General features: G+C 43.0%; 2 protein-coding genes and 1 long non-coding RNA gene across 6 annotated transcripts in view; 2 read left to right on the top strand and 1 right to left on the bottom strand.

Moving 5' to 3' along the window:
- SMIM13 (small integral membrane protein 13) overlaps positions 1–9,134 on the top strand; it is a 12,096-nt gene extending 2,962 nt beyond the window's left edge. Inside the window, exon 2 of the mRNA XM_040548729.1 lies at positions 5,464–9,134. Coding sequence (XP_040404663.1) covers positions 5,464–5,657 — 194 coding nt within the window. The 3' untranslated portion in view covers positions 5,658–9,134. The remainder of the gene's footprint in view (positions 1–5,463) is intronic.
- A 14,138-nt stretch (positions 9,135–23,272) lies between these two features.
- On the bottom strand, positions 23,273–121,553 carry NEDD9 (neural precursor cell expressed, developmentally down-regulated 9). 3 transcript variants are annotated; one of them, XM_040548728.1, is made up of 8 exons: positions 121,372–121,553; positions 93,584–93,791; positions 44,359–44,799; positions 29,432–29,533; positions 28,133–28,234; positions 26,494–27,717; positions 26,055–26,144; positions 23,273–24,554 (listed from the first exon to the last, which is right to left on the bottom strand). In XM_040548728.1, exons 2-8 carry the CDS (start codon positions 93,584–93,586, stop codon positions 24,045–24,047), a joined length of 2,472 nt encoding a protein of 823 aa, XP_040404662.1. In that variant the 5' UTR covers positions 93,587–93,791; positions 121,372–121,553; the 3' UTR covers positions 23,273–24,044. The 3 variants fall into 3 exon arrangements, with proteins under 3 accessions (XP_040404662.1, XP_040404661.1, XP_040404660.1); XM_040548727.1 differs by lacking the exons at positions 93,584–93,791; positions 121,372–121,553 and adding an exon at positions 60,453–60,628; XM_040548726.1 differs by lacking the exons at positions 93,584–93,791; positions 121,372–121,553 and adding an exon at positions 58,728–58,804.
- Positions 87,377–136,690, top strand: LOC121065736. Of its 2 annotated transcripts, none has more exons than XR_005817283.1 (5): positions 87,377–88,181; positions 90,118–90,251; positions 133,561–133,693; positions 135,754–135,887; positions 136,420–136,690. It is a non-coding gene; the product is annotated as an uncharacterized LOC121065736 (long non-coding RNA). The 2 variants fall into 2 exon arrangements; XR_005817284.1 differs by having other exon boundaries at positions 135,754–135,986.
- The last annotated feature ends 7,489 nt before the right edge of the window (positions 136,691–144,179 follow it).

Raw genomic sequence — 144,179 nt, 5'->3', positions numbered from 1 at the left:
GCTCAGTGTTTGCTGTTGCAGGTCAAAGTTGTTAACTAATGAGTAGCTAGTGGGAAAGTACCGCTTGTAGAGCCAATGGTATAAGAAGGGAGCCTGTACTCAATAAAAATTACTGAAGTTATTGATCCCTAAAGAAACCCTGGTGTCTGTGTGGTCATTATGTCACACTTCTGGATGCTTGCAATTGCCATTTCCAATCCTAATCTGAAATTGTTAGGAAGCACTGAAGGCTTGCTGCTAGTGAAATCTATTTGTAAACTGAGCACATCTGACATAGAAACTATTGAGAGACTACAAACATGTCTGGTTTTCAATTGCTCTTTTAAAAGTGGACCTAAGGTAACTTCCTTCCACTTCATAGCCATCTTTTCAGATTTCCTTTCTCTGGTTTCTCTCGTGGTCTCATTGCTTTTGTGTGTTCCTTGTTGCTGGTAGGAATTTATGCACAGTGAAGGAGATAGGTAAGCAGTACATGAGTTCACCTTGGCTGGAGTTCTATTCTATCCTTTTTGTATTTGTTTTATTTTCCCAATGTATTAATACATATAGTCCGATGAAGGTGCAGAAGTGCCTTCAGGGGAAGAGATAGGCATGTTCTTCTCATTCAGCAGGTGAGGCTGATGAGATGGGGTTTGAGACATGAACTTAAAACAAAAATAATGTAACTTTGATGGCTGAAACAAGTGTGTGTGGTTTGCCTCACAAGTCTGAATTCATTTGCAGATGGGAAAACATCTGAGCCTTAAATTCTGCCTGAATAACTCTTCTATAATGTTTTGTTTAAACAGTTTTGTAACTATCTTAAATGACAATCTTGTGAAATACCTCAAAAGATGAGGAAAGCCATGCCTGAGTAGGCTAGCAATAAAGAGAAAATACCTTTTCATTTGAAAGTGAAATTTACAACTGTTAAAAATGGAAGACTGGAAGAGAGCAAGCTTCCTTGCATCAGTCAGCAGGTGATCTGGTGTGAAATAAGGAGCAGGCTTAGGGAGCAGCACAGATCCAAGCAGTGTGTCACTGACAGCAGACATCAGGTGACAGCAAAGGTGTTCTCTGGGGTAGTGCATTACATGCCCCTTAAAAAGGCACAGCACTAAAGTGATTTGCCTGTCATAGAACCTTGTTCTCCCAAATTTCAGTTTAGCCTCTAGAGCTGTGTGTTTTTTTTTTTTTTCCCCCATCTGTAGCTGTTAAGATTTTATGTGGTGGGCACTTCAGTGTTTGAATACAAGCAAGTAACTCTTGCACTGTTACCGCGTCACCTTCCTTCCTTTCTTGGACCAATGTATGTTTTGCATAAGAAAATTCAGTTTATTTTACACCAGCATTCCACATCATCCCTGTTTTGGCTTTTTGTGCTTATCTTCCTTATTCAAATGGAAGAGGAAAATGTGTTCCAGTAAAGAAAATCCTCCCGCTGTTTATGTTTACATGCCAACATAAGGTGAATGAAAGTTACGGACCCGAGACTTGTGCCCGTGAGCACGTGAGGGGGAGTAATGTAGCATCAGATTGTTTTGCTTCTTTCCCCTTTACAAAGAACTAGGAGTCAGTATGGGAGGTAACAGAAAAGGTAGCTTTATTGAAACTCGGTCAAATTAAAGTTGTCATGACAGCTTTATTGCAAAGATGATACATGCTTTTGAGTCAGTAAATGAGCCTTTGAGTCACGGTCCCATCTTTGCAAACAAATTGCATCACCATTGTAGGAGGGGTGACATACTGATGGCACAATGCCAAGCATGGCTTAAATGTCTCTGGCTGGCACCTAGCCGTGGCATTTTAAGTGGCTCCCAGCTTACAACTCTATAGAGGTTGGAAGCTGCTACTTTGCCTAAATGCTGAATAATGGTTGCAGCAGACAGACTTTCCAGGCTCTCTGGATTTGGGTATCTGCTGTACCGAGAACTGGAACCCCTGCTGTGTGTTGCAGTGGTGTACCCTTGTCCTAGCTTGCTTCTTGGAGAGCAGCTTCTTTCACCGGTTAGGGTAAAATATTATGTGTTAGTGTGGCATGTCATCCCTGCTAGTTGGCTGAAGATGTATTGTGCCAGTGCTGTTTGACTGTCACAGATTCAACCAAGCTGAGAACGACTCAAAAAGGCAAAGCAAATGGCTAAAGAAGACAAGAGTGATTCCAATCAAGTATTTTGTGTGTGGAGATGAACCAGTAGGACTTCTCTGAGTGGCCTGAACAGACTGGAAACTTCTTAGATGCAAACTGGTGGTGCCAACTACCTGCCTGGCATTGGCTCTATAGCAAAATAGTGGCAAAGCTGAGATGCATAATAGGAGAGTGGGCTTTCTGTCCATTCTTGTTTAAAAAAAAATAAAATACACTAAATGCACTCTGTAGTTGACAGTTAAAAAGTATGGGGTTACAATTTTGCAGTGTTCTTAAGAGGCTTAAAAATTGGTAAAAGATGCATTGCCATCTCATTTGAAAGTAACTTGGTACTTCGAATCTGCCTCCAGGCTTTGTCTTTTTTTTGTTTGTTTTGTGTTTTTTTTGTTGTTGTTGTTGTTGTTTAATAGTGTATTTACTCAATACTGTTGCTGGAGAGAGTCTCTTTTGCCCTGAGCAACTTGCTTCAATTCTTTAGTAGTCTGGTTATTTCTGAGAAGTTTTATTGGAGTGTTTGGTAACTGCGAGGCGACAGGGAGTCTCAGCTGAAGAGGCAGCTTTAAGTGGATTCAGATGAGTGTTTGGGGGATGTTTTAAAAAAACTTTCCATCCAAGTTGGCACTGTGATGAGAACAAGTGAAGGAAAGGAATCTTTCTACCTTGATTACCTTATACCACGGTGTCTGTGGTGTAGTTTGGCAGATCTGGGGAGTCTTTCATGTGGAACCAGCTGGGGTGCATGTGGGGAGGGATGTGCCTCTAGGGGAGCACCGTACCAGGAGGAAGATCAGAGAAGAAGACCAGGAGGCAGCAATGGATGGTGACATGGCAGAGACAGGGTAAACCTGAACTTATTTTTACAACTCCTGAGCCCAGTTGCCCCTCCCACTGTCAGTGGGTAAGCCTCTTGTAATTCTGTTTTCAATGCACTGCATTGTGGCGCACATCTCCTGCCTGGTCCTGCTGGTCAGGTTGGTTGTAATGGCCTTCAGTTCAGTGTTTGCTTTTGTCCAGGTTGTAATTCTGTGTAAGTGGCCTGTTTGCAGTGATAAAGGAAGCATATGAAGCTCTTTACCCAGCCAAAGTTAAATACCTCACTTACTGACCTGTTTGTTTATATCAAATATACTCCGGTGCTTCTGTCAAGTGTCCTACAACTTTATTTTGGGGGAGGCCCTGAATATTTTGGCTTTTTCTTCCTTGGGGTGTTCTGTGGAAGTAATGTATGTATCTGACATGAATTCACTTGAAGGTATTTTAGGAAGGACCTTTTGAAAAAGGCAAGTTGTGGCTGAGAGCTTCATGCACCCTCTGTCCCCATCTCCTTAAGTGAACGTGATAGAACACTCTGCATGCTTTTCATGCACTTCTCAGTTCAGTCTCCCAAATTTCATCTCTCAGCAAACTGTGGAGTTGAAGATGCTTGTAACAGTTTGTAATATTCTGCTCAGGTCTCACTTTCACCTTTCCTGTATTCATTGGGAATATTTTGTTTTCTTTCCCGTGCAGACTGGAAGTGAGCATGGCTTTTGGAGAATTGATTACTTTTTTTTAATGAGGTTTAGAGCCATGAGAAAAATGGATCGATTTATGGTCTTTGAAGTTGACAAAATATTGTAGATCCCAGAGACCTTAAATACCACTCAATGGGAACAATCTTCAGAAGTAGAGGTAATTTTTACCTCTAGATATGCAAAAACACAATAAAAGAGCCATTTTCATTTTTCTTTTCTAGATACAGGGGTTTTAAAGTATTTGTGAGACATCAGATTCAATTTATTCACAAATCATTTAAAGTTTTAGATGTTAATGGAAAAGGAAATACTTGGAGTAGGCCTTGGGAATTAAGTTGGATCTTAAAAGGTAGTCATGCCTTCCTCTAGCTGACCCTGGTAGCAGAGAAGTTCTGGAAATTAAAAGTTTAGAGGATGAGAAGAGTATTCTAGGACAGAGGGGACGGGTGGGGTCTTGCTTTGTCCTAAGTAATGGCTCTTTCACCTTGTCCTGACTCCAGTGACAGAAGAGGGGAAAAAAATACAGGTGCTGTGGTTACACAAGTGCCACTTGTTAGTGTTTCACCTTGCTTAATATGCCTGTTGTCCATGCTCAGAAATCTGTTTCTGCTGACAGCTCTGTTGCTGAGGGAACAGCTTTCCCTAGTTGTGCAAAATATGGCTGCTAATATTTGCAGGTGTCAGCAGTACAGGCTTGAATGGCAAAACCTTCAGATTGGGAAAAGGAGTGTTAATTTATAGCTCTGACTGATATAAATGGTTTTGATATTGCAAATGTTGCTTATATATAGCATATGCCTTTGGATCACAGCTCCAATTTTATCCTACTTATCTGTGAAATACACAGCTAAGTGACACTTCTAAGCTATAGACAATGAAACTTGACTGGCCAGCTAGAGGGAATGGGATAACTAGTTCTCAGCTTGGTACAGCTCCAGCCTCTCTTTATCAAAGTGCTTAGATAAATGAGAATTTTATAAAGAAGGTTCTGGGTTAGGTTTAGATAAAAAATACATCTGCTTTTGTAAATGTTGGCTATCTGTTCTGGAAACGCTGACTTAAGAGCAAGGAGGTGGTGGATTTTAAATATTTTAGAGATTCTAGAAATGTGACTCTCTCAGCTGTAAAATTCACTTGTGTGGTTTTGAGACCAAGAACGTTTCTGCATTGGAGTAGAACTAAATGTTATACAAATTTACCTGGTAATGTTAATTTTACTTTAATGGAACTTTGGTGTGGTGAGAAAACACTGAATTTGGAGGATGTTGTCTTTTAGTGAATTATGATAAGGAAGTTATGTATTTAATGTAAAACATGGCATTAAGTCTCCAAGTGTGCCTAATGTAATGCAGCTTTTAAAAGGTGGTTTGTCCTGAGTGTGATGTGTTTGCTGAGGGAGCATAGGAACCCCACTGCTACTTTTTTACGGTGCATACCTATTGAATCCTGTCGCTTTGCTTTAGATGTAACCACAGAAGTTCCTTTTCTCCTGCCAGCTAAGGTCCATGCCTTTGCACTGGTGTAATCGCCTGCTTATTGTTTGCTGTGGCACTGCAATTAAGAATATGTTCAGGTTCTTGCCTGGAGCTTAGAATATTTGCTTCTGGATGAGGGCAAACTTGATCAAGCTGAATAGCTGCTTACAGGACTGTGAAAAGGGGTGAGTGGGTGTGGAGGGGGAGGGAGGGATGCTGGGGTTAAGAGTAAGCAAGGTGGCACTTGATTATTTTTTTCTCCCTTTTCTGTTGTGTTTTGCCTGAGAGCTGCCTATCGATGTGTGTGAAGTAACTAAGTGGTACCTTTTTTCTTTGTCTCCTGCAGGCTGGTATGTGGTCTGGCAATTGTTTTTGTCTAAGTTCAAATTCCTGAGAGAATTGATAGGTGATACAGGGTCCCAGCAGGGGGACAACGAGCCTGCAGAGACAGAAGCTGAACAGGAGACTCCACCCTCACCACAGAGAAGTAGACAGAAATCTGCTCGACAGCGAAGGGCACCCGCAGAAGAAACAACTTAAAATACTACATTGAACTTCTGGCTAACTATGAATGGTTAAGCACCTCTGCGCTGTGTTGTTCAATGGCTTGACCGTAATGAAAAACTGACCTAAGAGGTAATATTAATACCTGTGGACCTTTGCTTTGGAACTGTCAATACTTGCTACTTCGGTAGAGGTTCAGGGAGAGCTTCAGCAGCAAGTCATAGAGTACTGTAAGAAACGAGGGGTGGAGAGGGATCTCCATCAGAAAAATGCTGAGCTGCTGTAGCTCCGGTCCCTGTGCACAGATGAAAAACAGGTCCTGGACCATAGGCTTAGCCTTTGCATTTGTCTGAACATAATAAATGTTTCAGAGTTGAAATGGTTTCTAAATTATTTTTTCTTTACAGCACTGCAACTACATGTAGTGAAATTGAGTTTTATTTCTTTAGCTATATATGAATGTATATTCTTTTCAACCTTGAGAATGCATGTGAACTTGAAAAACAGTTGAAAGAATATCCTGCTTTAGAAAGTATTCTGAAGTGAAACTGTTATTTTCTTATCTCTATATAAGTATAAATGAAATATGAAAAACCAATATTAGGTGAACATGGGAGGTTTTAATTGTTTCCTTAAAATAAGGCAGAAAAGGAATCGGGTCATAAGACTTGTTTTCTTGCTTTTGGCATAAGAACGGTTACAGGTAGAACAATCGTGATAGATTTCTGTATGTTCTTCCTGAACCTCTACTCCAAGTCCAACTTATGTTGGAGAGGGGAAGATGCCTAGGTTATGTACCTACGGTTTAGTAATCTGAAGTGTCATCTTTGGCTCTTGAATACGAAGTACTTTTCTAGCTCACCTTGAACACTCTTACATCAGGTATTTGGTACCAGACCTAACTTTTTCTCTGGAACCAGTGAAGGCATTCTGACCAGTTTGGTAGACGTCACTCTAACACTTTGATAGTGTTACAGCAATTAATTTAATGAATTTGGTACCTCATGTTTGGTGGAGGACTTGCTGATCTTTACCAGTAATGAGCTCCTGGTTTTTGAGAATGAGTTATGCAGCTATTCTGACGCTTCAGTTCAGAATTAAGAGCTCCAGTTCTGTTTATCTAGCCACTCTGAAGATCGATGCGTGAGATCTTTGGGAAGAAGAGGACCATGCATGTTCTACCTCCGTGTGCATGGTGGGGGGAACAATCAAAATGTCTATTTCATGAACAGCCTCAGTTTTCTCTCAGAACCTGGATATGTGGTATTGTTTGGATCACTGTTCATTGTATTAAACACAAAAACAACAACAACAAAAACTGTTAAACAGGACTACAAAATTGATCTTGTACTTGCAGCTGTTATGAAGTTTAAACCTGTAACTTCCAAACTTGTGGTTTTGGTTCACTTATGCAGCTAAAAGCAGCAACGTTTAGGTTTTTCATTAAGTAGACCTACTTCTGGGAAAAAAGCACTTCTTTGGTGCCTTTGTTTTAATTTATCATCTCTGAATACTGTTTGAAAGTTACTGAGAGTATTCACCTTATAAATGACTTGGATGCTTGAGCATTAAGATATGTAAGATCAGCCTGGACCTTCCTTTGGAACCTGAAAGTCATTGTTTTAGTTACTAGCATGTACGTATAAGCATGCTTTTTATCACAGGGTTATACTTTAAAGCATGACTAGACAGTGCACATATCCTTGAAACACATGCAGAAATATAATAAGTCTCCTTCCTCTATCCTGACTGCTGACAAGGGAATTCCTAATATTTTCTTCGCTAGTAAAATTCCCGTTTACTCAAACTGAGCAAAAGCGATCAGGTTCTTTTCCTTGTTGCTTTCAGTTGATTGCATTGCACAACTTAATGTCACAATATTCTTGTGTCTGTATGTCTTTTTCACATGATGAGACTTTCAGCTCAGCAGTACTAGCCAAATCCTGGAGCATTTCTCTGAAGAAAAATATTTAGCATCTCTGTCTTGGAGCTTTGCTAATATGGGCTTACAAACAAAGAATTTTTTTTTGTCCTGATGTAGAATATTGACACTCCACTTTACTTTTGCCTAGACATAAATCCACTGAAGATGGCAAAATGCTTATGCTTGTAATATCTCCATCTGAGATAAGGAACAGTTAACTCAGTCTCTGCTTCTGGTAGCTGTGAAGAAATGCAAAGTTACAGTGATATATGTAGCTATCCAGGGTAGTTCTAAAGGTGCAAGAATCAAGACTCCAGGGCAAGTTAATGAAGGAAGATCCATGCAGGTTTGAATGTTGACACTGATTAAATATGCAATTAGATGGTAGTTTAAAGCTAATGGGTGTAGAATCTCTGTGTAGTTCAGCTGCTCTAGCCAAACAGTTCCCTTATTTGCAGATTGTAAGTGTACATTTCACTCCCCAAAATTATTTTCAGTCTCTTTTAAACAGCTGATGCTATTTTTTTAAAGTTGCTGTGACATAGCTGTCAATAACACTATCTGCTTAGTGTATAATATTTGTGATCTTACTAGTAGCAGGCCAGAGGCTTATATTACGAGGTTAGGAAGTATTTTATAATACTGGTATCTTCAGTCAATATACAGTTTTTCCTGAGAGTCTGTAGTAAAATCTCTGTGCAGGGCAATTCATGCAAACCTGTAAAAATGAAGCTGTGTGTGTGTGTAAGCATACTCATGATAAGACCTGGGTTGTGATTGCTGGCAGTCCAATATACTCATGTCTTTGAATATTTTTACCAGTGTACTTCTGAACTGTTACTGGTGGATAAGCACTTAACTTTGAAATGACCTATTCAAGTCTGAAACCTTATGAAGACAACATGTTATGTGGTTGGTCTTGTTTTGTTTAGTAGGAGCTATTTTCAAAACTGTTCATTGCCTTATTGCTGCAGCCATTCTATTGAATGTACTTTGGGTTGGTTATTTTAAATATATCCATATCACTTTTGTTGCAGGGGCCATGTAACTTTTGAATAAGCAGTGATTACTTGCATTGTATGTAATTAGTTTATTGAAAACGCTTACTGCCAGGAAGGCTGGAACAAATATAGTACAGAGTGGTGAAAGAATACAGAAAACCTATTGTTAAAATAGCAGAGTATAGACAATTGTTGCTGAATTGCATAATTCAGACCTGTTAGGGAGCCACTAAGGTTGTTATAGTGGTGATCTATCTAATGTTTGCCTGTAAGGTTAATTCTATGCAGTTCATACACTGAGCACTGCTGCTGTAGCTGTTTGCAGTAAATACCATATACCGTGCTGCAACTCGTGAGCAACTTGCTGCTTAACATCAGGTTTTACACTGTGTATGTATACCTGTGTATGTAATTATGTCTTGTTTGGAAATGACCAGCATAAAAAAAAAAAGTGTTTAATGTGGTCATTTGCTTCTTCAGTGTTAAGATACTGTACCTAAAGCTTCTGTGGTTGTCTGTTTTCATCTGTTTAACTGTTGTTTTAACTGATTGCACAGATAAAAAATAAAATAACCAGACTTGTTGCAAGTACTTGATCTGCGTGGGTTTCTGGCTCTCTTTGGAATGGGATTTTTTTCTTTAGAATAAGACTTCATATGAGTGTACAACACTACAAAAGAGGACTTCTGAGAAGTCAGATTCTAGCTGGCATAGTACCTACAGATGATTTCATCCTAAAAGCCAGGTTAGTATGTATCTTTTAGGTCAATTGTTATTACAGATGATTTTTCTGCATTGCTCTTGAAAGCTGTCTTTTGATTTTAGCAATTAAATAAAACAACTCCTCTTTCCTTTGTTCTTGGTACTTTTAAGATTGGTTACTGATTTAAAGTAGGAAGTTCTAATAGTTTGGAATTGAGGATGTTGTACAGGAGAAGAAAATGTGTGTGCTTTCTCCCTGATTGCTTCTGTTAAGTAAAATGCACATGTTGAGTCCTGAGTGTTTGTTGCCATAAAATCCCTTTAATATTGCGAGAATGAGATGTTCTGCTGTTGTCCTACTCTTCTCATTTGCAGAAAGGGCCTACTAACAGAGTACAGTAAAATGCTATGGCATTAGGTAACTTGAGCACTTGAGGGTTTTTTGACTTCAAAAAGTCTGAGTTGTAGATAGGGGTGTGTTTGTGAAGGGGGTTTAGATGTAGGTGGGAGTGATACGTGATTGTTTACAAGTATCAGACGTTCATAAAGCACCTGCTTGCTGTTCTGCTTGGTGCTGACCACAAGGAAACACATAACGGTCTGCTCCAGGAAGATAACTAAAGCTGCTGCTGTGTAACTCTGCTCTGCCCCAAGCTCCCTAGCAGGCCATCATTGCCGGCAGTGCTCCTTCCACACAGGTACTTGTGTGCAGTCCTTGAGGTTCTCATGGCCTTTATCCAACACAAGGAGATCAGGTAGCCTTTGTAAAACAAGCTGGGTTTCATCTTGCCTTGGTTATACCTATGTGGCCTTGGTTAAACCTATGTGAAGACTTTTACCTAGGATTAGACTGGGAGTTGGTAGTGTAAGGATGCTGGGTTTCATATCAAAACTTAAGGACGTGTATATTGCTGTACTCTTCATGTAGACCAGAAATTCGTGTGTTTTGAGCATCTGTACTGTACATGTACACTGTTTGTGATGTACTTCCTTCTAGCATGGCTTGTGTGTTTTGCCACCAGGACTCTGCCAGTGCCCTTGAACTTGGAAGGGTGAGAAGACGTGTCCTGTATTGGGGGCTGTGGCCTGATAACTACCTGCAAATCCTTCCCAGCTGGGGCTGTGTGTGTGCAGTACAATGCAGGCAGCTGATTCTCATTCCTTCCATTAAAACTTGCAGCCTTCTATACAGAAATCTGTGCTGTGAAACCTGTGACTGGAGCTTCAATTGCCTTGCCTTCACTGGAGTAACTTAGCAAACCAGGAGGTGTGCACACCCTACATCCTCCTCAAAACTGCTGCAGTGGAGGGTAGCTTGTTATATGTGATATTAATATCTCCTCTGTGCTGGAGGATTTGAATGGCTCAGTAGGATTTGAAAGTCTGGTATCAGCAAATACAAATTTCACTTTCTGGACCTCGTTCTCAGTTCTTCTGTTGACTTTCTGTATTAGCCTCTTAATTTGCCAAAATCACAAGGTTTATTTGACATTTGCCTCATTTAATTACCAGCAATTACATTTACAAAACGGCATTAGTTTTATACTTTCTAAAGGATTCAAATACTGAGGGGAGGCTTGACTTTTTCCTTATCTTTAGTTCCAAGATGTCCTCCTGTTCCTCTTAAGTGCTGCAGTAATAGTGTGGCTATCAGGAAAGCGCTTACCTCTGGACTGGCTTCTCAAACAGATGAATTGTGTCTGTCTTGTCTGAAACCTGGAGGATTTTGTTGCCAAAGGTGGGTGAAAAGGGAGCTTGGGGCCCAGCTGCTCACCACTAGATGGCGTGGGCCTTCAAGCTTTGCAGGTAGAGGGCACATTGCAGGAGATCTGTTGAGCACCCGCCCATCAGCGCACCCAGTGCGGTCAAGCACCTTTGCTGTCCCTGTTTTTAGCGATCCCGGTGGAAATCCTGGTGGATCTTGGCTGGGAGGGACAGGGACATCCCCTTGCAGGGAATGCCTTCCTGCTATTTGCCTGCATGCCTCATGCCAGGAAACCTATGAGCTGTGTGTAGAGTCCTGTGCCTGGGGGAATTGCATGTTGTTTTGCAGTAGAGGATCACTGGATTATTTTTTTTGTCAAAGAAAGTGACCTCAGAAATGATCTGCCTCAAAGGAAATCCCAAAAGTACCAAGAAGGATCTGCTTTTCTTACTGCTTGCCATAAAATAGAAGCAGCATTTCTTTACCTCTCTGGGTTATGAACATACTGTAATGTTGTAAAGACCAGCTTAAAGAAATGGGTTAGTTTTCCATGTGTTTTTTTTCCTGGACTAATCATAGGAGTAAACTGTCTGTCTATTTCTCTCTATTCAGTTTAAGGAGAGCCCTGGTGATTGCTCATGTGCAAATGTCTTTAGATAAGCAAGACGAGTCACACCTGGGGTGTTTTACACTGGGAGAAGAGATGAACTGACCCAAACTGGGGCACTTCTGAGTACACCACCCGTAGGGAGAAGAAAAGAGGGAACAAGGAGTAGGCTCTCATTTGTATTTCTGCCTTCAAGCAGCTTTACTCCTTGGGTGGAGCTGGTGGTTATTCATACTGCTCACAGCTGCAGGATTTGTCAGTGTGCGTAGCATCAAGGAAAGACCTCCAAGATCATCTAGCCCAGCCACCAATGTCACCCACTAGACCATGTCCCTAAGCACCACATCCAACCTTTCCTTGAACCCCCCCAGGGATGGTGACTCTACCACTTCCCTGGCAACCCATTCCAATGCCTGACCACTCTTTCTGAGAAGAAATGTCTCCTCATTTGCAACCTAAACCTCCCCTGGTGCAACTTGAGGCCATTCCCTCTAGTCCTATCACTAGTTACCTGTGAGAAGAGGCCGACCCCCAGCTCCCCACACCTTCCTTTCAGGTAGTTGTAGAGAGCAATAGGGTCTCCCCTGAGTGCCTCCTCTTCTTCAGATTAAACAACCCCAGTTCCCTCAGCTGCTCCTCATAGGCCCTTCACCAGCTTCGTAGCCCTTCTCTGGACATGCTCCAGGGCATTTGATTAGTTTTCAACAGGGGAAAAAAAAATATATCTTTACCAGAGTATTTGGGGCTACAAATCAAGAATAAAAGTATTTTAGAAAACAGTAGAGAAACATACCTAGAGAACAGTATTTAAGCTACCAATTTGTACAAAATTTCTCCTATAGGTGAGCCATCCACAAAGCAGGACGGTTGTTGTTTCTAAACTACACAGAAACAAAGACCACCACAGTGTTCAGGACTCCACTCAGGAGACTAGGCGATTCATAATTAGTCTATTTAAAGTTCCTTCTGCTGCTGCTGCAGGGTGAAAATGCTGGATCCTGTGTCTACCTCCTGCATATGTGCACAGGGCCATGATGTGTCCTGTGAAGTGCAGCCCTGCTCTGGGAATGTCCTTTCACTCATTGTACTAGTTCCTATAAAAGCAATGCGAATTGCCAGCAGGGCTGTGCTCATTCCTGGAGTAAATCTGTTAGCAGAGTCTCAAGCGACAAGTGACAAAAACTATAGGTCAAGCAGTGCAAAATACATGTGATTGTTCTCATTTATCAAAAATTAATTTCTCTTTGAAATGCAGCACAAAAAAAAGCCCAGTTAACTTCTCCCCTTCTGGAATGCAAGTTAATTACAGGTACCAGTTTCTAGCTTAAATCGCCTCCTGAGATAAAGGCTTTTGGCTGAGCTGCTCTCACCATCCTTCATAAAATCAAAGCACAGGGTGGAAAAACAAAACAGTGTAAGTCCATTTTTCTTTTTCATGTTCATGGCCAGTCACTCTTGTGGCTTTTTATCTTTGAGTTTAGCTGGGAATAAAGCCAGGCTTGAATCATTGTATGGGGGAAATACCCTGGAGCCTTCTACCTGCACAAAGAGTTTAAAGATTGATTCATTTCTGCAAGGCTACTTGAAGTCAGAGCAAGCTGCTGTTTTTTCTTTCCTCTCTGCTCTCCTCTTGCAGACCTTTCTGCTTGTCCTTCACTGCAACCTTCATTGTAAAATGAAGCCTGTTTCCGCCTCTGCATAAACAGCAGATGCTTCTGGGAATTTTTCTCCTTCACCTTCCTGGCTGGAAATGGTTCAGGTAGCCCTGGCTGCAGGGCTGAATGGGGTAAAGTTAGTTAAGTGGGAAGCTACAAATGGTTTCTTGCATTTGGGATCCTGCAGCTTGGCCTTAAACAGCTGCGATCGCTTTTCCTGTAATTAAGGGAAATTACAGGGAAGCAGAAAAATCACCCTGATCTCATAGGACAACCCCCCTGTGCTGCAGCAAGGTTTTACATCCCTCCTTCGGCCGGCAGCACGTGGGTGTGAGGGTGTGTGGAGCCAGGGAATCATGATGTTGTTGGGGTTTTTCTTATGGGACGCTGTGGCCTGCAGAGGCAGCTGCTGCTCGTGACACAAGGCTGGGTCAACATGCTTCAGGTGGGGTGAGCTTTATATATCTCCTGTGGACCGGATGCACAGTGTTCTCCCCCATTCTGTTCTCGCTGTAGTCAGCCTGATCTATCAAGTTGCTGCTTGTACAGAAAAAGATAGCATGCCCCTTCATGTTCAGCAGAGAAATAGAAGCCTTTGACAGGGAGATGGGAGATATGCTGAATTTGTTGCAGCTGCAGCTCCGTGTGTGCAGGCTTCCCAGTTGCGGGGCTCTTCCCCCAGCAGTGACTCAGGGAAGCCATGGAGACAGCAATGAAACAACACAGACTTACACAAGGAATGTGGATTTGATGAACTTTGCTTGTGGGAGTGCAGGGGCAGAAGTTAAAACCAGAGGGAGGGGCAGAAGAAAGCAGGCTGCAAATCCGTTCAGGGCTGTATTTAGACACAGACACAGATTTCTAGGTTGGAAGAGACCTCAAGATCATCGAGTCCAACCTCTGACCTAACACTAAGTACTCCACTAAACCATATCGCTAAGCTCTACATCTAAATGTCTTTTAAAGACATTGTGGTGGTGACTCCACCACCTCCCTGGGCAGCCCGTTCCAATGCTTAATAACCCTTTCTGTAAAGAAGTACTTCCTAACATCCAACCTAAAACTCCCCTGGTGCAACTTTCGCCCATTCCCCCTCGTCCTGTCACCAGGCACGTGGGAGAACAGACCAACCCCCACCTCTCTACAGCCTCCTTTAAGGTACCTATAGAGAGCGATAAGGTCACCCCTGAGCCTTCTCTTCTCCAGGCTGAACAATCCCAGCTCCCTCAGCCGCTCCTCATAAGACTTGTTCTCCAGACCCCTCACCAGCTTAGTTGCCCTTCTCTGGACTCTCTCGAGCACCTCCATGTCCTTCCTGTAGCGAGGGGCCCAAAACTGAACACAGTACTCGAGGTGCGGCCTCACCAGAGCCGAGTACAGGGGGACAATCACTTTCCTAGACCTGCTGGCCACACTGCTTCTTATATAGGCCAGGATGCTGTTGGCCTTCTTGGCCACCTGAGCACACTGCTGGCTCATATGCAGCCGACTATCAACCAATACTCCCAGGTCCTTCTCGGCCAGGCAGCTTTCCAGCCACTCATCTCCCAGCCTGTAGCTCTGCTTGGGGTTGTTGCGCCCCAGGTGCAGGACCCAGCACTTGGCCTTGTTGAACTTCATACAGTTGACCTCAGCCCATCGGTCCAGCCTATCCAGATCCTCCTGCAGAGCCTTCCTGCCCTCGAGCAGATCGACACACGCACTTAGCTTGGTGTCATCTGCAAACTTATTGAGGGTGCACTGGACGCCCTCATCCAGATCATCAATAAAGATATTAAAGAGGACCAGCCCCAGCACTGAGCCCTGGGGGACACCACTAGTGACCAGCCTCCAACCAGATTTGACTCCATTCACCACAACTCTCTGGGCCCGGCTATCCAGCCAGTTTCTAACCCAGCGAAGCGTACGCCAGTCCAAGCCCCGAGCAGCCAGTTTCTTGAGGAGAATGTTGTGGGGAACGGTGTCAAAAGCCTTACTGAAGTCAAGGTAAACCACATCCACAGCCTTTCCCTCATCCACCAAGCGCGTCACTTTGTCATAGAAGGAGATCAGGTTCGTCAAGCAGGACCTGCCTTTCATAAACCCATGCTGACTGGGCCTGATCGCCTGCTTGCCCTGCAAGTGCCACGTGATGACCCTCAAGATAATCTGCTCCATGAGCTTTCCTGGCACTGAGGTCAAACTGACAGGCCTATAGTTCCCCGGGTCTACCCTCCAGCCCTTCTTGTAGATGGGCGTCACATTTGCTAGCCGCCAGTCGACTGGGACCTCCCCTGATAGCCAGGACTGCCGATAAATGATGGAAAGCAGCTCGGCCAGCTCCTCTGCCAGTTCTTTCAGTACCCTCGGGTGCATCCCATCCGGCCCCATCGACTTGCGCACATCCAAGCTCTGTAGCAGGTCGCCAACCATTTCCTCATGAATAGCGAAGGCCACATCCTGCTCCCCATCCCCTTCCACCAGCTCAGGGCACTGGGTATCCAGAGAACAACCGGTATTGCCGCTAAAGACTGAGGCAAAGGCGGCATTAAGCACCTCAGCCTTTTCCTCATCCTTAGTAACTAGGTTTCCCCTCGCATCCAGTAAAGGATGGAGATTCTCCTTAGTCCTCCGTTTCGCGTTGATATATTTGTAAAAGGATTTTTTGTTGTCTTTAACGGCAGTAGCCAGGTTGAGCTCCAGATGAGCTTTGGCCTTTCTAATTTTCTCCCTGCACAGCCTCGCTACATCCTTGTAGTCCTCCTGAGTGGCCCGCCCTCTTTTCCAAAGATTATAAACCCTCTTTTTTCTGCTAAGCACAAGCCGCAACTCTCTGTTGAGCCAGGCTGGTCTTCTTCCACGCCGGCTCGTCTTTGGGCACGTGGGGACAGACCGCTCCTGTGCCGTTAAGATTTCCTTCTTGAGGAGCGCCCAGCCTTCCTGGACTCCTCTGCCCTTCAGAACCGCCTCCCAAGGGACTCAGCCAACCAGTGTCCTGAGCAGCTCAAAGTCAGCCCTCCAGAAGTCCAATACAGCAGTTTTACTGGTCCCCTTCCTGGCCTCGCCAAGAATAGAGAACTCTACCATTTTGTGGTCACTCTGCCCAAGACAGCTTCCGACCACCACACCTCCCACCAGTCCTTCTCTGTTTGTGAAGAGAAGGTCTAGCGGGGCACCTCCCCTGGTAGGTTCACTGACCAGCTGCATCAGGAAGCTATCTTCCACACTCTCCAGAAACCTCCTAGACTGCTTTCTCTGTGCCGTGTTGTGTTTCCAGGATATGTCCGGGAAGTTGAAGTCCCCCACGAGGACAAGCGCCGACGATTTTGCAAATTCTGTCAGTTGCCTATAAAACTCCTCATCCGTCTCCTCATCCTGGTTCGGCGGTCTATAACAGACCCCGACCAGGATGCTAGCCTTGCCGGCCTTCCCGCGGATCCTAACCCACAGGGATTCAACCTTATCATTCCCAGCCTGGAGTTCCACAACATCTAAAGATTCTCTAATGTAGAGAGCCACGCCACCACCCCCTCTGTGCTGCCTGTCCCTCCTGAAGAGCTGATAGCCAGGCATTGCAGCACTCCAGTCGTGGGAGCGGTCCCACCATGTCTCCGTGATGGCAACCAAGTCATAGCCTGCCTGCTGCACAATGGCTTCCAGCTCCTCCTGTTTGTTACCCATGCTGCGTGCATTAGTGTAGATGCACTTCAGCTGGGCCATTGCCTTCTTCCCCAGCCTAGCCATTGTTTCCCCCGGCACAGCTCCAACAAGCCTTGTTTGAGCCCCGTCCCCCTTCTTACCTAGTTTAAAGCGCTCTCTATGAGCCCCGCCAGCTCCTGGCCTAGGATCCGTTTTCCCCTTGGAGATAGGGACCCGTCTGGGGCCATCAGGCCGGGTGCCGAGTAAAGCTCCCCATGGTGAAAAAAAACAAAATTTCTGTGCTGGCACCACTGAGCCACCTATTAACCACGTGAGCTTTCTGTGTCCTCTCCGTGCCTCTCCCTTCCCCTGTAGGGATAGACGAAAACACCACCTGCACTCCCGCTCCCTCCACCAATCGTCCCAGCTCTCTATAGTCCTGTTTGATAGCCTTGAGGCTTCTCTTTTCAACATCATCACTGCCAGCCTGGACTATCAAAAGCAGGTAATAGTCAGAGGGGCAAACCAGGTTTGGAAGCTTCCTGGTAACGTCTCTGACCCTGGCCCCAGGGAGGCAGCAGACTTCCCTATGTGTGGGGTCAGGCCGACAAACAGGGCCCTCCGTTCCCCTGAGGAGGGAGTCGCCCACAACAATCACCCTTCTTTCTTTCTTGGTGGAGGCAGTCCTGAGGCGTGGAGTCAACTTCCTCACCTCAGGCATCCTCCTGGGTAGGCTTCCTACCTCGTTCTCACCCACCGGTCTCTCAAGCTCCAGGGCCTCAAACCTATTGTTCAAGGGCACCTGGGAAGGCAGCGCCGGAAGGGGAGGGCATCTCCTGCGAGGTCGAGAAGGGACCTGTCTCCATTCCTCCTCAATTCGCAGGTCCCCTCCCTCTGCCCGATGGCGACAGGGCAGGGGGTCCACCCCCCTTTGGGGCGTCTCACCCTGGTCCCTCTCCCTCCGGTCCTGCAGGGAGTTGCTCCACCAGTCTATCTCCCGCTCGCACTCCCTGATATCCCTCAACCTCTCCACCTCCTCCTTGAGTTCCGCCACCATGCGGACCAGGTCGTCCACCTGCTCGCACCTCACGCAAGCAGTCTCTCTGCCTCCCGCCGATGGCAGCAAGAGGCTCAGACACTCCCCGCATCCGGAGACCTGAACTGCCGCATGTTTGGATTTGGACGGGCAGTCGGTCTGGGTGTGTACTGACTTCCTAGAGAAAGCACCGTGCCTGGTGGAGACCATTGCAGCCCAGCTGACGGGAGAGTGCCGTTAGAGGAGTTGTCCCTATGGGCGGGTGTGAGCGCTCCGCCCTTCCTGCCCGCCCTGCCTCGCTAACTGCCGCGTCACTCCCTGTTCGCCGGCCCTGGTCGCCGCGCTCCTAGTCGCTCGCGCTCCCTAAGGGCTGACCTTTGAACGGCCGGGGGGAGGAGCTGTCGCTGACGCTGCTGGCTCCGCCTACGCCTCGTCAGCCTCCCTCACGAGGGCTGCCGGTGCCTGGCAGCTCCCTCACGTAGGCTCGATGCCCGAAAAATAGCCCTGCCTGTCCCGATCCCGCGCTCCGCTGCAGCACGCGTCTGCCCCGGAGCCGGTCGCCTCGGCAAGTGGCCAGTTAGCCTGACAGTGCCTGTTGGAAGGAGAAATGAGGCACAAACTTGTGTGTGGAGATGACTATTGCAAAGTACAGCTCAGGAAAGTCTTGTTCTGTTCAGCACTGTTCTGCATTCTGGAACATTTCAGCTTTTCCTCCTGATAAACCCATGGCAAATGTAGAGATGTGAGTTTATCAGGAGTAAAAAGCAGCTTTTGTCTCCTTGTTTCTTGCCACAGCACTGGCAACTCCTGATGCTCTGCTGCCATACGAGGCTGAAGTGAAGCCTGCGTGCATGCCCGGTCCATGCCCTGACATTTTTACCTGAAACAGTCTTTGCTGTTCCTCTGCTTTGGGACACCAGCCCTAAGCTGCTGAGCTTGGAGGTGGTGGGATGACAAGCACACCACTCTGAACCCAGCAGAGCTTCCCAGATGAGGAGCTGTGGGGAGATATCTGCTCCAGGGTTTGGCTGCTGTTTCATACCCTCTGTAACTTGCAAGCACTGAAGACTAAGAGAATGATGTACTTGTTTCCAAAGTGAGTCCAGCAGTGTGTCCAGCATTCTCCGACATCACTAAAAATGTGAGCTGCACTGAAAATTTGTCTCTAATGTAATCAAAGGAAGGCTGTCTCAGAGTGGTTCGTTGGGGGAAGCTGAGGTGATACCAGCTACAGAGGGAGCCCTTGCAGTCCCCTGTCAACCCAAGAGGCTGAGGTTCCTGTTGTTCCTGCTCGCTCTGAGGTCGGCAGCCCTGCTGTAAGGCTGGGCTAGGTGTTCTACTGCCTGTCACTTCATCCAGGCACTGTTCAACACCCAGTTGAGTCAGAAGCACTTCTAGGAATTCTTGAAGAGCTAGGTGTGACTGTAGGCCAGCTGTGGTGCCGAAGAGCCACACAACTCTTTCTGGGACTCCTCAGACAGGGAAAGCAGCTGTCCTGGGTGGAATTCAGATGCAAATAGAAAAATGCTTCAAAAAAAAATCCATATTATCTGGATAGTCTGTCTCTGAGGTCTTCTAATCTTATTTTGGACAGAAAAATTGCTCAGTTGATTCAAGAGTGGTGCATATATCTTTTGAAACTGTCAGCGTATGCTGTGAGGAAATGAGTGGACATGTTTCAGAGTTAGAAGGAGCACTGAGACTAACTACTATACTTCACCCTGGAAACCTTCCTGCCTGAATGTGGACTAATGTGAGAGGAGAAGGAGGCATGGGAAGGTTAAGAACCGACTTCGGAGTAAGCATGACAAGTTTCTAAAGGCTTTAGGTTGATGAAGGGATGAAAGACACGGACTCCTGATGGCTTTTGAACAGGAGACGTTTATTGCCCTTTTTCACTACTACATATACTTTCCCTGTAGCCCCACGCGCTGTCCGTGCGCCCGAATCTGTCATAAAATTGGTTAGAGAAACTCAGACCTGCATCTTGAGCCAGCCAGCAATTGGCCACTGCCCAAAGTTCATCTTTAACACTGTAGCCAATTGACTTTATCTCGACCTTGCTCAAGTTTTTGTTTCTACCGCTTGTTTCCTCATTATGTCTAATTCAGGGACGTGTGAAACAGTGCAAAGCCACCTGCGAATTCTTTTCCCACAGGTTGAGACTGAGGCATGTTAAGATGGAGCAGGCAGCCAGGAGGAAGGGTTTGTCAGGGAGAACCTGGCAGAAGAATGGGCTTTGGATGCTTTGTTTGTAGAAGGATGGTGTTACCAGCGTAGGAATGCCCTGAGGAGCGCCAGCAGGAGATGTGGGAGAGACAGATCTGAAATGTATAAATGTATCCCAGATGTACGTATTGGAGAGTGCTAGAAGCTCTAGGGTATAGATGTTATGGGGGATGTGAAGATACTGGGGTGTAATCTGGTGGTAGTGTGGGAGCTTGACTGACTTCACCTGCATTGCTTTAGCTGAAAAGGCAGACAGCAGGTCTCCTGAAGTCCCAGCAAATACACAGGGAGCGCAACTACAGCAGCTGTGCAGCCCTGGCTTGCAAGAAACTTCAGAGGTGCAGCAGGGGAGTTGTGTGGTATGGGGTGCAGTAAAATATAGTTCCTGTGGGCTCTACAGAAACAGATTATATGATGGGACTGACAGTTTCTCTGAAACTTGCCAATTTCTAGAGCGGCTTTTCTCTCCTCTTTTTCCCTTTGTCATCTTTCTGGGAGAGAAAGGAAGCATTTGTCTAATTAATATGAATTAATATTTACTTCCTTGTCTGGAGTAAGAAGCCAAGTGTGTTCTGTGTTTGCCATTAGTGTGAGGCAGACGTTTTTCCCTGCTGGACATCTGTTGTGGTTTAGCCCGGCTGGCAGCTAAACACCACACAGCCATTCGCTCACTCAACCCCCTCCCTCTCTGGGATGGGGGAGAGAAACAGGAAAGTGAAGCCTGTGAGTTGAGATAAAGACAGTTTATTAAGACAGGAAAAATAATAACAACAATAATAATAATAGTATTAATAATAATAATGTGTACAAAATAAGTGATGCACAATGCAATTGCTCACCACCCATTGACCGATGCCCAGCCTATCCCTGAGCAGCTGGCCCCCCCCCACCCCGGCTAGCCACCCCTATATATTGTTCAGCATGACATCAGATGGTATGGAATACCCCTTTGGCCAGTTTGGGTCAGCTGTCCTGGGTCTGTCCCCTCCCAGCTCCTGCTGCATCCCTAGCCTGCTCGCTAGCAGGACAGAGCGAGAAGCTGAAAAGTCCTTGGCTTGGTGTAAGCACTGCTCTACAACAATTAAAACATCAGCATGTTATCAGCGCTCTTCTCATCCTAATCCAAAACATAGCACCCTACCAGCTACTAGGAGGAAAATTAACTCTGTCCTAACTGAAACCAGGACAACATCAGACTCATTTCACATGGGCCATCCACTCGGTTGCCAAACAGCAGCAGCTTGTTGGCAACTGACTGGGGATGCTGCAGCTCAGGGAGGAGAGAGAAGAGGTTCTGCTTTCTATTCTGAACTGTTTTGGTTATCCAGTCTCTCCTTTATTGTTGGGCTTTTTAAAATTTAGCAGAACAAAACGGAGTACTCCCAGGAAGCACATCATAGATCCTTGGCTGTCCCCTTGCAAAGACAGAAGGAGCCACGCCAGGCACCTTGTTCTCCAGGCTTTCATTTGTGTTTTCTCTGCAGGAACTTTTTTTGTTGGCAGCTGAACTGCCCTAAGTGTGGAGCTGATCCCAGCCAGCGACAGGCTTTTTCTCTCTTTCTTGCACATCCAGGGTGTTTGACAGCAGGGAGGGCAACACCTCAGCAGCAATGAAATGGGAAAATAACTTTCAGAAAACACTGATCTGTCAAGCCATATGGTTATTTCAGGTGGCATCTAGGCCCAGTTGCACTTAACTTGGCACACAGTAGAAGAGGGAGGCTCTCACTGTTGGTTGAAGGGAAGGGATGGCTGCACTGAGCAAAGCTGCTCTTCTGATTCCCATGTGGATCTTTTACAGTCCTCTAAGCATCTTACAAACAAGAAAAAAAATAAGGCCAAATATAATCTTTTATTAAAAAACAAAACAAAAAAACCCAATCCCTAGTCATTTAACGATTTAAAAATGACTCCCTGCTAAATAATCTGTATACAGGCTTGTGATTAAGGTTCTTCTGAAAGCACAAACTATCAGCATAACAGCTAAGCTTCAGAACGCTTTTTCACTTCCTAAGAATATACAATGGAAAAAATGAACAAGGAAAACCAAACGAATCCCAAACAGCACAAGTACAAAACAGGTTCATGAAGATAATTTTTTGGCTATTGGTTACAATAGGATAACTACCCTTATTCTCAAGCTGATTTGGGCTTTGGATGTTAAGCCTGAGCCAAGCACCAGGGCTGATCCTGATGCTTCTGAGGTTGGGCTGGGACTTCCTGGGGACCTTCTGGAGCCTTGAAGTGATGTTACGGATGCTAAGAGCAGTCTTTACTCTGAGATGATATATTAAGGCAGCAATGTTTCATACACTGCTGAAACTGTTTTGTTTCAAGACAGTGAATCCCATTGCAATAAGGCAGATATGTAGATACAAACAGGGGAACAGAAAAAGTTAAGCATAAATGTCTGTTTTCTAGGTGCTACTGATCTTGTGATGGTGTATTTACCAGCAATTTGCACTCTCGTGCAGTCAGAATACATCAATGTGGCACTACCCTGGCTTATCTGAGGACAGTAGTGTTTCTGCTTTTAAAATGCCACAATTGCCTGGAATTTATGAGCTCAACTGCTCCTACTGCCCACTTTGAAGAGTAGCTTCTAGTCTGAGGACCATGCACAACTGGTGTTCTGTGACTTAATTTTAGGGGGTACGCAAAAGGCAACCAATAAAAACAAGTTTATACATGTATACATGTTTTGGAGCAGCTGGCATACATGAAGTTTCTAAAGGTCCCTGCAACTCTTAATTTTTAAGGGTCCAAGTTGAAAAATTATTGTGTAAGATTGTGTATACTGCTGATGTAATTGCCCTATTAAAACAGGAGGTCATTTCTGGTAATGTTGTAGTGCAGAAGGACCAGTAGCTATGGAACAGAATTTAGGGAAAAAAAGCCCAATACTTGAATGGAAATCAAAATTGAAGTAGATGCAATTAATTTCCAAGAATTTTTCCTAGAAAAAAAATAAGTGCCATTTCTTCATCAAATTGCATACAATGTATACATATGTTTAATTATTATGTTTCAAATTCTGTTGTTTTTCCTATATGAATTACAATCCTTACCTTAACCCTTCTGGAGGGACTGATATTTTGAGACATTGCTCATCTGCACCCTCAAAGATGAGCCCAGTGGATTTTCTCAGTATAACTCTGAGTCCATAAACAAGGCTTTTGACCATGACTTTAATTTAATTGCTGATGCAAGGATATACAAGGTAAACGTAAATCTATGTTGCTGAGACTCCAGGTTTTAAAATCTGATATTGTATAGTTATTAGAAACAGCAAAATTTGAATGCCATAAGATATTTAATATGTACAGTTCTTTCATTCTTAGAAAGTTGTTTCTTATATGGCCTAAACATGCTTTTCTCCCCAAAAAACATACTTTGTTGCTTGTTGCAGTTGTGCATATATACTACTCAGAATGATTGAATCCTGTATATAACAAAACAGTGAGAGGGAAGTTAAAGTTCTTGGAAATTACTAGGTTAATTCCATCAAGGGAATGGGGTTCTGTGAGAACTATTACACTTGCTTCATGGATTGCTACAAGGAGATTTCACAACCAGTCTATGTGCCAAAATTAAGATGGAATGAATCAAGAAGAGTGCAGCATCCAGTTAAATATACTGAAGAAACAGCAGTATATACAAAAGATATGCACTGCTTACCCGACGCATACTTTAAGGTGCTTAATGATGTTTTAGGGAATGTAGCAACATATACAGAGTGTATACATGTCTAAATGTATATTAGAAATACAATACAGAGCAAGATATATTCCCAGATCCCTGATTTCTTTAGATTCTCTAACTCGTAAGAACATATTTAAAACATTTCATATAAAATATCTTCAAAAAATAAATGATAATGTTTACATAAAAATAGTTCCAGTTTTCTTTTCTGTTTCACTGTTCGTGGGTCATGTTCTGCTTTGTTTCATAAGGATGCCATCTGGACTAGTGAGAGTTTAAACAACTGTGCCTGATGAGACAGCTCTGTTACTCGGTCCACCATCTCCTGTAGCGTGGCGGTGTTAGGGTAATGCAAGGCAGCCATCTTTGTAGCCATCACGATGCTCTTCAGCAGTTCACACAACTGGTCGCTGGAGTTCCTCACTCTGTTGCGTATGTCCTGAGTTGTCACTTGCCGTGTGAGTGTGTCTCCAATGAACACGAGTTTGTGAGCGCTCAAAATGACGAGTTTGCTGTGGGCAACAAAGATTCGGGGGGGCTGAGAACTGTTGATGCAACTGAAAAAGGCATCGATGGTGTTTAGGAGGTAATTGAAATGAGTCTCGTATTGGTCAGAGTAGAATAAAAGCGGCTCTCTGTCATGAGAGGCAGCAGCGCTGTTTGCAATCTGGAGAGCTTGAGGTGGCTTCCATTTTGAAATGTCGTTCTCTACAGGCTTTGTGATCTCTTGCTCCAGCTGTTGAAACTGATTGATCTGAAAGACAAATAAAAAGTTTCTCTTCAAATAATGTTCCTATAAAGAGGTTAAGTATTACAATTATACCTTATGCCTCAGAACAGCAATACAGGTATCCTAGATTAGTTTCACACTGAATAAAAACTAGTGTACACGTTCTTAAGAATATCTTACTTTAGAGAGTGAGGGTGAAGAGTGGGGGAGAGCTTTTGTTAATATAAATCTAAACAGAGTTCAGAAGAAAAAAAATGTTAAAAACATTCCATTTGCATTTAGAAGCCTACTGAATTTACAGGCTGTTTCTCATTTAGAATATGCTGAAATCGTAAATGAGGGATGGATCCAAGTGACAACGACAGCTATGCAATCTTTAAAAACCTGCTATTTCTGTGGGATTTTGAGATGACAATTGGGAAATTAAAGACAGGCACTTAAGTTTAAGTGCTGATGAAGCAAAAGTTTAATATGCTCAGACAGCAGGAAATGCAGAACATGAGGTGTCTTTTATTGTTGTCCTCCCCACCAAAAGTGGGGGAAACAGGAACGTTCTCAGCTCTTTTGTTTCTTTAATGTAAAATTTGCTGCCATATCATGTGGCAGCAACCTACTGAAGGATTAATGGCACAATGACAGTCATCAATCTTACATTGCCTGTTTGTTTTTCTTTAGCTTTAAAGTGATGTCAAGCAGTATTAAAGTTAATGGTATTGTTGTTCACTGAACGTATGTGCAGGCAGCATGTGTATTCAGTGTGGTCCAGTGACTAAGACACTGGATTGTGGGTCAGGAAAATTGAGTTCTCAGGTTGGCTTTGTTACCGACCCACTATATGACACTACAGAAGTCTGCCTCTCTTTTGGACGAGAACTTTTGGAGATAGGGACTGCTTTCTATTACATGTACACAGTGAGCCTGCCATAGTGGTGCACTGTAATAAAAAAGATAACTGATCTCTTAAACTGAGATGGCTGGAAATTGTTTTCAAGGGAAAGGCTTATTTGTGTTACAAGAGATGTCATTCCAAACACCAAGAGCTGTGGCTTTGCTTCCACACAATTACTAAGTGGCAGCAAGGAAACAAAGTGGGCAGAGATGCTGACTTTCAGAACAGCTAATCTGCAGTAAATACTTGAGCTTTCTTTGGCATCAGCAATGGCTGACACAGGTGCCAAGGGCAAGGAAAGTGCTGCAATCCTGATGCTCACCATTTCTCATTTGGATCATGACAGTGTGTGTCTTTGTCCTTTGCATTCCTGAATCTGTTAATGGTGGAACTTGACTGGCACACTTGACTGGCTTGGAAAGAAGCTAATCTCGGTCCACTGTCTAGCCAAGACCCAGTCCCAGCCATCTGGGACTTCCTAGCTGTGTGTTCTGGCACTCAGGCATGTCTCACAGCCAAGGTGCTAGCAGTCACACAGTGCTAAGGCAAGGGCCTCTCCTGTTATATTTGATCAGTACTCCGTATATGCAAGAACGCTACGTTTCAATGTGATTATTGCACCTCAGCAAACATACCTGATGGTGTTCTAGCTCCATTTTGCTCTGCTTGATGATATTTTCTTTTTCCAGCAGCTCCTTCTGTTGCCTCTCAAACTCGTCTTTCCCCTGTTTTGCATAATGTAAGAAGACACTGTGTTAAATCAAAACTGCTCCTGAGCTAAATGACAACTTATAGGCCAAATAGCAGGCTTCTTTGTATTGACTTTTTTCACTGGCAGTAGATCCCTGAGAGCAGGGAGAAGAAAAAGATAGCATAGCTGAAGTAAAAGGCTATTGCTGCTGTCTGTGCGACAGTCCTATTTGAGAGCAAGTAATCACCCTGGTGAAATTACTCCTGAACATGTCTTAGTGTGACAATCTACTTGCTACATTCCTGCAAACAGCTTTTGAAAAAAAAGAAGCATCAACAACTCTTACCTGGTCTTGCACAGAACAAGGTGTTGGGTTTACCTACCTGAAGATGAACGTAATCGTAGTCATCCATCCAGCTCTTTTCTAAGCTCTTGCTGGTGGTATTGTGAGGGTGCTGACCTTTACTCAGGAGCGGAGGAAGGGAACCACAGTGATTCTGTGTTTTTTCTCCATGATGTTGCATATGAGGATTGTTATATACGTAGTCAGGAGCGTTCATATTCTCTGGTACGTTCCTGAAATGTGAGCTGCTCAACACCTGTTTGAAGAGCACCTCAGCATTGATGCTGATGGTGGTGGTCAGCTGCTTGGCATCGTCCGGGACTGTCTTTGCCACCATAACAAACCGGTCTAGGTCATCACACCTGTTCTGCAGTCTGTTAGCAGCTAGAACATTCAAAGACCAATTGTAGCTGTTCAAGTCATGGCTGGTTTGGGTAAGGATCTGGTGAGAGTCCTCCAGCCTTTGCACCTCCCTCTTCATTTTGTTGTAGAGGCTGAGCTCAGACAGACAGGAAGCACTGGCTGCTGACCCTTTTGCAAACTGAAGGTATTCCAGCAGTGACTGCTCTACCTTATCCACAGCAGCATGAATTTCATTGATGTGTTTCTCCATATGTCCGTAAGACCGCCAGTCTGCTGTAGTGAAGGCCATGAGGTTATTGACAGCTGTCTCCACCATCTGCTGAAGGTGATAAAGCCTCTCTATAGCAGTGTCTGGATCAAGGATTAGTCTTTTGTCCTGTGCAGTTGATGCTGAGAAAGAAGAGTCTTTTGACGTTGTTGAAGATGTGGACATGTTACTCCTTGTGCTTCCTGTGCTGGAGAAAGACAACCTATTTATCCCATCAGTCACATCCTGTAAGCCTTTAGTGTCTTGGAAAATTGGTGGTGGCACATCATATACACCTTCTCTTCCTTCTGAGACCAGACTTTCAATGAGTCCTGTCTGTTGTCCTGGGAATGCAATTCCCCTTGGGGTATCATAAACGTCTTTCTGAGGTGCAATTTGCTGTCCAAGAAAATGGTTTTGATGGTTCACAGGGATGTCATAAACATTCTGTTTGTGTGTTACTCCATCAGTCAATAAAAGGCCCCCGGAAGAAAATTTCTGATTAGGTTCTTTCCCAGCTGCTTTGACGATAGGAGGAGGAATATCATACACTCCTTCTGGTCTTGCACTGTGCCCCATTGGAGATGAAAAATCCTGCAAATTTTCCCTCAGGCCTGTATCATCTCGGCATGCAGATGGAGGTATAGCATAGATCTGAAACAGAACGCAAACCATGAAACCTTTGGCTAGAATAGCAAAATAATTTACATCTTCCATATGGCAAATTGAATGTTTGGATGGAAGATCTGCTATTGAATTCCATGGAGTCAGATATTCTGAGTTTGATGGAGCATCAGTTTTAATATCTCACTTTTTAATCTTTGTCTTGATGCAAATTCTCACGGGCAGCAAAATCCAAGAAGGCCACATGCTGCCACAAGGAAAATCTAGGTCTAATGACCAGTTCACACTCCATAACGTTAGCAGTTTTGATACAGTGCTTCACTTCATCAGTTTTAACAAAAACATTAAAAGCTTAAGGAAATCTTTAAAGTACTGAATCTCATTTTCCTTCAGAATCATATGTGAACTCATTTAAACATGATATTGTGGAAACTCTAGCACTTACCCCTTTGGCAGGTGGTATATCATAGACTCCTAAAGCTTTCGCTTCTCCCATGGGACCTGGATGTGCAGTCTCCTTAGCCGACGTGGGGAGAATGTCATATATCTAAAGAAAGAATAAATTGGTTATAGAAGTAAGTCACTTCACAAAAACTCTGGTATTGGGTAAGTTTTCTTGGTTTCCATGTTTCCTCTCAGACTGAAGATGACAAGAGCTGTGCAACTCTGTTTCATGTGGGACAGCTACTTGGTACTGGTATTTTGGACAGTTAGGAGGAATTATGCTCTGCTAGGACCCCTTTGGGGAAATGTGTGGACGGCAGACTGGAGAGATGAAGTCATGGCTGACTTCCACCCCAAAGGTTAAATCAAGGCCAGTCTATTACAGATGTCTGTTGAGGTGAACAGGGGAGCACTACATTCACGTGACTAGAACTGATGACACCCTCACCAACTGAGATTAGAGGGATGGAGGAATAAGCTTGTGCAAGAACATGCTACCAAACCCTCTGAGATTAAGGCTGCTCCTCAGTATCATGTATCTGCTTTATCAGGTGTAGTGTGGGCTGTCTTACTAGCAGGGAGTAAAGCTGTCTGCTGTTTCAAGCAACCCATTTGGTGTCATGTCCTATGGTACAGTAGGTTCTGCGTGTGCTCTAAGGCGAATGTTCGAATGTCTCTTACCCCAGATTTCCCAACAGTTCCATCCACTCAGTGTTAGTCTGTTATGTACTATTGGCTGTCAACGTTGTTCCCTAGAGGAGCTGCACTATTAAAGAGCCACAGAGAGATGTAGGGCTGTTGAGTTAGAAGTCCTCCAAGCATCCATTCTAGGTGTCCGTGGTCTTGGAGATCATGTGCCAAAGGTGTTCCCCAGAACAAAGATATATTTCAAGTTCAGTGACATGGTGCAGTAGACACATGGTGAAAACAATTCCCTGTGGGGTAGCTGTTTGTCTGGGAGATAATTTTACCCTTACTGAATGAATTACTGTCAACTTTCCAAAAACAAAGTAAAGGAAAAAAAAATGTTCCCAGGCAGCAAGTTTATTCTGTTTAGATATTCTGTTTGATCAAAACACAGAAAACAAATGAGACTTTTGTGTTTGGTGTGCTGCCAAAGCTTAGTCAACTTCAAATACAACTCTGAAATACTTCTGCACTCTGTGAAAAAGTCATTGCATTTAATTAAAACATGTTTTCACTCTGAAATGAGAGAACTCAGTTTGCTCTTAAACTTCTGGTAGAAATCAATAATCTTTTGTGCCCTTTCAGTGCTGTTGGCAGTTTTATTGGTACTTACCCCTTGGAGAGGGCGAACAGGGGGGATGTCGTAGGTATCCTTCTGGTATTTGGAAGGGAATTCATAAACATAACCTTGGCCTGACCTGACTGGAGTTATTACCTATGGGTTAGAAGAATAGGAAACTTAAGTCTTTGAAGATTTTGGCATGTACTCTCTGTAAATGCATAGGGTTTTCAGTATAAACATTCTGGTATTATTAACATTCACATTTTAGGTGACAATGTCAGTAACACAAGTCTACATATATTTCTGACAGTTGAACTCAGCAAAGTGACCACCAGTAGCTATAAATGTACCATCCATTTCTTCCAGACCACTTCTGACATGGCTGCTTGTTTATCTCCTATTTGTCAAGCAAAGATTCTCTTTCAGAGATATAAGAGAACTTTGTCCTTTCCTCTTGTTGACTGCCAGTTAGCACAGACCACACGATGTGATGGTCATACCACCCTCTCACTGAGATCAAGGCTATACACACCTTGCTAATCCTACTGACGTGTTGAGTGTTCCCACTTACTGACAGAGGCTCAAAATATTATGGGAGTCTTCCCCCCTTTGTTCATGGAAGTATTTTCTACCTACTCCAGCAGAATGTCTCATGTTACTATGCCCCACAGGACAACATCCTGAATAACTGAGTGTGAGCTGTGGCTTTGAAAATTCTTCACCTAGAAAAGCTATGCTTAAACCTACCAAAGTGGGGCATTTAATTATGCTGTCTCCATTTGGTTTGTCTATATTAGTGGCTAAGAGATAGGAAATGTTAAGCCATTCTTTAAGTATGCAATGTGAGAGAAATCTCTGAAAAAAGCTTAGAATTTACATTTTTGGCATTTTCTAAACCATTAACCATAATGACTTCAAATAAATTTTGGTGAAAAATAAATGCCTTATGTCTTGGAAGGCATCTGTGTGCCAGAATTTCAGTATAGTGTGGTATAAAAGAAGTGATGTTACCTAACCCCCAAAAGAGCTAATTTTATAGTGGAAATACTGCTTAACCTCTGCCGGTGCTGCTTAGCTCCAACAACAACAAAAATAAATAGAAATACCGTAACCTGAAGGCATAAAATGACAAATTACATAGGCCCATACGAGATGTGGTTTTGTGCTCAGCAGGGGAGAATTGTTTACCAGAGCTACTTAACTATCTTTAGAAATGTATGCAAGATGTCAAAGAGAATTTCCAACCACGTGCTCAGTAAAGATCCCACAACAGTTTTGGCTATAAGAAATCCTCGCGTCTTGGCCAAATTTCACTGTGTTGCTTGGCTGAGGTCTGCAGGGAAACTCCCTGATGTTAACCTGCTGCCTCCTCTTTGCTGTATTAACAATGCAGGCTTTTCTTCTTTTCATTTGCTGCATAAATATTTCTGTGTAGTTTTTTTTCAGGGCACCATACCATGAAAAAAACACTGGATTCCCCCCCACCCCGTGGTGACTGTCCTATCACTTTCAAATACAGGTGTGATTCAGCTGTGAGTAGCCCAAGGCAATGTGCCCTGTAGTATGTACACTGTGCTGACTGTGTGCACCTAAGGTGGGGAAGGAATGTCATGTCTTTTGTTTGTTTGTTTGTTTTTTTGCAGCTGCTTTTCCCTGAATTAGCATCAGAGGACAGGGAAGATGGAACTGGAAGCAATACGATCTCCATAGCGCTATACCGGTTCACTGTCCACCAGAGAGCTCCTGCTGAAGTGGGTGTAAGATTAATAGGATTTAAATACTTATGAGTTTTTTAAAAAGAATCTAAAAATGTAAATTTATTACAGACCGTTTCTTTTCCCCCAGAGTCACCTACTACATTGTAAAAGAGATCTACAGGCAAAACTCTAAAGACAATTCTCCCTTAAGTTACTGGAAGTTTCCCATAATGGCTCACTCCAGACATCACCCCTCCCAGGCCATTCTCATGTACTACTGGGATTATGTTGTTTGCCTGAGAAACTCAACATCGCTTCCCCGTGCTTTTTCTGACCATGAGGGCTAGAGATCAGACTAGCATACTTTTTTTTTTTTTTTTTTTTTCCCCCTTCAGTTGGGTGCTGCCAGTCAAATGCCTTCCACCCAAGTTAGGAACAGAAGGACTTGATTTTAAGCAGTGTTTACTCAGAGGATCCCTCCAGCAGTTCGAAAATCACAGCCACAGCCTTGCTTCAATAATGAGTCACTGGATTTTTAAAAATCATCCTTCAAGAGAACAGAAAATGCAAAGTAAAAACCCAAAGGGCTTCTTGTGTAGCTGATCTACGTGAATATTTTTGCCACAGTGAACACTGTGGCATTAGGCTGCTTGTTACGCCAGGGCAGTGCTTGACCATGGCAGAGAAAAAAACAGACTGTTGTTGAGATGCAGGCAGAGGCCCCACTCCAGCTCTGGGAACATGGAGAAGTGGTGCACCACTGCAGGTCAGCTCTGCTTTACCTGCTGAGTGGTGCCTCGCATGACAAGGCTGTCAGGCTCCAAAAAGATGGGCATCATTCCTCAGGCTGAAATCTTTATAAACCTTTGCTCAGTTGTGACCTATTCCAGAAGCTGAACTCCATCCTAAATCTAGATTAGGAGTAAAATTTGACCAGATCTCCTCCAGGCCTCAGATGTAAGATGCTTCTTCCAGTCCTACCCAAGGAGACAGCACACAGCACCTCAGTAGGAGCTTTCTGGCACCTCAAGTTCTTCAGTATTTGCACAGCAGTAGTATCACGCAGCTGCGGTTATTCTTGTTGCTCATTCTTAGAGACCCTTCCCATTTTTCAGAAAAGGCTGGCCTACCAGATGCCATGTGAAAGGCTTAAACAACTACAAGGCTGCTGTTTTTATTTATGGCTGCAATGTGATCCTAAATAACTACACTAAAGTTAGGCTTGTCAGATGAAGGAAGCCAACTGCACTTATCTTTTTGACACTTTTGCATTCACACAGACTTGACTAAGCTGAAGTAGTAGTCAAGCAGTGTCACTCCTTTATCTGGGGGCTTCTGGCTGTCATCAAAGGCAGCGTGAGGTTAAAACACCACATGCCTGACTTGGGGGATTCATGAGTACAGCCTGCCTATATGACTGACTGTGGACATGAGACCTGACCTCTCTGAAGGCCGCACTTAGCAGTGCACTGTGTTTAATGTGGCATTTATTTTCCATGTAAAAATGCCTGAGGCTTTTATGTCTGCTCCTTTTCAGGCTTCTGAAATAGCTATAAGAAAAAAACAGAAAATACAGTTCTAAAAAAAAAAAAACAGCAACACCCAGCAACAACCAAGGTTTGTTGATAATATGAAAGACAACTTTGTTCTCCCAGTGACTCAGGTGTATTTTTCTGTGTGAAGGATCATTCTCCAGTAACAACATGTTCTGAGTGATTTCATAAAATTCCCCACAAACGCTGATAATGCTCTGCACTGAGTACAAGAACATTTCCTGTTGTACCTCTGCTCCTCTTCCCTTCCATCACTTTTCACTAGGTTAAACATGCCTTCTGCTGGACTGCTTGTTCCTAGTCAATTCAGAACAGAAGCTGCTCATCACCAAAACATACCTTGAGCAAATGTTTCGTAACAGTAATTTAAAAGAATACTCATGCTGCTCAATGAAATGAAAATGTGGAACACTGCTTTTTCTGAATGAGGAAGAGGGAGGTAGCTGGATAGATGAAGAAAGCCACCAAACCCAGTACTTTCAGAAGAAAATTCTGATTTGGGGTATTCACCCACAAATCTATTAAATGAACTCTGTTCTTCTGAATGGGTTGCTCAGCCCTTTCAATGCATTGTTGAACCAGTTTTTATGGTTTTGCATGTTTGCTATCCGTTTAGTTTTGAAGACAGACTTCAAACGGAAGGAGGTGGCTGCAAAAGAAAAGTTCTCCTCTCACTTGTGGAATGGGGATAGCAGCCCTGTTTGGTACTTAAGGATTTATTTTCCAGCAAATGTCACTGATCCTCAGACCACAAGAGGATTCTTTTTTCTTTTACCTCTTCTCTTTTAAGAATGCCTGTGGTTATCTGAGTTTAAATAATCCTGCATTTCAAACCAGCAATTTTCCTTGTTTACACACTGAAGGAAACAGATGGTGTTCCCACAAACTAGTTAGCCCAACATTCTCAGAACATCGTTAACCACTTAATCCATGCAGGGCAACTAACAGGGACCAGATTTGGCTCTGGTGAAACATGTAAGGAGCCTACTTTGAACTTTCAGTACCGAAAAACAAAGACAACTGAACAGAAAGTTTGTTCTGTTCTTGCTGAATACCACACTCTTCCAAAAGCAATTACTTCCGTCTTTTCCATGCCAATGGCATATTTATGACCAAGAAAAAGAGCTCAACCTGCATGTACTTTGCAAAATTCCCAGCCTTGTGGTTCATTAAAACTCTCTTCCTTAAACATAAGGAAAAAAGATATTCTGTTTCTTCCAGGATTAAAATGGAAGTTAGGCTAAAATAGAGAACATTCCAAACTAAGGCAGCCACAAGACAGTTCCTGTGCTTCCTGCAGACGCACAAAATTGTAGTTTACATTGTTTAAAGAGGACACAGGGTGAATAAATGTACGGAAGCCAACAGAATTACTCTGGATTTACAGCAATATTGTAGAGGGCAGAATTCAGCCTCTTCCCCTGAACTGCAGTACCTAATATGCAGAATGATGGAAAATAAGCTTTACTGAGTCTTATAGGGTGAGAAAGCTGAAGCATGGGTATGTTGAACAACTTGCCCCAAATCACTGCTATTTCCCAGTACTGCCTCTTAATCCCAAAAACCTTCTGAACCAACCCCTGCTGACTGCTTTTGAAACAGATCGGTGCTTTTAGAGGTGAAGAAGAGGAGGCATATGCATTAGATCTTGCATATGTATTTTCTAAATCTGGAGGAATAGTTGCATTGAAATATGTTTCCTCCCACAATGCTCTCCTCTTCAGCCCATGGGTAACTCTCAGCAGAGGGCATAAGCCACAACCAGAAGCTGCTGCTAATGTCAGCTGTCAGTCCTGGCTCTGTTAAATCAGCTGTGGCTTGCCCTGGAAGGAGTCCTGTCCTGGAAAAGACCAAGTGGTAATGCATAAAATGGAGCCATTATAAAGCTTGGACATAGGAAAAATTAATCAAAATGTAATTAAAGGAAAAGTAACATATCTGTTCTGTTGTAGGGTATTCCTGTAAGTTTGTTTAATGTAAAACTCTACAGTTATTGAAAATCTGTTCCCAAGCCTCTTAAGTAGATACATAACAGCCTCCTGGACTATCTTAGGTCTGTAAGGAAAATGAAACAGCCAAAGGGATATGGGAAAATTGTAAGAGAGTGAGAGAGATTTTTTTTTGGGGGGGGGGAGGGGAGGGCAGGGGAGTGGTCCCTTCTCTCTTGGACTCTATGAGCCACTGAACTGTGCTGGATCAGACAGTGAGTCACCTCTCAGCCCGTCTTTCTGTTTTGCTTCATGTGCTTAGGAAGCCAGGTGTCTATTTATTTTTTATTTTTTTATTTTTTTTAATGAGGGTGGTGGTGGTTATATGACTAAGTAGAACAGCAAGAAGGTTGTGTTAAGAGTGTTCCTAAGATAAGATGAGTATTTGAAAAAACTTGGCTAGCTGGCTAAACTCCGTCCTTTTTACAAAAACCAAACAAACAAAAGTTAAGTGTTTCCTCTCCTGTCTTTTACAAGCTGTATCAAGAGTTCCAGTGACTGATAATGCATTTCCTGACAATAACACCTATCAAATCACTTAGGATTGTCTGCTGCAAAAAATGAGCAAAAATATTTGTATGATGCAGTAATCTTAACTTATTTGCTATACATGACGATATCCAATGTGTTTTCCAGCTGTCAGTAAATAAAGGTTGTGGTTTCATTATCACATGTGCTAAGTATGCTTGCGCTTACTAATGTTTGTTTTCGTGAGTTGCCATAGGTCTTAGGATAATCAAATCATAACACTTTATTTTAATCTAAATAATGAATAACCACCAGGCCACTATAAAATATTCAGGTAGAGTACTTTCTGTCATCACTGAAATGTTGGAGAGCTTTTGATCAAGGCTCACAAGCTGAAAGAGGGGGGGAAGCCTGTAGAGGAAGTTCTAATGCACCAGGTTTGGAGCTGCAACTGTGAGCTGATTTCTAGTGCTATGAGGCCAACTGTTTCTGAAGGACAGAAGGAAATCGATAGGAATGACTGCTTTCTCTTTCCCAGCCTGACTGAGTTATTCTGGCAGAAAGAGGCATAGTATCAACACATGTGGTGACACTGCTGCTTTTGTGCAGGCTGTCTTTAACTGGGTGTTCCCCATTGAATTTTCTGAGAAGTAAGGCTCAGATGTGTGAAGATAAGGTTACGTGTCAAATGCTACCCTGATGCAGAACTGATTTGTTCCTTGACGTTGCATGCATCTTTAAAATGCCTGCTTATTTTCTGCCTGTGCTTTATGTCCACTTGTTGTCTGGGACCATTGCTTATGACGATCTGCTTTTCTGCTGTCATTGTACGTGCTCTCAGGGCTGAAGCATGTCCAGATGTCATTGACTCACCCAGTGTGTTAAATTAAAAATGCTTCGCTTTGCAGGCTTAGGGCTTTAAACGGAAACTTTATGATGTGGCTATGAAGTGCCTCACCACTAGATGCCCAGTCTATTTTTTTAAAAAGCAAAATAAAGCAAAACATGGTGCTGTAATACAAATAATAAGAAGTAACAAAAATCTGTTACTTTTTTCTTCTTTTGATGTCATATTATTTCAACCAGATTTATGCAAGTTCTGCATCGCGATTCTCAAAGATGTGAAATAGAAGACGTGAAAGTGATTTAAAATAAAAAATATGAAATCACATGCTGGCCTTGATCCAAACCATGAACCCATAGAGGGAAAGAGGGGGGGTTGGTTCATTTTTTTGTATTGTTTTGTTTTGTTTTTTAAGTTATAGAGTTACAGAGATGACCTAAGCTTCCACTAGCATAGAATGACAGTGCTGTATTATGTGCAGTGGAATGGTGCTGATTTGCATCAGCTGTAGTTTTGGATTATGGTGTTGAATTTTTGCTTGCTGCTGGTGTTCATGATCAAAAACCAAATGCAGATACAAAGGTCCATCTTTGCATAGACTTTGCTGAATGAGCAGTACAAGGTGGAAAAAGGATCAACATATTTGCCATTAACAAAATTTTACTTTTTTTTTTTTCATTTAATGATGCTTTCATGACTTGATCCTGCTCTCACTCGCATCAGCTTGAGGGTTTTCTGCCAGTTTTGTTATGAGCAACATTTCCGCTTGCTTCAGTGGAACAGGCTTGGTGCTGGCTGCCCTTGAATCGCAAGGCTGACTGGGAAGGGGTATTCCTAGCTTCTGATGTCATTCTTCCTTACAAAATGTGATTAAAAAGAAAGAGACAAATCAATACTTCTGAAGACGTGTCACTTTTGAGGAGAGGAAGAGAACAACTGCAAAGAGCAGCTCTTTATAGTTAAAAATTATCAGCATTTTCAAGGGAAGTGGAAAAAGTGATACCTGTCCAATATACTTGTGAAGGGTTTTACCAGTGCCATCCCCATAACAATTACTCATTTAAGACAGACTGATTTCATCATTTCTGCGTGTTGGCCAGCAGGGCTAAACAGCTAATGTGTTACAGTACTGGTGATAGAAGAGTCATGAACTCTAGAGTGCCGAAATAAATGGTTGTGGTGAAAAAAATCTGCCAAAATTATTGTGTGCTTAGTTCTTCTGGTGGAGAAGTATGTGTATTTGCTAAAGCATTATCTGGAAGCCTGTGATCAAATTTGAGCACAAGCTTTGATTAATGAAAAGCCCATGGCAAAACTTGGTACTTCAGTGTTTTGGAAGCAGCTTCTTGCTTTGGCCATCCCAGTCTATTTAGTCTTCCCATTTTAAAAAGGTTCCAACATGAAGAACCATTCAACATGTGCACTTGTTTCCTATGCTGGTAATAGCATGACTGTCTGCTCTCAAAAACAGCAGCCTAATGATAGGGCATTTAGAGGATGAGATGAAATGAAGAACAAAGATGAGAAGAAAAGGTTCTGGGACAGGTAGGGCAGAGAATGGTCTTACTGTTGTGAGTGATAGGAAATCCTGAAGGCTCACAAACAATAAATCAGTTTGGTTCAGTCCAAATTATTTGTTTTAATTCTTTTAAGGAGTTTCATCTTATTTTTGTTATTTCTTCCTTCCTATATTACATTTCTAGATATAATGTTAGAGGAGAATAAAAAGGGGGAGGGGGGTTAAGAAATCTTCATTTGGAAAATGTTTAAGTTGGATGTTTCAATGACTTTTTGTTTCCCTTCAAATATTTTATTTCTTTATTTGTGACATTTCTCAGAAATGACTCTTCCCTGTCAACAGTTTCCGTTTGGGCAAATTGGCATTTCCAAGTGAGGGGAAAAATGGTCGCAATGAAACACTGCCAGTTTCAATTTCACGTGAGTGCTCTCATGGGTGCACACAAGCAGAAGTAGGGGCAGTGTCCCTCAGTCACTTAAGTTGAGAATCATGATGCTCTGAGAGAAGTAGGCAAAAGAAAGCTTCCAGCAGGAAGAAGTTCAATGCAATTTGATTTGTAGAGGTTCTTGGGCTTAGAAGCTATATTCTGGTTCTATTTTTGTATGGGTTTCTCAAGGCAAGTGTTCAGACAAGTTCTGCTAACTGGTGTTTACATTTACACAACTTGTTTTGGCAAGTTTATGGGAGGTATAGACTCCTCTTAAACAGGCATTAATGCAACAGGCAATTAAGGATGCAGTTAATATAATAATTAGACTAGACCTCAGACAGGTCTGATTGTGTATATAAAAAACGTTGTGATGATAAGATCCAATAGGAAAATGTCAGTGTTCTTCAGGGATTACGGATGTACTGTCTCATGGAATGTTTTTGTCTACTAAGAATTTAATTGCATTAATTTCACTTTGATTCCATTTGGATTATCTGTTTTGGTAGAAAGGTTCATTTAAGCTTAGGGTTTTCTAAAGGGGAAAAAACCACACACAATATTAACACTGCTATTAACAACAAAAAAAAAATCATACCAGATGTGAAATTATGACATTCTGATGCTAATAAGTTTTCTGCCAAAACAACTGTCTACAAAATCATCCAGCACCTGCAAAGCCTCTACCTATCAATAGCACTATATTTCCTGACAGTCAAACACCAGTCTACATCCAACCATTTCCCATCTCAGAAAGTGCACTTCCTCCTATGATGAGGCCACTTTTTAAATAATCAGTTTTGCACTCAAGTTTTTCTAAAATGCTTGACTGCTGTAGTTCTTTGGTTTGGGTACTTGCAGGGAAATTTAAATTACCCAAACCTAGTGTTTGGCTAGCGGATTTTCAGATGTAACCAAAGATGCAGTTAGGTCTAACCACCAAGGAAGAGCCCATAAGTTTGCTTTTTTCTTATTTATTTATTTATTTTAACTATTTCTATTATTTTTTTTAAAGCTAAGGTTTAATCCTGCACTTGTGCCTGTGCAGACAGATTTGTGTTCCTGGGGAGCTCATCTGTTGAATGAGGTTGTAGGACTGGCCCCTTTTCTGATACTACCGGGAAAAAATGCATGCCTCTGGTCTACAAATAGAACTGATTAAAAAGAGAGCTGCGCATAGGGAGAAACAAGGAGTAATGTTGAGCTCATATGTTTACTCAGCCTAATAAATGCAGTCTTTTTCTTAAAATAGCTCTCTACAAATCACATCAGTGACTAACTACTGCTTACTCTGCCTTATGGATGAGGGTTTCTTCACCCAGTGGTTTTCTTGGAGACTACTGAGGGTAGGTAACTGATATAAAGTCCATGCAGTTAAAATGGCATTTCTCCTATTAATTTCACATGAAGTTACAAGAGAAACACCCAAATCTAAGGATATGTCTGTGTGCTGCTTTTACCATTCAGTTTGCCTTTGAGAGAATTTCATCCTTCAGAGCACACTTCATGAAACAGAGCACTGAGTGTTGAGGTACGTGTTACAATTCCTGCTGCACTCAGCAAATTTGTTGTGTGTTTAACACTTTAACACTGAAGCAGGATCTTGTTACAAAGGACACAAATCCCCAAAGTAGAATTTGTAATGTGAAAGTAAAAAGATGGACTGCTTGGGCCATTTAAGTAAAATGTATCATAGGAAGCTGTTACTTGAGGGTAAATGGGGACATTATTCTATTTTGGAATGTAAATACATTTTTTTTATGAAAAAAAGAAAGGGAGCATATGCACTATTTTGTCACTTGTTGACACAAGTATCTACCATGCTAACCACAGCTCTTCACTATGCTAGGTGTATGTATTTTCATACTTCATAAATGTGAAGCTAGGCAAGAAAAAAGATGATAAAGAGAGGGCAGGCTCATTCCTGGAACAAACATTACATTGCAGCCATTTGTTTCCTCCCCACAAAGACAGTATTTGTTTACTTGCTACTGAAGCCTATGCCAGAACAATCAGGGTGGTGCTACTTGTGGGGTGGTGGTGCCACTTTCACATAGATTCAACCAACTTGACTCTAGGGTAACTGAAGACCATCAGGGAATAAGGTCTGTTCTCTCAACCGCAGTTTGCCTAAACCTCCTCCCGAAGGCAGTGAACTTGTGAAAAAGCTGGAGATCACAGGATGGTGAGGTGTGAAAGTCTTGATCAGTGTCAAGGGCGTGTTTACACTTGGAAATAGGCCAGGGATGTTCACGTGCAAATATGAGTTCCTTTTGTGTTCTGCTTCATCCACTTTTAAAAGGTGGGAAAGTCTAAGTGTTTCCTAAGCTGTGGAGTTCTACTTAAAAAAAAAAAAAAAAAAAAAAAAAGCTGATGTATTCCTAGTTGGCATTAATCTCTATTTGGCTGAGTTACTCTGTGCCTTGTGGGAGTTGTACTTCGGGGCTGATATCCACTGCAGAGCAGTTGCTTCCCTCCTTGAACAGCTGTGGTGCACCCACCTCATATTCTGTTTTGTGCCGATTTCTCTTGATCAAAAGTTCTCGCTCAAGCTACTGGTTCCTACAGAAAGCTTTCAGATGTTATTGTAATGACTTTCCAACAAGGAAAAAATTCCTTTAAACTTTTGGCCAAAGTTATTTGCTGGATGGCAGGGACAGTGGAGCAGGTCAGTTAGGGAAACACTGAACCAGAAAAAGAGAAGACTTAAATTATATTGGTGATGTCCTTTAATCATTATTTTCCACAAGAGCTTTAAATTAGAGAAAGCTATGTGTAACTGCAGATGCAGAAGACACTTTGTGCTTTGATGGCACCTTTCCCAAAGGATGTTCCCCCAGCAGTCTGCACAGAATGAGTTCCCTTATAATCACCCCCACGTTTTGCAGATGAGATCACTGAGGTGCAGAGACTCCACTCAAGACTATGCAGAAGTCTGTGGCAAGGATAAAACCCAGGTTTCCTGAATACCAGATTTGACTGAAGGTTCCTTCTCTTTGCTGGTTGCAGTGAAAGTAAGGCTGAGCACAGAAGGGAGGAATAAATCATAAGATACAGCTTTTATATCTTTATGCTCCTCTGATGCTCTTCACACTTGGAGGTGTAACTGTTCTGTGACTGAACTTGCAGCACAGCTGTAAAAGCTTACTGCTGAGCAAGGCTAATTTTAAACCACCCCTCGCTATCTCTGTCATTTGTAGGGTAAGTTTTAGAAGGTGGTATTTTTATTTGATAGAAGAAGCTGGTAGAGCTCTGTCGTCAACAACTTGCCTGGCCAGAATCAATTCATCATTATAATTACCTGCCTCAGGACTCCTTTTGGTTTGCTTTGCCTTTCTGGCTAACTAGATGTGTTACCTCAACACAGCTTTATAACATGCCTGCTGTTGATTTACTGTTACTTGAGGCTAGACAATTCCTGCCTGACAGCAGTCAGAGCTTTGCCTGTAAAACTTGTACGGCAGCCAAACCACACATTTGCACAAAGAAAACAGGCAAACGTGCACGGAAATGCATAGGAAAGGAACTGCTGCTGGACCTCCTTAGGATGGTGCTTAGGACACAGCCTTCTTGAGCTACTGCTATGAGAAGGGAGAAGGCTTACACATACAATGAGTGTATAATAAAAACCCTTTAACTTCCATAGCCCCACCAAGTCACACAGCTTGCTAACCAACTCCTTCTGCTGATAGAAGAAAGCAGAATGGCTCACTTAAGTCATTTTTGCAGGTGTCAGAAGTCTGAGAAAAGATATTCATAATTTATGAAGTCAAGGCAAAGATTCCCAAAATCAAATGCTCAAGATTTCCAACTTTCCTTAATACTAAGGATTGTTTTTACTGATCCCTAGAGAAGGAAGATCTGGGGACAGGCTGTTTCCCCAGACAAAGGAGGCAAGTACTAAAGTCTTCCCCTTAATTATTTTTTTTCTTTCACGAAGGCATTAGCAGGGAGTTGCAGCAGCTGTTTTTGGTGAGCATAGCACTAAACACTGCTTTGCAAGGTTAGACTGATAAAGAATGGAGTATTTTCTTCTTTACATTTTTTTTTTGCCTTAGACTCTTCTGTTACTAATAAACCTACAGTTCTCTCTTGTCTATCATCATTTCAACCCCAAAGCACTTTTCTTAGTCTGAAACAGAGAATTCCAAGGGGCTAAACATGTGTCTGCCTCTAATCAAAGCAAGACGCTGCAATGAGGCTTGCCATCCAGCAAGTTTGCCACTAATACTGAATAGTGAAACTCGGGGCTTTTAGGACAAATAAATTTAAAGTTGGGCTTAAAACAATCCCATCCTAAGTAACAAGAATTGGCCAGTGCTAAGCAGGCTGACAGCTATTTGGCTGAGGGTAAACCACTTTATAAATTGCACATTTAGTTTATTCTACAGTGGACAGTGTAGCCACTTGTTTTTATGCAGCATGGCTGACTTTTCATAACTTGCAAAGAATTAAATGAAACAAGTTATAAGTCAGACAAATAAATGGTCTTAGTTTTCTATTGAGTTCAGAAAAAAAACATATTCAAATTTTCTGAAAAATTTCCAGGCTGAAACTTAGTGAAAACAGATGTTTTAGTGTCTCTGATTTTTGCACCTCAGTAAGAAGTTTGCATTTAACTGAAATCTGTTTCAATTATTTTGATGTACCTGGGGTTTTATCACACTCCATGCAGCGTTCCAGTTTATGCAGAATGTCCTATTAGTTTCAGTGGAGCTGGAGAAGGCATGAGGGAAGGTTAAGAGATTTTGCATGCAGTTGGAGGGCTTTGCCTTTCAGGCTTGCACTTTTGCCTTTCAGAGTACACACACACACACTCATTACGCTGCGTAAACTACGCTAGTCATCATTTAGACAGGCCAGGTCCTAAACCAAAGTAGCTGGTCAGTATGTAATCTGAGCTAACATCCTGGGCTTCTTGACAGGCTTTGGTGCAGCTCTGTGGTATAGTGCATCTTCTGTGGCCTGAGCCAGCTGGCTGAGGCATCTCCACATGGTTCTGGGCTGTTCCATACAGACCTACACTAAAATGTGATCTTTTCTTTGTTGTCTGTTCAAGAAGAGGCTCTTTGCCAGGTGTTTGCTCACTACCTAAATGTTACCGTGGATAGGTAAACTACACTGCCCCAGAAAATGTTTAACTGTATCTAGCCTGTAGGCACAGGAGAAAAGGAGATAGAAGATGTGAGGTTACCCAAGAAAACCCACATGATTGCTCCAACAAAGATCCTACTTCTACTTATGCAGCAAGTGCAGTCTATCTTCCTGCTCATTTTATCTTTTTGCATGCCCTACAAAGCATAATTGTGGAAAAGCTGAGCAAACAAACCTCTCCTATAATTTGACTTGGAATGATTTCACAGATCTTTTGCTCTTGCACAGAAGGAAAAAAGTCAATTTATTCCTATCAATGAAAATGAAATTATAACAAGGAAATAAAATAATGAGAAGAACTCTTCTGAAGGCCTGATATGAAAAAATGTGAATTTAGGGTCTAAAAACAAACAAACAAACAGAACAACCCAAAACAGACTGTCTTGCCAATATAAATCATGAGATGAAAGTTTGAACTAGTCGGGAACTTCCTTACAGAGACACCATCTGCTCATATAACTTGGATATAAATACCATGCTTTACACTCTCAAGGTAAGGAAGATGCTAGATGCTAGCCAGAGCTGCTGAGCTGGGAATGGAAGGACTGCAGGGCAACTTCTTTTTGGCTTGGCAATAAGCAGTCTGGAAGGCCAGGAGAATCTCCTCCCTCACTTGTACACACTTTCCCTAATCTTTTCAGTCACCAAGACCCTGCTGCCACATGCACAGGTGGTACTGTGCACCATTTCACCTGCAAATGTAAAATGAGGCAATGATTGGAGCTGAGGAGAGCCTGAGATGGACAACAGGAAGAGGGGGGATCCACATAATGCAATGTCGCTCATTCTCACTGGAGCCTTTGGAACTCTCAGCTTTGGAGATCCCACTTTCAATCAAGAAATCTGCATAGATAATCATCAAGTGCATTCTTAGAAACTTTAGGTTCATTATTAACCCCTCGTTATCATCCTCTTGCTCCTTCACACTTCCAAGTATCTCTTGTCTCATCAATCATTGCTTTCTCTTTATAGTTTAGAACCACTGAGGCAATACATATTTAATTAAACAAAAATTACTTGGGCAGATGATGTAACTGCTCATTAACCTGTGGGAGAGTTAATCTCACTGCAGCAGCTATCTTTTGAGCATATAATGCAAAAATGCCATAGGCCAGATGTGCTCCAGGCTCCTCAGGGAGCCTGTGAGGACACAAGACCACATACTTCCCTCACCTTTAGCAGCTGGTAAGTAGCTCAGCAATTGGTAGTTGACTTATTTATTTACCCGTCCTTAAGCCCACAGGCTATTACTACATACTAACTACTTCACTGGCAGTCAGCACAAATGACCTGCTTTGGAGCTATAACATGAAAGTAAATGCATGTACCTTGTTAATCAGAGGCGGACCGTCAAGGCATCTCTGCATGGAAGGTGGCACTTGGTAAATATCTTGCACCACTAGACCATGACCAGTGGGTATTTGGTAAATTCCTTGATTCAGATGCGAAGGCGGCACCTGGTAGACAGGGTCCTGTGCTGAAGCATGCGAGGTTGGCACTTGATAGATTTTTTGTTGGTTGAAGGACTGATGTGTCAGTCCTGAACTGGGCATATCCTGGCCAGATGGACCGTCCTGTACCACTGGACCTATCAGAAGTTTCACACGGTTGCCTGGAACGATGCCTTGCCGGCCATGTAAGGAGCAGAGCCACCATCCTTCAAGGCCTTCAGTGTTCTGTTCTATCACTGTCAAAATGTCTCCTTTACGGAAGGCCAACTCTTCTGCACATTCAGGGACATTATCATACAGGGCTCTTGCCATAAGATTCTGTGGAGAAAGAAGGAGAAGAAAAACAAATGAACAAACAAGCAAGAATTTTTCTAAAACTTCAAGGACATTCTAGGTGGAGAGGAAGTAGAACTGAATTTGACAAAGAAGTGTGCAGGAAACCAAAATAACCCAGAAAATGATGCAACATAACACAGGATTCCTCTTTCCCAAGTTGGAGAAATGAGGTGCAACACTGCAAGTGAGAGCTTTTCCAGTAATACCAGGTCCAGTAGAAGCTCTTTAAATGGTCTGTTTGCCTATAAGGACTGTAAGCCAGGAGAGTTCTGCTCTCAGCTCCAGGATGCTCTTCCTGTTCCTTGGGGCTTATAAACTCATCATCTCCTGGCATCGATTTCCCTATAACATGTGTATACTCTGTGTACAGAGCTACAGCTAGCTAGCCGATATTTTAAATGAATTTGAACACCACTCCAAGCAACATAAACCAGAACAATTGCAGGGTCCCAAAAGGCTTTCCAGTAGAGGTGCAGATTCCATTAGCATAATGACAGTGGGACAGCTTTTCTTAGCTAACACCTGCAGACTTCTTAAAATTAGGGATCTAGGGATCACAGGGTGAGGAAAACCCACCCTAAAATATAAACTGACAAAATGTCACTGTTTCTGAACTATGACACTCGTATTATGTAGCTCTGTGCCTTCTCATTCTTTCTGTAAACTTCCTTGGTGGAACAGCATAAAAGCAGTTTAATAGGTTAAAAAGTTTCCCCATCCACCCGCCACCACCCTAAAGCCCCAAACAAAAAAAAAAAATACAAAGGACAAGGTTCCTTAGAGCCCTGCTCTCTGTAGACAGATCTTGAAGAGAACATTATTTCAAAAACAATGTGCCCAGTGACCCCAGCGGGAGTCATAGCTTTGCCACAGGGAAAGCTGTAAGATGTCTATGTGGGCATGCCCTTTTGTCAAAGAGAATTAAGAAGTTAGGTATCAAACATTACCGCATAGCACATCAATGTGCAACTTGGGAGGACTCCAAGGGCAGCCAAAGAGTGTCAGTTTAACAGTTTAAGAGTTCTTATATGCATCTTGCTTGATTATTGATACTTCTCCACTTGAAATAATATGAAACCTCACACGGGTCTACTCCCAAGCATCTGTCTAGTGTTTCAGGCAGGTTTTGCAGTTTGCCCTGAGATCCATTTTGCTGTGGCTATGCTACCAGCGGTACCTCTGCTAAGAAGTTTTAAGCCACCTCTGAGTCTTTGTAGACCTGTGGTTTGTGAGGTGCAGATATCTTCCTGAAAAGTGCTATCTCCTCTCATAGATTGAACCAGCTCCTTTCCCTCTGTCTCTGCAGGCCTGTGTGGCACATTCAGTTCTGAATTAACAGTCAAGCTTAGGTATTCAATAGAAAGTAGGCAGGCTGTATGTACTGACATTCTTGGAGCCCTCACAAAGGCCGTGGACGTTTCATTTTTTGGCTCTAGTGATGTTCCAGATACATTGGCAGTGACTGTTCCATGCCTGCCCGCTTTTTGGTGAAGGCAGTCAGCAGAGACAGTTATAAATTAATTGTAAGCACCTGAAAAAACACAGGGAACCCTACATCAGGAGTGTTCTAAGTATTTGGATGCAGTACACGGACTGAAATGGTGCTAATCCACTATAAGATAAGATATGCAGCTGCCTTGAAGGTTTATCTTCCCTCTATTAAAGGGGACAGTGGCAAGTACAGTTTACTGTTTTTATCTGTCATTATTTATTCTCCCTCTTGGACATATTAAAACTTTTTTTATCCCCCATTCATTATATCTTTTCCCATTGATAAACACCAGCATTTCCCCACCATCTCTGTTCTTCATCAAGACAGCAGACTTCATTTGATCTTGCTTGGGTCAATGTTTCTAAGCACAGCACACAACCAGGAGGTTGTATGAAGGGGTAACTGGTGGATGGAGAAAGGGGAAGCTCAAATGTCACATAAAAGGTAGATGAATATGTTTTTTCTCTGACGTGGTGTTGAAACAGGGTGCGTGAGATCAGTTTTCTCTTCTCTGAACGGGGTATCAGCTTTCAAATGTATGAGAAACATCGGCTTTGCCTTTCATCAGTGCCATTAGGGAGGTCATTATAAATTAGGCTCTGGCTTGGAAAAGCAGGACTGCCATTTTGAGCTCCCATGTGAAGAGCAGCACTGGGGGCCCACCATTCTCTCTGACTGAAATCTACTCTGTTCATCAGTCAACAATGCTGAGAAATGTGAATAGAGATACAGCACAAAGCAATTTGTCCGTGCCTTGGCAGAACTTTAAAATTATTCCTTAGCACCATTAAACACAATGGTCTCTTCTCAAATGCTACATCTGTGCTATTGCTGTGTTGACTTTGCTGCTCAGCTGAGCCCAAGAAGCTCAGAAAAGAAAAGCTCCTGTCTAGTGTGAATATTCAAGTTAATCACTTATTTTTTTACATTTCTTTCAAATGTGTCTTTCACAGGAGAAATCTACTGATGTGACTAGCTCAGCCTGTATAACTAAACAGGGCTTTTGCAGAGGATGATGTTTAAAGAGGACAATGATTACAGGGTGTCCACAAAATGAGCAGGCTAAACCAATGATAAATGCTTATTCTTCTATACTTCATTGGTTTAAGGTATTTAAAAAACATGATTGGGTTCTACAGCAAAGCAGTTCTCAGAACAAAGCCTGGAATGGTGGCAGAATTAGAGCAGATAAAAATTCCCATGTGAATTTTGTTTCCAGTTGCTCATTATCTCTGTCCAGTGACCTTCTCACCACCTGGCATGCAGCATGTTAATATTTTCTGGATATGTTTCAAGAACTTCCTTGCTGCAAATAGCATCAGATTCTTGTTGTCAGTGTTAACTTGGGCACCAGTATGTGAATTATACGAATTGGTTGCCACTTGTTTCACTGCAATTTTCCCAAGGCCCTTTGAATAGCCCATAGTCATGCCACCAGCATCCCTCACTGATGGAGCAGTAAAGTCATAACATATTCCTCCAAACAAGCACTGGAATGAGAAACAAAAATCCTGTTGCTTGGTTGCCAACAAGTGTTCATGCTAAGCAAACCTCCTGTGTTCTGAGTGTTTCTCTGACTCCATTCTTCCTTCACAGGACTTCTCAGTGTGAGCTTCAGGAACAGTATCACAGATGCTGCTATTAGGCAGCACAGTCAGCCTTGAGAAAAATCAAAATAGTCACCACAGAAGCTCATCAGGAAAGCTTTTGAGAACCACACAGCAATCTTTAACTGGCTGTGGTGATCAGGCTGGTAGTCTCTACTCTTCCACATGCAGAAAGAAGTCCTGATCAAAGATACCCCTCAATACTTTATCTTGATTGATTTGACAAATTTGAATAGCTTTGGGATATTGTGGGCATCAGACCGTATCTCACAATATAGCCTCTGTTTGGATCTATCAGCTTAGACACAGGAGAGGGTTATCTGGAATTGACTGGACTTGCTCTTAGAGGCTTGGTTCTATTACTCATTTATCTGTGAAGCACCAAATAAGCTCTAACATCTGAGATGAGAAGGCAAAGGCACAGCAATGACCTTTTTGCATGACTAAGTCCTAAAAAAAACTCAGCCATTTCTTAAACAAACTGGCAATAGAGAAAGGGCTGATGAGAAACGTGTCTTGGAGTTGTTTTGGCAACTGAGAAGTTGCACAAATTCTTTTTATATTTCCAATACAATAAGGGGGAAAAAGGAGGGCAACAGATTCAGAACTACAAATTCATGTTCTGTAATGGCAGGGGAGAAATTATTTGATCCTAGATAGGGACAAATGTTGGTTTGCCATGGAAATCAGCTGTGCTTCATAAAATGAACTTTTCTGAAAAAAAGGCTGTTATGGCCTTCTTTTAATAAGATTAAGGATGGATGTCTCTGTTGCTCTCTATCAATCCAGTTACATGATATTTATCATATATATCATATATATATGTCATGATTATATATATGATATGATATCACATATGTGATATGTGATATATGATATATATATCATTCAGTTGCATGATAGTTGCAATTGTGCTCTCTTAAAACTGAAAGTACCCGTGGTCTGTAAACAACTCTGTTCTCCTGATCTCCTGTGTTATAGCAGCACAGCAGCCATGCTTCAGTTAACGAGAGCTTTGACTTTTTTTGACTGGAAAGTCTCTGGACTCTCTGGACTTGACTGGATACTCTCTAGATTATATGCAGATTACAGTGCCCACAGTCCCAAATTTCAACATCAATTGAGACAGAAGTAAAGTTTTCAAGGGTTCACTACGTAAAGTGAACCTGGGATTTCATGTTTTTTCAATGCCAGTTCTAAATCCATTCATATTCTCTGCACACTTTAGATTTTTCTCTTTTGAGTCCAGGATGCATGTCCCAGTAAAACCTGGCTGGGAACAAAAGATGCTGCCCTGAAAGCTGTCAGATGTCCTATTTGTAGTACCTGAAGCAAAAAAAAAAATCTCTCTGTGTAAACTATTTTCCTCTCAGATGCAGAAGAGATTACAGGCCAGATTCAGATGCATAAAGACTGAATGAGGTCCATCTCAGAAAAGTCAAAGTTGTCTCCTCTCTCCTAAACCTACAGTGATCAATGGCTAGCATGCCTGCAGCTGAACAAAGACACACAAAAATACTTTGAAAAATATGAACTATTTTGTTAGTCTTCCCTAAAGCAAAGGGAACTGATAAAATTCTGTTATTTTTAATTTGAAGAATTAAAGGTTGCTTGTTGATGAGGCTGAGTGGCAGAAGAGGGAACTGAGAGAGCGGTGGAAACATCTACTCCTGCTGTTAGAGTAAACACAGCCAGTGACGTGGGTAACAAGAGCGTGTGAGGTGCATGCAGCCATGCAAGTAAACACAGGAATGATAAATGACACGCTATGAGATTAAATACGAAAGGCTCCTTAAGCGCCAAGGCTGTGGTGCCAAGCTCCTCGCGCAGAGCTGCTGACCTGAGAGCTCAGCCAGTGCTGCCGTGAATGAATACTGAAGGAAAAGGGTCAGCCAAAATGTAAGCTCACTGAAGTGCAGTCACTTCCCTCAGAGGTGCAATTTGATGACGTTCCAGAGAACACAGGTTGTGCATACTGTCCCCTCCTCTGGCTTGTGGGGTGTATTGTGTTTTTTTGTGTGTTTTATTTTCTTCTTTGTTTGTTTTTAAATATTGCTTCCTATCTGTGGAGCTTCCGCAAAAATAGAACCAGGGAAATCACTTCTGTTCTTATCTGAAGAAGGGTGGGATTCCTCTCTATTATTGGACAAATTGTTTCTTAAAAGCCCAAATGGCTTCTTTTCTATGTTTGATAGCTTAGGAAAAGGAAGGAAGAGAGCAACAAAGGAAGGAAAGGTAGGGGAGACACCCCAAAGAAGTGCCTGTGCACAAACTAGAAGCTTCATCTTGGTTGGATCGCTTTAATTCTCCATCACAGAATATTTTTGTAAATATTCTCCTGTCTCCTTGTGGTTTTCATTATCTCTTGTTTCTGCTTTAGGTTTAAGATGAATCACTGCTGTTCCACAGTAAGCTTAAGCATTTATGTACTCTTGTATGGTTGTAGTAGGCCTAATAGTAATGATTTGCCTTTGAGAATGAAGAACTGATCTGAAAATCCAGTAAGTTTTATTCTGACAGAAAAATTTTGACAATAAGCAGTAGGCAAGGGTGATGTTCATGCTCTACTACATCTTCTGACAGAAGAGCTACAGCGTAAGAGTCATTGGATGTGTTTGGTGCTTTTTTTTGGTGCTTTTTAGCTCCCATCTCCCTTTCTACTTCTCCCTGTCACTGTCCCTGAAATAAAGAATCTACTGTGCCGCGCTGGCAAAGAGAGAATCTATTGAGGCACAGCAAGTTACAGTTCTAGCTACAATAAGCAACTTTTCACAATGGCTATTTAATACAAGTTGCCTAAGGTGACAGAATAAGACATTCAGCCTTGGAAAATGTCTGTTGCTGTTCTCCTCTAATGTGGAAGAAGGCAGTGACTTGCACGGGTTATGGACTGCAAAATGGTCCCTTAGTGCTTGGCAGTAGCAGCCCATGTGTGTGCAGACCCGTAGTAGCTGAGTGCCAGCAACAAGCTGTGTGCAGGTACTTAACCTTTTATCTTAAGTTAATAGCTCCATAGAGGAAGCAGGAAATGCTACCACAACATGTGTGACACAGCTTGCTGCACCACCAGGGCAGTGCTGTTACCACAGCTTCAGCAGGACAAGCAGAAGGACTTTGAGAAGCCCACAGCACCCAGTTCAGACCTGTGGTCTATCCACTGGCTCTGGGAAACATGAGCTTCCTTGGCTCACAGATAATGACAAAACAGAGAGCCCGGCTGCAAATACTCAGCATCGTAAGGTTTCACAGACTTATAGAGGCAAAAGCCATAGTTACCTTTTTTAGGCTCTCCTTTGCTTTCTTCCACCACAAAAAAAAAAAAAAACAAAACAAAAAAAACCTTCTGTTTTAGGGCAGACACTTTTCTGGTTAAATGTTACTAGCCAGAATAATTGCAAGTCCTGCTGTCTGGAAATTAAGGCAGTTTTCCATGCACAGATTTGGAAGGTTGACTTTACAGCTAATGAGAGAGCGAGCTATGAGGTGACAGCCTGAGCAGAGCCCTAACAAGAACAGATCTTCTGCCCTGAGTATCCTCAGTCTGGTCCTGTGTATCTCTGGAACACAGGCTGCCAGTCATGCTGAAGCGTGCCAAGCTGTCTGGAAGTTGTGATGTGGAAAATCTTGGGTCTGCAGAGAGGAAAGGCAAGTGTCTAATTTCAGTGTTCCACTGAGCTGTCCCAGCTCTCGTCCGGCCTGAGAGGCCTGAATTGAGGAGTTTTGTTCTGGGCTGCTTTTGGTAGCGAAACCAGTTATGCAGAAAGTAAGGCTGACAAGTCCGCATGTACCCTCCTTACTGGTTCATGCTGGGGTAAGCCACAGGAGGGCATGATACCTGTCATGCTCTGGATATATTCACAGACGGCTTTTACAGGCACAATATTCCACCAGGAGGGGTGGCAGGCAATCAGCTAGCAGATCAGCTAGGGCTCAGGCACTTCACACTCCTGCTTGCTGATGTGGCCCATCAGTTCTTCCACGACTGGGATTCAAGCATAAAGTAACACGTGAGAGACCAAGTGCTCTCAGCTCTGAGGACATTTTTGTTTCACCACAGCTATCCCTTTTTAAGCATATAAGAGAGATTCGTATATCCAGAGTTTTTGCAGGCAGTCAGCAAAGTACTTTACAAAACTGAGGCAGAGCAGTGAACCTGCAATTTGGGAAGGAATCCAAATGCATGAATCCTAAAGAAGGTAATATAAGGGCAGCTCCTTAGTGATGAAAGGGAGATGGGGGGAAGGAAAAATGTGAAAATGAAGATTATAGCACACAAGATCCTTCATTGTTCTGCACTGAGTGCATCTGCTTTTTGCTGTGCCTGACATTTCACACTGGGCAAGTGAGTTTAAAACAGTTCTCTTGCTCAGAATCTATTAAGAGCAATAAAATGATAACTCTACGTTGCACAGCAAGCTATGCTTTTGCCTCTTTTGGTTGTGTTTCTTTTGCTTTGTTTTTTGCTTGTTTGGCTGTTCTCATTTGATTTTAGCTAGAGGGGATGTGAGGTCTCAGGGGGCTGCCCTGCTTTCCTGGGCACTACACAGATCATCACAGAAATCTCATTTTAGATCAGACATTGCATAAGGAGTTGATTTACCCCTCCTATCTTTGATGTAGAGAAGGGTGGTTGTACCATTAATGCCTTTTGCATCACATTAGACCTCTGAGGTGCTTGGTGAGCATGCAGAAGCGGCTTCTCCCTCCCACTCATAGTAACCTCCTGCTTGGGCTCTTGGTGCTGGGACTGAACAGGCCATAGCTGGGCTAGAAAAGGGCCTGGCTCAGGTAATGCACTTTAGCTCAGCATTGGGGAACACCCATGAGATTAATGCACTCTGCTTGTGTGTTGTCAGACCACCCAGCCTGGTTTGGAGCTATCACACAAGGCAGATATGGTTAGAGACAGCACAATTAACAGCGAGGCAGAGCAGCGATTCCCTGATCACATATCCTGATCTTATTTCCCCGCCCCCTGAGTTTCTGAAGTGCTGAAATCTTTTCTTTGCTCTTTCTGGGAATACAAACCACATCCCCTGACTTCTTACTTTCGAGACCTATTGATATTTTGGGAAATTCCACCACACCTAACTCGTATTTTTTTACGAGTATTTTACCCTCGTAACCAGTTTCCTTTCCCCCCACCCAAGGAAGGGTGTGATCTAGCTCCATGACTTTTAAAGGCCTTTTCAAATCTGTCTGAGGACTGTGTGCCTTCTGTGACATCAACAGGAAAAAAAAATTTAAAAAAGAGGGAAAAAAATAAAGCGTGCAAACAATAGCGTTAAATATTATCTCACTGTGATTAAACCCCAGTACCTCAAAATCAAAGAGCATGTGGAAAACCTAACCTCTTTCCTTCAGGCAAGCAATTAAACTTAATGAAAGGAGATTGGATGATGAATGTGTAAAAATTGAAGGAGCAGAAGGAAAAAAAAAAAAAAGGAAGGATGGAAAGAAAGAATCCAGAAACTTGTGTTTTGAGTTCTCAGTTTTCCATTTTCTGGCATTAGTGAGCAGCCTTCTTCCAGAGAAATTTTCCTTAAAAGAACCTCTTGGCTCCCAATTTAACCCTTCCATATGCAACTCTTTGGGGAAACAATCACAGCTTGACTGTCAAGAAACTATAGCTGTGTAGACATAAGACTTCGGTACTGTCACAGACTTTTGTGTGATGTCTTCAGCTTTGGAAAGTATGACTAATTGATTTTAACATTTAAAACTTAGCTGAACTGGGATGTGTTTTTCTTCTCCCAGCTATCTCCAAAAACTCTCCACAGAAGGGAAAGCCATCCTTTCCTGTAACTTTACCATCACCCACCTGGGTTACTAAACAGCAGCCACACTGGACGATGCCCCAAGAGTTTCAGGTTACTGGGGAAAACAAGCTGGGAACTTGTGGTCCCCAAGGCACCCACCTGCAGCCTGGCAGGGGGACAAGAAGACAGAGCTGCCTGGAGATCACACGCTTGCAGGGCAGGCAGGCCTGGCTGTCAGATGAGGCCTGGCAGGTCCCATCAGGGTCTTCTCCAGACCACTGGGCACTCACCAAAAGTCAGCAAAAAGTCACCAAAAATACCAGCACAGCTCATTTTTTGGCAAGCTGACATTTTTTAGGGAAGCATTCTCATGGAGATGCAAGAAGGGAGTGTGTTTTAGCCGGCTGTCGTTACCATGCTTGTTCTCAAATTTGAAATAAAACTTTAACTGTATTCTCGATTGCATGAGAGATTGGTTTGTGGAGCTTAAGGGCTGCAAAGAGGTAAACCAGGATAATAAGACAGAGATGAGAAAAAAGAGAAGATATCTGCTTGTAAACTAGGCCCTTCTGTAACAGTAAAAGTTGATTATACCCTAAGCTTTTTATCTGGATGTAAAGTCCTTAGGAGAGAGGTATTCATGAACATACCTACTGCAAACTGCATGTCAAACAGTGTACACTTCCAGATGTTTTATACTTAACCCTTTGGATTATATATATATATATATATATGTTTCAAAGACAATCACAGCAATCTTCAGTCTGTGCTTCCCTCCCTCCTGCCCTCAACTAAGCAAGACATTCACTGAGGAATTGAGATAAAGTCCTAGGATGGTGCAGCATTTTCTGAGATTGTTGTGACCAAATGATTCACATTATTGCTCCTGCTAAATTTTTCAACCTTGCTGTGAGTGAGGCCTGTTTGAGAAAGGACCTCTGATGTGCTGACCGCATTTCTGTAGAGTAAACCCATTCTTATTACTCTTCCTTCCTCAGGCAGCCTAATCCACTCTGACTGTGAATGAAGCACCTTTGAAATAAACACAAAAAACAGAAAGGCAGGAATAAGCTTCATCCCTACAGAGGAAAAAATAAAGTTTTTTGTCATGCTAAAGCACTTGGGTTTCTCGGACTGCCGACTATAGCTTTAGCAGTCCTGTTTCTTGTCAAACACAAACTACGTCCAAATCCGCTGTGGAAAAAATGAACTCCTTAAATTAAGACAGTTTCCACTACTGTAACGTCTAGACCAACAGGCAAATGAAAAAGGTCACTTGCCAAGAGTAGCCTGTGATAGACAGGTAGCAAAACTCAGGGCTGTACCTCTTTATTGCTGTAAAGAGACCCAGCTTCACTGACACTGAGAGCTGCAGCCATTTACAGGCAGCAAGGCAGTACCTTTAAATGCAGATTTACTTAGCAGGAGCCTGACTTACAAATATTTATGGCATGTATTCAGCAATATTTTTGGCAGTACAGTCCCAGAGGACTGTCTGATTAATCCTACTGCAGACCAACTATAAAGGCATATTTTGGCAGTTGGAGTACGGTTGCTGATGAACTCCACTGCTTTCATGGGTGTTCAGAGAGCATGTATTACATAAATAAGTGTCTTGAAAAGTGACTTCCAAATTTATGATTCCAAACATCACTGAATGTGGGCTTTTAGAGGTATATGCTCTCTCAAAAAGTTCAGCTATTTCTCTCATCAAGGGCAGGCAGAAGTAGGAACACTCAAAGATGCAGGTTCTCCAGCTTTGTCACAGCTAAAGCAGACACCTGTGCACACTGATCTTTGTGCTCCAGACTTTAGGGACAAACACATGCTTACCTTCTATTGGTATCAACAGGACTTACGCACCTAAGTGTTCGGGATAAGCTAGTCTAAATAAATTAGGCAAAACAAAGTGACTTTTGCTAGCTCAAGCTGTTGTGTACTGAAGTCCTCCATGCCCTAGCATCTTTGGTAATGGCACTGAGACATGGAGGGAGCTCTATGTTTCAATTATGTTCTTCTAGTCTTTGCATGCAGAGAGACACCAGGCTGTTGCTATTTCCAGACACTAACGACTCCAGATTCCCTCTTTGCCTGCACTCCTGTGCAAGAGCAGGACTGTAGGCTTGCTTCTCTCAGAGCACTGCCATGAGCACATGCTCTTTGCCAAGATGATGAATATAAGATTCTTGTTTCCTACTGTGTTAAAATTGACCAAGAGAAGCCAAACAGGGACACCCCTTCCAGTAGTGGAGCAGGGAGGTTTTGAGTGACTCAGAATTCTTCCTCCTCTCAACTTTTACTTGGGTCACTAGTCAAGCCTGACCCTACTGCAATGACTCTGGATTTGTAATGTTTTAGAGCAACAGGTACTAGGCAATTCAATCACATAAACTTTCTCCTGAGAACACCACACGTAGGAGTTCAATGTTCAGCAATAAGTTATCAGTGCAAGTATAATCTTTTCTAACCCTGACTGTTGCCATGCTTGAGATTATGAGATTCCAAAGGTGATTTCATACAGTGTTACAAACTGGTCCCAGAGTTAATGCTGAATTCACAATAACACTCATATGACTTCTCCAAATGTTAGCCTGTGTCCTGCAGAGTGGTGATCCTTGGCTTAGAAGGGCTGCAGAACTTTTCTCCTGTGCTTGAAGTTTTTCCTTTGCAGGAAATGTTTCTATGAAGCCTTACTATTAGGCAGCTCTACTCTCTAATCTGGTAGGGCCCCCTCTGATCATGTCGTTTAGAATAGCATGGCATTGTTTTAGACAACTAGCTCTTGATGAACAGGCTTACAGCTACATTACTAATGAGCAGCTGTTAGCATGAAAACACAGAAGTTTAGAAAACATGCAAAAAACTGCATGCTGTTAGCTGTAACGCTTTATCCTGGCTCCTCCCTCTGAAATAAGTTCTGTAACATCTGTAAGGCACAGCACCTCCACCTGCAAAATGGGACTAACAGTACCTTGCTATCCTAGGAAGTCTCTGGGAGACTAAACAAATTCTGTCACGAGTTTCTCAGATACCTGGACATACCGAGGCAAATACCGCCATTAGGTATATAAATACAGACTTGAGACTTAGAAGCTGTACGCAAGTCTACTGGAGGGCGGGGGCAGCATGCAGAGGCCAGAGTGGGGAAGAGCAGAAATCTGAAAACGATGGTGGCTCTCCAAGTTTTGTGAAGGAGCCAGTCCTACCGCTACTTCTCACTAGTGCTGCTGCTGATAAATGCCATTGGGCCTGATCCTGCTGGGATTCTGCCATCTCCCTCCATATGCGTACAGAGAAGAGAAAATCATGAAACTTTTACTCTAAACTCATGACCATAACAGAGACAGCACAAACGTGTACAGTTTTCATTTTGTTGGTTTGTTTCTCTAATATGTTTCTCTAATATGACCTTCTCCAAGGTTTTACAGCTCCTATTATTTCTAGGTTTGATTGTCACACTGTGATTGCTGAGATACAAAAAAAAAAAAAAACGAAAACAAAGAGTATGAGGAATAAACAAGACAAAGAGGATTGGTTAGTAAAGTACAGGCAGTTCTTTTCCCTTTACATGGCCTGATGCTTAAAGTCTTTCATTGCCAGGGTTACAAGCAGCTTTTCACAAGCATTTCTGGTTGGGAATATATTATTTCTTCCCAGTGACAGTATTTTGTTTGTCTTGGCATGCAGGCATTGTAATCAATTCTATATATTAAAGCACTGTGCCTTAGCACAAATGCCAGGCATTTCAAACCCTATTTACTTAGGTTTCTTCCTTGCCCAACAAATTATCTAAAAATAGATAATCAAGACTTCATACTTTACATCTACGTCATTCCTTTTGGCTTAAGTGAGGTAAGGAACGTAGTTCTTTTCTCTTCTCTTTCACCAACTGTATGGATCTTTTAGTAAAGAGATAAGTCCCCTTTCTCCTTCCCCCTCTTTTTCTGTCTTGCTTGTGAACAGCCAACAAGCCACAAAAGCCTTGTTATGACAATGCCCCCTCCTTTTGCTTGTGTCACACTTGCACTGCCAGAGATAGGGCACTGGAATTACTGGCCAGAGATAACCTCTCCCACCCATGTTCTTTTCTGGTCACGGTAACCCACAGATATTTCTGTTCCAACATACTGCATTTCAGCCGTAACTGCTTCATCCTTGGAGTCACAGTCAGTCTGGGTTTGGTTCCAGAAAGAGCGGATTTCACCTTCTGATTTCAAGAATACTGGAATAGCATCCTTCAAGAACTTAAGGGGATGCAATTTTGTGGAACATGGGGATTTAGCACAAAAAGATGCTGTTGCCATCAAATGAGGAAGAACTGGGGCATTACCATAATACAACTGCACCCTACAGGAATTAGTTTCTGAAAGTAGCTTTCAGACAAGTCGGACTAAGAAATACTAGCAACCAGCACAGATGTATTTGTTATGTTCAATGCTTCCTATCTTCCCATGGCTCAGTTAAAATAACTTTTGTATTCTCCAGTATTTAACTTGTACATGAACAGTAGAAGACCTGACCTGAGGTCAAATCTGTCCTTGGTTTACAGTCACATCTTCACCGAATTTCACACAGTAAGCAAAAGATAGAAATATACAGACATCTAAGGTTAAGTTCTAAAATTGCTGAAATCCACATGAATTTCCTCCCTGGCATACAGGGGACTTGGGTATTATCTTAGAAGAATGTTTGAAGAGTGGAATGAAGAATAAAAGAAACTTGGGTGAAAGAACAAAGAGAGGGAATAAGTTTTCAAAATGCTTATGAGTGAAAAAAGGGAGAAGATAACAGACTGAGTAGCAGAAAGGAACTCTAGACCAGAAACAATCCTGGGTTTAGTCACACTGAAAGTGAAGTCAGGAGTGACGGAGAGATGTACTTGGGGTCTCCCACACAAGTCAGTTCCTGTTCCGTTAACACCCTAAGTAGTAATAGGGACCTCAATCACTTCAGTAGATGAAGCCTTATCTGATAGACTATCGCAACAAAAGTAAAGAGTGACAACCCCCAAAATAACACCACTGGGAGAATACCAGGAGCAGTGAAACAGACCCAACTCTGCACCTGGAAGCTATGCCACCTCTGAAGAGTTGTCATTCCCAAGCAGAACATGAGTGTGCTCTGTTTCTTTATTTTCTGTAAACAATAAGAAGTACAGGACTTTTGTTTCCATATAGAAAAAGAAAGAAAGAAAATATCAGAGCTGAATGAGCAGGTAATTTCTTTGTATGTTAATCCAGAGATATGAAGTATACCTAAGGACGTTTGTCCTAGTTAAACAGTGTAAGTAACTACTTCACATTACCTAAAGAAAGCAACATCCTAGCCTGACAAGAAGGTTTCTGAGGTCAAAACCCCTCTTTTTTTTTTTTTAAAACTTTTTTAAAGGCTTGCTCTTTCTTTGTCTAGCTTGCTCCATCTAGACTTACGTAATCACCTCCTCAAACCAAAGTGTTCATTTCAACCAGACCAGGGGCACAGGAAGCATTATGGAACAGGGTGGACTTCCCCCTTTTCAACTACCTTACTAATTCCTATTCTTGCAGTGCCACTGGGTTACATAGGAAGTGTGATCATGCAGCACAGGAAGGATGGACAGTGACAAGAAAAGTCAGGGAGTTGTCATAACCATGCAGGACCATTATTTTGCTACTGGGATAAAAGTGCTGCTTAGTTGTGGACAACTGGAAAGCATTTCAGGAGGTCTAACAATGACACTGTCTCTTTTACTCCCAATTGCCTGATATTTTCTGAGGAGGCACAGCTTTCCTAAGCAGGTACAAAGTCTGCCCGAACTGGTCTGAAGGGGAGTGGAAAGGAGCATGAGAGGAATTTGACCTCAGACTTTAAAGCAGTTATTTGAGAGACATAATAATTAAAGAAAAAAAAAGCCACCAGATGCAGACCAAAGTTTCCAAAGTCACAGGGTATCTTGGTCAGTCTGTATCTCAAACAATCTCCCTTTCCTGGTTACTCTTACTGCCACGAGATAACTGACAGCAGCTTTGAAAATGAAGTCTAAACTTTCCCAAGTTTGGGTATGAGAGATCTGCAAACCCTGGGCTGAGCTCAGACATCGGAAAGGCATAAGAATGAGTGTACATTTGCCTAGGCATCTCTCAGACGTCTCACATTAAGCTTTATCCACCGCTGTAGGATGTGGGCTCCTTTACACCACACTCTGCCCATCTTCGGTCCAAAATCTCCAAGCGTATACTGTGCGTGACATTTCTAAATCACCTCCCCGTTGCACTGATGCTGCAGTTACTTTTGGCAGAGAAAGTAAAGTTTTTCCTTCCCCCCCCCCTTTTTTTTCCTAATCGCACAACATTACTGTATGTCTGTACGCTAATCTACAGCCCCATGAGCGAAGCAGTGCCTTGCCCAGACATTTTAAAGCAGGATCAAGTGGAATTAAGTGGAGTAATATTAAGACAGAAGTCTGCAAATTTGTGTCTCCTGAACAAAACTCTAATAAAGGGTCTTGAAGATCCAAGTCCCTCTTTTTATTTAATGGGGGACAGAGGGATGGGCTGCCTATTTTTGCAAATGTAGTTGCTTTTTATTTATTTATTTTTTAAATTTAAAATAAAAAATTTAAAATTTAAAATAAAGTTGCTTTTATTATATATTATTGTTTTGGATAAGGAAAATGTTTGGATGGTGGTTTTTTTTTGGCAGCACATCCCATTCACCCCCCAAAACGAGACTCCTCAAAGCTCCAACCCCGCTAACCCGAGCCCTAGCAGCGGGTACTGGGGCTCCCTGGCGCCTCACCTTGTACTTCATGGCTGCGGAGGGGCTGCCGGGCAGGGCTCAGTGCCGTATAGCCACCATCACCATCCCCGTCATCACCCCCGTCGCCGCCGCGTCTCCCCGCCGCCCCGCCAGCCCCGCCGCCAGGCTTCCCCGCTCAGTTGCATAGCGCCCCTCCCATTGGACGCCCCCCCCACCCCCCCACCCCCCCGCCCGCCCCCCGACCCCCCCGCCGCCGCCCCCCCCCGCCACCCGCCCCTCCCCTCCCCTCCCCCGCCCCCCCCCCCCCCCCCCCCCCCCCCCCCCCCCCCCCCCCCCCCCGCCCCCCCCCGCCCCACCCCTCCCCTACCCGCCCCTCCCCCCCCCTGCCCCCCCCTACCCTCCCCTCCCCACCCCTCCCCGCCCCTCCCCGCCCTGCCCTCCCCCCCCTCCCCGCTGTCAGTTCTCCTTCTACTCCTGCCGTTGCGCGGCGGGGCCGTTAGGGAGGCGGGGCTGAGGGAGGGCGGCCGCAGTTAGGGCGGTGAGAGTAGATGGGGGCTCTTGGCTTGAGGGCAGGAACCGGCAGGGGAAATAAACCTGTAGCGGCCCTCCACGCTTCCTAAATCGTGTCCCTTAATCAACCATGATTACTGTAATGCCCATAATAGAAATCTTTGTGTGTGGGAGATACGCCAGCTTGCTGAGATAAAAGGGAAATAAATTCTCTGCTTTTTGCCCAAGTTGGCTCTTACCCAGCGTTTCTAGGTCACAGATGGTATCAAGACTATTTCTAGTGGCCTAAGGAAAAACAGCAAAGAATAATCTTGTACTACCAGTCTGCAAACATAACTTCATTTCACAGTACAGTGATAGTCTTAAATTCTCATGTGGCTTGTCCTCTAGAGAGAGATCCTATTGCTGAAATGGCTTCATAGCCTCTAAAGAATGCAATACTTTTATCTGTAATTCCTCCATTCCCTAGTTCTAGGCTAAAATAAGTGGTGGTACTGTACATATTTACCAAATGCATGCAGAAATGTGTTTTTTTCAGTACTCTTTCTTGCCTGCACATGCCCTGGTAGTTCATGGAGTACGAGTCCCTGTCAATACAAAAGATATCTCAGTCTTCAGTGAGAAAAGAAACCTTCAGCTTCTGCAGTGCGGAGCGTGACTCTGCGACTGTGCGCCCTACTCAGTGCCATAGGGCACTCATGGGGATTTTTTTCTGTGTTTTTTCTGTTTTCTTCCTCTCACCCCGTTTTTCCAAGAAGATACTCAAAATAGATATTATTTTATATTGCTGAGTTTTGGGCAACACTGTTCTGAGTGTACCATCAAAAAATTTTGAGTAGCTTCAAAAGAATACAGCTCATTTGTATGCTGTATCCTTAAGACACCTTATTAAAGGAAAGAACTGTTTCAGTGATTATGCATGACCAGCTTACTGTTAGGAAAGTGCAAATCTCCTTGGTGTGTTTCTACAAGTAGAGAGTTTGACCTTGGATTTTATTTATTTATTTATTTATTGTGTGTTTTTGCCCTTCATACTGAAGGGATAAAAATTTCTCCTAGGGTACGTTTCCCAAGGACAGAGGATGCAACGGCCAAGGTGGTAGTGTGGTGCTGGACTAACAACCAAATCCTGCTCCCTGAATGAGCCCTGTATAATCTCTTGATCTGAAAGCCTCCATTTCTGGAACCATTATTATGAAGATTAATGCATTAGAGATTGTAAAACTACATTAATAAGGACCAGATAACTATCAAAGACAAAAATAAGAAAAGCAGAATCCTACTTCTGACTCCACCTATATGTAAATGCAGAGTGTCTGTTTTCCAGTAATCCCACCAGTACTGATTTTTCATGTAAAAGGTGTTTTTCCTTTTTCAGAGGACTTTACAATCACATTATGAAACCTAAGCACATTTGAGAAGCTGTGCCTCCTGCTTTTGTTTTAGCTTGCATTGCCTCTGTTGCATTTAAAATGTCCCTGACTGAGTTTAATCTGAGGTAACAGATGTTTTAATGTGAAATTCTAGTTGGGTTATTGCCTAGTATGTATTGCTTTGTATTTATCCGTCTCCATAACTCAAATGCTAAAAATCTGTAATTAAACACCACCAGAATGAAACTTTGGACATCAAACCCCAAAGTTTATCGGTGTTGATAGCTGTATGTTACAATTGTAAGGAAACAGATACAAGAATCAGTATTTTACAGGGAGGAAAACAGATTGCCATCTCGCACCACCTCTTCAGTAAAGTCCCACTGCTCACTTGATTCATGCACCCTCCTTTCCCCTCTCACCTGCTCCATTTACGATCTTAGCTTTTCTTTGCAGTTTGGGGGGGGTTTAATTTCCCGAAGGGTGAAATACTCCTGTTTAGTGTGACACCTCTAGCAGAGCTAGCAGTGTGGCGGAGCTCCCCAGTCTATCACGAATATCAGGCATTAGATATACCTTGAAAGAGTTTGTAAATACAATCCTCTAACCTTGACACGGTACCATAAAAAGTGACAGTTGTGGAAAGCACACATTTGTGGTTAGCGCAAGCACTTTGCTTTTCTCGATGATCTTGTCAAGGGCGATGTCTTTACTATGTAATATTGTATTTCACATGTAGTCTTGGGAAGTTTTAAATTGGTTGCCTTGGATAATCAGCTAAATTATACAATGGAACACACTGATGAGGAAGCCAAGGTCTGGCTTCACTGATGTATGTGTTGTAGAGGCAACTTGAGATATTCTGGCAGGATTTATAACAAAAGGGCCCTATTGAAGTCCTCAGGAGGGTAATTCATGTAATGTGTATTTTTGCTTCACAGCCCAGCAATGACTTGAATCACTGCCTCATATTTTATGCTGCTGCAGTTCTAGTGGAGTAGCAAATGGGTTCTCTGACTTCGCCTTTTGCCTGCATCGATGGCCTTTGTTTCTTTGCTTTTGCTGAGGGCAAATTAATATTACTCTCTGCTCATTTGGGCAACCCAGTGCCCTTCTCCTGCTCTTACACAACCCTGGTGAGCTTATTGCTTGCTTTATCTCTCACTGTGCCACTGGCTGGTGCCCTCCCCATGCTCTCCTGGTTGCCAGCCAGGGCTCTGAGGTATTTGGGGGCCAGCAGCAGGTGAGATGCTCCTGCCACCAAAGGGGGGCTTGCCAGCCAGGCTCCGCAGCTTACCCAGCGCAACCCTCAGTGTGCACCATGAAACAAAGCCATCAGCCAGGCTGGGATGGAAACAGCCATGGAAGCAAATCAGCCAGCTATCGCCCTGTGACAACTGATAGGAGACAAGCACAAGACAGATATCCTACTCTGAAAGGTTACTGAAACAGAAACCCCTTGTTCTGCTTTCCCCATGACACAACCTGGGAAAAGAGAGGCACAGCGGAGTGTCTCCCTCACTCTTGAGAGATCCTTTTCAGAAGGAGTCTGTGAGCTTGGTGTTTTGGAAGCACTGAACGACCTTTTTTTTTTTTTTCCCTCACACAAATCCTTGGCTATCCTTTGGATAACGTTGTGCAGCATCTGCATCACTTCTTGCTGTGATACTTGGCCAGGGGATTGGGATTAAAATTAGTTTAGTTATAGTGCCACTGCACTTTAAGAGCAAAGGAGGGTACTGCAGATCCTGCCACCTACATAATGCTACACAGACTGGTTCAGCTGGTATTCAGTGGCCAGGATTTCTTCACTATAGAATGGTTTTGTACACAGTCAGAATGGTGGAATTTGCTTGCTTGGAGAAATCTATGAAAAGAAGATGAAATGCTGCTGTTTCCTGAAAAGAACATGAACAAAAATCACCACTGACGTGGGCTGGCTTCTATGTCTGTCTAGACAGAAAGGCCCTCTCTCCCACCTCACTAGGAGACAATAAGAAAAAGATTTCATTCTCACCCAAAGAAGGGAATATTTTGCATTTCAGCAAGTCAAAACAAAATCTGCTCCATTTTTCTCCGACCAGTGAAGGAAATCTTTTCAAGCTAGGAGTTTATTCCATGTGACAGTAACAGAAGTCTGTCCTGCCAGGCAGGATAGTGGTCCAGGGTGGATATTGTATCCAGGGTGGATAGTGATCCACCCTATCCAGGGTGGATAGTCATCCCTGTCATGGTCAGGTTTAAATGCAAGGGTCAAGTTGTGAAAGAAAAATTGTTAATTGAAGTATCTTTTAAAATTTGACTCTCCTTTGCTGTTCTACATAAGATGCCTGTGGCTAAAGCCACAAAGCAGGTTCACTTGCCTTGGTCAAGAATACTACATTTCCTTTAGTATGTATGAACTAATCTTACAGGCATCCCACATCCTTTCCTAAGAAAGCACAAAGGCAGTTTCGCATTCTCAAGAAGGGCCTTTTACGCAGCTTTACTCAGTTTCTTCAGGAATCACTCATTTAACTTTCCAAGTCAACCATCAAAGTCCTGTTTAGTGGTGCTCTTTCAGATAAAAGGAATAAATGCAGCTCCCTCTGTCCTCTCTGTTTTGCTTCAAACGCCAGCCAGAAAGAAACATATTGGTGTCCTCCCACCTAAAAAGTTTTGAAAGTGAATCCAGACTTTGTTAGCTTGGGAAATCATGGAAAGCAATGGCAGTTTAGTTATTCTGGCACTGGGATCTCTCTGAGCGACCAGCCTGATCCAGTGATTAAAAACTGCAAAATCTGTTCAGATTTAAATAAAGGATGAAAATAAATACCGCTACAATTTCCACTTGTTATTCAAAGCAGGCAGTCAGGTTCTCAGGAGGAAATGAACATGGGAAAGGGAAACAGTGGAATCACTATTAAAACAGCATGAGGGACCCATCTCACCCTGGGGAAAGGAAAGGAGAGAACATAAATCAGAACAAAATGAATTTATCTCTGGTCCAAGGCTGAGTACTGACTGCAGATGATGATGCAGAAGAAGCAGCTGCCCCGGCGGAGCAGAGCATGTGGGTCAGCCAAGGGGACTTCTCATCCTGGGCAGCATGGGCAGGACTTTGTGGAAGACAAAGCAATTGCAGTCACACTGCCACCTGCAGTGCAGTCAGCCAAGGCAAGCCAGAGACCTGGGCACCTTGATACCATGTGTGTGCTGGGTAGGAGAGACAGCAGAAGCTGGTGCTGTTGCAGGCAATTTCTGCCCTTTGAAATAGCCGCAGCATTGGGGCAGACTGGGTCCCCAGTGCTTGCCTGCCATGACCCGGTGGTGGTGAGAGGGCAAGAAGAATTTAAGGTATGTGGGGAAGGCTGGAGATAGAAAAGAAGATCAGGATGCAGCATGCACTGGCCTATTCCTTCCAGAGATACTGTAAAAGGGTTATTCATTTCCCAAACAAATAAAACAGTCTAACAGTCATGCTGGTAGAATACACTCCTTTATTTTCTGCTCTGGCACCAAATGTTTTTAATACATGGGATAAAAAATACAGGCTTGCTTCCAGATGTGTGGCGTGCATGCCATTTGACCTACTGATGCCAAAAGTTTTTGTTTTGTTTAGTTTTTCTTAAGAAAAGATGAGAAATAGCAAAGCAAAAGGCTTCTTTCTAGTTCACAGATGTGTGGATGAAATATGACAGATGTCATACAGGGAGGTTGCTCAAGAGAAAAGATATGCTTAGGCATCATAGCTAGTTTAAGATGGAAGGAATCCAGAACTGGAACCAGAATTGCCTCAGATGAGAAGTTTCCCTGTAGCTTAGGCATGTTAAGCTTTTGTGCAGTGAATTTTTGATCAAGGCCAGGCAGCCCACCACAGCATTGTTATCCCAGTTTGGAATCAGGCTCTTTGAATACGTGCGTTTGGCATAGTGGGTTTGTAAGAATGAAGGATGACTCAAATAGCACACAACTCAGCCAAGGGAGAGGGTCTCTTCTGTGGACTGTGGCAAGTTCCGCCTGCAAAGGAGCCCTTCATGAAGGAAGGGTTGTGAGAGCATGAACAATTAAAAAGGAAACAGGTCTGGAATAAAGAGGTTCACTTTGCTGTGTCAAAAGTACCACACTAGTATTTAATATCTAGGAAGGTGAGATTTGCTAGAGAAGCATCAATAAGTTTTTTCTCAGCAGGTGCACACACATGCAGCAATATGCACCAATTCCCATCCCCAGAAGTTTTATCTTGAAGGGTTTTTTCCCCTGAACTTATGTGGAGGGAGGCTGTACAGAAACCTGGAGCTACAAAATGGCATATGAAGTGGGGTGTGCATTGATGTCCTTAAAAGCCTATTTTACATAGATTTAAAACTACATCAAATTCCTTGAAATCACATGAATCCTCTTTGCAGAGGATTTCTACATTGTAGAAAGAAGCCCTTGCCTAAATACTCTCCTTCTCCCTGATTTTCAAAATGCACGTTACTTCAGCCTGTCAAAAAATCAAAACTGCCCCTAAAGTGCAATCTCTCCTGATTTTGTCCATCAGTTTTACACATTGTTCAAGTAATCATCCCATGACTAGACTAGGCAACTGTGTCCATTTTGTTTGCAAAGCCTGTGTTTTTTAATTGTTTTTATTTTTATCATTCTCTGCTTTTAGGAACCTCTCATTGAATATCTCCCTTGTTTCTTTTAGTGTAGGTGATCTGCTGTTGTATTTTATGTCCTCATGTTTTTCCTCTCCCCATCTCCCACCACCCTTGATTTCAAAGCACCAAAGCATTTACCCCTGGTAGGGTTGGCAGCTCGGTTGTTGTCCACTAGCAGCAACCACTCCATTCCAGTGGGAGGAGGGAAATCAAAAAAGAAAATTTAATGAAATGTAAATTAGAGATTTAAAAAAAAAAAATCAGTCCAAAAGGGAAGTGCCTGTTTTGCCTTTACCACTAAGCTTCCCATGAAGTCACAGCCTAGAGGTGAGTTGAGGTTTGAGGAATTTCAGGGAAATTTGCTCCTTTTGGATGTGTTTGGAGGGAGAATATGCAATTGGAAAGAGACCATATTTTCTCTCTTTTGCCTCAACCAGATCTGTGAAGATCCGTTGATACCCATAACAATTGAGAAAAGCACGTGAAAAGTCTCACACTTATTTTTCTCTTTTTTAGGCCTTAGTGTTTAAACTCTCATCTCATACTCAGTGTAAATTTGCATCTCCACAAAACTGCCAAAAATGGTTATCTTTGCTGCCATCTAAATCTGCTTATGGTCTGCTCTCCAAAATAATTCTTTAAAGGAAAATGACTTATTTCCAAACCCCTCCTCCTCTTCAGTTATTTTCAATGAGCAATTCAGTCCAACATCATTTAAAGAAAAAGTCATTGCGTTACTGCCTGCTGCAGGACTCTCAGGAAACAATAGTAGAAGAGAAGGAACGTGGGAACTCTGCTCCTTCTCTTTCCATTGCTATTGTTTGTGAACTCTGAATGCTTCCAGCAGCAGGGTAGCCAAAGATGGGGTGAAAAGGACAGAGCGTGTTCCCATTGGCAAAGCTTCCCTCGACTTCACTGGGACCAGAATTTGGCCCGCACCATGTAGCATCATGAGCCTTGGCTTTGACTTAATTGGCTCCTCTAAGCAGATTGTCTCAGTGAGGGATGCAGCACTGCAGATAACTCAACTGTCACGTGTATCCACCACTGTTATTCTTCTACTTGCTTCAGACTGGATACACAGCTGATAGAAGCACCAGTCGTGGGACTGTATGAAGGGCAGGCTGCACACAACAGTCTGTTGATCTCTCCTTCAACACCTACGTCCTCTTTTCCATCTTTACCCCCAAGGCTCTGTCCTTTCCCACACATCCCAATTGACTCATCGTGTTTGCTCCTGGAGCTGATGTGGGCTTGAGTCATAGGGTTGACATGAAGATTTGACTCCTCGCCTCCTCAGACTTCCCTTGTCTGGGAGCTGTAAAGATCTGTCTCCTTGTGTGTTCATGGCTTTTATGAAACTACTTTTCAAAACGGGGCAAAGCTCATTTTTGTGCCATGAAGTCCTGCCGGATGTACATCTGGAAGCCATTGCTAAAAACCTGTGGGTACATCAGGGTATTAGTGACAATATCCTCTAATTTCAGATAATGCATTGAGATAATGCATTAGCGTTGCCTCTCCAAGCAATAAGTAGGCACTATGAAAGGACCTCAGTCTTGCTTTCAAAAGTAGGGCATTGCAGTGTGCCACAGTGAGATGAGCTACCATGGAATTGTTCCACGATGGTGCTCCAGAAGCTGTTGTTCCAGTGAAAGATCATGGTATGGATGAGTGTTTGCTCAAAAAGAAGATCAAGAAGGCTGTATGTATGCAAACCCCTCTCCCAGAACAGGCATGGTTAGACATGGCTATCTAGTGGTTTAAATGCTGGCTCAGAAACACAAGAGTCGAAGATATACTGGGAGAGCAGTTTTCAGGCATATATATGCGGATAGGATCAACAGGCTTTGACTAAAGCTGGTGGAATAGACTCCTCAGACTGGCCTTATTGTTTCATTTTCCTCTTTTCTCAGAGATGGGCCTTCTGGTGCAGAGATCAAAAGTGAGGAAGCAGGAGGAAACACAAGGTCTCAGATGCTGACTCCTGACCTAAGCAAATGGGTGAAAGAAAAGTCTGTTGGACCAAGCTGTAACCACTGTGGGGAAGAGATGAAGGGAAAAGGTGTCTTTGAATTGTGGGAGAAGGGAAAGAGCAAGAAAAGGAAGATGGATAGAGGAACAGACTACTATTAATCAACTTAATGAAGAGAAACAGGGGCATTAGGGATCCAAAGTACCTACACCTTGTGAGGATCAGTACAGATTATACCCTTTTCCGTCTTTGAAAAATCTGTTCCCCTCCTTACTTTGCTATTTAAAGCATTCTGCACTTGATAAATAAAAAAATATGGCTCGTAAAGATTAAACCGCATTTTGGTAGCAGCAAAGATAACTTTATGAAGACAGACAAACTTTTGTTAAATTAAAAAAAATATATATAACACTAGAAAGTTATGTAAGATTCTATTTTAAAATCATCTGGTCCTAATTTACTAAATTTACTGCCTCAGAGCTAATGCCAAACTGCTACATTTGATTTATAGAAATACTTTAGCACATTTTTCCATCAGGTTATTGTAGAATAATCTACTGCGTTTTTATTATTGTAAAAAATGCAGACTTCTTTAAAGAAAAGGAACATTTTTGAAGAGCTTATTGGTAGTTGCTCACAGGATGCCAGGAGACATGCAGATAGTAAACAATGCTGTGTGCTTAGGAACATTCCACTCAATTTTCAACTCCTTTACCATCTTTCTTCTTTGTAATTGAACAAAGTGATCCATCTGGCAAATGGACGTTTGAGAATGTTCAGTTTGTGCCAAACCACTTTTCTTAAGCACAGACTACATTTTTTTCAGGCAAATATTTAAACAGCAGCCATACTGTTATGCATTGCTAACCATTAAAAAAACACATACAAAACCGAGACAGCAGGCAGGGGGGAGTTGGGGTGGAAGAAAGCTTAACAAATATTCCGTTAAAAATCTATCTAAAAATATCACGCTACACAACCCTCTTTCTTCCTCTCTCTTTCCGTGAAAAGGGTGTCCAAACAGGAAATGGCTGCTAGGGATGCAAACCTATGTCCCGTGTTCAACAAAGCAATTGAACACATGCTTAACTTTATGCATGTTCTCGAGGCCCTTCATACACAGCAGTGCTTTCACTTGTGTGTGCTTCACTGAACTGGATCCATGGTGAGTCTTTGTCCACTTGTACAACAAAGCTGTGGACCCGGGGAGTTATCTTTTTGAAGGTTTTGAGAAGTTGTTAGCTTTTTTTTCCACCTGCATCCATCTCCCATGCAACTCACCCACAAAGTTTGCAACAGATGCAATATGTTCTCAAATTTATGGGGAATGGATGGAGATCTGCTTCACGCCTTTCCCTAATTTTTATTCACCACTGTATACTGAACCCAGAAGTGCCAAAATACCACAAGCAGAGGGAATTTTTCTGGCATTTCCAGCCTGAGCAGAAGTAGGTAGTATTAGACATCTGTTCTTCCATGCTAACTCAGACTAATTCAGATCTAGGCTAGTACCTAGTCATACCGATACCTCTTCTCCAAAAGTCCCCATATAGCTAAAGTACCTGGAACTGTTACTGTCTGTTTCCAATTTCATAACTCTCTTTCCTCATCCATCTCTACAATTCTTCTCAGTTGATCTCAGATTCGAACTCTGAAGTCAGATAACCAACTAACCAACTTCATGGGCCTTACCTTCAGCCCTGTTTTGAATCCATAAAATGACTCCCATTTTAAAGCCCAAACCTCTGAATAATTCTGACGCTCAAGGGATTGATATTTTTTGTGTTGACAAAGCAAAGCATCGCACTCTGAAATTCAGCTTACTGATGAGTTGGGTTTGCACAGCTGAAAAGGCTGGTTTTTTTCAGTGGACGATCAAGGGGGTACGATTAATCCTGATCCTAGCACAACTGACTCAGGTGTGGCTGTGGCTCTGAGATTTCATCTGTTTAGCCTCAAGATGGAGAAGACTCAGTCAGATATCCCAGTCTTACAGTGCCAAGGCAAAACTGTTGTCTAGTCAATATCCATGACTGCATTGCGCATGTGTTTGTTGTGATATCCCAAGATTCAAGGTATTTCAGTTTGAAAGAACTTGAAATGTTTCCTGGGAAACAGGATACTCAGCTGTTGTAGTTTGTTACAGTTGAAGAAACACTGTCAGAAAAATAGGACGAGATGTTTGTGCCCACCATGAAAGGCTCCTGGCTGAGAAAACTTCCCTGCAGCTCAAGTACAAATCTACCAAATCTTCTCAAATGCTTCTGTGATAGAGATGCTTGAAGAGCCACTCGTGAAGAAATGGACAGACACGAAAGGTGAGAGGGGTAGGAAAGGTCATAGCTGGGAAAAGAAATGATTCAGCACTAGTTTTTTGTGGGCTGGCATTTGTGTTTGCAGGTCAAAGTCAGTGTAATGTTGTAAATGTTCTTCTGCGTTTTTCTCTGGAAAGGAGGTAACGGTACAAGACAAGCAAAGCACTAACAGGCTAAATTTTAATTTGACACCCCACGAAAATGAGACAACTTGTATGCTAGCTGTTTGAAGTCCAGAGATGCCACCTCGCATTACTATCATTTACTGGGCGGTTGCCAACATTTGTACATTTTCATAGCCCCATCGATGCTACAGAAGAGTATATCTGGGAGTCCTTGGCAGTATGAGGAAGAGTGGAGCTTTGTTTTTCTGGAGCTAATCCCCTTAAACCACTTCCTCTTCCTACTGGAGTGAGGTTTTCTTAATGCCTTTTTGTTGTGTTTTATTTGTTTTAATGACCAGTGCTCTTGGAGCTGTTTCCAGGTCTCCCTGAAAGGTCAGGTCTGCTTTTCTCTTTGCTTGCATTCATATGGTGAGTGCAATTGCTCCTTCTGCCCTGTTCCCTCAGGCTTTGAGGCTGCTCTGTTTGCTGACTTCAAACCTGGTCTTTGAGAATGACAGAGATTATTTCATTATTTCACTCTTTAGAGAAAAAAAATGAAAAAGAGTTGAGTTCCTTAAAACTTGTGAGTTTTCATCTGTTCTTGCTTTTAGCGCTACTTCACTCAAATATCTGGGTAAATAAAAAGTGTGTCTATATTTTTCAGCTTTTTCTGTGCAGTGATACAATGAAAGATGCCTGATGCAGAGGCATTTTTTCACTTGTGGCCCTGGGCAGCTTTCAGCTCTGCTTTAATGTTTGTTGTTTTCTCTTGCAGAGCTTGCTCTGTATTTCAGAAAACAAAAGCAAACCCGCATGTGACATGTTTATACAGTTGTGGTTCTAGACTTCAGATGTGCTGTAAGTAAGTGTGCATTATGTAAGTAGATGCCCCCATATCTAAAATATGTCAGGCATGCCATTTTAATAGATACATATGATATAACAACTCATTAGTCACAGAATCACAGAATTGAAGGGGTTGGAAGGGACCTCAAAGATCATCGGGTCCAACCCCCTGCCAAAGCAGGTTCGTTAGAGCAGGCTGCCCAGGTAGGTGTCCAGACGGGCCTTGAATATCTCCAGAGAAGGAGGACTCCACAACCTCCCTGGACAGCCTGTTCCAGTGCTCCGTCACCCTCACTGTGAAGAAGTTCTTTCACATGTTGGTGCAGAACTTCCTGTGCTCTATCTTGCGGCCATTACCCCTTGTCCTATCCCCACAAAGCACTGAAAAGAGGTTGGCCAAATCCCCTCTGCCTCCCACACCTCAGGTATTTATACACATTGATGAGATCCCCTCTTAGTCTTCTCTTCTCCAGGCTGAACAGACCCAGGTCTCTCAGCCTTTCTTCATAGGGAAGATGCTCCAGGCCCCGTATCATCTTTGTGGCCCTCCGCTGGACTCTTTCCAGGAGATCCCTGTCTTTTTTGTACCGGGGAGCCCAGAACTGGACACAGTACTCCAGGTGTGGCCTGACCAGGGCAGAGTAGAGGGGGAGGATCATCTCCCTTGACCTGCTGGCCACACTCGTTTTAATGCACGCCAGGATCTCATTGGCCCTCTTGGCCACGAGGGCGCACTGCTGGCTCATGGTCAACCTGTTGTCCACCAGGACCCCCAGGTCCTTCTCCTCAGAGCTCCTCTCCAGCAGGTCATCCCCCAGCCTGTACTGATATGTCCGGTTTTTCCTTCCCAGGTGCAGGACTCTACACTTGCTCTTATTAACCTCGTTTGGTTTCTTCCTGCCCATCTCTCCAGCCAGTCCAGGTCTCGCTGAATGGCAGCACAGCCTTCTGGCGTGTCAGCCACTCCTCCCAGCTTCGTGTCATCGGTGTACTTGCTGAGGGCAAACACTATTCCCTCATCAAGGTCGTCGATGAAGATGTTGAACAAGACCGGACCCAGCACCGACCCCCTGGGGAACGCCGCTAGTCACAGGTCTCCAGCCAGACTCTGCACCACCGATCATCACCCTCTGAGCTTGGCCAATCAGCCAGTCTCAAACCAACCTTACTGTCCACTCCTCTATCCCACACTTCCTCAGCTTTGCTATCAGGATGTCATGGGAGACAGTATCAAAAGCCTTGCTAAAGTCAAGGTAGATGACATCCACTGCTCTCCCCCCATCTACCCAGCTGCTGATGCCATCGTAGAAGGCAACGAGGTTGGTCGAGCACGACTTCCCCTTGGTGAATCCATGCTGACTACTCCTCATAACATTCTTCTCTTCCAATTGCTTGGAGATGGCATCCAGAACAAGCTGTTCCAACACTTTTCCAGGACAGAGGTGAGACTGACTGGCCTGTAGTTTCCCGGATCCTCCTTCTTGCCCTTCCTGAAGACCGGAGTGACATTGGCTATCCTCCAATCTTCAGGCACCTCTCCTGTTCTCCAGGACCTTTCAAAGATGATAGAGGGCGGTTCGGCAATCACTTCTGCCAACTCCCTTAGCACACGTGGATGCATCCCATCAGGACCCATGCATTTGTGTGCATTGAGCCCATTCAGACGCTTCTGAACCACTCTCTCGTCAACCAGGTGGGAGCCCTCCATTTCCCAGCCCCTTTCTCCTCCTGCCAGGGTCGAGGAGTCCCAGGGGGGAGTCCCTGAAGCAAAGACTGAAGCAAAGAAAGCATTCAGTATCTCCGCCTTCTTGGCGTCTCCCGTTACCAGGACACCCCCCTCATTCAGTAAGGGACCCACATTATCCCTAGTCTTCCTTTTACTGTTTACATACATGCTAAAGACTGCATCTGTTTTTGATTTGTGCAAGATCTTCGTGGTGTTGGGAACGCACTTGCTGTACTAAAGCTGCTCAGTTTTATGGGTCATTACTGCCTCTTTGGACCAGGTCCAGCTGATAAAGCTTATGTAGAAGTAGGTGACAGTTGTGTTCACATGTGTAGGGTAATAATTCTGATCTTGGAGGTCTCTTCCAACCTAGATGATTCTGTGATTCTGTGTGATTCTGTGACTTACTATGTGTAGATGAATTCATATAGATGAATTCCAAATGCTCGCCATGAATGATGTAGTTAGATATGGAAAAATCTGTCAGGGTATGAGAAGATTTAACTTAGAAGTGAGTCTAGCCTTCAAAGCAGCAACTTCCTCCTCTCTATTCAAGGGCCTGTCTTTCTGTAACGGTGTTAAGTTCCAAAGTTGAGAACTGACTGGCTAATTCATAGTAAATATGATCTTGATGAATTTTGCTTCCTTCTGTCTTCATCACTTGCAAACAATTTGTGATTTTTCTCAGGTTGGCTGATTTCTTTCAAATTAATTTGGAGGTTTTTGTTTGTTTGTTTGTTTGTTTGTTTTTTTCCTTCATATGGTTCCATTTTATTAGAGAATTTCTTTTGAAATTCTTTGGTGCTAGTTATGGCTCTATCATGCATTCCCCTTCGAGGTTTCAGAAATGAGGTAAGTGCAGAGTGTGGCACTTTTGTACCAGGTGAGGTTAGAAAACAAGTGCTGAGATGCTATATGAACCCACTTCTGGACCACAACCATGACTGACATGAGAAATGAAGTACCAGAGAAGAAGGTGTTTCATTTAGGTGTGTGCAGAGGAAAATAAGGGAAAGCTTGTATACATTACAGTCTGTCAGTGGTTTACTGTCCACACTGTGGTTAAACTTTGGGTAAAGAAAATCCTGCAGAGGTTAAACATTTATTGACATAGAACTATATATAGCAGAGATGTAATACACCTATTTGATCATGTAGTCACTTGCATTTAAGAAAAATTACTGCATCCTCGGCTACAGGTTTTTCTCTGGTGTATGTTGTAGGTCAGCAGTCTCTGAACTGCTGGTAGTTCTTTGAGGTGGAATAGTAACATCAGCAGCAGCATCTTTCAGGCAGGAAAATGCAGGCACTTAGTGATTTGTGGATGATGACACAAGAAGAGCACAGCAGCTGCAGTGCAGGCAGCCATGAGCTGAGTGGCAGGGAGAGCTGGCAAGCTGCAGCAGCACGGCTCAATAGGGAGGCATGTGTATTGCTCAAAGGGGTTTCTATCTTTGCTGAATCTCCCCCAGCATATCCTTGGCTGTGTTGTGACAATACAAACAGCGCCAAGGTGGATTTCCCCTGTTCTTGGCACTGTGTCCTCCTTCTCAAAAAGCAAAGTGGTTTGGAGGTTCAGTTAGCTTAGGCATGTGAGGTCTGGATTTTCAAAAGTGGGTCTAGCAGGGATGGCACTGGGTTATTTAAGCATGGAGTCTATGGACAGGTATCTTAGGGCATCCCAGCTACTCCAGGAGGGCAGGGGTATCCAATCTCATTATGGGGTATCCTATAATCCTCATATTAGGGTAATCCTCATATTAGGGGTATCCTATCTCATTATGCCCACCCTTGTGTGGCTGGCTGAGAGCTGAGTGCCCAAATCTTTTGAATCCAACCCTTGAATATTTGTTGGGATCACAGCCAAGATATCTGAACACCCTGGTTCAGCAAAACTGAGTTGGAGTCTGAGACCTGCATCTCCCCTGCCCATAAATGCATTTCGTCTGGCAGAAACCAGATACATGGAGGAGAAAATGTACAAAATAATAATAATCACATCTTCCAAATACATTTGAGCTGTTTCCAGGTAAAGTTTTGGTCCAGGAATTCTGGGAACAGGAGAAATTTGGTAGTCAGAGTAATAGTAGTAGAAAAATCCAGGCCAATTGCTGGTCCCAAGTGTTCAGCCAATAAAAATTCATCCATTGTAAAATTGTCACAGCCTGCTCACTTAGGCTGCCATGACCTCTGTCACTTCTATCCTGTAAATAGCCTCTTCCCTGGTCCAGCAAGGAACAGAAAATTATTCATTGCAGACAAGCATCTCAGTGCTCAAAGTAGCCAGTAAGCTTTTTCCCAGGACTTCTGAAAAGCCTGTTCATTTGATGGAAGATGCACAGAAGACAAGGATATAGTAGAGGGAAATCAGTCCTTTCAGCTGTTTTCTGTTTCTACTAATTTGTATTGTGCTTAAAAACAAAAGACCCCTGCATCCATTACTTATTCAGTAACCTCTCTGCATCAGCAATCTACCTTGCTAGCTGCAGTTTCAAAATGTCTTTCTGTCTTTTCCAGTGAAATCACACCTCATGCTGAGAATTTCTAGGTCATATGCTCGCATTCAGAAAGGATGTGGTTTTCCTGTTCTGCAAGCTGTGAGGCAGAGCTGCATCAAAATGGACTCTGAGAAAATTTGCTGTGTAGTGCCAGCGGTGACAAGTGCTGACATTTTGTGGGTGCTGCTAGGCACGGTAGTATTGAGAGCACTTAATGTTGCCTTTCTTCTAAACCTGTTCACGCTGACTGTGTGTGTGCAGTTTTAACCACATTGCCAAAAGACAGTATCTAGAAGGCCAAGTGGAGACATGCAGAGCAATGATTCTCACTCCAGTGCTTAGCACAACTGGCCCTTGTTTATTCTGCTTTGGCTTCCACTCGTATTGAATGTGCTACTGCGATGAATCTTGTCTCTTTCCTCCTCTGTGGCAGGTACCTAACTAGACTTTGTATCCTGGCTGGGGTTCACATCCACAAAGCTGCAGCATACAAGGAATACTTATATGGCACCTGTTTGCTTGCCAAACATCTGCTGACTCCATGCCAGTGCTTAGGAGGCCTACTCTGAGCCCTCCAGCTTTGGAGTTTGCAAAGGGCCTCAATGTGCTTGTGGGAGCTAGTTTCTGTAAGCAGTTCTCATTGAGTTACGAGATGCTTAGCAGACTCCTCATATGGAGGAGTCATATGGAAGAAATGTAAGTGGGGACACCTGCTCCTTGCACTGAATGATGGGAGGGAATCAGATGCAGTGGCTCCTTCTTCCAAAAGGACTACACATTTTGCAGTCCATGTGTCTTTATGCATGAGGACCAGAGGCTCTCTGTCCTCCTTCCTGATAGATTTTGATAGATTTGCTAATAAATTGAGAAGAAAAAGTGTCACCATATTGATGACATTCCACCACTCAGTGGCAAGCACTTGATGCCTCCTGTGCCAGGCACCAGGGTTAGCCCTGATCTGACAAGGAGATGTGCACAGCTGTGCAATTAAAACATCCACCCGTGCCCTAGGAGCATCTGCCATATTCACTGTTGTCAGCCAGAGGGTTAATGCCTGATAACACTTCTTGGTCAATCTGCAAGCGCACCACACCTGACAGAAATGGAACTGCTGAATGTACTCAGCATCCTGTTCTTCACTGCTATCACTGAAATCATGTCTCCATCTTTCTTCTCCTTTAGAGAACAAAAAATTAGCTATATGATGTAAAATCCCTCAAGATCATGGTTTGAAAATTCTACCAAAGAGAAGTTCTAAGGAAATGTTTGGCCAACCAATTAGTAAACTGATCTTTAATGACAAGCTCTTGAGATTATTGCATAATTCCCAGTCTCAGGCCCCATAATGAAAAAGTTACCCTTCCCTAAAACCACCACCTGGCTACAAATCATGATTTCATTTCAAGAAAAAGATAACTAGAGCAATTATATGTATTACATTTTAATAATCATCTAGACCATACTATTTATGAAATGTTTAAAGAGTAATCATCATACATAGGGTTGGGTTCTTTTCCTAATAAATCTGGTTTGAGTGTGAAGCAAAGGCTTCACAATGATTTGCTTTTGGGCTTGACTTCATGTGTGTTTTTAATGGGGTGCACAACTGTGTCAAAATGGCTTCTGACCTGACCAGCCTATCATTCTGCAGGTAGGGCTGGAGACATGACTTAAGAGACAGTAGTTGCTGATGGATCTCAGGTATTTTCTCAACATTCAAACAGAAGGCAGCATTTTACATAGAGAAGATATTACTGCAAAATTTTGGCCCATATGGGAAAAAAAAAAGTTGAGTAAAGACAGACACAGTATTGTGGGACTGCAAAATGGCTAGCTCAGGGAGTGTTTGCACTAACCCACTAAAAGGAACTAGATACTTTTTTCAGCTCTTTCTTTATTCAAACATAGCCTCAGGTCTGCTGGAATGTTCATAACATTCAACAAGGGAAAGTTTCTAAAATCTTGCATTATTTGAATTTTCACAGTGCATCTTCCAAAACTACCCATGGCTGTACACGATATTTGTATCTAATACAATATCTGCAGCCCTGTTCTGCAACCATGCAACTTCTTCCTGCAACAGTGAAAGATCTTCAAATGTGCTCACACTAATGGTCTTGTGGTTAATGTGCCAGCTCCCCCATTTAACGGCGAAGCAATCTGATGCACTAGCATGTGATTGTCACTTTTCTCTGTAGAATAACTCTCTAAGATCAAAGAATACCAAATACAGATGAAGATGTCCCTGACCTTTCCACCAAGCCGGCAGTGATTTTGCTGCTGCTCCACTTCTTTCACTCCAGTAAGCTGTTTTAATAGTTTGAAGCCCAACTGATTCTACAAGCATTTAGCTATGTTTCATTACACTGACAGTCTAACTTACTTAATGCGGAACTAAGGCTACTGGGTGAACTGGGTGCTCTTAAAGCATTTAAACATTTAAATGGCAATAAGTGCAGCAGCTATCACTCTTATGGAAGTCCTTAGGCCAGGTAATTAAAACTCTCTCTAGTGGGGACTTCTATTTCATTTGTGAAGTGCCATAACTGATTTCAATGATGCTACTCATCAGCCAACATGTTTCCAGTAAGAACAGCAAAATATTGGATTATGTAACTTCTAAAAAAGATTCCTGCTTTTGGTAATCTATTTGCTAATTGATAATGAATGCTAAAATGTCTGCATGTGTGCAAATTATATCCACATGTAAAGATACTCATTTTACAGTTTTTCCTGTTTACAACTGATATGGTAAAACATTCCTCTGCTTTTTAGATATAGTGAATGCACCTTAGCAGAGTCAGTAAGTACTGACTGCATGCTTCAAAAGCACTGGTCTTTCTTTACTGATGTTGGGTAATCTCATTCATCTTAAGTTTGCTGTCTCCTTTATAAGTCCAACAGAGAAGTAAATATTCTGGTAGAGAAAGAGTAACCAAGTCTGACCTGAGTGCCTGTGTTGATCAATATGGTATGCAATTTTGCAGTAAGCATCTTAAAGGAAAAGGAATGTGAAATGTATTTGACGTATTTATTTCCTATTTTATGCCATGTAACATTGATTATGGAAAGGGCTAAATTGGAGATTCCAATTTAAAAAAGTATTCTTTTGAGCAAGGAATAAAAATTATTGCTGTTTTTCAACAATAGCCCCTAAAACTTTATTGATCTGAAATATAAATAAAGCCCCATTTGGTGTCAAGTGCAGACTTGAAGGGTGAACATAAAAATTTTGAGTTTGTCCTGAAAGGCAAGAACTAAATAACTAAAATAAGTTTAGTTTAGAAATGGCAAACTTTCATTTCTTCTGGGATATGAACCATTCACATCCAAGCAGCATATAGTTTCGGGAATATATCTGTATGGTGCTCTTTCTTTTTGTGGATTTACAAATAGGTGCTACTTTAGGACTTAAAACTGTTTAATCTCAAATATGTTATTTTTACACGAGTCAACCTAACCTTACAGAAATTAACTGTTTCCTACTTCATTATTGAAGGAAGCCCTTAAGACAATGTTTTCTCTTTTCCTTTTGCTTCATGCTATAAGTACAGTCTGCCCTACTGATGTTGTCCTGGTATTAAAAATGTAGGCAGGTAGGATAGTATTCACATAGCTCCTAATGATGGCCTAGCTGGTGACTGTACCGTATCAGATTTTTGGTCTGTGGAATCAAATGAACACAGTATATTGAGGATTATTGTACATCAGCAATAAGTTCTGTGTATTCAAAACCATCTGTGTACTGCAGATAATGAGGCAGATTGAAAAAACAAAACAACAACAAAAAAACAACAACAACAAAAAAAAAAAAACATTTTTTTACATGAAATTGTTTAAGTTTTGCTGGCAGAGATTTTAAAATAAAGCCAGATGACCTTTATTTCTATGTAATTATTTAGTTTCTGGGGAAAGAAATAACATGCTTGTATTTTGGGGGATTTCCACCCCATTTCTCTCAATTTTCCCTCATACACAAAAAGAGGGGGAATATGCGGGGTTTCTAAAGTCTCAGGATGCTCCCCATTTCCAGTTGTGATAAGAGTACAGATGTTATTTGAAAGTGTTTTATTCTGTTCTCCTTCTAAGCTTTTAAAAGTATTTTCTACCACTTTTAAGTGAGAGAGTATAAAACCTCTATAATAACAGAGAGGTGTTTCTCTTTCTTCTTCTTTCTCTCTCTCTCTCTCCTTTTTTAATGTTTTACACCCCTTCAGGAATATGAGCTCTTGATCTACTTCTCCTTCTTCCAGGGAGTGTTTAGACTGTTAGCACCATTCATTGCTCTAGGCCATCCTTTAGATGAGTGTCCATCACTGTAAACACCATCCTCTAGAAGACTAAAACATCACGTTTATTACTCACCATAGCTTTGGTTACAGCTGAAGCAGTTTATTAATGCAGTTTAGTGAAGCAAGATTAAGGCTCTCTCCCACAACCTAGCAAAATAGTTCTTGAGCTGTTTCAGATAGTGCTGTAAAGGACATACCTGTGTTATTGTTAATAAGACCTCGTCTAAAATCCAGGCTGCCATAAAGGGGGTATCTAGAAGCATTTACTGGACACAGTAAGATCTGGAACTCATCCACCGAAATGCAATAAGGTATTTTTAAATATGTAAGAATCTTCCAAATATTTGGAAATCTGAGCAAGTTGCTTTGAGAATGCCTGTAAGTTAAATACCTTCCAGACCTGCACATCATATCTGTTGCCAAAGTTTAATCCCAAATACTAAAAGTGCAGAAAGAAGCTGGCTTATAAAGTGTTCAGGGGTGCTCTTATGTGCAAACAGATTATCTTCTTTTGCAAAGTCCCTGACAAATCCCCAATATTTTCAATGTTCAAAATCAACTTGCACCTGCATAACTCTCAGAAAGGGGATTTCTGCATTGCAAAGAGATGTTTTTTTCGTGGTATTACTTTATATACCCCAGTGACTTCACAGATAATTTGGTATTTCATCTCACTGAGCTAAGTTGTGGGTGCGCTACCAGCCCTGGCTCCCTGAAAGACAAGGGTCAGGAGTTTCTTAAGCTCAGATAAATGGTCATCCATGCACATGGTGAACTTTCCTAAGAAATACTCACAGGCTCAGACACAGTCTGTTAACCCTTAAGCTTTCATTTCCTTCGGAAACCAGGCATTCACACACCCCACAGCACACATATATAAAGATACACATTAAGACTCAGACCAAACTGTTCTGATTCCCAAAGTGCTGTTTTGTTCTGTTGCACATTGACATAGGCTGCATTGGTACCTGACATTAGGAACTGAGGGAGTAAGTGCAAGGGAATACGCGTGGCTGCCCTAATGCTTTCAGCATACATGTTATTGCAAATCCATACTTCTCTATAAGTTAACTAGACGTAAGTTTGGTAGCACTTTTGTGTAACTTCTATTTGTGCAGCTGAAAATCTCTCATTTTCCTGCATATTAAATTCTGATCATTAAAATTAAAATCCAACAAAAAGGATCATCATTTGACGATCATCCGTTATCAAAAATTCCATGGGTTGTTTCCTATTCCCTCCCTAGACAGCTAGGATAGTATTTAGGTGCTTTGTGGCTGACAGTTAACACATATTCATCCTATGGTTTGTGTCCATATTCAAGTATTTTGCATCTCAATTACTTTTATGTGATTTCTTCTATGTAAAGAAATGACAGTCAGACTGTTCCATCAGTTTCTCAAGAGTAAGTACAGTGCTAGGTAGGACCAAGTTAGACTGTTTGGATAGTGTTTAGTTCCTTGGACCCTTGCAACAAGTGACCAGCTGGCAGATAAATGACAGCTCTCCCTGTGTCCTGGAGTGTTGTTGTGCTGGACTCTTTTAAAAAGTTTTGTCAGCTTAGGTATAATGAATACCCTACTGATTTGCCTTTGGTTACAAAACAACAACTAGGCATTCACTGTTGTTGTAGGCAACCATAATTATTATCAATTACTAAGTATGCAAACTTATCTTGTATACCCAAAGGATTTAGACCTATTTGCATTCCGGTCTAATTAGAAAGCTACATCGTAATCTCCAGCCTCAGGCTTTTCCTACACACCCTTGAATGACTGCTTAACTTACTCCTTCAGAATAAACAAAGAGCTACTACATCCACAGCACAGCTCCAGATGAAGGCCCCATACACGATGACAGCACTAAGAATTGACTTATTTTTAGCAATTCCCCTTTATTTTGCTTTGTAGCACTGTCTACTAGCTTCAGTTAGAAGGTTTAACTTTGATTTTCAATTTCACTATTTCTCTATCAAGTCAATATTTTCTTTCATGCATAATGGGAAAGGAAGAAAGCAGATAAATATGAGGCAAAGAGTGATTAGTTAGCCATAAGACAGAAAGATAAGTTATGGGAGTATAAAGTACTGATGCAGATATGTGAATGTAGTTGTGGACTCTACTTTCTTGTACTCTTTCCAGTGCATGTTAGATAAACACTTGCTGGGGTTAACCTAGGGATATCTGATCCTGCCGCTGGCCAAAAATTTGTATTAGATGATCTCATGAGGCCTCTTTATACCCTAGTTTTGTAAGATTAAACCCAAATGAGCTGAATGTAATCCATTACTGCTACAAATCAGGGTGTCCACCTTGTGCTCCCTGTGTCCCAGAAATAAGCTTTAGCCACTGGGCCTTTTGATAGAAGAGAGGCACAGTCCTTGGAGCCTCCTCCTGGGCATGGGTTTTGGGTGGGTTTCATGAAGAGGCCAGTAAGACCAGTGTTTAGCATGCGTTAGGCACCAAGCACTTTGGAGCTGAATGAGAGAGAAGGAGGTTCAGAATCTCCAGGCTGAGGTTTGGTTTCCCAGGATGCAGACTTTAGGCTTTGTACAGAACATGTCAGCTGTCTAAATCACCCCCATAAATCTCATCCCATCAAACTGTGGCATTTGATTTATACTTATTTTCATCTTTAAACATGCATTTTAGAGGAAAATGCAAAAAAAAGTCACCATTTTATGTGTGACAGCACACGTATTCAGTCACAAATAGCCTGCCCCAGACAAACCATCAGGCTCTACCTCTTCATTTCACATTCATTTTCCCACTCTGGGGTACATAGAGGCTTTAGGACCTCAGGAAGAGCTGTTTGTGCACATTACCAAGCAAACTAATGGTATGTGCATTCCAAAGACTCATAGCTCAGGCAGGAAAAAAAAAATCATCAAATTGCTCAAAGGAGTTTGCTTAGGGTGGCAATTTCCTTACCATATTTCAACTCTCTGTCTACAGCTATTCAGACTATCTAAAATAAATCACTATTTTTTGTTTGTTTCTGTTGATTTGTTTTTTTGTTTTGTTTTGTTTTGTTTTTTTCCTAACAGTGAGGGAAGTGAGATCAGTTTGTGTTAACTCTTTTTTCATTCTTTTGCAATAAGACCAAATGAAATCTGTGACTGTTTTTATCGACAGCTCTACTCTAAGACCTACACACAAAAAGCCTCAGTGGGGTTAAAGTAGTATTAAGTGGGAGAAGTCAAATAGCTTAACTGTTTTATCTGCCACTGGACTGGAAATGCAAGCTATTTACACAAACCAGGCCTCAAGCATTTAAGAACATCTCAAGAACATCTTAAGTAAGATCTATTCCCCCCTCTAGAAGCTTTCATCCTGCATTGAAAGGATGCTCAGTCCCAAATCCTGTTAGGTGGCTTCATCCTAGACAGTGAGTCCATATAAAATCACAACCAGTGGTTTTTTGTTGTTGTTGTTGTTGTTTTTCCCCAAAGCTGAATATATTTGCTTTTGTAGTACTGTTGGTGAGGAGCATATTTTGTTACGCATGGTGTTAACACTGGTTCAAAATTTTAAATACTTTTTCAGATTAAAATAAGAAGACATGTCCATGAGAAGTTGAGATTGGCTTTTTTAACTACAAGCTGCAACTGTTTTTTTCTCTCAAGGCTTCTCAAATGAACTAAAGGCACTGTTTAGGAGCAGGAGACCGAAAGGATGTTTTTGAGCTAAAAGGCAGGCAGAATAATCTTGGCTTGTCACCAAGTTGCACTGAATTTGACAAATGAAATTTCATTAGAGGTGCAGGGGCAGTTGTGAAACTGCCAGTAAATAACTGTCTCCCCAGAGTCTCACACTTTTTCCAGAGTCTATTTTCTCTTTGGACTCCATTCTGCCAGCAACGGTATTTTAAAAGCAAAAACCAGAGCAAAGTGTTAGAGCTAGAAATTAGTAGATAATAAAGGTCAAATACATTTTTTTTCCAGGAGCTACTGGAATTTATGGAATTATTTTATTTTTTTCTTCCTCCCTTCAACATTCTTTTGCAGTTGTTGCCAGTAATGGGTCCAAGACAAGGCCATGAATCTGGACAAATTCAGGATGGTTCCAGAGCTAATTTTGTAGCTGACTGTTTTCTCTGCAATGAACCAAAGCAAAACCCAAACCCCTTACCCATGACCCTATGCTCTGAAAAGATTTGGAACTGTTTCAGACCTGGACATGAACCTCATGGCCGATGAACTTAGCAAGTCATCATCCTTCAGTAATTCAAAATATAAATTAAATGCACACCATAATGCCAAAATGGGAGGTCCAGTGACAATAGCAAAGTCAGGAAAGGGAAAGCAGCTCCCCCTCAATTAAAGCGCCTGTATCACCTGTGTCTGAAGTGCACAGCAGTGTCTCCAAATGGAGACACGTGTTACAGGAGATGGAGGTACCTTGGACTCATTCTCTTGTCTCATTTTTAAAACTAAAGAGCTTGAGAACATGTGGTTTTGTCTAAATCTGTACCTGCTGCTGTCAGAAGGGCAGAGCTGGGATTTTAGCTTAGTAATTTGGTTGACAGTTTGATTTCCTGGGAAACAAGTCCTGCATATCACACGCTTCAGCTGATAAAATCAGCAGTACTTTGCCATGTTCTCTCATCAGGCTGTTTACACCCATCACTGGTGTAAACAGAAGTCATTACACACGTATTTTACAGGAGCAGGATTTAGGTATAGAGAGAGTAGAGACACACTCTTTGCTCTTCCAAGTTTCTTAAAGCCATAAGTACTTGCAGAACTAATGTAAAGAGTATTTCTAGTGTAGATGAAGTTCAAAGACTCAGTTTCTTGGTACAACTTCTGTTTTCTGGAACTTTAATTAGAACTTTCAAAAATCACTGATAACCAGCTCTCTTGCCACTGCTCTCAGTATAAGGCAATCCTAGATGACCTTCCATAAATCCCTTTTAATTAGCCTTTTTCCCAGAGTGTGCCATGCCAGCAGAAGATTAATACATTAACCTTACTGTATTTGCAGCTGCTTCTTTATTCCTTCTCTACAAATGGCTTTTTTTTTTTTTCTTTCCCAATGAAGTTTTAGGTCATGATCATCTACTGTAAAACCTATTCTCACCCTTAAGAAAGTATAGCCACATTTTTGGGGGGAAGGAATATCTAAAATAAAAGCTTGCAGAAGATATTGCACCAAAAAAAACCAAAAACAAAACAACAAAAAAAAACATATGCAATGTGTTGCTAGCAGTCCTGCTGCTTAAGAACAAAAACTGCCTCTACTCCTGCAATCTGAGTTGACAAGTTGATCACAATGCTATTGAACAAGATAACAAATGCCATACCACTGTGCAAGCTCACGCTGGAGGCAGTGCTAACATATACACTCATGTTACCAAACTGTGAGGATTGTAACATCAGATATAGTCCTTACTCTTGAGAAATAAGGAGTGCTGTTTATTATTGAGAAATAATACAAGAAAAAAAAATCCAGTCATGGCACTTGATATTTATCATGGTATTGGATAGAAAATAGCCATGTGAAAGAAAAAGCTAGGGGATTTAGCCGCGTTCACTAGATTTGCTGGAAAACACATCCAGCGTGTTACCTGTTGCAAATTTGATCTGAATTTGGGTCTCCAATCAGATATTAGGTTGAAATGTAACATGACATTTGGGAGGGTCAGCAGAACATGAAGCTTTGTATTTAAAATACTATAATCCTTGTCAGGCATTAACTAGATCAGCTGCTATAAATGGCACTAAAGAAATCCTTTTGCAACTGACCTCAAAATGTTTTCCCTGAATCTTTCTGTTTGGGGAAAAAAATGTAAAGAAACAGGTAAGTGCACTTCTGCCATCACCAGCATTTCTGAAGTGATGACTTTGGGGTTGTTGGTGGGAAGTGAGGATGGCAAGGCTCAGGGTGAGTGACTGGTCACATGGAGCTTGTGGAATCTAGAAAGAGGAGCTGTCAGGCAGGTTTATCTGTCCTGGTGGTAATCTGGGCACCAGCAGATATTTGGTAGCTTTATGGTAGGTGTGAGAAGGGCCATAAATTCTCAGACTCAAGCCACAAACTGACCTGTAACCTTCATGGAAGTTAGGGCCAAACTTCCCCTTTGTTGAAACTATTTGTGTCTTAGCAAGGCAGCTGTTTACCTGTCAAAACCAGTGCTCTGAAGCAGATGGACATATGGAATCAGATACAGTGATTCCTATGTACTCCAGCTGTCAGACCGAGTAGAGAAGCTCTGTCAGATGGTGAAAGCCCCCTCTGCAAAAGATCTGCCACTACCTTCTTACAATAGCTGTATGTATACTGCATATTTAAACACCAAGAATCAAGTCCTACAGAGTACTACCAGCGCTGTAATTTGCTGAAATCACTGTAAATTGAGGATACTTTGCAGCGTGGTGACCTGGGGCCTTGAGTCAGGAAAGCATCCCTCACTTGACGAGCAAAGGGGAGAAGTCAGAGAACTGGGAAATAGGATGGGAATGGGATCTGAGAGAGAAGCTGCAGAGAAGGCTTCAGCAGTGGTATTTTGAAGTGTTTTCTGCTATGTTCAGGGAGCCAGTAGAGATTTCTGAAGACATTTGCTTGGTAGAACACCCACTAATTGTTTCAATTAGCTTGGTCTCATTTTTAATAGGCACCAGATGAAAACTTTGAGTAGGATCTTGCACACATCTCAGTTTTAATGCAGAAAGATGGGCCTGACAGACTTTGAGCTTTGGTTACTGTAGGAACAGTTCCCCTGGGATGGCCTGGTGCAGCGTGGGGAGAGCAGCAAGACCCAGCTGAATTCAGTATTGCGGTTTGGGCTCTCTGCGTTTTACCTGGTAGACCTGAAATATAAAGTCCATTTAGATGCCTTGTTGCCAGTCTCTGCTCAAGGCTGCTGAGGTCCGTTGAAAACCATTGAGAAAAAAAAAGTAGCAAGTAACTACTTCATAGAAAAGCTAGAAGTGGTAGATTAAAGCATGTCAGCAATCCTTGATTGATAGCAGACAAACCAAACTGCTCTCATATTCCCTCACACAGAGCCTTTAAATCTTGCTGACGTACCCAGTAGCTGAAAAAGCCCATGATGAGATGTGATAATAGCTTGTAAACACAAAGTGTGGCCACACCTTGCAGCATCTACAGCCTGAGGGAACAGATCTGCCAATCTACATCTGCCCTTAAATGCCAGGAAACAAGTCATCAGTAATAAAACATGAAGACTGTTCTCCATCTGTAATCAATTGCTGTTTAACTAATGACTTTAAGTAGAAAATAGTCACAGTCATCTCTTATTAGGTCCTTGAATAAACAAGGGCAGGGAGTAGTATGGGAAGGAGCTACTGTTTTATTTTCCAGGTGGCTGTAGCCGCAGAGGTTTGCGTAACTGTGGCTAGTGAGGTGGGAATGATCTGGTTATGGCCATCAGCCATGGCTAGTGTGACTGAGGGAAGTATGCCTGTCTTTGCTGCTCAGCCTGGACCAACGTGGTGAGTTCATAACAGCAAAGCAAGAGCTGTGACTCAGTGAAAAGAGTAAGTCTTTCTACTGGTGGCAAATGGCTTTGGGTTCAACCACAAAGTATCCCAGGGCAGGGAGGAGTTCTGGGTGTCTGGGGGAAAAATATACAGAGTTAGAGCTGCCTCTAAGCTCTCAAGCAGAACCTGGAGCAAACCACCTCTTGTGTTTTCCCCTATCCTTTTGAGCAAGGGGATCCTTTGGTGTGCAACTGCTAGTGGCGTTGCAGATCCCTCTAGCAGCCCAGCTGTGTATAGTTAAGATAGTTTTTAAGGTTCAGTAACAGGGTGACCTTCAAGATGTAATGTTTGGATTGGGGTCTGGTGCAAGAGTTATGAAAAGCAAAAGGTGATGATGTGGTTCTGATTTGGCTCACAAAATGCAGCGTGCAGATACTGCCTCTCAATGTTTCTAGGCTTAAGGTTATTCACCCTGCAAGTTAGCTTGTGTGCCATCCATAAACTGCAAAAACCAGCTCTCCTCAAGTGGAAAGTCTGTGCCATGTATGCACACAGGTCTTGGCTGTTCTCTTGCAATAAAATGCTACGCCAAATAAGCAATCATGAGCATAAGGAAATGTCACAAGTGAGAGAAGGCAGAAGAATAAAATGAAATAAGGCTCTTCAAAAAATATTCTGGGAAATGAGCAGGAAAACAAAACCATTACCATTTGTAGGCAACTTGGTGTATCTGTGCTCTTTAATGGTGTTCTAGTACTGTGGCTAAGAAATGTGTGTATTTGTGGGATTTCAGTAGATGCTAGATACCCTTGTTTTAGGATTAAAACAAATAAAGCTCAAAGGTATTTTTCAGAGAGCTGCCTCACTGTGTTCTTTAAAAAAAAAAAAAAAACTACCAGCAAAAAAAAAAAAAAAAAAAAACACAGCAAAACAGAATTCCCAGAGGAAAATATTTATGTTCACTTGGGGCAAACCAAAGCCTTTCATTTGGTATTGTTTTGAACGGTAAATGTTTACCTGGAGTGTGAGCCTGCCCTGCAGGTGTTGTGGCTGTCCCCATTAACCTGAATAGATCTGCTCATACACACATAAGGGTTGCAGGGTGGCCTGCCTTACTGTGTTTATCTTAACATGTCCAGAAAAGAATGAATCTATGGAGTAGTATTTCTTGTGAAAATGTGAATATTTCTGGCTGGCAGTAAGCTAGAGAAACTGTGAAAGGTAGAGGGTAGTTTTGTTCTGTTTTTCCCCTTCATTCTACTCAGTAATAATTAATTCAGGCAGACCAAAGTGAGGTCTGGTGTCTCATCACTTCTGACTCTGGAAAAAGTCTGTTCTGAATATGAAGTTAGCATCGGCTTATTCCAAAGCTTTTGTATTTACCACTATTTAGCTTGGTATTTGGGATCTACCCCCTCCAACAGGGTAATAATGGTGATGATACATTTCAAGCGTGGCTTATGTAATATGGCTCTGTATTGCTATAATAAGCCTTTACTTCGACTGCATCAAATGTATTGTAACTTCTTTTGCAAATCCTCATGGGACACATAGACGCTGTGGCTACCCTACACAGTGGTGAAACACAGCATCTAGAGGGTGTCTTTGACTGGACAAGGCAATATTTGAGTGATTGTATGAGAAGTCACTGTAGCTGGAGCAGACCTACCCTTAAATGCGCTGGTTACCCAACAGCAGCTGTATCCCTGGACTCTCCCTTCTGCTCTCATCCTTGTTGTTAAGTGTCACTTCTCTGGTCAAGGATGCATTAATCCACAATCTGAACCTTTCCTTCAGCCATGCCTCTGGTTCTCATTGCTTTTTGGTAGAGCAGAGCTTGAGATGTGCCTGGCGCGCACTGCGTTGGACTAGAAAAGGAGAGAGGACTAAGCCAGCTTTGAGCCTGTGACTGTCTGCAGTCTAGCAGCTGCTGGGTTGAATGCAGGAACAAAAGAGTAGGCTGAGGCTTTTTCCTTGCTCTTCTGTCTGCCAGCACCTCCTGAGGACTGCTCTGTCCCATGAGGATGGAGTTCTGCTCTGATGAACAGCAAATGCAGGACTTGTTCCCAGGGCCAGGCTTCTGTGAAGGAGTCTTTTAGATAAACCACTGGTGGCCAATGTGTGCTGGTGAGTTACTTTGTTCAGACTACTCAGAAGTTTGTATATAAGGGGAAAAAAATCCAAGCACTTGGTGTTTTTCTTCAAGGCTTGTTATGAGGTACTCTGTCTTGCTGTCTCAGTGGATGAGAAACTCAAAGTTCATTAAAAATTACCATGGAGAAATAAAACTCTGCACAGAATGTTCCTGTCACTAGGTACATTTCAGGCAACTGCTATTTCAGGCCTCCGTCTTGCTGTATCTCAGTGGAGAGGAAAATAATCTATGTCAGTTGGCAGTAGAGGTTATAGACTAAAAACTATGGCCCCCATGAATGAAAGTATTATTCGCAGAGTGAGATATAATCAGCAAAATCCAGGCTAGGAAAACTGCTGCTCAGCTGAGGCCCCTTTTAAAGCCTATAATGCAGTTGCTTTCTTTGTATACTGAGGAATTGTGTATAAATACATTTTACTGCACCTTTAAGGTAAAAAACAAAACAGATGGCTGAAAGATACTATGCTCTCTTGTCAGCTCTTGTCCTGTTTATGTGGACTTGTTCCAGCCCTCCCAGCCTTTCTCTGTGGGTTTTAATACAGTTTTTAATCCTGATTTCCCTCTCCCCTTGGCAAGGGGCCTTTCTTCTTGCCAGTCTGTGGATGGACAGTACTGCTGAAGCCTGACTCAAAACTTGATTATGCTGAATCTAAGATTAGCTATTGCTTGGAAACCCTAAAAATTGGGAAAGGTGTATATATTCAGCTGGATGCTAGAGATTCTGTGCAGGTGGTCACGGGTAGGAACAGTCTCTGGACAAGTATTGCAGAGCAGCTCAGCTGACTGCAGTATAAAGCATCAGGAGATTCACACCAAAAGCATGATGCATTGCAGAAGGGCATGTTGCTGTGATGCAGCTGCCTGCACAGACCAAGGGGGTCAGCTTTGTTGCCTGAACTGCAAGGCAGATAAAACAGTGAGGGCTGATTAAAAAAACATATAAAACAAAATAGAATACTGGGATTCCTCAGAATGGGAGCTGGCAGAGTGCTGTAGAAATCAGCATATATTCTCAATCTTGTGTTTCAGAAAATGTATTGTTAGCTGGTGGCTCTGGACAGCTCAAGGCTCAAAGGGATAAAATACTGAAGTTGTGTGCTTCAATCTGCTGGAAGTCAAGGAGGAGGTGTTTGATTTGAATATATCTTGTTTGGGGGATGTCTGAGCCTGCAGACTTGTTTTGGCTGGGACGAAGGGGAAAGTTTCTCCTTAATAAGAGGAAGAAAGTGAGTGCAGCTGAAGCCTTACTGAACTTAGGGAGTCACTGGCTACCTTTCAGCTCCTGTGATTTGGCAGTACTCCATTCTGTCCGCGTGCTTTCTTCAGTGTGATTGGGCTTTGTAAAAATCTCCTTAATCCAACACAAATGTTTTATGGAACTGCATCTAGTGCAGTCATATTTCACTGGATTTAAATGAGAAAGTTAAATCTCAGTCTAGACGGAGTACTCTCTAGCTCCAGTGGATCTTGTACCCAGCAAGATGCATCATCTCTGATTGTTTCTCATTTTCCAGATGAGCCCAGGGGATCTGCAGCCCCCAGTAAAATTCCTGTCTGCACTAAATTGCCTTTTAGTCATGATATATACCTCAGTAAAATACATCATGAGGAGGAGAAAATGTTTAATTGTATGACTTATATGAGGTACATTTTTACTGGTTATTTATGCACTTGTCTTATATAAAGAAGTAAAAGACCGACAACTTTAATTTACAGAGCAAAGAGGTGAGGGCAAGTAAAAGCAGTGAAGGTCAAGAAGTAAACCTTAAACTAGTATGGCTTCTAGAAAAGAGCTTAGGTTAAGAGATCCATAAAAAATATGGAGAGGGTCAGGCTGGATCTCAGATCTTGAGGGGTCCCTAGAAAAAGAATTCTAAATTCTCTCCTGTCCAAACCAAGCTAGAAAACAACCTCAGGTTGGGGCTGTTTGGATTTTTTTTTGAAAGTTGGAAAATGCTTCTTTTCTTAAAGCAGTAAGAAGTGAAGAAATCTTCTATGTTGCTTGCGGAAATCTCGGATTGAGTTCTTGTTTGATTTGTTTTGCCCACACCCCTTTCAAAATTGCACTGTGGTTTTCTTTTAAAATACCTTTCTTAGGGTGGTGAATATGGTGCTAGTTCTGAACGATAGGCATGCGAGCCTGTCTTCAGGTTTCTGCTATAGGATTTCTACTCACAACCTTGTCCTACTGATGACAGGCATTCTGGCAGCAGCTTAAACAAATGTTCAAGTGGTGCATGCCAGATGAGAAGACTTGGGATAATTAGAAGTGGGTTCATAATTGGGAGACTGGCATGATTTAAGTAATTACATCATAAGCATACTTCCTTATCTTTTCTATCACCTGTGTAATGATGTAGCTTCTAAGTCTATTCTTTAGGGGGTGAAAGCTAAGGAGCAAAGTTAAGCTTGTTGTTGAGCTCCAATTTGGTGTCATTACTGATAAAGTGTTTATTACAACGTAAGAGTTAGCACTGACATGTGCTTTGTTCTTCACAACTTGACTCTTGCCTCCATGGTTATCTAGACTTCAAAAGAGTGTGTGTGGTAATTCAAAGGCAAGTCTATATATTTGCATATTAGGTTGATGGAAGAAATGCTTTTTAAACATGCAGGCCAACAGCTTTCTTATCTCCCTCCCTCCTGCTGTCTCAGCCCTGAGCCTATGTGCTTCACTTGCAGTGCCATCAGCTGCATGGTGGCTCAGCTGCAGGGGTGCTGTGAACTGGCAAACAAGGAGTGCAAAGATGGAAACTTGTGGAGGTTTTAGAGTGGTGGTATCTAGTCTGCCTAAAATGTTTTGAATTGCTCTGGTTTACTAATTGTCCATAGAAGATCATGAATTCTTCCTGATGACATCTCAAAATTTCCCTTGAATATGAAAAGTGATCAGCACAGTCTACAAAAGTTCCCTTCTGATGGAGAGATGGACCAAGTCCGTCACATGTTCATACTTACACTGTACCTCAATGGCCTGTACAATTCCCTTGAGACATGATTTGCTAGGGAGATGCCTCACTCCTCTTCCTGAAAGAAAATCCTCCTGTCAGTGTGTTCAGTAAAGCTGCATTTACTACCAAGGCTTACGGTACTGCTGCCTGCCCAGGATGCCTGTTCTCCTAGCTTTTGCACTAAAACGGGTTGTGACCAACCTGACAATGAGAGCTCTGCCTGACTTCTAAACAAAGCAGGCATTCAGTCAGCCTTAAAAAAAAAAAAAAAAAAGAAAATTTTTGTTGCTGAGCTCCATGAAAAAGGCAGTTACGCTTCTATTAAAGTGCCTTTTGACTTTGTAGAAACTTACCATTGTCTGGTGTTTTTGGCTTCCACCTACGGTATGTTAATCAAAGGAACACAGGAGCTTTGTGCGTCCATGACAGCCATCTCCATACAAAATCCTGCATTGTAGTAAACTGGTGGGTTCTTGCCTTTCCCGATCGTTGGACTTTTCACTTCCAGGATTTCCTTGCTCTAAATATTTCTTCATAGACCCAAGCACCTTCTTTCCCCATCTGAAAGAAAAGGTCAATGAAACAGATGAACAAAGGAGGAAAAAGCTACTTACTTTCTGCCTTGCCAATTCAAACTGTTTGGGGCTGCTCAGGGTTTCCCTGCACAGTTCTAGCGATGCACAAGACTGACCTCAGGGAAAAACTTTCTCTAAAATACGGTTAAATAACTTTGCCACTCTTAGCAATATGTGTTTTTAACCAGAGACGCGACCTTTTTTATATCCTTGTTAAGGGCTAAGGAATTTTGGCAGGTATCAAACTGATGCATGCTGCATGGCCTTACTTTATTGCTCCCAATGCATTTATCAGGAAGGCTGATATCCAGAGTTGTTCAAAAGCTCTGGAATGTTTATTCCAGCAGCTGCTTCATTGGCAAGTCTGCAGCTTAATGTTGCAGCTTTGTGCTGGAGAACTAAAAGGTCAAACAGACCTTATATGGGGGAAAATCAGCTACTTTGTGGGCTTTACTGAGCAAGTTTTGAGAGAAACGCAGCCAGCAAACCGAAGTGTAACCAATCCCCAATCATGGATTAAAAAATCGATATTTTATGGTTTTGAATATCTTACTCTGTTTTAATATTTTTCTTCATGTTCTTCATATAGGGACAGTGCCTAGAAGCCAGACCACCATCTGGATTATGCAAACAAAGGCTGATCTCTATACTGGAGATCATTAATTTGGCTTTAAACTGATCAGTCATGCTTTCAGAGGTCACTTTGGTTTGTTTTTCAAACCTGCTTGTTGTCTTGAGTAACCCAAACATCCCATTGCTGAGACCCTGTCCTTATGCTGATAAGGAACACACAAGCCGCTATTATGCGTGGGATTTGCTTGCTGAGCTTTCACATACATAAGTGACCGTCCAACAATAAGCAGTTCCTCAATGGGAATTTTCTGAGACAATCTCTGAAAGAAAGATCTGAGCTGCATGAAAAAGAAGCATAGGAGTTGCCTGGAAATAGCTGTGCAAGCCTGAGAGAACCCTCTGAGTTAAAAGAGGGTTTATGCCATGTGTGGAGGGTGTAAAGTTATAGTTGGGTATAGGGTATGGCTGCAGTAAGCTGTAACGTAACCCTTCTAGCATGCAATGTACAGTGTGAGCAAGGAGTTGAGTGGAGTTCTTTAGCTTTGGGATCTTCTCCATTTGCCAGGAGAGTCAGTATGAAGGAAACCTTGGAAATAGTGAAAGTTACTGACCTCCTCAAGAAAATGTACTTTTTGTACTTCCAAATCCAGAAAAGTTTGTCACAAATGACTGTCTTGAATTGTTGGATGAGTCTGTAAGGTGTGACAGTGGCTCCTGAACTTCAAAATGCCTTCACTAGCATCTGTAGTGTGCAGAGAACCTAGGAGGCATGACTTTGTTTGGCACTTTCTTATACAACATTAACACTGCCTCCAAAAACTATGGAGGGCAGAACTTCACAGACCAAGGCAGAAGTGATTGCCTTCTTAAAAGATGCTTGCATCATGACACTAGCACTTTCTCCTTCCAAACAAAGCAGACACACATATATAACAAAAGCACTCAGTAAGCTGCAGGGTTCTTGGTTGACATCAAGACTGATAGTAAAGGTTGCACAGCAATTGCCTTTCTCTTCTCCCAACAAATGAGGAAAACTGATGTCTGGGCAAAGATTTTTCCTCTCTGTTTGGGTCTTAAGCACAGAAGCAGCACTTCACAGGGAAGAAAAAAAATTATGTCTTGGTGTGTGAATAGCAGCCAATTTCTGGATGGCTGTTTTTGTTGTTTCTTCCCTCTGCCCCCTGATTTCTAAAACATGTTAAACATATTGAACTCAATTTCTCACCCTTCATCCAATGTGGAGTGGATTTAAATAACAGCAACAAAAAGTTTTCCATACATAGCATACAGCAAGCTTCCTGAGGAATGAGTGGGACAAAAGGAGATGGTTGCATCTAGCCTACTGTTTTAGCTTGATATTCACCCAGAACTGTACTCGGGTATTATGCTGAAGAGGCCAGGTGGGAGATACTAACAGGAAGACTCTTAATGGAGGCAGTATGCCCCACCTTGCTGTGGAACCAGTGATGCTGGCCTTGCTTAATTCACCTCTCTCTTTCTGGACTTTGCTTTGTAGAAGCTTTAACAATTGCTTTGGCACCCTTCTTCCTCCTCTCCAGTCTCTATGACTTAAGCCACCTACTGCTTGTGGTCATCTCTCAGTGGAGGACAGGAACACTGTTTCCCTCTGTCTTGCCCTAGGACAACTCTTCTGCAAGAAGTGACCTTGCGAAGGGCAGCCTCAGGGCTGGACAACCCATGGATGCTTAGGGTTTCCTGTTCTGGCTGACCATGTATCTCTCCTGTGACCTGGGAGATATGCTGACACTGGATTTTGTGCAAGTGCTGGGATTTTTACAGGTGCAGTGTTGAGGTGCAATTATGTTATTGCAATAATGCCAGTAATTTTGTATTAACTTCCTTTGCCTACAGATAGTGTAGGTCAAGCTGTCTGAGCTATTTCTGGAGCAAAACTTCCCGAGTGTAAGCAAGGTATTTGATCTGAGCAGCGCCCCTGCTTTCCTGCGATATGTTTCTGACCTGACGATATCCAGGAAGGGCCACGTAGCTGGGGAGCTGAAGGATCCCTATCATAGAGTAAAGTGGGATGGCCTTTTAGTAAGGGCATCGAGCAAGGCTCTAAATATTGGTAGGGTTTTTTGTTGTTGCTTTTTTCTTCCTCTTCCCTATAAAGGCATGAAACCTGCCTATGAGGTCCACACAGCATTCATCCCTGTTGCTTAATTAAGAAAACCTTGAAGGACGCTATTTGCTTTCATGCTAGGTAGCAGTAGCCTTATGCTAAATCCTGTGAACAAAAGGCTGTAGAATACTTTAGCTCTCTAATACTGCTCAACTTCCTACCTTAGGGAAATAAAAGATACTTCAAAAGTAAATAAGGGCTTCTCAAATTAATACTGTGGGATTATTACCCTTATGTTTCAATTAATAAGTTCATTCCACTGTGAGGCATACAGAAAACACTTGTTTTGCAAAATGATCCTTCTGTGATGTGTGGCTTACCAGCGTAAATCATGGTACTGAAAATGATGGAAAAACAGATCCAATTAAAATCCTTTTCAAAATAAAAATGCGGAAGAAATCCTTGTCAGCTATGTTTAAGGAAGAAAGGCAAACATGAAATCTTGAGCACCTCTTTTTCTAAAGAAGGGCTGCATTGTACTGAAAGGGTTCACTGCTGCTCTATAGAATGCATGATTTTACTTCGTACCTTTTAGTAGCACCAAGAAAAGAAAATAAGTTGCAACCCACGTGCCTTCCAGATCTGCTGTAAAGCCTTTTCCCTCTTGCTGCATAACGAACAGACGCTGTCTTTGCTTCACAGTTTTATTGCTATATGCTGAATTACACTTTTATTTGATGAAGGACACAGTTCTTGAAACTTGGGCAGACAACATTGAGAGCAAGGACTGGTATGAGGATGTGAAATGACTTGTACAAGACCTGGGGAGAAAATAAGTGGTGGTAAAAGTCCACACTTCTAGCGGGAAATACCCATCCAACCTGCTCTGCTCAAGAAAGAACTGGTTGGAAGAGTTGTTCTAGTCACATGCTTACATGGAGAGAGAAGTGTTAGCAGGTAGAAGTGAAGAGAGCTGGGAGAAGTTGGAGAAGAGCAGGGATAGACAGTTGAGGTGTAAAGCTTGATAAATGGGTGCTTGGTTTCACTGTTCAAAATGTATGTGGTAGTTGAGGCTGCAATAGTCCAAAAGGTGTGTTTGATTTAAACTACAGGAATGCACTTGAATTCCTGGGCAGCCATAGAGCAATCTGCAGTGAGAATTAATTAATACATCTGACTGCAAGTTGCTGCTTGAAGGTGTTCACATCTGCCAGACTTTGACCAGGTAGGCTGATATTCTTGGGGTCAAAGTACAGGTGCAGATTCTGTAATTGGCTCCAGTCCATGAGCTGAGGGCTGCTTCTCTCTTCCTGTTGTGTGGGATGGGCCTCACCTGATACCTGCTTCTGAACCCAGGTAGGGAAAGGAGTGCTTTAACCACCCCAATTAAACCACGAATCTGTTAAGCAAGCTGGCAGGTAAATGGTTGAGCATCGCTCCAGGGGCCATTTCCCTTCAGGGCTTGTGGAGCAACAATGTGGGCTCTGTTTCCTTTCTGTCCCACCTCCTTCTGTAGGAGGACTGTAAAGGGAATAACAATTTGCTGTTGCTATGGGTTATTGCATTATTGTGATATTTGATGAATCAGAACTTTGTATTTTCTTTGTGTTTTTTTCCTTCATCAGCTGTGGTCTACTTCTTCCATAATTATTTTGAGTGGGAAAATATGCAATCTGAAACATTGCTTTTCGTTTCCATTTAAAGCATACTTTAATATTAAACATTAGATAAGCAGGTTGTTCTTGGAAAATAAAGCCACGTGTTTGAATTATTGGTAATATTTGCTGACAGTTCCTTTTGACTTTGACCCAACTTTGCTCACAAGTTCACTTAACTAAAAAATAAACTTGTTTTTATGTCAAACTACCATGAAATAGAGGGGGGAAAAAACACTTCTTGTATACAACTCTTTTCTTATGGTACTTAAACTTGAAATATAGGCCTCTGCTTCTGTTTACTGTTTGTGCATGCTTACCACTTCAGCAAAACAGGCCAAAATATTTCAGTGCAATTAACTGGAAGTAGAGAAATATAAAGTATGCATTCAAAGTCTGGGGCTGAATAAGGTAACAGGCATCTTGTAGAAACTGTGCAACACTTTCAGGAGCATTCTGAGGTTATGGAAACTTTAGTTTTAAACAAGAGATTTTTCTTTCAAACAACAGCGTTCACCATTTCAGCAGCATATTATGACTTCCATAATAAATAGAGCAGGGTCCTTCTAGACAGGATACCTATTAGGGCACAGCCCCTGGTTAATGCTTAAATTACTGGCACTGAATGAGGCAGCAAACTTGTGGAAAAAGTCATAAAATGCATGGCTGAGGACTAAAGCTAAGAATGCAGGTATAAAGGCTATTTGTGCTCTAATTCAGAGTACTTGACTTTATAGTATTCTTTTAAATTGTAACTGTTTTTGATGCTACAAGTGCTGGACTGAGATGTGCTAGGGAGGTCTGGCGTGCGTGTTTGTGTATATGCACACTCTTAAAATGGATATATTGGTCGGTCTCAAATCTGTACGTAATTCTTTTCTCCTCATCCAAACTGTGTTGTGTCCATGCTGAGAGAACTGAGGTGGAAGGGATCTGGACCACCTCAGCCTTCCTGAGAGGTACAAGAGTAGGCTGATGCAAGACTGCTTCCACTCCATGTGGCACATGTGATGGCAAGTGAACTAGGTGCGTCAGTAAGACTTCTTACAGTGCAATGTCACTTCTTCAAGGCAGAAGAGCAGTTTTGGTGGCTTCTTGCGTTATATAGCCTCATTAATGCCCCAAAAGCAGTGGACAGCACGCGTGGTCATGATATGTAGCGCTTGGTTCTGGTGATGGTATCCACCAGGAGGGCAACTGCCTTGTCTGAAGTGAGGAAATGAAAGCAAAGATTCACTTTTCCTAACCTTTTGATTCTTGGAGGTGGATGAAGCTTGTGTTTCCAAGGCAGATGAGCATTGACATTGCAGTCTTGACAGTGTTTAGCAGCTTATTTCCTGTCTGTCACAGAGCAGTCAATGTTTCAACATTGACAATTACAATAGATGGCTGCAAGATCGGAAATGAACTTCTGTGCAATGCCATTTTCAGATATAAGCTGTTGCTTAGGGTATGTGTCAACATACATGCAGATAGTGAGCGATTCTAGAGGGACTGATGGGAATCAAATACACCAGTCAATGCTCAGTGTGCACTGGGCCATGCCACCTTCTCTGTTCAGACATGGCTTTGAGAGGTACAAGGTGGTAGCAGAGAAGCTGGAGGCATGCCTCATCGCTAGGCTTCAGACCTGTACTCCTGCTGAATGAGATACCTAGGAAAGATTATTGCCCAAATCTTGTAGGCAAATCTACAGCTTTGCGTTAGCCCATCTGTGATGCCACAGATTACCACCCACTGAACTGTTAGCTGTGTGGTGGGGTAGAAGGAGGTAAGTCATAAGACACAGGATGTCATAAAGGACCTCATGAACAGCAGGCAAAGGAGAGGTGAGTTAATGTAGAAGCAGAATAAGCAGTATAGTTAAAAGCCAAAAGAAAATGAAGCATCAGCTGTCCTATTGGAAGTGTGTGTACCATCAGGTGTCCTTATGTTCTGATTTTAAGTGAGGAATTAGTCATGGGTAGCAGAGCAAATCCTGAGGGAGGTGAAATGGCTCCTGCAGCTGCCTCCTGGAGTTGCTCATCTCATGCATTCTGGAAACCCCGCAATGTCTGCTGGTGGACAGATGAACATCAGCCTGCTTCCCTCAGGAGTCCCTGGCCCATGAGCTCAGCTGAGCAGGGGCCAGGTTGGTCCTGGGCAGTAAACGTACAATAAGAGCTAGCATGGCACCAGGAGGCAGCTGCGGGTCCTTGGTTGGGTTCTGCCTGGATAGTTTGTGGGAGAATGGTCCTCCATCCTGTGCAAGCCCTGTGCTTGTATGTAGTATGGAAACAGTTGTTAAAGGCAGTATTATAGAGGAAGGCATCATCAGAAGCTTCTGCTGTGTAAATATAACCCAGTATTGTGGCTGTGATCATCTGCTAGCTCACTCTTGCTTTATACCACACTAAAGGCAGGAGAAAAAGTTACGGGTCAGTAGCTCTCTTTCTAGTATCAGTTTTGAAATCAGTGGTGACTTCTCCATTGAGTTAACTACTACGAGCAAGCCATTCTGACATAAGGCAAGACAGACATCCAACAATTACATTTATCTGCCCAGAGTTTGAGGAAAGGCTTGCAATTCCTCTTAAGTATTTGAGGTGATGATCAGCTGGTGAGGGTTGGGCACACCTTGGTGGTGTGCCTGACCCCTCTTCCAGAAGTTCTGCCACCATGGCGAAGATGAGAAGAGAAGCAGCACACTCCCCTCTCCCTAGTGCAGTTTGCATCTTCACACCCTAACTTCACCTAGGCTGGCTTAGTGCCAGCTGCTCTCAGGGGATTTCTTGGCTGCCTGCTGAGGGTGACTGTAGCTCACTGAACAGAGGCAGAAACACTGAGTCTATACACAATACATATAACAAAAATGGGCAAAACTGCAGGAGAGCACACAAATTTAAAATTTGTGTTTTGGATGAGTAGCTACCAATTACATCAAGAACTACTTCTGCAATTGCCATTGAAAGCTCACTGCAAGTTGTATTTCTTTTTTTGGCCATGATGCATCAGCTTATTGAATTAGTATTTGTAAATGTCACTGGGACTTGAGGGTTGAGGACAAATAATCCAGTTAAATAGCTTGGTTGCAAGATGTTGGGTGTGTAGTGGTCTGGCCTAAATATGAACTTCTTAGGGGATGGAGCATGAAATTAGAACTATAGAGGGAGGGCTGTAGAAACTGCCATAGTTGGTGTGATAACGATTAATCTCCTCTCTTGCCTAACTGATAATTGCTGCCTGTGTTCCCTTCACCATGTGAGGTGAGTTGAGAACCTCTGAATGGCTCTCATACTTTTGCACGGTGTAAGTGTTGACTTGCTGCATTACGCTGGCCTGAGCACTGGGGCACTTGCAGATCAATAGGTGAGCTAGCTAGTTCCGGGGAGCTGGAAACAGAACAGATGAGGACTCCGTCCTTCCTTTTGTGCAAGGCTTTACAACTAAGTGGCTTGAGTATGTTCATAAAAGGTTATGTGGGTAATCAAGTGAGATGGAGAGACAGAATTAAACACTGGTTTCCTTGCATTGCAGCTGAGCTGTAAAGAGGAGAACCACAACCTCTTCCAGTTTTGCTTTATGCAAACCTGTGAATAATAGCTCTAGTTGTTTACAAAAACTGGGCCTCTTGGACAAAGTAGTCAAATGAGGTCTCAGGCTGTGGATCCATGCTTTGTGCAAAAATGGCAGCCATGGTGGCAGGGTGTGTTGCACAAGGGGCTTGGCTAGCAAAATCCGTCTTTCAAACACCTTCTGTGACAGTGGAGTAGCTGCCTGTGTTTGTTTGCTCCTGGTTCTAGTTTCCTCAGCTGCTATGAATGATTTTCCACATGAGGCTAAGAGATTTGAGGTTTGTGGGACTGCCTGAAGAATTGTGACATTAGTGGAAGGGACTTGCATCCAAGGTGACGGTAACTTTTTAGTGCCATGTCTGAGACAAATGACCACTGAAGTAAACCACAGTTTCAGCTGTCAGGGGTGTAATTGCAGACAGAAGGACTAGTTCAGACTTGTGTTCAAAAACAAAATCCCGAGTGTAACCTTTTTATTGAAACCAGATGTTTGCGAAAGGCAGGAGTTATCTAAGAAGGTACATATTTAAATGTGCATAGCGAAGTGTCAGTTGTCAGCTATTCATTTGAAGCCTTATATATAGTCACCCGTCCATTTCTCTGATAGTGGAATATTATCTTGGATATGTTGTTCCCTTAGCGCCAGTCCAGCTCTGCTTCAGGAGGATCAATTCATTCCTTTTCATGCTTATTTTCCCCTGGCTTACTTGCAGTATTATCAAATAGTCTGAGTTCTCCCTCCTGAAAATTTGCCAAAGGATAACTGTTCTCAGCACTGGGATAAACATGAAAACCACTTGTAATGTTTTAAGACATTCATTGGTGTATCAATTTTTTGGTCTACCAATCACAGCCCGTTATTTTCCTAGATCAGCATCTTCTCAGCGTACCAGTTATACAGTCCCCCAAGCAGAACTGTGTACATTTTGTTTGCTAACAAAAAGGGCGCAACACTTGGCAGCAAACACTTCTCAAATTTCAGTGAGCCTCTGACAAACTTTTATCTATACATTTTTTTAAAAAATTCTGGAAACTATGTTCTTTAAGCTCAAACAATAATGAAAAACACTTGTTTGTAGAAACCTCTGTGCTGCGGCACGGGAGGCTTGCCTGGAATTCCCTGGCTCAAGAGAGGGATTCACAACTCACAGCAGAGTTGAGGAGGTGAGCGCCAGGAGGCAAGCTGGGCTTCCCAGTGCTGGGCAAGCTCTTGCTGTAGTAAAATGTTGCCTGCTCAGCAACTGAATGGCCCTGGTAGATGACTGGTATTCAGTTTTCTCATGTACAAAAGCAACTTTTGAGACCTTCATGCTCCAGCAGCTCTGATGCAGTGTACCACCCACAGGAGATGGTATGAGGAACTGACACTTGGTCTTGACTTGGGCCTGTTCTAGAGGAAGTCAGCTCATGCGGGCACTGACTGCTGCACAGACTGGGCCCAGGGCTTGCACCAGTCCAGCTCAGGGTCTGGTGTTCAAAACAGCATTTCCCTTGCTGAGTCATTAAATGTTCCTCATGTTTGTTGGTGCAAGGTAGAATGGGATGCTAGGGGCAGTGGTATTTCAGACCAGTGGTGGGCCAGGTAGTCCTGACCAGGGGCTGGATGCCCTCTATACCTCCTGTGGGGATGGACTGTGTCTCATCTCATGTATTCAGGGACATACACAGCTGCCTTATTTCAGGAATGGGAACAAGAGCTCTTGTATGTACAGCTCTGATCTCCGGACCATTTGGTCTTGATTAGAACAGTAATTCATGTGAAATTCATGCACTGTAGTTCACGGGTCCAAATAAATCTGGTCATTGGTCAGGTCCCTGCAGTATAGATGCAAGGAACTAATCTGGGCAGAATGCTGAACGGGAGTTTGTGTCTTTGTTGTGACTGTGGCATGGAGAGCTGTAGTTTCCATCTTCCAGAGATCTGGCTCTGGAAACAGTGCGTGTGGTTGCAGTCGAGATTGATTTCAAAGGAAAAATGCCAGCAGCAGATGAAAAGGAAAGGTGATGTTTGCTTATCAGCTGCCCTGGCTACACCTGTATAAATGTGATTGCCCTTACATGCAAAAAATAGGAAATGAGTCTGAAACACTGCTTCCCAACTTTTCCCTGAATCGGTCCCCTACTTACATAGGGACCACCTGCCTTAATAGGAGAAAATCCTACTGCCTGTGCCAGCTCTTCCTTTGCAATTTGACCTGACAGGTGAAGCTTAGGGAAAGCGATTGAGTCAGTGGTTTGGGCATCCAAGAGCTAAATTACGTCACAATAAACCGGACTCCTCAAAAGAGGTGAAAGAAACCACAGTCATCTCAGCCCCTTCCACATACAAAGCCCCTCACAAAGTGAGACAGCACATGCTGTAGGTGATAAGACCTATGCATGCTGACTGGTATTCCGGTTGCTGGCATGCCAAATATGTGGGATTTGGCTCCTGACCCTGCCTTCCCCTTGCTCTTCTGTAGCCACCTGCCTGTGAAATTGGCCAGAGCATGCTGGAGTGCAACTGGGAGAACTCTGCCATCAATGTTGGCAGCAGATGTGAATCTTGGGAGTCAGGACATGAATTTGTCCTTTGTCAAATTGTCAAATGGTGTGTTCTCCACATGTGCTAAGTGATTTACATGTGGTGAGATTGGGATCTGTGACCTCGTGGCCCTGGTAGTGCTCTGCAATGCACACAGGCAAACAAAGCAGTTTTAAGGATATCTGCTTTAGTTTGCCAACTAAACACTAGTTTAGTGGTCATGAACTCATAGTTGTGTAAAGCATTTTTTATTGGGCAGTTGACAGGAGGAGACTGTGTTCAAAGGGGCATTGTGAGTCATCTTTTGGTGACATCAGAACCTGCTTTCTACGTGTGAAAGCTGGAGGTCAGGAGTCTTCCTGCTTTCAAGATAGCAGTAGGTTTTGGTTTACAAAACAGCATCTCTGGGATACGAATGAGGCATTTGACAGCCTTGATAGAGAAGTTGTTTGGGAATCACAGAATCGTCTAGGTTGGAAGAGACCTCCAAGATCATCTAGTCCAACCTCTGTCCTAACACTAAAAAGTCCTCCACGAAACCATATCACTAAGCTCTACATCTAAACGTCTTTTAAAGACCTCCAGGGATGGCGACTCAACCACTTCCCTGGGCAGTCAATTCCAATGCCTAACAACCCTTTCAGTAAAGAAGTTCTTCCTAATATCCAACCTAAACCTCCCCTGGTGCAACTTTAGCCCATTCCCCCTCATCCTGTCACCAGGCATGTGGGAGAATAGACCAACCCCCACCTTGCTACAGCCTCCTTTAACGTATCTATAGAGAGCAATAAGGTTGCCCCTGAGCCTCTTCTTCTCCAGGCTAATGTTTTTCTCCAGATCACTTCCACGACCAAAAAGCCCTACTTTGTCTCAAGTAATCATTTTGTTAAGAACTGATATTTTTCAGAGACTTATTAGCAGTTTTAAAAACTTTTCCTTTTTAAATTGAAAGGACCAACTTTGGTATTTTTGGTTGAAAAATACTGGGTCACAATTACCTTCATTTTGACACATGACCTTATAATAAAGACCCTGAAACAAAATAAAAAATCTAAATATCTTGTGCTCAAAGCTTAAATAAACACAATGTGGGGAAGAAGGGTTATATTTTTCTCAGACTTTCATTTTTTCTTTAGGAAAAAAATGTTTTTCTTCTCAATAATTCTTTTGAAGCCTCATATATTTCCCTCAAGTAGGAGGACTTTCTCTAGTCCAGTTTACTATGGATTCAGTAGTAAAACTGTCTTCCACAACAGAACCTTAAAAATACTGTTCCAGGTGAGAAGGAAACCTGAGCCCGTCAGCCTTTCCATGGAATTACTCAAGCCAGAGGTTTTTTCTACATGATATAGGTATCTACTTTCTCCTTGAAGCTTTCTAGAAAGCACTCTGTAAGAGAAATTGATGGCCCCTCTAAACAGAGGGGTACAGAGACATGAGGTATGTGTGGTGGTAGATGTGAAGAGTGATGTGAAACAACTGGGGGCGTTTCCCCACCACTGCAAAACATGTGTGCCAGTAGGGTTGTGTATATCTAAGATCTCTTGTGATGGATATAAGGCTTTTTAAGCAGGCTGTATTGCCAGCAGTGTCACATCTGCAGGTTTTCCATCAGTCCAGGGTCACCAAGTGAGATTGAAATCATTCACGATCCCTGCCTGCTGTCTGTTCCACAGCCACCTGTTATGCGGGGTGGGCTGGAGTATTGCTGGCACCAGTGGGAGAGGGGCTTTGAGTGACTCTGAGATCATGGTGGTGATGACTTGTGGATGGGGAGGGAAGCAGTGGAGGCTGACCTGCTCCTCTGCTCTCCCACCTTTTGCAGGGCTTTATTTCAAGAGCTCTCCTCTGTCCCTTTGCTTTGGTGCTTTATTCTCCTCCTGTTCCCTCCTTCAGAGTCTTATCCTTCCCACTTTTCTCTCCCTTATTTTTCTGCTTTTGTTTTCAGTGCCAGTAGTTCAGTGAGATCAGTCTCAAAGCTTAAAACTTGTGAAAAGAGCCTGAGAGCTTTTTTTATTTGTTCCCTGTCAAAGCTCTTAAATTTCCAACTTAAGCTTTTGGAGGGGTATCTCAGAGGTGAAGACAACAGCAGGACTTGCGGGGACATCCCAGAGGGTTTGTTCTGGGAACATAATGCAGACTATATTGAAAGAGGCTTTGCATAGCAGTGCTCTCAAGCTTTTCCCTTTCTTTTAGAAAGGGTTCTTACCCTCTCACCCTTTCCTAAATTAAAGGCTGACCAAAGAGGTGCCTTCCAGCATGTCAGCATGCCCACTGCTGGTTGTTGGATTTGTTTGGTAAACCACTTAACTCTGTACAAGTTTTCCCTGCTCCTGAGCTGTTCTGCTCATGTGATAGTCGTTCTTGCCCTTCCTGCTGGGAGGGAGTGTGTTCATCAAGCGGAAAGTGCCAAGGCAGGTTGTGGGAGAGGAAGCGTGTTCCTAACAGGGAGGAAGAAGGCAGGGTGGAGACTCAGGCTTTGTGCAGGGTCCCCTCCTAGAATCATCTCCTTTCACAGTCCCTGCTGCCTCCTGCTTAATTCCAGGAAGTCCTTAACTCTTACCTAGTTTAAGTGTTGCCATCAGTAAGAAAACAGTGCTTAAACCAATTGCTAGTGTGTCTCCAGAAACTCTGAGGGGATCTTTGGCTTGAATCCAGTGCCAGCTGAGGAGCAGAAGATCACCTCCTGAAAGCTGGCCAATGCCAGTGTAGCCCCCAAAGCTAAGCCCAATGAGCAAACTTGTGTGGAATGGCTCCGTGATGCAAAACGTGATGCTCACATTGCTTAAACTTGAAAACTGGAAAATTCAGAGACAGCACCAAATATTTGTTCTGCTTTCAAAGCTGAGCATCAGGGAACCACTCCTTCAATAGTGGGTGTCTGTTCTCTGAGTACAGATGTGCTTATAGCACAGCTTTTGCCAGTGTTTTCCCTTCCTCATGCTTTCCACATGAATGTGTATGCAGCTTTCTACCCTTTAAATACGGTGTGAGGGGTGTAGCAGCTGTTCCTTCTCTAATACAGGTGGCAATAACATTCTACAAATTGTTTTCAGCCTTAACTGGTAAAGCTTGCCATGCAAGCTCTCCTATTTCTTGTCAGAAGCAATAAGTTGGAAACTGTTTTGCATTAGACAAAATACATTAGTCAAAGACACTTCAGCATATTGGTTACTTTCCTGTAGTATGCAAGTAATAATTCAGTTCTTAAAACGTTCCATCTGGATTTGGGAGGTCACCTGAGTTCCCACTGCAGGAATTCAGAGACAAGTTGGTGTGAGGTAGCAATGCTAACCTGTACATGAAGTGACAGATAGCATCGTGTTGTTCATGTAACTAGAAAGAGCAATTGACTTCAGTCTGGAATTTGGGATGTGGGTCTCTAAAAGGGTGAAATTTTTTGAAGTTTTAACCAAGTCTTTTACTGAAACTTTTTGAAGCTACTGTGGCTTTGGTTGTGTGTGGAAACCTTATTTCTAAGCCTTCAGAGGGGACGACATGTAGAGGAAGTCAGAATGGCCAAGACGAAATTGCGAAAGTTTCAACAGCAGTTTGAGAAAAATGCATTCTCTTTTACCACACCCTTACCTCCATCATATTTCAGACAGCACCAAGAATTGGAAAATGAAGTCAGGTGTCAAGCCAAAAATAGCCAGATTCATCAAATGAGGAAAAGATGAAGTGGTGACTCAAACAGTTGAAGAGCATGTGGTAAGCTGACAAATTCTGGGGTAAATCACAGGAAGGCTGACATGGAGTTGCTTTTAGGGGTTAGAAAAAGGTAATAAAACTAACAGCAATCAATATAGTTTTATGAAAACTGTTTTGTCAAAAAGTCACAGTATACTTCTTTAAGATGCCACCTGATAGGGGTGATAGTTTTGATGTTTACTTAAGCATACATCTATTCAAGTTTCTATAAGGCGAGTGAGTTTGTTCCACAGGATATTCTGAGTAAAAACAAAACTAGAAATATACAAAACTAATTAAAGACATTAAATGAATTGCAATCTTGCTAATTGTCATACTTTTTAAAGCAATTACAGGGAGAAGCAATCAGAAAGGACATTCCCAACAGATATACCAAAGGGCTTATTCTTGGGCCCAGAGCTGTTCAGTCACTTGGTTTTTGGCTTGAGAGCAAATATTGTATTTCACTAGACAAATTCAATGATGATACAACCATTGAAGTAGTTAAAGGACAATATCAAGGACAAAGCTGTTCTTCAGGGTCCTCTGGTTCATCTGGTAAACTAATCTTATTGAAATAGTGTTTTTTAAATTGCCAATCAAATTCAAGGTATTTACAGACCAAAAATGTACTTTTAGTCATACTGTATAGATGGGTTTGTGAAATGCAATTTCCCTGTGAGTCAACCAGGCTTGTTGTTTTAACAGATAATCAGCTAAGCATGTTCTCCCCATGTGATACAGCACACCTGAAAGCAAATGCTACTGTCTTGGATTAGAGCAGATCGCTGAGTAGAGGTCAAGGAGGTGATATTTCCATGTGTACAGCATTAATGAGACTATTACTGAAATATAGTGTCTGTTTCTGGTGTTTACACACTAAAAGGATGTTGACAGATAGGAAGAGAATGTCCTAGCAGCACAAGCATGGGTTGAACCATGCTGTCTAAAGAGAGGCAGGAGAAGCGAAGTCTATTTAGTTTCTCAAACAGGAGATCTGACTGTCTTCCACCAATACCTGAAAGCAAAGTTATTTAACAATCAAACTAGCTATGGATACAGCAAGATCTAATGCATAGATGCTGAAGGTGGACAAATTCAGATTAGAAAACAGGAAACAGACAGATAAAAACGCCTTTTGCTTTCAGCATCAGCAGCCAACCACTGAACCTGGGATGTTGGGCTTGCTTGTCAAGTGAAGTCTGTGAGCAAGCCCTGAGCCTTTCTGAAGAACATAAGATGCTGGCAAATGAGTTTGTGTGAGGCACAAGCGTTGTGATAAAATACTGTGGCTGATACAGTTCAAGCATCTGAGACTTGAGAGAGCTTACTGGTTTCAGTGGCTCTAGCCATAAACTGATCTTTTTTTTTCTTACATAATGTTAACAATTTTAAGTAAAAATAGTCAAGGCCTGCAACACTGGAACACTGGATTGTTTCCAGGCAGTGGTGTAGTGGAACCTGGTTTGACCTGAGCATCTGAGGTGGAAACGGCAGAGCAGGCAGCAAGAGCCATCTTTCATCTTGCAAACCACGTGTGAAGCTCCTTGGGGACACTGCTCCTAACTACTTGTCTGGTACACCATATTTAGTTTAGTCTTCCTGCTAACTTGATGGCTTTCAGGATCTAACAGTCTTTGTCACCTAAGGAATAATGATGAAGCACTTTCACCGTAGCTGATCAGCTGAAGACAGCCTTTCAAGAGGGCAGTGAAAGCACAAAGTACTTAATACATTGGAAAATAACAGTATGTCTCTTCTGTGGGTCTATAAGGTACTGATTATTTGTCAACTTATGGTTGGTTTTCAAATTCAGCATGCCATCAGAATATAAATGTTATAGAACACAATATCAGCCAAGCTTGGGGAAAAATATTCAGAACAAAGCATGGGATGAAACTTTGATCTAGTTAGACATTTTATGGGTGGTAAGGTAGCTTGGTGTATTGCACTCATAGAAGAAACATGGGAAGAGAAACTCTTCCCTTCCTACTCTATGAGGAAGAAGTTCTGTGCATAAATACACTAGAGACTGAAAGGTAACTGATATACTGTACATGTGTGCAGAGAAATCTGGATCAGAGTGAACTTCTTGGACCACAGTGGGATGTGAATCCTAGTTGTGGGCCAGTGACAGTTGGTCATTGACTGAAAGTACTGGCTTGTACACATGCAAAGCAAGAATAATCTCCAGTCTGAAGCTTTCTTCCTACATAGATGCAGTAGCAAAACAAATGCTAGGTACCTGGCTGCACTGGGACGCAAGAGGTGACATCTATATATTAGGCAGCATCTACAGACTGAAAAATCAATTCCTTCCTAGCTTAGGAGAATATCCTGTGGGCTGAAAGGAGTGTGGTAGCAGGCATGCTTATCTGAACAGTATGGTTTATATGAAGCAATTGCACTTTGTAGAGTATGTCATGTGGTGGGTATGAAGTAGGAGTAAGGGGCAGGGGTCACTGATCCTCTCTGATAGGGAGAGAGGAGCTGAAAGAGGAGTAGAGGGTCATTACTCAACACAGAGATAACTGACTTTCTCATAAATGGCCTGTCCCCCACCACTGCAAAAGTCAGCATGGGCAGTTTATGGAGCTTCTCTGGCATATGTGAACTACAATGGTGCAATATGTGTAAGTATCTATCCTGTATGCAAGTGCTTTGTACCTGAAGCAACCCTGTTAAGGTGTCAATGGCCAGAAACAAATACACTCAAAAAGGCTCTTGATCCCTTTTGAAGGGCCTTCCTATTAATTCCAGCACACACAATACAGGGCAAGTTCTTCTTGCACAGGTAGTGTGTAATATCTCATGCTTGATTGTGTTTTGACTACTTGGGAGGCTGGGAGAAACTTGACTTTACATCTAGTTTTTACTCAGATTAACCTTTCAGGTAGAATAAATCCTACAAGCAGAAGGACCTCTGATGTTAATATGATGGTGCCTATGCTAGGATCAAAATTTTGATGGGGTGACATTTTTTGTGTATTCACAGCTATGCTAGCCAAAGTCTAAAGTAAATTTATGGACTGGAGTCCTGCATATCCTTTCATAGCAATGATATTGCCCATATATTCGTTCTGCTTTATTGGTCTGATTTTAGAAAACCTTGTTCTGACAATTTCCTTACTGCTTGGCTTGGCATTCCCAAGCATCATGTTAACTTTCCACAGAGGAAAGTTTAGAGCCATCTCATTTGGGTCAGCTAGGGAATTCAGAACACTGCCTGGCTGTGTTGAGCCAGGCCTACATTGCCTCTTTATATTACCACAGCAAACAGCATGACTCAGGGAGAAGATAGTTTAAGCACTCCATCTAAGTAAAATAAATGGAAACATAGATGGTGAGAGGCAAAAACTTTAACAGCAATAAAAAGAGAGGGAAGGCTGATAGGAGCAGTCAACAATTTCATTTCTAGTTAGTTGGCATATTCACTGTGAGAGAAAACAGGCAATAATTGGGCATGCAGCATTTCTTCAGACTCACTTGAAAGGCTGTCTGTTATTTCAGTTTGCCTCATGAAAGCAATTGCTTCTCTCGGAGACCTGTTTGTCACTTAAATCTTTATACTACTATACCTCTATCGTTATGGCACAGAAAGTCATTTCTGCAGGAAGTGTTGACGGTGGGTGATTCTGGCTTGGCCATTGTTTTATTTGTGGGAGGCAAAGATGCTGAAGACTGAAGGAAACAACTGAAAGGGAGAGTAAGTGAAAGCTTGTTCTAATTTCCAGCCTAAATGTACTACAGCCCAGGATACACCCCTTTTCAGGGTGTGAGAATAATACTGTCATCAGAAGTCAGTTGCTATTTTATGCATGATGTTTCACCACTGAGGGTGTCCATGGGAGTCACTCAGACCCTCCTCTGCCCTCCCTCTGCTCAGACCCAGTTGATGGGTGTCTGCAGCAGGTCCTGGCCAGCACAAGCTGGTAGCTGCTGAGGAGAGCAGTCCCACCCTTCCTCCTGCTCCTGCCAGTGTTGCCTGGCTGGGAGCAGCTGGCTACTGCACTGCTCTCTCTCCAACATTCCACATGGTTATTTTTAACCCAGATTGGCATCTTGATTCACATCATGTGGCCTCATGCTTTTGCCAGCAGAAATGGACTGTGGAGTTAACCCCAGCTTTGGTGAAAGCGGCCTCCCTGCAGCCCTCATCACCCTGGGTAGCTCATCTCAATTTGCCCTGCAGTGTCCTAGGTGGGGGGCAGTGCCTGGCACAAACACTTCTCTGCCTGTGCTGGAAGCATCTCCCCTGGTAATGTGGAAGGTGGTATTGTTTTCTCCTACTGCTGTGGCACATGAGCATAGGCTCATATTGTCCAGAACAACATACATAGGCTTGGGATGAGTGAAAAGCTATTGGATCCCACAGCGCATACATAACTTTTCAGATCTGCTAGTAGAGTCCAGGTATTTTTCTCTGCTTTCCTAATGCTTTTCACCACAAAATTTCACCAAATTTCTTCTCATAGGCTTCAAAACCATCACACCCATGACAGTCAGGGAAAATAATTTCCCCCAGTAAATAACTGTTAGCATTGAAGAACTGTGGGAATAAAACTCTAAATGGGAAACTGCACCAGAAGTACACTTCTGCATGGAATTTGAATATTCTAGTTCTGAGTATGACTGCTGACCACAACAGGCTCCAACCACAATCCATCCCCCCTGTGGAAGTCAATAGGGGTAGGATCCGTCTCATCCAACTTCAGAGGTCAGCACTATGTGAGGCTGTATCTGGAGCAGTCAGACAGACTCTCTTTGAAGCCAGGGGAGAGTAAATGTGTTTTGGCACTAATCTGTCTCATCTATTTTAGATTTGTCTGAAGATGTGGTCTGACTTCTTTTTCTGGACAGCCAATCAGCTGCCAATAATGAGTTCAGATTTGGATATCTACATCTCAAGTCAGCTGATATGTACCTTCAAACTTTCCAGTTACTTCACCTGGCTCTAGACCAGGCCTTGGCAGATCAGCAGTTAGTTCTGAGCACTCACGTAACTGCGACGATAACCTTTGAGTTCTTGCTTCGCAAGGTCTTGAATTAAATGGATGTGATGTTAGTGGAGATGTGACCACACATTACTATAGTTTACTGATGTACTTACATGTGTTGTTGCAAGCTGTTCAGTGATGTCTACCAGTGTTTCTATGCCCTTCATGACAAATTACAGTTTACAGTACAAGAATCACAGAATCCTTTATTTGGGAAGGCATCTCCTAAGCTCACCTAGCCAAACCTCCTGCTCAAATCAGGATGAGCTGTAGGATCAGGCTCTGTTCATTTGGTCTTAAAAACCTTCAAGGATGGAGACTGGGTGACCTGCTCCACTTCTTGGCTGCTTGGCTGTCCCTGTGGGGAAAATGACTTTCCTCATATCAAGACAGAACATCCCATCCTCTGTCAGAACGCATAACCTTTGTGTCTCATCCTGCCACTATGCATGTTTGTGAAAAGCCTGGCTCAGTCTTCTTATCTCCTCCTTGTAGGCACTGCGGGGCTGCTGATAGGTCTCCTGAAAACCATCTCTTCTCTAGGCTGGATGAACCCTGGTCCCTCAGCCTCTCCTTGCAGGGCAAGTGCTCCAGCACCAATCATTGTGGTGGCCCTCTGCTGAGCTCCCTCCAGGCTATCATTGTCTTTCCTGTACTAGGTGGCCCAAAACTGGACACACTGTCTAGATGTGCTCTAATGAGCACAGAGCAAAGGGGAATAACCACTTCTCCATATATGCTGGCCATGCTCCTGTTGGCGCAGCTCGGTGGGTTCCCAACCTGCACTGTTTGCTTGGTAGGATTTTGGTGGTAGTCTTGTAGTGATTGAGAGTCGTGGGAAGAATTAGCAGTTGTTGTTATTAGGTATCATTAAGCCATGAATACCTTCAGAGATTAAAAGTCTGTTGGTATTTATTGGGAATATCTCCCTAAAACAAAATGCTCACCAGGATTCATTATTTAGCTTCAAAAAAAAAAGTCTGATGTGGAAACTCTTTACAGCTCAAATAAAAAAAAAAAAACAGCTAATTATGTTTTCAGAGATGTTGATGATCTCTCTTTGGCAGGAAAGTTGTGAAATGCTGAGGTGTTCAAGCTCGTTATGTGCAGTCTTTTCTTTTTGGCATTCAGCAGTGCAGCACATGAACAATGCACCGCTGCCATTGCATTCAACCTTGTGACTTCCTCACAAAGTAGAAATGAGTTGTACTTGCCGTTTAAAAGGAAGCAGCTCTTGTGCTGAAACACAGCCACCTCTGGCCTAATTTTAGCTGTCAGGCATCCAGACCCAGTTTTGACAATCTACAATCCTCCCAGAATGGGAGAAAGAGGTCCTTCCAGAGGTTCCTTCATTTCATCTCTTTCATACCTATTTCAGGGTGAGAAGTGGCTTGCCTGTCTTCACTGACCCAAACATCATCTAAACAGTCAGTCCAAGTTATTAGTCTTTAATAGAAACCCAGGGCTAAAATCCTAGCTAAAGCTAGGCCTAGGCATTACTTTTCAAGTGCTTCTGCCCCTAGCTCATTGTTGGGAACTGAGATTCCTTCTAGGTTTTTCTCCAAACTAAAGCCTCCAGGCTATTCCTTATATTGCATGAAGGATACTTTGGAGACATGGAGATGCTAAGGGGGTGGCAAGAAGGCAGTTGTCTGCTTCCTCCTTTAGTCCCCCCTTTGCCAGGATATTTCCCCCCCCCATTTAAGTGACTTCATAGTCACTGGGGAGGTGAAGAGGGGTTGTACCTAGCATTTCCATTCCCACCACCTCACATCTGTGGATCATCCTTGCAGTGGGGCAGTAAACACCCCATAGAAAAGAGACCTAACTTATTTCACTAGAGAAAATGCTGCTATTTAGCTACTAGGACGCTTAAAATTTATGTCAGTAGAAACGGTACTAAAATCTCCCTTATTTCCCCAGCCATGCCTTTACTACTCAACTTGGCTACTATTTTCAGTGATGCAGTCAACATAGCTGAAATGCAACAGTTTCCTTCAACACCTCTGCAGACATCTAGATGAAACCCAACTCTTAGTGAGTTTTGCTGGGGGATGAAGGATTTGGGGTTTTTGTCATGTACGGTTCTCAATAGATGAGCTAAATTCTCACACTGGGGGAAAAAAATCACCAGTGTGTGTGCAGCACAAAGCAAAATGATGGCACCCTGGGATATAAAACTGGTGGTTTGTTTCTAGCCTGTGGGGATTCTGGCTAGGTTGCACCATTCACAGGTTTAACTAAGAGCATTTCAAATAAAGAATCTTTAATGCCGAACAGAAACTTTAGTTGTGTTTTGCTGCATATTGAAAAACTCTCTTGCACAACCAGCTCTCAAAAGCAAAAAGTGCTGCAGGCTCCTGTCCCAACAGCTGGCCCCTACCCCAGTCCTTCCTCAAAGGCACCTTGGTGCTTTGGTTAAAAGAGCCACATGGTAACCTAAGTGACAGCAAATCTCAATTAAGACTTAGTTTTTAGCCTTCAAACTATCCAATGAGTTAGTCTCGGGGATTAAGGAAAACAAAACCTTACTGATGGCTGGATAAAATTCACATTCCTTTCAATTGTGATCATCCTACATCAAGGAAATGTTGGCAGTCTCCTAAGGTATGCCTGTGAAAGTTATTATATTGCTTTAAGTAAGTTAAGAAAAAAGGAACCAAGAGCTATAGCACAAATGTGTTATATAAATCTTCATTGGGATCACTGCTGTTTTTATAAAAATAGATTGATCAATGTTGGGTCCCAGTGGGCAACCTTTAAAAAAGAGCACATCAAATGGGGAGGCAAAGCTGTAGGTCTCCACCCCCATTCTGGCTCTTCTCCTCACAAGAGACAGCTATGTCATCTCTAGCCATAAAAGAAATTGAAGAATGTCTGTCTTGCTAAAGGCAGAAAAGGAGTCCTTTCCCCCTCTCTGCTGGAGCAAGCCATATCCCTGCAAAGCCATGTCCCAGGCCTCGAAGTGAGCTGCATGCCTGAACGGGGGCTTAAGGGGGCAGTAAAACATTCCTCTTACGTTGGGGGAAGTTGTCCTGAAATAGGAATCATAGCTACATGGCACCTTTATTTAGCTATTTAATTACTGTGGGAACGTTGTAATTTGCTAGCTAGATCTATCAACAGTAAATTCTTAATTCTGAAAGAAGGGGAAAGTTTGATGTTCAGAGGGACTTTCTGAAGCACAGTATCTCCTAGGAAACATATGTGGGATACTTCATTTCTAGTGATGCTTCTTACCCTGAGTACTTACACTTAAAAGAGCAGTTCAGCACAACGTTGATGGTGTGCAGTTCATGAGATTGCCCATTCAACATTTGAACCAGGTAAAAATGCACAGATTAGTGTGGTAGAAAATTCACTAGACCTTTTATTCCTTTTTCTTCAACAACGGTTGTTTGTTTGCAGCTTAGAAAATCTTGTTCTTGCTACTTTTACAGAATCACAGAATCGTCTAGGTTGGAAGAGACCTCCAAGATCATCTAGTCCAACCTCTGTCCTAACACTAAAAAGTCCTCCACTAAACCATATCACTAAGGGCTACATCTAAATGTCTTTTAAAGACCTCCAGGGATGGCGACTCAACCACTTCCCTGGACAGCCCATTCCAATGCCTAACAACCCTTTCAGTAAAGAAGTTCTTCCTAATATCCAATCTAAACCTCCCCTGGTGCAACTTTAGCCCATTCCCCCTCGTCCTGTCACCAGGCATGTGGGAGAATAGACCAACCCCCACCTCTCTACAGCCTCCTTTAAGGTACCTATAGAGAGCGATAAGGTCGCCCCTGAGCCTCCTCTTCTCCAGGCTGAACAACCTCAGCTGCTCCTCATAAGACTTGTTCTCCAGACCCCTCACCAGCTTCATTGCCCTTCTCTGGACTCTCTCCAGCACCTCCATGTCCTCCTTGTAGCGAGGAGCCTAAAACTGAACACAGTACTCGAGGTGTGGCCTCACCAGAGCCGAGTACGGGGGACAATCAGTTCCCTAGTCCTGCTGCCCACACTGTTTCTTATACAAGCCAGGATGCTCTTGGCCTTCTTGGCCACCTGAGCACACTGCTGGCTCATATTCAGCTGACTGTCAACCAGTATTCTCAGGTCCTTCTCTGCCAGGCAGCTTTCCAACCACTCATCTCCCAGCCTGTAGCGCTGCATGGGGTTGTCACCCCCCTGGTGCAGGACCCGGCACTTGGCCTTGTTGAACTTCATACAGTTAATCAGAAATCTGAGCAGAAATAATCAGTGCTATTGTTACAAAATGGTGTCTTATTTTCAGAAAGCTGTACCAGAGAAACATGAAACAGAATCCTACTGAGGTGTCCTGTGTTGAGTCATTCAGAGATCTGTTTTGGCAAATAAGAGTTCATCAGCTCAGATAGAAATGGCACTTGTGGAACAAGCAATTAATCAGAGGAAGATGAAGTGTTAATGACAGTGGATTTGTTTCCTTGAGCTGTGTTTTGGACTCATGTCTATGATGGAGTATGAGAGCAACAAAGACCTTTTGTGCGGTTATCAACCCCATGCTGCTATGTGGCAGCCAGTCACCCAAATCAGATTACTCAAAATGGTTTTGTTGCAGTTGTTTGCTATCAAAAATATTTTCTTCCATTCAGGAGCTTTTTCCAGCGTCTTTCTCTGGGACTCTTTACTTAAGACAAGGCCAGTAACATCCCTGTGTGAGTACAGGAAAGCTTCAGGAAAAAGGGTAAAGACTGTCACTGTGGCTGAGTGGCAGAGGGAGGAATAGAGATGCAGACACTTCATGGCCATGTCCTTCCTATAGCCAAGTTCCTGCACTGGGTCATGGTGTGTCTCAAGACTTCGTGTGAAACTTCTGAAGAAATAACATGCTGGTGCATCCCCAGCAGCCAAGCTCTACAAAGTAGCCTCCCTCAACTTATGAATCAGAGTAACTGGGGTCGTTTCTTGCTATTCAGATGATTTTATAAAGTAAGAAAAAAAAGAAAAAAGTCCTTTTCCCTTCTTTAATTCTCTTCACGACCAAATGAAAAAATATCCTCCTTTGATATTTCAGTCCTTACTACTCCTTGTCACCTTCTAGAAAAGCCCTTCAGTCCCCCTCTAGTAGCAAATGACCAGAGGAAGAAAGCCAACATGTTTAGGAGCTACCATGGAGAAGCAGAAAACATCACAGAGCACAGACCAGCTCTCATTTAAGCATCCCTAATAGCCACAAAATCCTCAAGATCTTTTACTGCTCAGTCTGAGCACATGGATAACGCAGCTGTTTCCATAACAAGTGAGGTCCAGAAACCAAGAGTAGGCTTTCTGTGAAAGATAAGTAGAAGATACAGCAGCAGGCCCTTGTTGGATGCTCTGAGACAGCAAAACCCATAAAGCTCAGGCATGAGATGGGAGGATCTTGATCAGTGTTTGGATGGAGAGAACACATGCACCTGATTTTCCCCAGCAAAACTCTCTAGGAGGTGGGTTTCATCTAGGTATCTGCAGAGGTATTGAAGCAGGTGATGTTCAGCTGAGCTGTGATGAGTGTGTCACTTGAGACTTGCTCCTTATATCTGGGAAGATGTCTGCGCTGCATCTCAGGAGTTTCTCCGACAAGAATACAGGATGGATCGATTATTGATTATAAGGCACATTGTGAGTACAGCTTCTTTTTTGGGCCTGCTCTCAAGAGCCATGTAGACACAAACACTGAGCTTTAAATTAGGGGGATTAAAAATTAATTGAAGATCATTATTTTTGCCCTGTCTGAATCTCTAAATCTTCTTGGAATCCGGTTGTTTAGACACCACCGCCTTTTTTTTTTTTAAACTGCTGACAGAGGAGAATTGTTGGTCTGGTCTTTGGCTGTTCTCAGACCCTCTGACATCCCACCAACCACATGCTTCAAACCAAATAATAGCAAATGGAGCCCTTGTTACACGACTCACAGACAAAGAACAGTCTCTGCTTTTCAGTTTGTTTCCCAGATGCTGCTGGAAGTGTTTTAAGTATTTGGTATTCATGATATGCTCTTTGGTTAGTATTTGATTCATTCAAGTTGTTTTCCACTGAGTGGCAAGAACAATAGTTTCCAGTTTCAATTCTTGAAAGTACAAATTCAAAATTTCTTTGAAATGCTAATATTTGCTTAAAATATGCTGTTCCTGGTAAAATGCCTACCACTAGGCTTGTATGGTAGATTGCTCAGAGCATGCTTTGTTCTAAAAAGGCCAATTTAGGTGAGAGAAACATAACAAGAATGATTTTTTTAAAGAAAAAAAAAAAAAGACACACAGAACAAACAACTACAACAACACCCTAACCTACAACCAAAGGTATTTTGAGTAGGCCTCAAATGATAAATTTTATAAAAAGATTATCATTATCAACTAGCCCACCCTGATTACTTGGCACAAGCTTTTTCCAGGTGCAAATAAAGCCCATAGGTATGGATTTAGCAGAACATAGACTAGATGTATATTTTAGAGCAGTAGGTGTATTAGGGCAGAAATCAGACATATTTTCATATTTTGTTCTTTTCTTGTTTTTCTTTTGCTTCTGTTTTGTTCTTCTCTGTTGCACACTGTGCAGATCAAACTGCATTGCATAGTGATAGGAAGATTTGCTTTTGGGGTGGGTAGAACAACTGGCAGAAGGAATCAATAGGGACTATAAGGAGGGTGAAGGAGAATGCTGTAACTTCCCCAAACTATTTTGCTGTTCCTCATCTCCCTTCCCTCTTGAAATACAAGATTCCCCCTTCCGTATTTATGCTCTTCTCTTCACCTCTGTCATGGGCTTGAATTTTGAATGTTCATGCTGCAAGATACTGTATCTCACTAGCATTCAAAGCTTGGTCCCAGCCCATTCATTTATCACCACTATCAGAAGCAGGCAAGTCCTCTAAGCCACAGTGGCCCCTGGCATGGAAGGAGAGTCAAAGCTCTTTCCAAGAGGCAATGTGGCTTGTCTGATGAAACATAAGCTATTATTATCTGCCTTATTTTGTTTTCCTTAGAAGCAGACAAAAAGTCTGTATTCTAGACAACTGGCTTCAGTACTACGCCCCCGTGTCCATCCTTGGTCAAGCTTGGCCTGCTGTTTATATGATGCTTTTAGCAGAATGGATAACTTTAACTGACCCTGTGAAGCAATATTGCCTCAGAGGAACCCTCAGCACCATGAGCTGAATTTTCCATCTTTCTGTTATTTCTTTGTTTAGTGAGGGCTGTCTGGAGCTGGTAGATATGGACTTCAGCAACCTACAATAAGGTTGCTGAGGGCTGCTTTTCATGAGGCTTGACCACTACACAGGTGTGTCCAGCCTTTCCTTGTCCTCCTGACTGTATTGCAAATCCTGACAGTTTGCAAAAAGAGAAGACAAGGGAACCCTCCAGGGCAGTAGAAGCAATAGTCCCTTTTTAGTAATCATGGGGTGTTGCTTAACTGAATTTAGTCTGCAAGCATTGTTTTTAACTGAAGAAATTATTCCTTGAAATAGGGTGAAAGCGGACAGAACAATTCATTTCTGCTTACAACACACAGTGTTACCCAAGTCATGTCCTATTGTCATATCTTATTGCACCCTGGATGGTGTTTCTGAAAGAGGTTGGACTGTGTGGTGCAGGTCACAATGTAATATTTTCTGAGGATTCATGTTTGGTCTCTGTACAATCAGAGATCAGCTGTGAACATCTGCGGAAAGTGAAAGAAAGAGCCATGTACCACTGACACAGCTTTGTAGTCATTATTCAAATAACATTTGCAGATGCTTTTTTTGCTATTTTTTTCTTTAATCAAATCCCACCAGCATTAGAAAACACTTTGCCCAACACCACAGACTAGCAAAGTAGCAATCATGTTACGTTCCTCAGACGTTATGAATCACATAAAGGAAAAAAAAATCATGATAAAAATTCAACCATGTGAAAAATCTATAGGTTAGAAAGCCTAGAAATGAATAAGAATGATGAAACAGACCTATGTTCAAACCTGTGCTTGCAAAGAATGATCTCTTTTATCTGCAAAAACTCCACTTTAAAATTATATTTGAGCTTTTTCACATCCCAAACCTTGGTTTAGAGAACTGCTAGTATGTCCAGTATGAAACAGACTTCTCCTTTTTATTGCTGAATATACAGTAATGAGAAGCTTCCTGTCTGATAAATACAATAGATGAGATAATTAAATGCTGATGATCTGTTTGGTAATGCATAGCTTGCGCCAAGTAAGGATGGGCTTTCTCCAGAAGAACTTATAATGTTTTCTCTCAGCAAGTGGCAGGTGGATGAAAAAAAATTATTTCAGTAAATTTTATTTCAGAAAATATTATTTCAGTAAAACAGACCATGGTGGTAAAGTGACAAATAATCCAGCCTTTAGCAAGCACAGAGTTCACATGGTTTGGCAGGGTTGTTCAAAACCCATCAGGCTGGTGCATGTCTAAGCAAAGAGAGACCCAACCAGGCTCAAGCTGGGCTTTGGGGTGGCAGCAAAAGGCACAGCCAGGGGGTCACTTACCTAGCCAGAGGTGCTCCCAATTCCCTCTACCAACCCTTCTCACTGTGTTCCTTGAGTCCTCCGTGAGGTTAACACAGCCCAAGGAGACCACGTTCTCCCAGTGGTTCATCAGGGAGGACTTAGTTGTAAGTCCTACGTTTGTACTCGGGCCCCTCTCTTTCTTGTAAGAGAGAAACCACAAGTGTTTTTCTTCCGGTTTTAGTCATTTCCTTTCAGCTTGGCAAACCTTGTTGTTTTTTTTTTTTACAAGATCTCTCAGATATTCAGGCTGAGTGCTCCTTGAATAAGGGAGCCCACAGGGAGTGGTTTCTTTAGGCACCACGTTCAGTGCAGATATCCTGAGTAATAATTTCATTATGATTATTTACTTGGCAGCCCCAATTCCTGACAATATTTCTACCCTTGCTTCAGTGCTAACAATTTTGAACTGCTGGAGAGTCATATTGTAGGTTTCAACCCTGCTGTGCTGCATGAGGAAGAATGGCCACAGTCTGCCTGGCTCTGCACATCTCAGCGCCTCCCCAGGCTATAGTCAAGGGCAGCAAGAAGTGCCTTGGTGCTTCAGGACCCTCACTCTCATTGTCGCGAATGATGAAGAAGTTGAGAGCCTGAGTTGCTTTAAAAAATAATTAAGGGATAGCAGGAGTATGGTGGACTGAGGCTTCCTTCCCATGCATGGATGGAGGTTTGGCTTGCACCTCATCATCAGCATGGAGATGGGACAAGACCCCATCTAAATCAACAAAGTGGGAAAGCATGATTAGGCGTACACTGACAAAATTCCTATTATTGGTCACAAAGCAAAGAATATCCAACAGAGGAGGGAGCATGAGAGGATGAGGGAAGGTTCACTCCTTCTCTTGCCTCTTTTGAAGTCCTTTCTTCAGTTCCGAGCCCAGTTCATAGTCTCCTGTGCCCTTTGAGGCACTGCTGCAGGTGTTTTGGTTGTCTTGACTACAGGCATTAGTAATTTCTAGAGAAACAACAGATGTAATGAGATGCTGACAGTAGGCTCTTCAGGGGCTGTTTGCAGGGCCTGAAGTGAACAAGGTGTCAAGAGGAAGCCATGCAGCAATGCTGCCCTTCTAGCAGCCCAGCTGAGCAGGCAGGGGAAAATCTAATTAACTCAGGAGAATGGTGCTGATGTCCATCATAGGAACAATACTGAGTAACTGAGCACTCTGTATTGAAATTTTGTTCTTTACTAAGGTGTCTCAAAGCTCCCCACGCTGTGATGAAGCATGGATGAAGTGGGGAGAGAAGATGGTGTGGAAAGAGAGAAAGTGTGATGCAGTCAAAAGGCAATTCAATAATTTTTTTGGTCAAGGCAAGCTCCAAAGAGCTGTGTCAGTGAATGGGAAAAACGAGCCAGACCTCTGAGGTCAAAGAGGTGGGCTGAGGGGGAGTGGGAAGCACCAGGCTCCAACTGGCCACTAGCAAGAAAGCTGGAGTTAGCAAGAAGAGAAGGAGAGGGGGGAGAGAGAGAGGCTCATTCACTGCACTTCAGCTTTTTTGTCTCAGTGCACACCACTTCAGAGTGGGATACTTGCTGGGGTGCTTCTGGTGGAAGAAGTACAGAGGGTAAACTTATTAATTTCTGCATGCCTCGCAAATTCATAGAACCCAGTCAGTCTGTCCCCAACCCTAATTTGCTCTGAAATGGATAAGCAACCACAGCCGATTTATTACCTTACAAAGAAAACGCTGTTTATGTTTTTATCTTTATTTAATCTGCTTGTTTGCTAGCCCTAGCCTTTTCCATCCATGACACATTTTTAACACTGTCAAATATTTCTAATCTCCAGACTAGTCAGCTCCTCACCTACGTAAACACAGTTGTTAAGTCGCTTGTGGAACGTTTTACCGAAGAGCAACGTTTGCATCTGAGATAGGAGGAACCAGACCAAGCCCTGTGGTCACTAATGGCCAGCAGCTGGTCACACCAATATCTTTCCTGAAGTCACATTTTCCTCGTGCTTCATAGGTCAAGCTGGCTGCAGCTCCTAGCCCCATCAATGCTGATTTATTACTGAGGTGGCAAAATCAAGACTTCAGGACTTCACAGATGCAGCAGGCCGGCCACAATGTCAGCTCCTACATTTCCAAGCATGACCACACATACCAAAGTGACTTGCATCTGCTTTAACCTGGCTGTGAAGTGTATTAGCTGAGCTTTCTGGGCCATCTTCTCTGCCACGCTGGGCTGCTGTGGCTGAAACTGAAGCTGTGGCAAGAAAGACTCCTCCAGATTTTGCAGCTTTACCTCCTTGGGTAGTGAATCAGAGCCAGCAGGCATTTCAGCGCCTCTGTGGGCCGTGTTTGGAAAGCCTGATTCCCTCAGAAACGAAACTTCCTTAACAAAAGCAAGAGCCACAGCCATGTATTAGTGCTGCAGGTGCACATTACTTCTAAAAGAACAGGACAGGTAGAAGTCAGAAAATGTCTGGAAACCTTAGAAACCTCAGCCAGTTAGGCTAAGGTCAGACCTGAGTAGGCTGACGTTGTTATTCTGATGAGGCATGTGTATCACTGCTTTAACTCACAAAGTTCTCAGGCCATAGTCCAACATACTGGCAAAAGATGCCTCTTTCTGATGAAAACTGCTCATCCTTTTGTACGCATGTATGAGCATCTCTGTGTTAATCTCTGCTGCCCTGAGAGGACTGCTGTTTTATCTCTGTGTCAGTGGAGATATGAAGCTTTTGGAAGATCCTCAAAATCTCACCATAGGTTTTTAAATTCTTTACAGTAATTTCAATAGGAAATACCAGATGTGTTCTGTGGATAAATGCTCCCAGGGAAGTCAGCTGATAAATATTACAGTAAATCCAAGGAAGCATATCTGAGGACCCTGCTCCACGCAGAAATGAAAGGTTAACTTTAGATGAGAGAGAAGCACCAAATCTTTTGCTGCAGTGTATTGAGCACATCAAAGTAGTTACTCGGGCCCTCCCATCCCTTTCAAGTCAAGGTCTTCACTCCCAGCTTATCATTTTCCTCAGCTGGACAGACTGATGTATGTCCAGACTGGCACTCCTCTTCTTCTGGTATGACAGCTGTGCATCTTGCTATTTGGAATGGATATGTAAATCAGCTTCTTCCTTATTCATTAAAGGAATTCATTAAAAAAGTTCATTATTCTCAAAAAATTTTTGTCGAATAATAGTTCCAAGTTTACTTGTTCCTGAAAGAAATCTAGTAGGCTTTTCTGACAGCCATTGGGTTGGTGAAAAATGCCAGCAAAGTGTTGCTCAAGAACCAATGGAAAACAGACAACACCTTTCAGGCCACACCAACATCAGCTGCTACAGTGTTTTGGCGTGCAGAACCCACTCTTCCCAGGGAGGCTCCTGCTATAAGCACCAGAGGCTTTGCTACTGAATGATTTAGCGTCTGTTCTTTCTTTTGCTCTTTTACAGCCTGCCCTACTGCTGGCAAACATTGTTTCCAGAGGTATTCCACCTTTAGAAGAAATCCTTTTCCTATTCAACATAGGCTCAGTAAGTCCATTTATTCTTCCAACGAGTGGTTTGCACCCCTGCTACATTCATCTGAAATCATTTTTCCAAAGTCTAGGGGCCATCTTTTTATATTTCCTTAAAGATACTTCTCCCCCCAGAAACCTCTTCCAACAGGCCCATGAATCTGTATATATATATGGCTTCCTTTGAGGCAATCAGTGCCTTGTAATGTTTAGACTCATTGAGATTTTGTCCGAGCTGAGCATCCCTCAAATTCAGCCCCGAGATCTGCCAGTGTGTCTGTGCCCCAGTTCCCCAGGAAAACACTGTTTTATGCAAATCACTTTTACAGCAAGTAGTTGTTACATGAGATGTGACATGAAACAAATGCTGCACAAAACAATGCAGCCAGCTCATGGGCTTTTGCACTGCACTCCTTTGATACTTGCTCTGCCTCTGGAGTGCTTTCAGGGACATGCCAAGCTGTCTTCTTCACAGCAGCAAAGCAAGCCAGCCTGCACGAAACAGTCCCGAATACTAAATGTAACCCTCTTAGAGTTTCAGGTGCCTCCTAGCTAAATAAACTTAACAGAGCAAGTCTCTGACTATGGCTGGTTTGCATTTTTTTTGTTTCCTCCAGGAGATGTTTGGGTATGCATTTACAGTGATGAAGCACGCAAGCAAGGCAAGTGCCTAGGGAGAGCCAGGGGGGCAGCAAGGGAAGCCTGGCCCCACCAAACACTGCAAAAAGCTGTCCTGTTTCATCGAAACAAAAATCTACATTGAAAAGTTCCAAAATGCAGAGATGCTGACACTAGCTACAAGCTGTCTGCCCTGGGTTTCCTTCTCCTTTCAGCACACCGGGTTCATTACCCTACTGAGAAAGAAGCTGTCCTGAGTCAGGCATCAGAAAGTAAAACCCTCCATCCAGTTTCAGCTAGGCTCATGTCAAAATTATGTGAAATACACCTCTCTGGGCTGCTGAGTAAAGCTAGAACAGTCACTCAAAATTGCACTCACTGCATCAGGGGATTGCTGGAAGATTCATGGGCCAGAGGGAGCCTTTTACAGTAAATCCGGTCCCACGCCTGGTTTAACATTGCAGTCTGAAAATGGGTACATTTTAAGGAGTTTTGTGTCTTGCCAGGAAGGCTGCAGCACAAAGCACTTGATATGTTTTTCTGGCAGTGGGAACAGAACGGCCCAGACATCTGCTGGTTTGGGCAATCACTAAAGCGAGAGAAAAGACAACAGTGCCTTCTGGGTGGTTGTTGTTTTTTTTAACAAAATGGAAAATACATGTCCAAGGGACATGTTGGAGGCATGGCTGTGGTGAATGACATGCTGCTGGGTTACAGCAATGTACACCGAGTCCTCTCTGCTGCATCCTTGTGCAGTCATGAGCAAACAAGAGGGGCTGGGACCAAGGGAGAGGAGGTCTGGCCAGGGACAGCCACTGCAACTGGCCTGGGAGATCTGTTTCAGGTTCGCATCCCAGCTTTGGGATGCTAGATATCAAAAGAAATAGTAGGGAAAGGTTACTGTATAGTGGGAAAGCACATTCAGACCCATACTTTATAGTCAGATGTGCTTTAAATCCTTCTTCTTCTGCTTTGTAACTGAAAGCTTCTGAGGCAGGCTTTCTCTCAGGGCAGACAGATTACTGCAGTAAAATTTCCCTGGGTTACTCTGTTTATCTGTGCTAAGGTTGGATTGCTCAACACACACTTAAGTAAATAACAGAAAATCCAAGGACTATCTTTAGCTACTGCGAATTGTTTTTCCTTAAAATAATGGAGTGTGTAATTGCCATTGCTTGAGCAAGAGTATATTAATTTTTTTCAGTATTTTTGGTGTAGAGGAAAGAGGGAAGAACAGTAGAGGGGACTTGGGGTCAAGGCACTTGTCCTTTTCCTTGAGACCAGGAAAGGTCAGAGCTGCCCTGAAGCAGGGGCCAGCCTGGCCCCAGGGGTGGCCAAGTACAGAGTCAAAGGAGCCTGCATGGCTCTGAATGGAAAGGGGTAAGCGGGGCTGGGGCTGGGGGGGGCTCTTCTGTGAGGGAAGTGTCAGATGCTGGCATACATGGGGAAGAAAATGGGGAAAGCATAGATGTAGAGAAAATCTCCATTCATATGGAGACCAGCTGTGAAGAAATGGAGAACTTTTGTGAAGGGCTGGAGTATGTGCGAGGGCACCTTCAGCAGTTCTGTGGGTTGCGTGTCTTGCTTGTCTTTGCTGTGTATTACCCTCTTGTTTAAAATTAATGGGAGTTGTATGTGTCTTGTAAATGAACATAGAGGATCATTTCCAAACTCTCCATCCATTTATTTCTCTCCGAAGAAGAAACTAATGAGATCTGCAGAAATTGTTCATCATAAATAAGCTCCTTGACAAATATTTGAATGTTTTTGTTTAATAAGTTAGTTGTAAATATTTTAGCCATAGCTCAATTGTTACCAGAAATAACTCAGTCCTGGAATTCACTCCCTGATAATATGTGGCATCTTCCTGGAATAACTGCATTCCAGAGGTCACATTCTGTGAATTGGTTTCCTCACTTCACTCACTCACCAAACAGTCTGAAGTATCCTATATGCCTGCTGTTGTGAAACCCAGTAGCCATCTGTATTTAATCACTTTCAGGGGAAAAAAAGCTACATGCACTGCTTCTGGATCCATGCTTTCCTGCAGAGAATGTATACCTGCAAGTGTTGTCATTATTCACATTTTATGTGCATGTGAAGGATGTCCATATGTTCTGTTCCCAAAAAAACACTGTGGGGTACTGCTAATAATGATCATTCTTTAGCGTCAAGTGATAAAGGTACACTTTGGCAATAGCTTTAGCATTATTGCAATAGTGCTATTTTGCTATAAAGAAAGGAGAAATGTGCATTTGGGCTTCAGTGAGAACAGAGCGCTGTGGTTTTCATGTATGGTATTGTTTCCTGTAATTTAAGAACTTCCAGGCTGGGTAAAAAATCGTCCAAGAGTGTGGAAAGACCACAGAATAAAAAAGGAGTTGTTGTTCCTCAGACCAAACTGCAGTTATTACTGTCCTTGGGTCAGGACTGAGTCAATCGGGAGAAGGATGAGGGGAGAAAAAGGGATGGAAAGGACCCACAGGTGGAGGGGTGTTCTTCAGGAGACATATCTAATCTACGAGAACTGTTTCAGCTTAGGTCTTCTGCACGGGAGATATTCAAGTTGCTAAAACAAGAGTTTACAGGACTAAGGAGCAACCCCCCTTTTTGTTGTTTATGCCACCTCATTTCCCATTCACCAGGGAAATAGGCTGATTTCAGGATCAGAAGAAAGCAATTATCTCTATTTTCTTCCAGGTGAAAAACAAAAACAAAACCACCAAACAATTCCACAATCATCTATCTTCCTTTTTCTTCAAAGTGTAATTTATCACGACCATGCAAGCAGAAAAAAATTCTCTTTCCGAATGGCCTACATAACATTTTTTTCCCAAGGCTAACAGTAAAACAGTGGTATAATCCTGAACATTTGATGAGTGAATAGGAAGGTGGAGGGTCCCTGTAGAACAGACACAACTTTTTCTTTTTTTTTAGCATTTTGCATGGAGAAACACTGAGTTTGGCAACCTATCAAAAACTGCAGTCTTTTGGCTGAACTATTTGAGTTTGGGAGCATTTGTTTTTTCTTTGCACAAATGGCAGCACTTTGCTCTCTGTTAGATGTGCTTGGCAAGCAGTTCCATTTCACCAGTCCCCTGGCTTTCCCCAGGAAACCGTTTGCAGTGGAAGAAGGTTTTGCTTCTCCTTGAGCAGCAGCCCACAGGCAGCACACCAGCAGAACCTGGCACCTCCAGCAGCCTCAGCCATGGGATGTATGGGAGGGATGCGTTTTCACATGAGCTTTTGTACCCTTGGCAGTATTTCGAACAGCAAGCAAAGCAGCCCCCAGGAATTACTCAGCTATCAGGGTACCACCGTGCTCCTGAGGCTCGGCTTTGCCGTGGCACAACTGTACGTAGCAATTTATTCCTTAATAGCTTCAGAGATTAACCACAAGGAACAGCATCCTCAGTCTGGCATGAAACTTGCCAATATGAGGGTAACCACCAACACTTGTTAATCAGTTTGAACCCCTGGGTGGACCCAGAGGAAGGGCAAGGAGAACTTCTATTTAAGGATCCTTTCCAGAAAATGCTGCCTGTGAAGCTGTTCTTTTGTTGTTCGACAACATACCTTGCAAGAGAGAGGGAGTACAATGTTCTCCAGATGAGGGAAGAGGATTTTCTGTGTTTCAGACTGATTCAGAGAGGCCCCTCACAAAATACTTTATAACAAACTAAAAATAGCTTGCTCCATTAATACCAAGGAAGCACTTCTTTTATGCCAAGACACTATTTTTCATGACCACTGATTTTAGAAAGCAGACTTACAAGTACCTTTATGTTGAGCCCCTTTCTGAGTAAAGAGCATTAGGAAGATCAAGGTTGTTTCATATGTTGCTTGAAGAGCTATCAAACAGCAGTAGTATCAGATAATGTGGATTATCATGCTACTGTTCTCCACAATTTTATGCATTTTCATTACTGGTATAGAAAGTATTCCGCAAGACATCTGAGGCTCGGAAACAGGCATTAATTAAACAAAATGTGCTGAAGTCTCTGTTTTGCTGAACTGTATCAACAACAATATTCTCCAGCAGGTCAACAGGAACCTCCTCCTCCCCTTGTCCTCTAAGCTGCTGGTGATGAGCAGCGTAATGTTTTCATAATCATCTGATTTATGTAGCAACAGATAAACTCAAAATAGAGGGAGAAATTAGGCCATGAAATCCAGTGGCCTTTCCAGTGGCTTTCCACTATCCTGACACACCTCACCTCAAATCTCCAGCTGCAGCTTTACAATATAAAGCCAATTTTTCCCTGCAGATCAACAATGCCACAAAGACCTGTTGATACAGGTAGAAAGGTAGAAAGGGTGATCTGCCTGCACCTCAGGCACCTCCTGCCCATGGAGGACTTCACCTCAGCCATCAATTTGGCAGTAGAGCTTGACAGTGAGATATCTCAGCCTCAGAAACCTGCCCTGCTCCTCCCAGTGCCTTTTTGGAGCCCATCTGTGAGGGAGCGCTCTGGTTTTCTAGCTTAAGCAACTGCAGGTGGGTTTCATCCTTGAAGGAGATGCAAATGTTCACTTTGAGAAAAGCATTTATTAGGGTGGAAGGAGGAAGGACAATCCTGTGCTACAGGACAGGTCACTGACACATGGCTGCACAGTACTGCTAGACGAGGGCTGAGCGTCCCTTTACCCATCTGCTAGCTTCAGCCCAGTTTACCACTGAATAGGATTTCACAGAATCACAGAATATCCTGAGTTGGAAGGGACCTACGAGGATCGTCGAGTCCAACTCCTGGCTCAACACAGGACCACCCAAAAATCAGACCACGTGTCTGAGAGCATTGTCCAAACGCTTCTTGAACTCTGACAGGTTCAGTGCTTTGACTTCCCTGGGGAGCCTGTCCCTGTGCCCACCACCCCCTTGGTGAAGAACCTTTTCCTAACACGCAGCCTGACCTTCCCCTGTCCCAGCTCCATGCCATTCCCTCAGGTCCTGTTGCTGTTCCCAGAGAGCAGAGCTCAGCGCCTGCCCCACCGCTCCCCTCGCGAGGGAGCTGCAGGCCACCATGAGGCCTCCCCTCAGCCTGCTCTTCTCCGAGATAAACAAACCAAGTGACCTCAGCTACTCCTCATATGTCTTCTACTCTAGACCCTTCACCATCATTGTAGCTCTGCTTTGGACACTCTCTAGTAGTTTTATGTTCTTCTTATACTGTGGTGCCCAAAACCGCGTACAGTACTCAAGGTGAAGCTGCACCAGAGTGGAGCAGGACAATCCCTTCCCTCAGCCAGCTAGCAGTGCTGTGCCTGATGCACCCCTGGACATGTCTGGCCCTTCTGGCTGCCAGGGCACACTGCTGGCTCTGAGTACATTGTCCTAATGCTGCTTGAACTCCGGTAGGCTTGGTGCCATGACCACCTCCCTGGGAAGCCTGTCCCAGTGCCCGACTACCCTCTTGGTGAAGAACCTTTTCCTAACACCCAGCCTGACCCTCCCCTGACCCAGCTCCATGCCATTCCTTCGGATCCTGTCACTGTCCCCAGAGAGCAGAGCTCAGCGCCTGCCCCTCCACTCTCCTCGTGAGGGAGCTGCAGGCTGCCATCAGGCTTCCCCTCAGCCTCCTCTGCTCTGGGATAAACAAACCAAGAGACCTCAGCCACTCCTTGTACATCTTGCATAGGCTCTTCAAGGCTCTTGATGAGAGTTACATTATGAATTGCTTCACATGGCTCAGCATGGGCACTGGGAAACAAAAGCAAATCCTTCAGAACAGGATAAACCTTGCCAAGCAGCCTGGAATGACTGAAGTCCTCTGCAGTCTCTGCCTGTTGCCTTCCTTCCTTCCATCTCCCTTCTTTCTATCCTCCTTAGGGATTTGAAGATCACAGACAACTTACCTGAAGTCATTGGGAAGCCTAACTGTTGACCCTGGAGTGGTGGAAAAGGGATACTGCATCATGATGAAGAATATGCCTAGGTTGTGGAAATGTGGGCTAAGGGTTAGAAAGTTATTCAGACAGGCTAGTTCTGTCAAAAATATGGTATTTTAGCTCCTGTCTGGACTGCTGACTCTGGGCTGGTGAACAGGGTTGCATTTATGGGCTATTTTCAGCTGAATCATTAGCTACACACAGATAGAGAAAAACTCTAGTGCTAAACACAGTTGCTGAACCCTCAGCATCCCTTGTCTTATTCATTCCCTTCCTAAACAGAGTCAGTTCCTAGGGGCAAGAGGCACACTACTGTGATCGGTATTTACAGGACATTGCAATATTTCCAGGAGGAGCGCACTCGGAGGCAGGCAGTTCCTGATGTGCATGGATGCGCCTGTGTTTGTGTGCGTCTGGCTATGCTGTTCTCCAAAGCAGGAAGATAGGGGTGAGATTATCCTGTGTCTGCCAGCCACAGGCTTCTCAGATCTTTCTCTGAAGCATCTGGTGCTGGCTTGTGTCAGAGACAGGATACTGACCCTTCTGTCTAAGCGTGTCTGGCAATTCCCATATTTCCAGGCACTGGACAGAAGCAGACTGTTTTCTAGTAGAGGGTGGCTCATATTTCTTGCCAACACTGACAGTCAATTGCTGCTTTCACATTCTCTCTTACTCTTAGCATGCAACCTCAGGCTGAAGGTCAGGGGGTAGATCCTGGATGTTCCCATGCAAGGAAAATCAATTTTGATTCACAAAAGACAGAGTGGTCAGTGCAGAAGGTCACGGCATGGTTTCAGTTGCTCTTTGGGTTTAGAAATTTGAACGGGGAGGAGGGAGGGGGACAAACAAGGATGAATTGATGGAGCAGGGCTGTTTGCAGGCTGGCAGAACAAGAGCATGAGGAGAGGCGTAACAGAGGGGCCATCTGCACTGGGGATGGACCTATCCCACTGCGCCAGGGCCCCAACTATCCTGAAATTCCATCAGTAACTGTACTTTGGCCTCAGTTCATCCCATTGTGAAGTGGACATCCCATTGTGAAGTGGGATGTCCACCAAGTTGGGATTTAAGATCTGACTGGACTCTTTTTACTTTATGCAGCAGTTTGATATCAGATATTTTGTTTTGAATGATTAAGGGATGCAGACAAGCAGAGAGTGGCCTGATTCCTTGCAGGAGGGCGAATAAAAATGCTTTTGAGCATGTCTCCTGTCAGCACGCAGCATGTGGAGAATGCTCCATCCTCTCCTTCTCCTTTCCATCTTCTTCCCTCCTTGCCTTTCTGCTTGCAGGCACATTGAGTGTAGCCTCTCAGTAATAACTGTGCGTGGTTCTGTTCTTGTACTGTTCAAGTAGTAGCACCAGCCCCACTGCAAACATAGGCCATGTTGCAGCTGTAACATATATGATGGAGCACAGCCGTTCCCCGGGACCAGAGCAGTGTTGTTGTTTTGATCTAGCGACAGATTCCTCTCATGCCGTCCAGTGCTCCATCAAATTCAGCAGGGTTACATCAGCAGCAGAAAATGAATCAGGATCTTAGTTCGTGATTTTGCATTCAGTTAATATTTGGTGCTGCTATAAATACATTATTTGGCTGTGATTCTTATTTCCAGATATTTTTTTAAGCTCAGCTTTGCTTCTTTAGACCAAGAGCAAGGCAGGATAGCTCAGGCAGGGCTTGTTACACTCCCCAGACTGCCTGCTGCCTTTCCATGATGGGCAAAAAAAAGCCCAAATGTTCAATTCAACCCATGGTTGTTTGGAGTTCCCAGGAATTTCACCCCATGACTTTGACCTCTGACAAGAATGCTTAATTATTTCCAGCTCTCAAGCTGGGTCATAAACTGGCCCTTTGAAGAAGTTTCCTGCTATCCATAAAGGAGAGCTCTGGACTCCGGTCAGAGCAGAGTTTTCATTCCTTGAATGGAGGGGAGGGGCTTCTTGAAACAGTGGAGTCCTGGAGATGGGTGGAAGAGTTCAGCATTTGTTTTTTTTTTTTTTTTTTTTTTTTTTTTTTTAGCAGTAGATGAATCATTGTTCCAAAATTCATTCCTCTGTCTAGATTTTTTATCTCCTCAATTTTTCCTTTTCTACCACCTCCCCCAGGTTCTGGAATTTGAAATTGCTCAATTATAAAACCAGAATTTGTCTGCATGATCAGAATAAAAACTGTTCCTCCTTTTTCTTATCTGCAGGGTTACACCTGAAGACTAACCAATATTTTATTCATCCACCTACATAAGTTGATTTATGCTCCTGAAGTTTGGGTTGCAGCTTACAAATGTCTCTCTTTTCCTGGCCTGACGTATGGCATGCTTTCAGTATAAGGTAAGAGGATCTTTTCTTGTCACCTTTTCCTCCAATGCTTTCCATGCACTCCAGTTGGTCAGGGGGTTATTTCCCCTTCAATCAAAAAATAATACATACAAAACATGAGTTATGCCAGGCTGTGCAATAAACTGGAAGACAAGACCCCAGCGTGGGACAGGAGTGACTGAAACCATTGGGGCCATGCTTAGCCGGCAGCAAGGTCTGGCAGGGAGCACAGCTCTGCCTTCCTACTTCACAGCTTTACCAGTAATTGCTTCTTTTTCCTCACATGGAAATGTGGTTGGTGGGGACATTCTTTCGAAATGAAAAGGCGGCTCTCAGTACCAAAAAACATTTGCCCATATTTCTAGTGTGATGTGCTGTAAGGAAGCAAAACAGAGCTGGAAAAAAAAAAAAAAAGAAAAAAAAAGAAAAGAAAGAAAAAACAAGGATTTTACTGAAATCCCTGTTTTTAGGCTGGCTTCACAGCCCTGGGCAGCCTGCAGCTGGGGCAGGACCAGGATTCAGGTAAAGCCTGTGGGATGCCATCAAGGAGCTGGGGGAGTAGGAATGGAAATACATGCATTAAGGACCATCAGAGGTAGCAGTGCTTGCATTTTTCTGGTCTGTGAAGAACGAATTGGTTTAGGCAGTGATGCTGTTAAGCTCGTCTCAGCTAGCAGGAGGTAGCTGTAAGCATTGTCCGTCATCAAAGGCTGGGGCCTAGAGCTGGACCCAGGAATTTCCTGCCCGTCCCTACTCGCAGGGCTGCCAGCCTCTGCCGGGCTTACATGAGGGAATGCAGCCATGGAGAGGCAAGGGGAAAAACAAAATAATAACAAATCAGACGGAAAGCTTTTCAGGCCACAAGACCTCATGAAAAGGGCTGCATTTCAAGATAAGTCAGCTTAGCTGTAAGCACAAATGGCACTCTTGTGAGATGGCAGTGAACCTTGGTTTCTGCAAGCAAAACAGTGATTAGTGGCAGTGCTGAAGTCTGTGTCTTGCAGGGTTCATCTGTTTTTACACTTCTGTCCTTTCAGTGTGCCCTGCCTGTACACAGTGACCTGAAAATGCCTTCTCCCACATTACCCTCACCAGCAGTCTCTGCAGCCAATGAGTTGCATTTTTACATGTCCCTTCCTATAACTCTGCTCTTCCATTCAAGCTTGCAAACAATGGACTTTTTAAATTGCAATTCCATGCTGCCTGAGCCACACCCTCACCTGGAGGCTGCTTTACATCCCTCTAGCGACGCTGAGCTGCTGAACTGCCAGTGTGGTACAGAGGTACATGGATGTTAAAAAAACATCCTCCAATGTCTTTAGAATATTAGAAATGTCTTTAGACTATTAAAACCATCCTTTAATGTCTTTATAATATTTTTCTTATCCTACAGAAGTAGCTAATACTTCTATTTTCTCAGAAGAAAACTCGACCATTTAATGTTCCTACTCCCCATAGTCTACCTGGTATTTTAAATACCACCTTTCAGATCCTTTCTTTCTTCAAAGGAAAGAAGTTTTATGGCATAAATATTTTCCCTGTGAGGTTAGGAAACCAATGTGTTGGACACTGTATTTTTAACAGTTATGGTATATTAGGTCATGGTCTTCTGTGGTTAGGTATGACATCAGGCCACCACAGAGCCATACCAGGAGAATCATGGGGGAGAAGCTGTGCTAACCTGATGGCCACCAACACTCAGGGGAGTTTGAAAAAGCCAAAAGCTGGGCACCTTTTGGAATAATGTGTTGTTTCTCTGACAAAGCCAACCTGAGGTTACTTGTAAGCATGCACACTCACAAGATGTTTAGAGGAAGAGATGGGGTGAAGAGCATCACTGTGTGGATATTGCAACTTTAGCAAGAAAATTTGCAAGGCAGGCAGCCAGAGTAAATCCTTGACAATTTGAGAGCTGAAGCTCTGTTTACTGCCTTTCCTAAATGAGAAAGGCAGCCCAAACTGCTAACAGGCCCTGCTCACAATCTGGTCCACCGGACCATCATCTTAGTCATTTTTATTATCTATTCCACCTATCTGTTTTGTTTGTTTGTTTGTTTGTTTTCTTAATGCAGCACTTGCAATTATTGGATCTTTCTGCCAGCATCATGAGGAGGCAGGCCAGAAAAACAACTTAACTCAGAAAGTAGACATGCCAGAGAGAGCACCCAAATGCCAGCCGGCACCTGTGAGCTCAGCACAACTGCAGGTGGGCTGATGGGAACGGACCCAGGCCCAGATGGATATAAGCTGCCTGAGGGGGGTCTCTTTCTGCTATTCGTTGCTCTGGAGCAAAGGTTTCTTTAAGGTGTGTAGTGTTTATGTACCCTTAGCAAGGATGCTTCAGTCTCATGTGATGCTGCCTTGTTCTGGGGGGAATGCAGACCTTAGCAGGGTCTGCCCCTCTGGCAAGCCTGCAACCATCTGCAGAGCTTTGCATCTGCTGCTGAGGAGGAGAAGAGTTGCTGTTTCCACAGAGCTCAGATCCTCAGGCTGCAGACAATTGGTTTCATTTCTTTATTTTTGCAGAGCAAATACCTCCATCCATATATGTATATTTATTTATTTATTTATTTATTGTCTGGGAATTGGCTGTTTGTGTTACAGATGCCTAACAAGACTTGTCTGCCTGGAAGGCCTTCTCATTTTTTCTAATTACAGTAATTAGGCTAATAAAAAAAAAAATCTTTTACGTGTAAGCTTTATCTCGGCTCAGATTAACTCCCTTGCTTTCCCTGCAGATGGTGAAGTGCTGTTCCCACTGCTGCCCTTGTGTGTTGGAGGACAGATGCAAAGTGAAATATCTCTTACAAACCTTGGAGAACTCATATGAATGTGTATTTATGTTTGCATGCATGAAAGGAGCACCCTCAAACTATAAAGTAATCTTGCTTTCGGCATTTCTCAGTCCTTGAGTCCTCAGCTTGGTAAACTAAATAATCCTATAAATAAATGTCCTATTAGCGTGGACTTGCATTTGAGCATGTAATAAAGTGTCACCAAATGCTGATACGACTGGTTCTTACATGTTTCTCAGATTAGATTTATCAATTAAACAAATACAGTTTTTCTTCTCCAAATGGAAAGAGACTTAAGATTCAGATGCATTTCATATGCTGGAGTTATGAACCCCTGCTATTCCTACTCCATACTCTGCTGCCACTACTGCTCCTGTCCCTGGTAATGGCAGAGATCTCTGTAGAAATAGTGTAAAGAGTATGTAGAAATAATGAATTACAAGCTCATGAGTACTTGTTTCCGATGTGCAGCTGAGACTGAAAAAAATAAAAGTTATTCATATAATTTCATGTGATCACTCAGGCCATTCAAACTTAACCAGTCTGGCTAGCATTTTGAATACAGATTATTCCTAGCAACATGCCTACAAAGGATACACAGCTCAGGGATTCATGTTAAAAATTTTTAGGGAAAGCATTCTGAAAGAAGAACTTGCTTAAACAGATCGTATTTCAGCTGTTCACAGACAATCTACAAACATTGGGAGAACACGCCTATGGAGTGCAGTCTGTGGAATTGTAGGTCAAGTCTAAGCAAGTGCCTTAGATTTTGATTTCCTCCTCCTGCTGTTGTCGCTTCTGAATTACTTGCACAAAAGCACCAACCAAATCAGATTTCGCACAAAGGGCTTCTTATCAGTCCCTTCTGTGTTACACAGGGAGATGGAAGAGAAGATATTTCTGATGACGTTTAAAGTTATTCTATTTCTAGATTGTTCAACAGATTCACTACTGCACAGGGAAGGAAATCAGCTCTTTTAACTCTGCCCATGGGACAAATCCCCAGGAGTCAAATCATCCGCTTTGCTCACAGTGAGTCTTTGCTCTCTGCTTTTCATACACAACTTGACACAAGCTTGCCAGGCGAATGTTATTCTTTTTAACTTGCTTTAATGTGCTCAGGGATTTTTCTTTTTTCTTTTCTCTTCTTTTGTTAGCTGGTTTTGTTTCACGCTGGGGTTTTGTGGACTCTCACAGTCAAGACCTCTGAGATAGTTCTAAAGTCCTGCATTACTTGCTGCTCTCCTGAGGTCAGTGATACAGGGTCAAATAGGGGTTTGGAGGAGGTGTGAGGCTCAAAAAAATTTTTAAAAAAATTAACAATCCCATTTTCTTATCAAAATGACAGAAATACACTAGGTTATACTCCCAGGAATGTCCCTGAGTGATGCACCAAATGCTGGAATCCAGTGGTTTGCTCCCAGGTTTTTAAGGTGCTTTCCTGAGAGGGGCTGAGGAGTAGGCCCTGGGAGCCCTGTATCTTGCTGCCCATACCTCATGTGCTGTGCAGCCACCTCAGCTCCCCTGGGGTAGCCTTCAGCATGAGGCTGCCTCATGAACACCTCAAAGCTCTGTCATGCTGCGTCTGTGCTTCGTTTATGACAGCCCCCATCTTGTGGAGCAGCAGGAGGAGGCCTGTGAGGAACGCATGCATCATTAGCCCCTCCAACAAGTGCAAGATACTCGGTTTGCTTGGTGTTGAGTTGGGCTGGGCTGTACTTTGAAGCTCTCAAGGACAGGGAAATGCTACTCCCTTGCCTTGGGTTATTGCAAAACAGCTTTTAATGGTTGACAAGTATTTATGAGAAAGTAAATAAGGAACTCTCTGGCTTTTCAGGGGAATATGTAGCGTGCCTTTTTGAAACCACCAAGTAACAATTATGCCCGTGGTTCTGCAAAGAAAACCTTCACTAAGCACTGAAGAGAGGGACATGGTTTTGTGGGCCAGCAGGATACGGCTTTCCTTGCAGCAGCACAGGCAACGAGGCTGCGTTGCCTGTTACCTGCAGATGTCATGAATTGCACGGCCCGAGGATGGCCTAAAGAAACAACATGTCCCAGTTGCAGCAGAAGTTTTGGAATTTAGTGGAGTGATAAGGCTCCTTGTTAATTCAGCAGCAAAATCCTCTCCCTCCTGTGCTCTGTGACAAAGGCAGAGAATAAATATTATGGGCTGGAAGCTCTACAAAAGGAGGCCTGGTTTTGCAGGCCCTGGTTTCAGGCCCCTAACAAGGGATTGCTTCAAGCTGTAAAAAGTCCAAACACTCCTTGTTTAACCTCTTCTCTCTGTCAGTCTTCTGATGCCTCCAGCTGCTGTGTTCATGCCCTTCCCCAGCCAAAATGGAGCCAGGTGGAGAGAAAGCAAGGCTGTAGGCCCAGAGACTCCCTCTTTCCTGTTACAGGGCTTGGAGAGCACAGAAAATTTCAGAGAAAAGCAGGAGTGTCTCTTCCTTGGGCTGTTTTTCACCCTTTTGATATGTACTTGCCCCAAAGTTTGATGATTGTTAATGTCAGTGTTCCTATGCTGGGGGTTTTACTTTCATAGTAGGAGGTTAAAGTTTCAGCTTCTGATGGATGTAACTTTTCATAACTATCAATAAAAGCAATGATTGAAGGTGGAGTCCTTGAACTCTAAATTGGCTAAGATCCAACTATTGCATCTGCTTGCATTGGTGTGCTACAGCTTATAATTAGTCTAATCTCTGATTACAGACAGAGATTAGACAAGTGGTGCTGAGACTACTGAGTCACGGGATAATGGCCATAGGGAAGAGTATCAGTGTTTTGTTGCTAGGATGGTGCCCCTCTTCTGGAGGAGGAAGCATTTTTTCTTTCCTGTTGCTGACAACTTTTCGTGGAAGGACAGCCAGTCTTCCTCACTGGAGAAATGCGTCTGTCACTGTGTAAAACCAGTGTGTCTCCTACTTCATGCAACAAACAGTATATAAAAGACCACTCATTTGGATGCCAGACAAATATGCTAACCCCTTGCAGCTGGGTTGTGATGAGAAGGATTGTGCTTGTTATTTTTTCAGACAATGCTTGGGCAGTTCTGGGTACGCAAAATGTATGGAGTCCATAAGACTTCTGCTCTCCTCCCTTGCTTGTGAGGAGGGTAGACTTTGTGTTGTAAAAGACATGTTTTTACACTGTAAACTAGCTGTGGTGCTGCTACATCACCAAGGCTTAGGAAAACAAGTTTATTTTGCTCTTTTTGATGGTGCTTAATTGAGAGGGGCTCATGGACCTTGTTTTTCATTCCAAGAAAACCTGTTTCTATTCTTATAGTGGAAGGAACTACATAATGTACCTAATGCTGAGCTAGCTGTTGTATTGCCAGATACTGCTTCTCAGGAAAGTCACACAAAAACCATTATAAGACTTATGGCCAAGCCAGGACTTCTGCTAGAGCAGGACAGTGGGCCTCTTCCACTCGTATAACCAGTGCTTGACAGGCAACTTGTTTTCTGTGGTATGAGTCTGGGCTGGAACAAATGGAAACAGTAAACTAAAACAGACAACTCTTGGGATGATGTGGTGACAGTTCTGTGAATTAGCACCTGTTGCAGTACCAAGTAAGTTTGTGGGATGTTCACCTCTTCACCTCTCTAGCATTTTGCCTGGTCACACTTTTATCCCTCTTCCTCAGTGACAGGCATCTTGGAGGACACTGCCCCAGAGAAGAGGAGCTGCTGGCTGGTCATGATGCACCGCCTGGCATATTTTATTCTCTGCAGCTGAGGTTGTGGTAATTTGTCCTGTCCCTGCTCCTGCCTTCTCCCCCACAGCCCTGTTGCATGCTGTTGTACTCCCATCACCCTGTAAACTCACAACAAAGCCTTTCACTGGGGAATGGTCTTAAAGGGACTCTCCCAGTGTCTCCTTCTGTCTCTGTAAGGTCTCTGTCCTGTGCCAATTCTGTTGTGGGGCTAAGCAGTACGACTGTGTAAATTTGCTTATGGTTGAAATTATGTCCTCATAATCCTGATAGCAGGGACAGTGGGACCATTTAAACATTAACTGTTGTGTGATGGACGTAAAGGGTAATTATGGCAGGGTGTGATTGTTTTTGTCTAAATAAACATTCTCTTATGAACTTATATAAAAATATTTGATAAGGGGGAAAAAACTTAGATATTAAAAGAATTAAATTAAATTCATAGCACAAATTTGAATTTGGAATGACCCCCTTCCCTGCCCCAACCAACAAGAGTATCTGCATACTTAAACTAGAAGGTGACTGTCTGGGGATAATGAGATCCTTGTTCTGCTCTTGGTTGCACTTCTGGCTGGCAGGCTGAACTTCTGCAGGCAGCCTCCCTTTTCCCCATTTAAAAAGGGTATAAAATGATATTGACCCAATTGGCAAAGTGCTTTGAGATCTACCTTTGAAAGGGCACTGTAGGTGGAGGGGTGAGCTGCCTCAGCAAATCTCGAATGCTGCAGGCTAGTACACTACTTCAGCTTGGAAAGTGTTACATGACAAATTTGGGCAGGTTTTAGTATTTGTGAATCATTCACAGGGAATTCTTGTCTTCTTAAAATTCTTCCCTTATTTGTAGGTGTATGCTGGCTGGTTTACTAAATGGGCTGTTCTCAGACTTTGCTACACTTGTTAATCACTTATGCCTCTGTGTGAGTCACACAGCACCAGTTCTTGCACTTCCAAAGAAGATAAGGTAGAAGGAAGCAAAGCCCAGAGCTTGGTGTGGGATATGTTGAGGTGGCAGCTCCACTTCCTTGAGTGACTTGTGGCAGGTCAGGGGCCTGATAACAGCCAAGGACAAAGATGAGCTGTCATCTGGTGTGCATATGGAAGCACTCCCACTACAGACACTATTTGGCATACAAGACCTGAGCTAAGCACTTCATGTGAAAGGTAACTGCATTGGAAGAACACTGAGATCACTTTGTTCATGGTTATTTCCTTGATAAAACAATCTGCAAACTGTGACAACTCTTCCCCTTAGCAACTTTCCTTTTCTCCCACAGCTCCTATTGTATGAATATTCTTATTCTATGTCCTGATAAAAATGTGGAAGACCACTATAAGGTCTCCCTGGGGCCTTCTCTTCTCCAGGCTGAACAACCCCAACTCCCTCAGCCCGTCCTCTGTAGGAGAGGTGCTCCAGCCCTCTGATCATCCCCGTGGCCCTCCTCTGGACCTGCTCTAACAGTTCCATGTCCCTGTGCTGGAGGCCCCAGAGCTGAACACAGGGATACAGGTGGGGTCTCACGGGAGCAGAGCAGAGGGGGAGAATCACCTCCCTTGCCCTGCTGGCCACACTGCTGTTGATGCAGCCCAGGACATGGGTGGCTTTCTGGGCTGCAAGCGCACAGCGACCCCTTTGAAATGTGAGGTTTAAAGCTGTTGGGGAAGATCAGAAGGAAAGTGGGACTTGGAATTCATGGAGAGGTGCTTAAGTTCATTGAACAAAGGTATTGGACTGAGATATAGAGAGCATGTGAGAAGAAAGGCAGAAATGTGGCAAAAAGAGTCAACAACCATTTAAGGAATGGAGTGTGGGAAAGAAGTTTGTATTTCTCTTCCCTCTCCCAAGAAATCACAATCTGTTCATTAAAGAAATGGCAGAAGCTTGAAAGCTAAGAACTCCAAGGTTGAGATGCTTGTTTTAATTTGAGCCTTTTTGGATATCAATAACCTGAAATAGTTCTTAATAGTACACTAGGTGTGATAATGCAGTGAACAGCTTCTGCTAATTGAATGAGGAAAGCATCTTTTAGGAGGGGAAACAAGTTACAAGTCTAGAGGTAATCTATGATGCAAATCTAGGAGGAGAATCATAATCATGGTTATGATTCCTAATTTATTGCTCACAGGGTATGTGTATGTATTTCTTTTATCCTACATTCACAGAACGTATGATGCAGACTCCTATCATCCTGCTTTGCTATTGGTTGTAAATTGATGTTGGGTTGATACACCTGAAATGACTGCATTTTAATACCTTCTCTCTCTATTTTGGCCAGTCTTCCTTCCCTTCCCTATCCAAACTGACCTGCTGTATTTAAGCAGCTAATGTGGGAGGAAGGAAACTTCTGTGTCAGTTTTGCACAGCAAAACTGCTGTTGACTTCAGTAGAAGAAAGATCAGTCTGCAGCCCTTCTCTCTTGTTTTGTTGTTTTCTCTCTCTCTCTCTTTAGTTGGTTTTTTTTTGTTTTTTTTTTTTTGGCCAAAGTGCAACAACATGCTGTGTACATGAACCTATTGCATTCAGTAAGACAAACAGAGAACATTACAAAGTTCCTATGGCCTTTTTAATATTCAGGAGGTATCTGCATTTGATGTGGTGGGCACATTGTGCCTGATTTGTTACACCTGTTTGTTTCTCAGTTGAAACACACTGGTGCAAAACTGCAGCCCATTGTCTTAAGCAGACTGGTCTCTTGGCAGGTTCATTGTGAGTAAATGATATGCCTCTGGCTGAGTAAGACCTTGATGAACTTGTATCAAAGGACTTTCAGAACTCCTTTTAGGAGCATGATGTGAATTATATGGAGCAGGTGTGAGTGCCAGAGGAAGGCGGAGGTTGGTGTCACACATCACAGCTGAAAGCCACCCACCATCAAGGTTGCTTTTCATGTGCTTGGCCAGTATGAACTCTGCTGGAAACAGAAGGCCCTCTGAGGTAAGCCTGAAGGGACAGGGCAGGCTTTTGAGGGAGGAAATCAAAAAACATTGGAAAAATTCCTGCTTTAAATCAAGGTAACTTTTAATGGCTTATAAGTTAAGACTAGACTGAAGAAAAAACATCATGGTTTACAGAAGTCCTCTCCCTTGCCTTCAAAGTAAGCACAAGGCTTTCCGGATCAAACCAGTTGCATGACTCCACTGCAGCTGAACAGAAGAAAGGCTTTATAGAGGAAGCTGGTTACAGTCCCGGCAGTGTGGTGCTACCTTCTCTTAGGAGGGGGTACTTGGCTTCAAGTCAGATTGTGCTGTGCTACAGGTGGTGAGAGAGAGTCCTGTAGGAAAGAAACCAGCTACCCTGACTGGGAAACAGTATGATGCTGTGTGTGCCCCCTGTTTGGCCCTGGAGAAATGACAATGTTTGGATTTGTATCCTTTTGTGTTATAGGTGTTGGGTTAGAGCTGCCCAATGCCTAGTCTCTCTCCTCTTGGAGACATAACACTGGTGATGCCCTAAGGACACCTACAGAATGTCTTTGAGGGACAGCCTGCAGCTTCCTTTCCAGCAAAGGTCATGGGCCACTACAACCAAGAGAGCTTTTGTAGGTGGGGGGAAAGAGGGGTTCATGGAAATTCTTGTTTGCAAAGTAATTTTGTCTGGCTCCTAGTGGTTAGGTATTGAACACAGACAATAAAGTGAAGTGGCAAGTTATTCTTGCCACTCTGTATACTGAGGCACTGATGACTTAATTGTTTTTCTTCTAAAATGCTCCTGTGTATCCAGTGTTAGATGCTGCAGAAGGCACCAAAGCCTATAGTAGAAATCCCAGTACACTCAATAGAGACTGTATCTCTAGTCCAGTGTGGAGGTGTCCTGGTTTCAGTTAGGACAGAGTTAATTTTCCTCCTAGTAGCTGGCAGGGTGCTATGTTTTGGATTAGAATGAGAAGAGCGCTGATAACATGCTGATGTTTTAATTGTTGTAGAGCAGTGCTTACACTAAGCCAAGGACTTTTCAGCCTCTCTCTGTCCTGCTATCGAGCAGGCTAGG

The sequence above is a fragment of the Cygnus olor genome, chromosome 2 (genome assembly GCF_009769625.2).
Source record: "Cygnus olor isolate bCygOlo1 chromosome 2, bCygOlo1.pri.v2, whole genome shotgun sequence".
NCBI classification, from domain to species: Eukaryota; Metazoa; Chordata; class Aves; order Anseriformes; family Anatidae; genus Cygnus; species Cygnus olor.
This window is presented reverse-complemented; position numbering and strand designations above follow the sequence as displayed.

What these genes read in the sequence shown, in the direction of transcription:
- NEDD9 (XM_040548726.1), bottom strand. Translation starts at nt 58,787, where the DNA reads ATGTTCTGCTTGGGAATGACAACTCTTCAGAGGTGGCATAGCTTCCAG. An exon ending in GCTTCCAGGTGCAGAGTTGG is followed by an intron (nt 44,800 to 58,727) that starts GTCTGTTTCACT and finishes CTTTCTCCACAG; the next exon opens with AATCTTATGGCAAGAGCCCT. An exon ending in GTCCGCCTCTGATTAACAAG is followed by an intron (nt 29,534 to 44,358) that starts GTACATGCATTT and finishes TCTAACCCATAG; the next exon opens with GTAATAACTCCAGTCAGGTC.